Source organism: Malaclemys terrapin, chromosome 5 (assembly GCF_027887155.1).
Source record: "Malaclemys terrapin pileata isolate rMalTer1 chromosome 5, rMalTer1.hap1, whole genome shotgun sequence".
Lineage (NCBI taxonomy): Eukaryota > Metazoa > Chordata > Testudines > Emydidae > Malaclemys > Malaclemys terrapin.
Window position 1 is genome coordinate 83,424,790 of NC_071509.1, and position 114,666 is coordinate 83,539,455.

General features: G+C 40.3%; 2 protein-coding genes and 1 non-coding gene across 10 annotated transcripts; 2 read left to right on the forward strand and 1 right to left on the reverse strand.

Annotated features, from left to right (window-relative positions):
* Positions 1-19,151: 19,151 nt before the first annotated feature.
* ARFIP1 (ADP ribosylation factor interacting protein 1) lies at positions 19,152-83,631 on the reverse strand. 4 transcript variants are annotated; one of them, XM_054028862.1, is made up of 10 exons: positions 83,470-83,631; positions 70,802-70,881; positions 62,633-62,734; positions 44,620-44,728; positions 41,212-41,307; positions 38,924-39,036; positions 27,584-27,805; positions 25,651-25,808; positions 24,000-24,174; positions 19,152-20,744 (listed from the first exon to the last, which is right to left on the reverse strand). In XM_054028862.1, exons 2-10 carry the CDS (start codon positions 70,877-70,879, stop codon positions 20,580-20,582), a joined length of 1,218 nt encoding a protein of 405 aa, XP_053884837.1. In that variant the 5' UTR covers positions 70,880-70,881; positions 83,470-83,631; the 3' UTR covers positions 19,152-20,579. The 4 variants fall into 4 exon arrangements, with proteins under 4 accessions (XP_053884837.1, XP_053884838.1, XP_053884835.1 ...); XM_054028863.1 differs by lacking the exon at positions 70,802-70,881; XM_054028860.1 differs by lacking the exons at positions 70,802-70,881; positions 83,470-83,631 and adding an exon at positions 83,121-83,234.
* Positions 83,632-84,191: 560 nt separating this feature from the next.
* On the forward strand, positions 84,192-110,799 carry TIGD4 (tigger transposable element derived 4). 5 transcript variants are annotated; one of them, XM_054028855.1, is made up of 4 exons: positions 84,192-84,283; positions 84,586-89,116; positions 92,864-92,903; positions 99,041-99,347. In XM_054028855.1, exon 2 carries the CDS (start codon positions 85,232-85,234, stop codon positions 86,771-86,773), a length of 1,542 nt encoding a protein of 513 aa, XP_053884830.1. In that variant the 5' UTR covers positions 84,192-84,283; positions 84,586-85,231; the 3' UTR covers positions 86,774-89,116; positions 92,864-92,903; positions 99,041-99,347. The 5 variants fall into 5 exon arrangements, with proteins under 5 accessions (XP_053884830.1, XP_053884832.1, XP_053884833.1 ...); XM_054028857.1 differs by lacking the exon at positions 99,041-99,347 and adding an exon at positions 93,992-95,139; XM_054028858.1 differs by lacking the exons at positions 92,864-92,903; positions 99,041-99,347 and adding an exon at positions 110,780-110,799.
* A 2,226-nt stretch (positions 110,800-113,025) lies between these two features.
* LOC128838759 (U6 spliceosomal RNA) lies at positions 113,026-113,133 on the forward strand. The gene has a single exon (XR_008445263.1). It is a non-coding gene; the product is annotated as a U6 spliceosomal RNA (small nuclear RNA).
* Positions 113,134-114,666: the final 1,533 nt, after the last annotated feature.

The following is a 114,666-nucleotide window of genomic DNA, read 5'->3' on the forward strand; positions in this document are numbered from 1 at the left end:
AGCATACTCCTCAGCAGTTCGGGCTCCATTTCCCGCAGACCAAAACGGAACACAGATTGCACTGCACAGAAACCGTTGAAAGATGGTGCCAAATGTGGACGGAAACACAGGGATTGCTGGGATGCGAAGCGATGCATCACGGGGTATTGGGACAGGACCCAGAATGCCCCGCATCCCTCACCCCCTTCCCACAACCCACGGCACCAGAATAGGAAGAGGTGCTCTATGGGATAGCTGCCCATATGGCACCACTCCCAATGCCGCTGCAAATGTGGCCACAACAGTGTGCTGGCAGCTGGCAGTGTGGACAGACTGCAGCGCTTTCCCTACTCAGCTGTACGAAGGCAGGTTTAACTCACAGCACTGTACATCTGCAAGTGTAGCCATACCCAAAGAGATTATTATCTAAATACATAAGTCAAAGGATGGGGAGGAAAATGATACAAGAAATAGTTACTTATTGCTGAAAATTGGCTCTGCACCAATATTCATACCTAGTTTTGCCTATCTACTTCCAAATGTCACTGGCCTCTGTGGGGTGGGGGAGCCTTGGTATTGAGTTCAATGAGTATACTGGTGTTTGTGAAGCTACTCATGTGCATAAGTGTTTGCAGGATTGGGACCTAAGACAAACCACAGTGGGCACATTTTCTGCTGGCATAAATACATGCAGTTCCACTGCTTTCAGTGGAGTTCTACCCATTTACCCCATCAGAGAATTTGGGCCAGTATTTTCTGAATACCCTTTTTCCCTTTCCTGATAAGAACATGTTCAGTATTTTTAAAAATTTCGAAGTACTGATCAGTTCTTGAGATTTTTTTTCAGACATAGTAATTTTTTGGGGGGAATGGGGGGGGGGGAAGCAGGAATTTGCATTCTTGCTGTAGAAAGTTTAGTTTAAATAAAATAATGATATCCTTAGATAAAGAAAGGAGTCCTCTGCTGATTTAATAATAAAAAAAAATCACAGTATTTTTTTATTGTTAAGACTATACTAGTTGCCCTCTTGGCTTCTTGAAAATTCAAATAACAAAATAGTATAAATCCATCAGATGACAATCTTAATTATATAATATTATATATAATTATATAAATCAGATAAACTATTTTGTTTTTCATTTTCAAGTAGCCAAGAGAGCAAGTAGTAATTTTAAAATCGGAGATACTAGGAAATATGTATGGTCCGTCCATACAGAAACAAACTGTTCAATTATAATTATAGTAAAAATATATGTTACATCATTTCTAGCTCTTGTTGGTGATTTCCCAATGTTTTATTTTCCAAAGATTGTAAAAGATGTTCTTTTGACTAATAATCAGATATAATTAATTTACAATCTTAGCAGTTGTGTTTCTAAAACCCCAGCTGCATTTTAACATTAAAAATTGAAGATGAGAGATTTTGAACTAGGGGTGGGATCTATGAAGGGGTTTAGGGGTTTCAACACTGAGCCTTGTGGTGCCTAACTTCTAGGTACCTAGAAAATCACAGGAACAATACTAGAATCCAATAAGCCAAGTTAGGCTTTTTGACTCCCTATACAATGAATGGAGAGAGTGACAGGCACATAAGAATGTAATCCATGAAAGCCAGCACAGTAGGTAGGGAACCATCTAAACTAGCCAATGGGAGATGCCGGCAACAACGGTGTGGGCAAAGTCCTGCCCCTCTCTTGAAGATAGGCACCTATCTCTGCTTAGCCATCCATGAATGGAAACCAGCTGCCTGGAGTCAGAAGATTTAGGCATATAATTCATTTCTTGCAGGAATGACTAACGTGCCTGCCTTGCTTCACATGTAATGGTAAGAGGAGGAGAAGATGGTAGCACTAGTAGCCGCCAGCTTATAACATAACCTAGTGATTAGTGTGCTCAGCTGGGATTCAGGAGACCTATGCTCAATTCACTCCTCTCTACCAGAGGGATAGAAAGGATTTAAAGAGGGGTCTCCCATTTCATATCAATCTATCCACTCAGCTATGGGATATTCTGATATTGTAATAGTTGGGGCCTACAAATTTACCCTAATTGTGAGCTCAACTGTAAAAAGTATGTGTAAGTTCATAAGATGTCACAATACCCTATAATGTTGACAGGAAAAGTTGTAAAAGGGAGACTGATTGAATTCGTACAGCAAAAAGTTCTGATATAATTCAAGGACAGTTATGATCATGTTTGGTAATCAAAACAAGCATGGAACTAGAAATCAGTGAACCAGAACTGGTGTGTGTCAGGAACTAGGCCTATTTGGTGGACAAAATAATGGGAGGATGGACTAACCCATCACTCCTTTTTGGGGTCCTTAAAGAAAGAGACCGTGGGGAGAAAAATTGGCTACAGGAGAAATCTTCACTGCCATGGCTGCCACCCCCACCATCTCCTGGAACCCTGGGCCTTCATCATCCTGAGAGATGATCTGACCAGACTGGGCTAGAAAGAGGTACCCAGCTAACATTGCCACCTTTACTAGCTCCAGCTGAATCCCAAACACCATCGGGAATATTGGACTTCAGCGAGAACAATAGCTCCAGCCCATTTCAATTAATTTCTTCTCTTTCCCCCCAAAAAGGCGGTTATTGCCATCTTTGATATCATCTAAAGGACTGTCAAAGAAGGGGAGTATGGGAAGTTCCTTCTAAGAACTCTCTCCAGCAAAGGGAAATAAGGAATGTTGTTACAATGAAAGCCTTACTTAATATTGTACATTCCAAATGCTCTAATTATTTTCCCTTCTTTACTTTATCTTTAATAAAAGGCTAAAAAAATGTTTAATGGTGTGTTTGCAATGATACCAAGCAGGCTGAGGTCTCTGTATACCAAACCTTGAACCTTGTGTAAAACTGTGTTTAATGTTGGACAATGATTGGGTTATGTTAATACCTTTAGCCTAGATATTCCATCTAAATTAATACCACAGGGCTTCCTCAGTCTCTCCTGTTGAAGTTGTTCCACTGTGGGTAAATAATGAAAGATGGACTGGACGCAGGGTCTCCCACCTCCCTGGTGGGTGCTCTAACCACTGGACTACAGAGTCATTCTCACACTCATGAGTCCATTGACTTATCCACTGTCGATAAAGACTCTTAAATAGTCAGGGAGAGAGAGCAAGAGTGAGAGAGAGACACACAGCTCTGCTGCCTGGGAGGTGTAAAAACCCCTGGTCAAATCCTTGCTCCCCCTCTGGCCATAGGGAGGACTGGTTCATTGAAAAAACAGTACTCATCTTCCACCTTAGGGCAGGTTTTCATTATGACATTGGTGAGGGGGAGGTATTGTTTATGTTTTTACCACTTACCCCATTGCTAGCACTCATGAAGCTGCATTGTTGCTGGAAAATGGATTCACAATAGAAAGATGATAAGGGGATTGGTAAAATGCAAAACACACATCTCTACATGACAGGTTAAAATCTGCCCTGTACAGTGAGAACTGAAAGCTGTTTCTAGATATCGGCTACAGAATTAACCACAAATACTACATTAGCACTATCATAGGGTTTTTCACCCTTAATGTAGTGGAGGGAGTGTTTTTAATATGGCTTACCATATAGTGGCTTTATTTGTTTGTAGTCTAATTCCAGGTACTAACAGATAAGTGTCCATCTCACACTTGGTGCTAATTCTAGCTGACGCCCTCTTGGATGATTCAGCGAAGAGGCCTAGTAATGAATGGGTCTGGAGACGGAACTTTCTTACCCCCTAGTCATGTTTCCTCAAGGCTGAAGTTGAGGCTTATTAGCATGGTTATGTAAAAATTCCAGTCATTGCCTACATCATACCTGTTCTGTGGCTAGGTTGAGGTCTTCTGTTTACGGGGCTCACTAACCGGCACAACCATTTGATTCACTTTGTTAAAAAAACAACAACTACAAACCAGAAAAAGCTTTAGGAACATGGTCAAGTTTAGCTTTAGTTCTAAATGAATTTAGTGGAAACAGCTCAGTCCTACTGAACAGCAATTCATATCACACAATGCAGCACATAATTTGGCACTACCAACAGTAGCGGGAGAGGACAGGCTCAAGTCTGAGTCATCATGGGCATTCCTAGAGAACATGAGGTCAGGGTTGAGGTCACCAGAAAGGAAGTGCAGAGCTGCTTACACTGTAGCTGCTTGTGTCTGGACTAAAAAGACTTGTTTCTGCTCCCTGTGTCTGTAAAGATGCTTTAGGAGGAGAAGAATTACATATTTTCTCAACAGTCCATCAATGCTCTGAAATTGTCAGTTACAGCTGTCCTCAGTTCACCAAGCAGTACTTGTGTGGGAAAATAACCTAACTTAAACTACTAGAAACTGCGTACTGAAAAGCTTCTGACAAAAACCCACAGGGTGAGAGAAAGGTCAGAGTTTAAGCTTCACATCCAAGCTGGTGCTCTGCCTCTAACTTGCCCTGTTGGTTGGGCTTTTTAGTATTATTAATACAATGACATAATGGAAGTCTCTTATGGGGGCATGGATTTTCAACCTTTTTGAGTGAATATTTTTGCTTATGACTGGCAGCAATGTCACAGTGTTGCCATTCATTCCTTTCCATAGCTTTTTCCTCCAATATAAGCCCAGCCTGGTCACGTCCTACTATCTAGTCAGTGGTCAGCCTCTAGGTTGGACTTTGGTTGCATTTGCTTTATTTTCTCTGATATCCTACCATCTTCTACAGTGTCCTCACCATCATAATCTTTTCAGTTGCAGCCAGTCCCTTATCCTGATTTCACATCCCACTGATGTGATTTCATTTGTCTCTAAAATCATTCCACTCCACACTTGCCATCTTGCAATGAACTCTCATCTCTACTGCCTCCAGCCTTCTGATGTCTGTTTCATTTAATGCTGCTGCCTCCAGACCATACAGTAATACTGTTAGTACACTGGTTTGATACATTTTCATCTTGGTACCCAATGTAATGTTATCAGTTCATAATTTCATCAATTTCTGTGCAACACTTCTAGCTAAAACACACCTTTTCTAACCTCATTCCTGGTGGAACCATCAGCACTAATTCAAATCTGTCTGCCAGTTGTACAGTTAAGAACGTAATCAAAAGTGACTAAAAATTCCATGCCCCCTTGTCTTACAACAAATTTTGAGTTGAACCAGTTGCTGAATTGTCCAACAGTTCTTATGGCATTGCAGGAGTCATTGTAGATGGATAACTGCAATTATAAAATCTTATCTGGAAATCCATATGATTCTGCTACTCTTCATAATGCTTCCCTTCAAACTGAATCAAATGCCTCCTGAAGTTGATAAAAACAGAAAACATCTTTAATCCCTATTCTTGCTTTTCTTCCATCAGAGTTGGAATATCTGATCTATGCAACTTCAGCCTTGTTTGAAGCTGCAAGAAACATGTAATTAGTAACTTATTAAAAAGCGGATTTGACATGATAAAGCAAAATGATACTTTGGCACTCAAAGGCCTGTTAAATCAACACTTCTAGCATTTGCAGTTCACCCATCAATAATGAATAAATACTTGATCTAAAGCGTTTTTGTTCATACAGTTTCAGCTATACTAAAACTAACAGATAGATGCTTCTATAGTTAGGTAATTAAAAATCAAAGTGAAACACTAGAAAGGTAATTTATTTGGTATCTGTCCTAACTCATATTTATAACTACATGGCATGTTTTATGCTTACTACTCCCACCAAGAGGAAGAATTAACTCACATTATGTACAAAGTGGTCTCAATGTTTTGTTTCAAGAAATAAACAAATAAAAGTATTTACAATTCCAAAACCAAATTGCATTTGATTTATTTATAGTTTTTGTAAGTGTGACAAGTGAGTTTGGGCATGGAGAGTTTCAGCCTGGGTTTTGGGAATCTGCATTACAAACCCCATTAAAAATAGAGGATTTGTAATTAAGGCTGCTACCGGCTTTGTTCAAGTGATGTAAATAGCTTTGTTCTCATTAGTGAAATTTAAATAAGCCACACTATTCTATTTGATCATTAAATTAGAGTGATCAGGTGAATTCATCAGAAGCCTTTGTACTCTTAAAAAGAGCTACATTTACAATAATGGAGGATGAAAGTATTCAGATTTTTTTCTAGAGTGAGATAACAGTAATGTGTTAAAGTAAACAGCAGCTTTGGAAACTGGCCTGAATATGCTATAAACTTCAAACAGTGTTTTTGTTGACAGCATACACTATCCCTTCATTGTCTACACTAGTGAGGTCGACTTAATACATTTTTCATGATAGGTAGGGCTGGTAGCCTACTAAAGTTGCCCAACACTTAACATTAGAACACCCCGATTTCAGTTGTTCATAACTTTGTGAAAGCTGAACCATTTGGGCTGAAATTTTCCATTCTGGGTGTCTGCCTCTGGCCGAATTATTATTTTTGTTTTAATTTCAGTCATTTCAGAGAATAAAGCTAAGGAAAACATACATTGTTTTGCTTATTTAAAAAAAAATCCAACAACCTTTTCTTTGAAAAGCTCAGGTTTTTCTATGCTTTGGAACAGGGGCTTGAATTTTGACAGAAGGGGTGGCCTTTGTGTCAGGAATGTGCCTTTTGTCATCAGTATGGAAAATCTGCCCAAATTTGGCCAAGTTATAAACTTTTGAGATTTCACAGTTTGCACATGCTCTGTAGAGACTTCTTAGTTTTGATTGAGCAGCTACATTCCCTGCAGCTTCTGTCTTGCCGTGGGCATGCTCCAGCATGGGGCTCAGCAGAATTTTCCCTGCAACTGCAGCTCTGGGCTATGGTGGGCCATTGCGGGCTCTGGGTCTGGGCACCTGAACTGATAGCAGGGAACCCATCTCGCCTGTGCTTTCAGGATGTGTCTACGCTGCAGGTGGGAGCAAGCCTCCCAGCACAAGTAAACAGACTCACACTAGCAGGGCTCACAGTTTGCATGCTAAAAATACTAGTGTGGATGTTGCAGCTCAGGTGGGAGCTTGGGCTCTCAAGCCTAGGGCACCATCTTGCACTCCAAGCCACAATGTCCACAGCGCTGTTTTGTCATGGGCTAGGTCACACTCCAGTAATACGAATCTGTCTCCCCAGGCTGAGAGGCTTGCTCCCCGGTGCAGCGTGGACATACACTCAGCAAACTCCAGCTGGGCCCAGGCAACATGGAGGAAGAAACTGTCTGATTCAGATACAGAGGGGACAAGAAGCAGGGGTGCAGGGAGAGGGAGAGGGGAATCAGACCCCATAGATGTAGGAAGATCGAGATCAGATGAGGAGTCTGGGGGTAGGGAGACTTCGATTAGGTGGACAAGGAGATGGAGGGAGGGAGGGACACTGAAATGAACAAGGAGCCCAGAGGAGACTGGGACTCCAGTAGGGATAAAGGACATGGGCCAGTGGGGAGACGGATTAGATGAGAACCCTGTGGGCAGAGCCAGGGGAACTGGGAATGACTATGTAAGAGCACTGGGCTGGGGAGTCTGAAGGGTGATAGTAGGAGCCTGGGTTGAGAAGCCTGAGGAATGGAGATGAGAGCACTGGGTAGGCAAAGAGAGTGGAACTGGGAGGAAGACTTGGTGGGAAAGAGACAAGACTGTAACAGGTTAGAGGGCTTCGGGGAGGAATGGGCAGAAGATTTGTGTCCACTAGAACACACTCCCCTCAAGAGCCTGGAATAGAACCCAATATTCCTGAGGCTAGGTCTACACTACCCGCCTGAATCGGCGGGTAGAAATCGATCTCTCGGGGATCGAATTATCGCGTCTCGTCGGGATGCGACAATCGATCCCCGAATCGACGTTCTTACTCCACCAGTGGAGGTGGGAGTAAGCGCCATCGACGGGGAGCCGCAGAGGTCAATTTTGCCGCCATCCTCACAGCGGGGTAAGTCGGCTCAGATAGGTCAAATTCAGCTACGCTATTCGCGTAGCTGAATTTGCATATGTTAAATCGACTCTCCCCTCCCCCCATAGTGAAGACCTGCCCCGAGTCTCACCATTCCTGTGTTGTAAGCAAATACATGTGAAATCCACTGGCAAAGTGCATGTCTCATCCCTCTCTAATGTTGGTCTGCACATAGGATGACAACCTGTTACTGCTATCAATTACTCAGATGGCAGAGGTCTGTGTGATGGATTGAAGGTTTCAACCCTCCTGGGTTTTCATATGATGCCACATGATGGAATTTGTTTTTTTCCAGTTTGCTTTATTTAAGACCTAAGAATACATACAAAATTACATTACAAACATTATTAAGGTTGCACAGTCAAGCACTTTAAAGTTAAAACATGTCAGAATTAAAGGAGCTGATTCAACCTTAATTTTGCTCCCTTGTGCATTATGATACAGTTTTTAATGATATGATCACACACTTTTTTTTTCACAAGACCCCTGCCTCACTCAGTGCACAGGATGGACATGATCTGGACATGAATCAGGGTTGTGTTGTGAAGGAGACTGTTGTCTGTAGGATCCCTGCCTCATTTGTTGCAGAAGTTGGAAAGTGTATGGTGGATGAGGCGGGATTGCAGGAAGAGTAAGGATGGTCTCACGGTTAAGACAGTTGAATGCTGTCCTGGAGAACTTGATTTTCTCCCTGCCTCTGCCACAGAGTTCCTTTGTGATGCTAGACTATTTAACATTTTTTTATCAATGACCTGGACGAAAAAGTAAAATCATCACTGATAAAGTTCGCAGATGACGCAAATTGGGAGAGTGGTAATTAATGAAGAGGACAGGTCACTGATCTGGATTGCTTGGTAAACTGAGTGCAAGCAAAAAATGTGTGTGTCAATACGGCTAAATACAAATGTATATACATCTAGGAACAAAGAATGTCGTCCATATGTACACGACAGGGGACTCTATCCTGGGAAGTAGTGACTGAAAAATGCAGATTTGAGGGTCATGGTGATCACAAGCTCCCAGTGCGACACTGATCAAAACAGCTAAAGCAATTCTGGGATGCATAAATAGGGGACTCTCAAGGAGTAGAGAGGTTGTTTTACCTCTCTATTCTGCACTAGTGCGACCACTGCTGGAATACTGTGTCCAGTTCAGGTGTCAGCAATTCAAGAAGGATGTTTATAAACTGAAGAGGGTTCAGAGAAAAGTCACGAGAATGATTAAAGGATTAGAAAACATACCTGATAGTGATAGACTTCAAGAGCTCAATTTATTTAGCTTAACAAAGAGAAGGTTAAGGGGTCACTTGATTACAGTCTATCAGTACCTATGTGGGGAACAAATATTTAATAATGGGCTCTTCTATCTAGCAGAAAAAGGTATAATATGATCCAACGGCTGAAAGTTGAAGATAGACAAACTCAGACTGGAAATAAGGCATAATTTTTTAACAATGAGAAATTAACTTTTGGAACAATTTAGCAAGAATTTGGTGGATTCTCCATCACTGGCAATTTTAAAATCAAGATCAGATTTGTTTTATTTTTTTAAAAGAGATGCTGTAGGAATTATTTTGGGGAAGTTCTATGATCTGTGTATACAGGAGGTCATACTACATGATCACAATGGTCCCTTCTGGACTTTTAATTTATGATATCATTTAAACCAATGTTTTCAGAGGTGATCACTAATTGTGTTCCTCATTTTCTGGGTGCTTGATTTAAGATCCTGGGGTCTGATTTGGAGACATCCTGAGCATTCAGGTACAACTGTAGACAATGGGAGCCATGCTTTAAGCATATGAAGTGCTCTATAACGCGAAATACACTGAAAAATTAGGTCCCAAGTATCTCAGATTTGGCACCCAAAGCTAGTGGAAACTCTTAACCTTTGTGCTTCTGTTCCCCATCTGTAAAATGGAGATAATACCCACATACACATCACAGGAATATTGCGAAAATGCATTTATTAGTGTTTGGGATGCACTCAGGTGCTACACTGATGAGCACCACTGGAAAACCTTATGAGGAAATTAGCAGTCCTGTCTTCAGAGCAGGGCTTAACTATTGTGCAGTCAATAAAGCATAAGGACACACACTGAACAAGGAGGAAAAGAAATACTAAATAGGTGCTTAAGTGAGCATTGTCCATCTTGGGTACCAAATGAAGAAGGAATCTCAGGGGAAAAAATAGCATGTGAACACATTGTTAAAGGCTGTATCATAATATATATGCACAAATGGACCAAATTAAGATTGTCCAGGCAACCTAAATTTTGGTATTTCCTAACTTTTGAGTGCTTGACTTTGCACTCTAACAAAGGTCTTTTAACAATGTTGTATGTGTAACTATTTATATTACAGTAGCACGCACACCTTGCTAAACACTGTTCAAGATATAGGGCATAATCAAAATTTCACTGAGCTTCAATAAGCTTCGGATTGGGGGCATAGTGAGACACTATCCCTGTCCAGAAGACCTTACAATGGATGCATCTACACAAGAGAATTGTGCTGTTACTGACCCTAACCATTCTCTTTCCAGTACAATTCTGCTCCACATACAAATATAGCACTTTAGTCAAGCACTGCAGTTGTCCAGCCATGGGGATACCTATTCCACAGTTCTCAACACAACTCCTTCAAGTGGTGTATTGTGGAAAGGGGTTTAGGGATCCTAAGGGAATTGTGGGAAAAGAAGTCAACTTCCATTACGCTCTCAGAAACGTAACCATATTTGCAACCTTCTCAAATGGAGGTTAAAGCCTGGTCTATGTGGAGAAGTTATAGCTGCACAGCTACGTCACTCGGGGGTGTGAAGAAACCACACCCCTGACCAACATAGCTATTCCAGAAAATCTCCTAGTATAGACACAGATACGTCAATGGAAAAGGGCTTCCATCGACATAGCTAACTTTGGTTGGGAAGGTGGAGTTCTTACACTGACAGAAAAACCCTTTCTGTTGGACTAGGCTGCATCTACACTACAGGGCTATGTCACCACAGATATGCTGGTATAGTCTCGGTAGCATAGACATACCCTCAGTAGAATTATCAATGATTGCTCTTTACTTTGAGAACTGGTTTTCTCTTACAAGTTTTGAAAATTCATTGCCAAGTATTTAATAAGGCCTAGGGGCAGCAGTATAGCATGGGCCTGGGGAGTTAATGAAAATCCTACTGCAACTCAGGAAGGCTCCCTCTCCTCCACATCTGTAGTAACTGTGTCCAGCTGTTATTTGAAAGAGACATTTAATGCTGCTTTGGGGTCAGTAACATGGCCCCACACACTGGTAGGATCAAGTTGTTCAAGACATGGCACCACCAGCATTTGCCATCTACATTAATACAATACGTGCAAATAGACATAGAAATTAGTCTTGCTAAGAACAATTGCAATCTGAATTATGGTGCAAACAGCTGTACACCATTGATAGCAATTTTATGCATGACCCCATGCATGTATCACTGGTTTAAATTTCAAAATTCTCCAGTAATTCTACAAAATTATCCAGGCTACTGTGAAAAGACAAGTGACAGACGAACAGGGAGAGGTATAAGACAGAATCAATGTTCTTTTGGGTTGTTTATTCCTGTTTAAATATTAACTATATTAAACTACTCCACGACCAGCCTTTATAATTTGGTTCATTTCATGTTGGCCTCACAAAAGAAGAGCGCTTCAAGGGCTAAAGAGAAGAAGGTAATTGTTATAAGATCTGCACAACAAAAGTGTTCAGTGTGGAAAGGTTTCAGAGTATCAGCCGTGTTAGTCTGTATCCGCAAAAAGAACAGGAGTACTTGTGGCACCTTAGAGACTAACAAATTTATTAGAGCATAAGCTTACGTGGACTTCGTATAAGTGGGCTGTAGTCCACGAAAGCTTATGCTCTAATAAATTTGTTAGTCTCTAAGATGCCACAAGTACTCCTGTTCTTTTTTTAGTGTGGAAAGGGTGGCATGGTAAAAGGTGTGAATGGTTGTGGGAGAAGCAGACAGCTTGATGGGAGAGAGGTGGAAGATGAGGATAGCATCATGGACAGATCAAAGGTTGTTGCAATAAGAGACAAGAGAAGATAAAGTGGGGTGCAAAGTGGTAAAGGGCTTTGAAGGTCAGAAAAAGAAGCTTGAACTCACTACAGCAGCAAATGAAGGACATTAAAGAGGGGAAGGACCTACTCAGAGCAATGGACTACGGAAATCATTTTGATAACCAAATTTGGTAAGGATTAGAGGGGGGTAAGGCAGATGTTCAAATGATAAAAATTGGATTGTTTGTTGTAACTTGTACTGGCAAAGTGACTCTGCACGTTCTGTCTTGTTCAGCATGTCCATCCTCAGGCCTCCCTCCAAACGTAGCAGTGGCAGTGTACTGCGGGGATCTACAGTGGGGTTCTCAGCACAAGCCCCCCAAGCAGAGATTTGTAGAAACAGCAATTCACAGTTGGAAAGAGACTGAAGAAAAGTGGGAATTGTACCAATTAGTATATTATGTCTTAGTGCATACACCACATCGGGTAAAAGATTATCTTTTGAAAGAAAATATATAAAAGATTGCATGCATGGGGCCTCTAAGAGATTCTATGCATAAAATTACAGGAACTCCAGGGATTCAAATCAAGTCAATCAGCAGAAGTACAGGAGACATTACACATTATGAGTACTGAAGGGACTGCAGCTTTGTGGGATTTTGCTGGGAGTACCCAGGGCCGGCTCTAGGATTTTTGCGCAAGCAAAAGAAAACAAAAAAAATCCCCCAAACCTCCGAGAGCGCAACTACCGAAGGTGGCTGGAATACCGCCCCTGAAATTGTGTCGCCCCAAGCACGTGCTTGGTTTGCTGGTGCCTAGAGCCGGTCCTGGGAGTACCCAGTGCAAGAGCGTAGCTGCACCACCACAGTTTCCATCTACACAAGCATTGAGTGCTACAATGACCTGATGCAGGAAGAAAGAGTGGCGAGGTGCAGAGTGCTTTCCCTCCTGCTTGGCACAAGGAAATGCAAACAGTGCACTAATGTTTGTGCATGGGCAAACTTAACTCTGCATTTCCTGGTTTTCAGAAGCTTGAGTTTTGCTCAACTCAGTGGTCTGCCAGGGGATAACAGATCACAAAGCAACCTTAACTCTGTATAAACATTGTTTTTCCAATTGAATCTTTGTTCATTGAACAGGAAAACATGTGTTGATAGGCATTAGAAGTCATTGAGGCCATTGTACATATCATTGTCCTGCAATTTACTTACCCAGTAGGGTGACCAGACAGCAAGTGTGAAAAATCAGGACGGGGTGCGGTGTAAAAGGAGCTTATATAAGAAAAAGACCCAAAAATCAGGACTGTCCCTATAAAATCGGGACATCTGGTCACCCTATTACCCAGGCACTCATCAGCTGGGCCCCACCAGCCATGCTTTGGCATACCTCTCCAGCCATGCCTCTGATGGGTTGCCTGCTGCTCCCTCCCCACACACACACAACTGGCCCTTTCCCCCTCTGCTGTACCCAGGCCCCCCATGCCACAAGCAAGGAATGCATGGCTCTGAAGTCTTCACTCCCTAGAATAGAAATGTTTCTGTTGTGAAGATTTGGGGGTTTGGGCTGTACCACTTTAGAACTGTGAATGATTGTTGTGAAATTGTATCATGAAATTACTGTAATGTAAAGCCTATAGAGTTGTGTCATGTCTTTGCCAGGCCAGAGACAATGGTGAATGATCAGCACTCAGTGATCATCCGTTCAAAGTAAAACACCTTGGGACAATAGGTTTGCTCTGCCTAGGTCGGAGGAGACACTTCCTCCTTGTCTGAAGAGAAGGGGGAATAATGTAAAATGCCAAAGACCCCAGCAGGAGTCTTACAGGGAGGACCTGTGGAAGAGAGAGACATTTTGCACCAGATGAGGGAGGCTGCTGCAGGTGCTGGGTAGGCAAAGGGGTGGAAGACCCTGCCTGCCAGCTCACAGATCACCCTGCAGGGTGAGCTAATGAGGGGCATTGCATTTAGGATGTTTTATTGTCTTGTAGGATCTCCTGTGCGTCACATGATTAAATATAAGAGCATAAAGATGTTAGAGTGAGGAAAATGTGTGCATGTGTGTTGACTGCTTCAGAACTGCCCCTGAGGGAATTAAACTATAAAGCAGAAGCTTCACATCTATTGGGTGGAGTACTGGGAGAGGGGTGTGTTTACATACTGAGGAGTCTGAACGGTCAGTGCTGTGCCCAGAGAAGGGCAAGACAGCTGGACTCTGGGTTCCAACAGTCAGAGGAGGATCATGCCAGACAAAATCTGTGTTGTGTGTGTGCCTACGGAGCCTGAGACAGGGGCAGTGGCAGGACTCTTCAGGCTCCAGGAGCTTGAAACACACTGGTGATCCAGACCACAGAAGCTTGGATTCTCCTCACATCAGTCTTAGTGGGTGACCTGGAAAGGGTACGCATGAGGATCTGGGATAGTCATTACTCCTGTAACCAGACTGACAGACAGTGCCTGGAGTGAAGGCTGACTGCATCTACACTTCCAACTTTCTGCATGCTGAAAGGGGATGGTTATTGCTCCTATCCCCCATCATCCACACTCAATGCCTAAGGTTGTGTGTTCAGGGGCATACTGAAACCCAGCTGGCATGCTTGCCTGGGGGAATGGGGTAAGAACATGCATTGACCTGTGACCAGCTGCTTTAGCCACCCACTTTCTACTATGGATTATAACAATGGCCTGGTGACCTGCCCTCAAGTCTACATAGTCTCCACACCATAACTCCCCCAAATGCCTGTTCCTCTCTCTCTTCCGGCCTTTCAGTCTCCTCACTTTCCTCCCAATTTTTCCTATGGACAGAAACTACCTACTATTTCTATACCCGTGCTCAAAGTTTAACCCTTCTTTTTGTGTGTGGATGGCTCCACTTCCACAACTTGCTCAAATCAGTCTTGACTGGCCCTTTGAATTTTGTCCCTCCCAGCACATTACCAGGCAGCTGGAGACGCACCAGAATGCTAGTGAACAGCTGGGGTGTGTATACATACCAAGGAGCAGGACTTTAGCAAGAGCGCATGACATATATGCACATTTATAAGAATCTCAGAGAGGCTGGCAGAGCAGGGCATCCATTCGACAGCAGAGCAGTGCAGTGTAGGGAATGGCTCAAACATTTGAAGGCCGCATATTGCAAGGGCAAGGCCACAAACAATAGGTCTGGTGACATGCCTGGCACCCCTCTCCCCCTGCACGAGGAACTCGACAGGGAGCTTGTCACAGCCCCTAGTATAGAGCCTTCCATCTTACATGACATCCTCCTGCAAGCAGAGGGTCTCACTGGGGGGCTGGAGAAAGGAGAAGTGAATAGAACCACAGGGAACTCACTGTCCCAAGAGCATACCATGGAACAATCCAGCGGGATGGATTAACATTTAACATTTCGGGCCCATTTTCTGAGGATTGATTTGGGGGTGGACCTAGTGACCAGCTTGGAGAAAGAGCAGGACCAGGGCATCGAGCCACAGCCCTGTAAGAGTTCCCATTGCTTTCATCATTATTATTATTGCCACACGATTAAATCTTTGGGTTTTTATAGGATGGGATTTCAGTTTATGACTAAACTTTGTTATGAGGAGGATGTTACAGCTTCATACATGTTTATCCTGAGTTGATGATGCTACACAAGTGATCCCCTAGGACTCATTCCCTCCCTCTCCCCCAGCTCATCCTCACCCCCATCCACTGCACACTTTCAAAGAGGGATGCCACGTAAAGAGGGAAAAAATTAAACACTATTGTTTCTCCCGCCTAGAGTTAGGTACACAGAGATTCCCATAGAACTCGCTCCCTCCATTCCTGTCCCCCATCACTTCATGCAAGCTTTTAGGGATCTTCCCTGCAGAATGTACAGTACTGACTAGGTCTGTCACTGATGCTCATCACTTTGGCCCTAAATTCTAAAGGAACATGGGATAGATGCTATCTGGGCAGCAGCTTTTCTGGGTCATGAAGGTCTTGTTTATTTCTTCTATAGTAAGTGGGGCTGATAGTAGTGAAGTGGTGAGACTCTGTTGGACATTCAGGAAGAGCTCATTCTGAACCTCCTCTCCAGTCAATTGTAGAGTTCAAATTACAGGTGTGAGGTGACAGCTTGGGCCGTCAATTACAATTGATGGAGTTTTAAAACGTCAGTGACTCCAACAGAAGAGTGAGGAGGCTTTACAACTGAATAAGACCACCCCATGGAGATGAATACAAACTGAAACAATAGCTCTGAGATGTGTGAATTACTCCATTCATCGCAGTAGGTGTTCCCATCCCCCTTTAGAGTGCTTTAGAGCCTGAGATATGCATGAAGTATGCCCCTTCTCAGCTCCCCACCCAAAGAGGCAAGACTTCTCTAGATCCTGGCTCATGGAGAGTGAGAGTGTGTGGAGGGGGGGGGGGGTGTCTCAGACCCTCCCAGAAGGACTTGCCCCCCCACACACACTTACATGGGGGGAGGAGGGAGAAGTCCAACTGCTGCAGATGGTCATGGACCTCCCAGGAGAGCCAAGAGTCCCCAGATCTGGGCACACCCCCAGCAGGGGAGAATATGGGACTGACAGGTGCCCCTGCCCCTATTTCCCCGTTACCCTGCCACTCACCGAAACATTCCCCATCCCAGAATCCCACCTCTACTCCCCCAACCCTGACACCTCCCTCACCTAAGTCCCCAACCTCTCGCCCCTCCTCAAAAAACCCTTCCCCTCCCTACAGCCCCACACTCCTCTCCTCCTCCTAATATCCCTCCCAGGAAGTATTCACGCGCCTAGTTATCCCTCCCTCCTGAAAGACTTTGATTATCTTCCCCCTAAAATAAAATTGCTATCCATGACTCACAAATTGAAGCCCCTCAGAATAAGTCTACTCTGCAGTTAAACACCCATGGTGGGCCCATACCAGCTGACTTGGGCTCGCAGGGCTCTGGCTAAAGGGCTGTTTAACTACGGTGTAGACATTCCAGCTGCAACCTGAGCTCTGGGACTCTCCCCCCTTGCAGAGTCCTAGAGCCTAGGCTCTAGCTTGAGCCCAAACATTTACACTTCAACTAAACAACCCGTCAGCTGGCACCAGCCAGCCACAGGTATTTAGGCTATGTTTACACTAGAGACCTTACAGTGGCACAGCTGTACCAATGTCTCGTGGAGCTGCTCTATGCCGATGGGAGAGCTCTCCCGTCGACATAATTAAACCACCCCCAATGAGCAGCGGTAGCTATGTCGGCAGGAGCTCTCCCGCTGGTCACCGGGAGATCAATGCCAATTCCGGGAGACTCCAGGCCAATCCTGGTGGTTTGGCAACCCTAATAGCACTGGGCACATTACCACTTATACCGGTGAAACTTATGTCACTCAGGGGTGTGTGTTTTTCACACAAGTTTTGCAGACTTAAATGGTAGTGCAGACATGGCCTTAATTGCCATGTAGATGTACCTTCAATCCAAAAACTCCTTTTGTCCTAGGGGAGGACCTGTGATTAACTTATCCTTAGTTATGTTAATAGAAAAGTGAGTTCACAACCATCAATCTCACCTAGGTCTGTCATTAGCACCTCTCCAGTTTAAGTACAAGGCAGTAGTTTCTTTGAGGGGGCTGTAACTTGGGAACCCTACAGTCAAATTACTACTAACATAGATCATTAACACTACCCCTTGCCTCCCCCATCCCCGGGCACCGTGAGGCACACCAAATTTCAACCAACCTTATAAGGACTGGGAATGGCTGAGCCATTACAAATATTGAATCTATCTCCCCTTGGAAGTATTCTTACACTTCTTATCAAACTGTCTGTACTGGGCTATCTTGATTATCACTTCAAACGTTTTTTTCTCTTACTTAATTGGCTTATCAGAGTTGGTAAGACAACTCCTACCTGTTTATGCTCTCTGTATGTGTGTGTGTGTATATATATATATATATAGCTCTCCTCAATATTTATTCCACTCTATATGCATCCGAAGAAGTGGGCTGTAGTCCACGAAAGCTTATGCTCTAATAAATTTGTTAGTCTCTAAGGTGCCACAAGTACTCCTGTTCTTTTTGAGGATACAGACTAACACGGCTGCTACTCTGAAACAACTAATACAAGTGCTCCTGGTGAGGTCACGCACAAGCCATTTAATAACTGTGGTGACTATGCTGACATAAATTAGGTCGACAATTTTGTAGTGTAGACATGGACACAGAGGTGTACAGCATCTATACAGGTACTTAGTAGCTCCTGTAACTCTAGTATCTGAACACCTGGATAAATAAGAGTATGGACTGCCAAATGCAAGTATTAAGAAAACAATCAGCAAGATACACCTGTAGGAAACTCTCTTACCAGAAGTACTAGAATTGGTTGGGCTGGAAACATTACATTGCAATACAAAACATCAGCTTCCTGACCCATTCCATGAGTAGTATATAGAATGAGAAAAGGGAGTGGAGGAACAAAGTAAAATTAATACTGACGTAATATTTGGAATGTCTTATCCAGCAATTCAACATCCAAGCAGGTCTAACAGCAACACTAGCAGTTAATGGTCTTGCCTTGGGGGGCAAGATAAAAAACAGGAATTTAAACTGAGTTCGCACTCACCATTTTTGCCCCGTTATTTCCTCCCAGGCCAGGGTTAGCCTGACGCAGCACAAGTTTCAGCCTTAAAGATCCAATTCAGGCAGGGAAGATATACTGGGATGTGTATTTTAGAAGAATTATTTTTCCTTTACTGCTCTGACAGCTGGCATTGAAGTACCAGCATAGGAGTCTACCACCTTCACGTCTCTGCTGTCTCTCTGCCCTCAATGAGTCTCCTGTGCCGTCATATGGCTATTTGCAAAAGACACTTCACCTGCACAGTCACACACACACTTGCAAAAATCCAAAGCTTGGCTGCCGGTGGGTGCAGAGCACCCACTAAATTTTCCCCGTGGGTGCTCAACCCCGGAGCACCCATGGAGTTGGCACCTATGCTAAAGCGCTGGGATGGCGTTCTGGAGTATTCTGGCACGACTGAAGCCCTGCAAAACAGTGATTATGAACAGCAGTGATGTGCATTCATCCTTAATAGTATCAGCTCACCTATTTAAGTGGCTTCAACATAAAATCACTGACATTTATTCACAAGTAGATTTGTTTGCACTGGATTTTAACTTGCGTATAATGTCAACTCACCCTGTGGTAGGTTATAAAACTGTTACCATGCTCCCAGTGCTCATTTACTAAAACTGAAGTGTTGTGTTCACCTGGTGGTTCTCAGAGTTTTTGCTGCAGAGAATTACAGCAGAATTCTATTTGTAGTTATCGACAAAGAAAAAGATATTGCAGCAAACACCTTTAATATGAATAAAAAATTCACAATGGAGGTACATTCTGGGGAAATGTAAAAGGAATGATTACAAGAGAAATTCTGACAGAATACAAAAATAAAGAAGGCTCTGCCAGACTATGAAACTAATGAGGAATGACGTAAATATGTTTGATTTATAGTTACATTATTGTGTTAAGCACTGAAAACAAACTTTTAAGAAACATCAGCTGAAAGACACTTGAACATATAGTACATAAATCATACCATCCACATTAGTTGTAAGTAATAGTCCTTAAGTACTTCATTTTACTTAACAGAGCACAAAGCAATGGAACATGTGCAAATGAGGACTCTCACATATACTGAATTTAAAATGCCTATGATAAAATTAACATATATAGTTACATTTAAATAAGGATTACACTACTGATGGAGAAATGAAACATACAAATATCAGCCACATTATCCCTGCTGCTGAAGTATGCTCCACAGTTAATCATACTGGCCCTATTTTTCTCTCAAATAAACATCACATCAATCCATCAATGTTAACCAAAGTTTTATTTTAGTCTAAAGTGTAGAAAGAAATATAGCATTATGTAGTATTATTTCCCTTGTTGGGAACAGAGACAGAAAAGGCTCTCTTGTGGATTATGTACACTGGTTGAAAGAAGTATCTCATGAAAAGGCACATACCTGTGATTTAAGGCTAGTATGGTATTTGTTTCATGCAGAAAGTAACATTTAAAAATGGAATTAGTATGGTAAGTGGTTGGCTTCACCCAGCTAGCCACTTGGTGCAAAGCTAAAATGTGTGCTTAGAAGCCTCAGACTGACAGTGATTCTCGCTTCTTTAGAGTTTTTGTTTTTAAATATACAATCGACAGATAAAGACCTACCTTTAAAAAAGGTATTTGCTGCAATTCCATGAGTCAATCAGCCATCTATTACAGCTGTTGCCTCTGTGCAGGTACTGCATGAAGGCCTTTATATTATTACTCTGAAAAATATTATTTTTACTCTCCTTTTTAAAACACAATTACATGAAAATGATTCATTAAAGATGTTTAATATATTCATATATAAAATATCAGATGTTGGTACAAATCATGTAAACCTCCCTTTGGAAATATTTTGACTAGCCACCACAATGACCAGAAACCACAAATATCTTATCAGTGCAAATCTATATTTTTTGTTTAACTACAGAAATAGCCATCAACCCTCACATACAAAAGGAGTACTCAAAATCTGAAATGACAGAAATTATGCTTGGGCACCTGAAAGACACCACCCTCCCACCATATTCAATTACAGTATTATAAAAGGGAAAAAATTAAAGCTGTTTGTGCAAGAATCACTGCAACAATCCTTCTATCCCAACCCCTTAATTTTTATCAGATGTACAGATTCTAGGTTAAACAATGCTCCTCTTTTCTAATTTGAGCACTGTTCTTCAAGCCATGATGGAGCATCTACTCCAGGAGTTTTCAATTTGATGTGGAACTGTTTAAGTGTCTGTTCAAGCTGCTTCTGATTCCCAGAGAAGTATGCGGCAATGGCATTGTGGAACAGAACAAGCTGATTGTGCAATACTTTAACCTGTGGACAAGGACAGAGGGAGTTAAAGATGAAGAGGCATTTGATTGACACTTGAGGCTTTAGACATAACAGGAGATTTATTGGATGTACCAATTTAAAAAAGTCAGGCTCTAAACTAATGGAGAAGAGTTATTCAATACACATTTAAGATTTTATGCAAAAATCCAACCTTTTGTGATACAATCTGAGTGTCATTAGGGTCTATTAATTCAAAAAAATTCAATTCCCCACTTCATGATTTTTCCGGTCACAATGAAAACTAAGTATCAGAGGGGTAGCCGTGTTAGTCTGAATCTGTAAAAAGCAACAGAGGGTCCTGTGGCACCTTTGAGACTAACAGAAGTATTGGGAGCATAAGCTTTCGTGGGTAAGAACCTCAGGTATTATAATAAATTCAACCCACTCTGCAACACTTTTTGCAATAAATGATTTTATATATATATATATATTCTCACTTGCCAACCCCTTTAAGCTTTATTAGTTCCTGAGAGTCGCCAATTTTTCTCAAAATAAATAGTGAAGACATGGGTGCAGTGCTTGTGACAATGGGACTATAACCTGTTACAGCTAGGCCTAGCAAAAGCAAGCTTCCTCACATATCCTACCAATGCAACTAAATTCTGACATGCAACAATGGTGCTACTCTAATGTGGGGCTCCTCTAAAAACAGAAATGGCAATAGCACTGAACTGATTGCTGAATCTGTGATACGATAGGGAATAGCCAAAGACAAAATTCAGCTTCACTTGTAATTTAAGAACACCTGTTCTTCCTCGATGACTGAGTTGACACTAAGGGAGAGATTTTCAAAGGCACACAGCAGTTAGGCACTTAACTGCCAAGTGTGCCTTTGATAATCTCCCCAGAGGTCACTTAAAACCCATACATATTACATCTACCACCACCTGTGTATGGATAGGGGTGTTTAACATATAGAATGTGAACAGGAATATGTTCACAAAAGATTTCTAAGGAATAGGGTTACAGCCTAACCTGCCAGATTAGTATAGATGGGCCCTTAATCTGTCATGCAGCGTAGTGAGCAGCCCTTTCTGAATGGACACTGCTGGTCTCAGATAGTATCACAAAAGCATCTATTACAACTATTTCTTCTCCTAATAAATGTTCACCCCATAATATATGCATTTTGCCCAGGACCTGACATCTTCGGTCTGCTTTTGAAACACTAGGCAGTCCATCTACTCACTAGGTAGGATGTGACTAGTCACTGTGCCAGAAAGCAATCCACTAAGCAGCACAATGATAATCAAACAAACTAAGTACTTGAATAGATAGGCTAACAATTCATTAAATATGTCAAATCTGTACAATTTATAAATGCTGGTGGGCCAAATCCATTCATTGTTGGTGTGCTGTTTATTTGCAGATGGCAGAGCTCTATCAGTATGGATGTTCTTGAAGGAATCTGAACCTCTGGACCTAATGCTGATGCCGGTGTAGTAAAGTATCTTATTGCTCAGAAGAGCTGAATCAGTGGATGCAGAGCTGGAAACCAGAGGGAAGTGGTGTTTTTTGTAAATATGTGCTGAGACTTTCTCCTTTTTCGTCTCCCCACTAGTTTATTGTTCTCTACCACCTTGTCCCATTGTGTTAAGGACTTAATCTAACTGTATTGTCTGATTTAGGTTTGGGCTACACTACAGAGGTAAGTTGACATAAGGCAGCTCCCGCAGATCTAAGTTGCCCACTACATTGACCTAATAACTCCACCTCCGCGAGAGGCATAGTATTTAGGTTGACGTAGTTAGGGTGACAGTGTCTGCATAGACACTGTGTTACTTGCATTGCCTGTTGGCCCGAAGGCAGGAGGCGCTCCAGCTGCCTGTGCCCCACACAGTTTAAGTCAGTGGAAGTGCTCCTGGTGAGGACATGCACCACCAACACAGCGGGCAGTGTGGACAGGAGCCACCATAGTAATTACTGTGGTGGCTGTACGATGACTTAACTTAGGTCGACTTAATTTTGTAGTATAGACAAGGCCTCATATTGACTTCAGTGGAGCTAAGCTGTTTTACACCAGCTGAACATCTGGCCCAAAACACTTTCTCTTGAAAAGTCAGAGTCCTGCAAGGGTTTTAGGGTTGTTTTTTTTTTTGGTGTGTTTAAGAAAACAGCCTGTGCCAGCGTAACAGGTAATGTTACCAATGTCAAGGTTTTGCAATATGAGCTGGTGTGCTACTGAAAATATTCATCCATTGTTAGAGATAGAGGTTGCTAACTCTCCCTTCCCTGTGGGCATTTGCAGTAACTTCAGTCATAGGAAAGGACTCTAGCCATTCCAGGCACATATTAATAAGACTGTTCTATTTTTATACCTATCTAAGAGGAAATAAGTTTGACAAAATGGATTTTTCCTATCTTCATTTTATCCTAACCCTGACATCGTTATTAACTTCCAAACCCATGCAGAGATCAGTAGTGTCAGTTAGAAACAAGTAGTAAGATGTTTGCATGAGAAGCCTTTATTTTTCCTAGTTCACAGAAATAGGGGTGGGGTGACTCTTGCATGCCTGAAAAAGAAAAACTCTTGCAGGACCAGAGAGTATGTGAGGGAAAGGGGCAGGAAGAAGCAATCCTGTTTAGAGTCTATGAGAAAGGGAAACTGCTCCAAGAACCAGACCCTTGCCTAGATCCAGGCTGAGAGATAGAACAGTTTTGCTTCTGAGTTGAAGGTGGCATGTAGAACAATCGTTACAGTTCCTCAGTCTAATCCTCATCTAACATTAATTAAATACACACATCTTGGCACCAAAATTATTTAATCTTTCTCCTAATTAAGAATTGTTTTGAAATGGTCTCTTTACTGCCCTTCCTCACTGCCTTTTACACATATCCCTCCTGCAGGCATTACCAAACACTGTAATAATGCTCTGCATTTTGAGCCCACAATCTAATCATAGATCAATTAGTAAATCAATGTATTGATCACTATTACACAAGTGTGAAAAAGTGCAGTAGAAATACTTTCATATATTCAAGTAAATCTTTATTATATGCTTTTACCTCAGTAATTTAGAGTGAGGGACTTGAGGTCTCTAACTCCATGAAGGCATGTTCCAATAGTACAATAAGAATCCAGAAACCAATCTAGTTTACTTCTCTTTCTTGTTTTACATTTTGAAGCAGACTGTATTTCAAGAAAATGTGCTGCTATATCAGATACTAATCTCAGGAGACAGAATCTAGCAAAAAGCAACTCCACTACACAGTGTAGGAGGTGATGTTGTAGCTTACCTTGTTTTCCTCCAAAAATTTCAATTTGATAGATACATCATTGCGCATTTTGTCATATTTCTCTTTATGCACTTGGAATAGCTGCTGTGACTGTTCAATCTTTGGCAGAGTGTTTGCATCACGGGGACCAAGATTAAGTTCTTCTAGATCTGTGCGATAGGCATCATATTCAATCCTAGGAGGGAAAAAAAGTTAAAATGAGCCACAATTTCACAAAACTTGCACACCAAAACCAGGAGATTAGAAAGAAAGCTGGACCAAATATACAAGTGCATGTAATGCTCATGAAAGGTACTAGAATGACAACACTTTGTTTATGTATCAAAGCATGTGTAACATAAATCATACTGATGAGGGAACATGCCAACAACTCAACCACGTTATAAGAGTATGTCTTCACTGCAGAGTTAATTTGGGTGATCAGCACCTGCACATTCCACCACGGTGTGAGCAGCCACACCATAAAGCCATAGCCCAGTGTCCTCATTGATGCCACACTGATCTATTAGTGTTGATGGAGTTTCAGGGGCATATCCTATGGTTCTTTGTACTATAGTAAGCTGAACTGCTGTATGAAAAAGGAATCAGAAAAACGTCTGTCCTGCACCCACGCTCCGGCCGTGCCGCAGATTTTTTTTTTTTTTTTTGATTGGGGTGGCCAAAAAGCCAGAGCCGGCCCTGTACCTGATATGTTTGATAGAGCTCTTACGTGAAATTAATTTAGCTTGTACATGACCCCATATTAACTAGGCACTGAATTACTGGTCTCATCTAGTTCATAGCAGATAGGTATCCATACCCATCAATTCAGCTGGCACCTAGTCAGCAGACTCCAAAGATTGGTCAGTGACTGAATGGACCACTATTCAAGGTTAATATACACTATCAGGAAGCAGATTGAGAAATCTGGCTTTGTTGCCACCAAGCTTATCCAATTTTACTATGGATAAGTGTCTCCGAGTTGGGTAATCAGTTATCTAAAGAATGCACTAAAGGAAACTGGAAGAACATTTTATTTCTCATGCAGAAACATTACTTCATACATGACTATACGTAACCGCCCAGAATTTCCACTATTATTCTACCAGGGCGGGGAAGGGGGAAAACAAACAAACAAACTATCTTTACCCAATAGGAAACCAAAACGTATGTTGCTCACGGATGTGAGCCCCACCCCCCCACGTGACATAAGTTTTGCCGGCATAAGTGCTCGTGTGCACAGCACTACGTTGGCGGGAGACGCTCTCGCTGACATAGCTACCGCCACTCATTTAGGTGGTTATTATGTCAATGGGAGAGCTCTTTCCTGTCGGCATAGCATGGCTACATGAGCAAATCTTACAACGGCACCGCTGTGTTGGCACCGCTGTGTCGGCACCGCTGTGTCGCTGTAGGCTTCTAATATAGACCTGGCCTAAATAGAATCATTTCTGAAAGATCTGAGTTTAACAGAAAATTTTCTGCAAGTTTAAATTTCAAACATCATTTTGAAGTATTATATAAGTGTAAAGACGGAACGTACTCAGGATTTAAAATATGAAAGTTGTGTTATATTTACAAACTTTTCAACACTGTTTACCAGTTCAAACATAGGGACTAAACCTGAAGACTGTATGTTAAATGAAAATAACTGATGACACAAAATATCTACCTGGCACTTTCATACTGTTTCACAGTCATTAACGTATCTTCAATTGTTTTATTCACCAGTGTGTTCACACTGGCAATAAAAAAGTTAATAGCACCAAGAAGGGTCTCTCCATTTTTAGCTAGAAGTTTCTGAGTATCTGCATTGTATCCAAATTCCTCCTATAACAAAGAACAACAAAAAAATACTGTGGTTTATAATTAAATCATGTCATTTACCCAGATACTCATTAACACTGGGAAAAAAACCACACATACTTATTAGGAAAACTCAGATATGATAGACCATATTGTATGCAATTTCATCACTGCTGTTTGAATGTGTGTATATTTAAATAGACATAAGTGATTACAATAGTCTAGGCAACAAATTAAGCTCAGAGTCATAACCACAACTATCCCTTTGTTTTAGACCTTTACAAGCAACTGTTCAAGTTTCTCCCATGAAACCCCATTGATTTCAGTAGAATCTGTCCCAACAGGATTGATAGCACCTATTCTTGATACCAATTCTACTGTGAAGACAGTTATGGATCTTGGCTAAATAAAAAAAAAAAAAATTACCCTTATTACCACCTCAAAGAATACTGCCAAAAATCTTCAGATTATCATTTTGTAACTATTTAGGATTAGTCTAAATTCAGTGTCTCCCTTAAAGACAATTGTAACACCACGAATTATACCAGCAAAATAGGCATAGTTAACTAAATTCACAGGGGGTAAACAGTATTGATTAATGAACAAGGGTGGTTATTATATCCTGGAACACCATGATCTGATATTTATTTTAATATGTTATAAGTGACTGAGACAGCAGAATGTACTATCATAATGGATGGTGAAAAAAAGGAATAATACAGATTAGCTACAAATGTTAAGGGGCATGATTAAGATGGAAGTTATTGCCAAAGAGAATTGCAATCAAGTTTAGGTATGACAAAAGGCAAGGACCAATTTATCAATAGCAAAAGATTTCAATGTCAGATTGCAATGATTATTCTTTTAATGCAAGGCTCCCACACATAAGACTCATTGATGTATTTGTGTTTTCTATATGGCATCTTCATATTCTGCATAACCTGAGCTTTCATTTACCAAAGTAAATTTCTAGCTATCATGGTTGTGAAGATGTTTAAGAGTAGGTTAGATAAATGTCTATCAGGGATGGTCTAGACAGTATTTGGTCCTGCCATGAGGGCAGGGGACTGGACTCGATGACCTCTCGAGGTCCCTTCCAGTCCTATTGTCTATGAATCTATGTGAACCTAGTGTAACCAACTGACGGTGTAAACGCTAATGACAAATTAGGGCTCTTAAAATGTTAACATTAACTGTTTCATATCTCATAATTTTAGCGAATGGGAGTGAAGCCTAGAGGAAAGAAGATGCAGAGAAAACAATACAAAAAGAAACAGCTAAAAGGGAGAGAAACGGCCAAAGATGGGGAAGAAAAGGAACCTAAAACATCGTAGTGAAGCTAAAAGGGGTCATATTTTTCATAAAACAACTGAACTAAACATTTTAATCTGCTAAAGAAAAAATGATTAATCCACATTGTTACCTCACCTCTTTTGCATGAGCCCCACTCTATTCCCAAACATAGACACCACAGGCTTGTTGTATTTTACAGGAAATGATGATCTAGAACAATTCTAATGACATTTCATTAGTGACAAATGAGGAGCAAAATTGTTTACTATACAGAGTAAACTTGTATGTTAGTAGTCTTTTAGTTCAAATTCCAACTAAAGCCAGACATTAAAAACTACTGCATGACCTTACTGTAATTTCAATGATTTCCTTCAGAGTCTCAAATGCTATTACATAGTCTTCAATATTTAGGAAGATAGCTGCTATCTACTGTACAACATGCATAAGCCAGTGAAGTTCATCCTCAAATTTATATTTTATTTTCTAATGCTATTAAAAAGTCTTACATGGAGTTCCAATGATTTCAAACTCAGGTCTGCAAATGCATCTCCAAGTTGCCTTTGGGTATTCACCATCTGGTAGAGTTGCGTGGACAAAGTCTGTGCCAATCTTAATATATTTTCATACTTTTTTTTGTTATCTCTTAGTATGTCTATTTGGGCTTCCAGTTCCAGGTCTACTGTTCTTGAGCCTCGGCCCAGCTTTTCAGAGATGATCTGACGAGTACACTGCAAATTCATAACAAATAGTTTAAAATTATTATAAAAAGCAAAAAAAAATTCTATATTCATGACAGTACAGCACACACCATTTCTTGGCTTCAAGGAGTACATAATTATAAGCAATTCTTTCACAATCACTCCTCCCAATTTAAGTTTGCACAACAAACCTGAAGAAAAATGTCAAACTCTTTAGAAGTTTTTCAGGACTCAGCAAGAACATTTGTTGGACAAGTCTCAACTCCTACTAATAAAAATATTTAAGTTAACAAATCAAGAGCAGAACTAATTACAATTCTCAAATGAGAGATTTCAGATCTTCACTTTTTAGATTTGATGAATCTCATTAAGTAAAAGCAATTATTATTTAGTTCAGTACATTCAAGTCAGTTTATTAAACACAGTATAAACCAGAACGTTACTGATTCTAAATAACTATTCTAATATTCATTCCATCTTCATCTTCCCAACCATCCAATCCCACAGGCATTTTCCACTTAATTCCAAAGTTAGGCCTAATGGATATAGAGCATCTGCAAGTGAAAGTTTCTATATTTCAACATTTAGAATCTTACTATTTCAGGAAACACAATTGCTTCTTCCCATATTGTGGAGGCATGTTTAAGAAACTGGAAACTTTTGGTGAGGAATTTATAGGAAGATAGTCTTAAGACTGAATTTGTGCTTGTCTGATTATAAAGAAGTGTGTTGAATATCTTAAACCTTAGGATTTAAAAACTAAAGTTTACTTTTACTGCCACAGAAGTAAAACTCCTAAATTGACTTGCAATTCATTGGTGTAGTGAGCAGCAAATTCAGCACTGAGAACATTAAGATACTTAGGTGTAAAACAATGGTTTACTGCTGTGGTGAGCTATTTTTATCAAGCTTTAAAGAGGAAGGGAATCTGTGGCCCCAAAGAGAAGCGGACAGAGGTCGAGATAGAATGGAGTTGCGCAAGTGGAAGAATGATCTTCCATGAAGAGAGTCCTGATGGAACTGAGATGTTCAAGGTCACAACTACAGCGTTGGGAAGGTCGGACCTGATTACAACAGTTTAGTCTTACAGTGTAGATGAAACCAAACCCTGTTTCCAAAACATGTCACAGTATTGGACTTTGCAGGGCTATAGCAGGATTTGGAAAAATGGTTTGATCTAGCCTACACTTCAAGATCAGTGTTTTAACGGTGTCTCCCAATCTCACAGACTCTCTCTCAAATACAGATACACTCAGGAGTTCCCTTTCTTGTATATTTTGGAATACCTTTGTTGTGCCAATAAAACATTTTTAAATTGAATTGACAATGTAGATGACACCCAAGATAGTGGGAGAACTGGCAAGTACAAGACAAGACCAGAGGGGTAAAGGTGGAGTCAGTCCACAGAATGTTATTTAAAAAAAATGACCAGCCGGGCACATAACTTTCAGTTGGAATCAGAGCTATCAAGGTAAGAGAATGAAGGCAATACTGTACCATTTCTGAGCGAGCACAAGAGAGAAAATGCACATTGAGGAGTATGGAGTTACCACAAAAGGTCCATAAAAGGAATTGCAGTAGATTAGACAGAATGTGATTAGAGTATGACTAAGTGTTGCATTAGAAGCATAGTATGGGTAAGGATAAGTTCTGGTTATTTTCCAGAGATGGTGATATGCAAACTTACAAAGAAGGGACATGTAAGAGGAAATCTGAGCAACGGGTAACAAAAATGTTTGTGAGCAAGAGGTAAGGAAACATGTCAGACATGACAAAATGTTTTTTATTTTAAAATCAAAGAGGACTCTGAAGCATTCAGCTTCAGAAACATAGCGTAGGGAAAAAACAAACCTAAAAATCAACATTCACAAATGGGCGAGAAAAGGAATAAAAAGAGTGAGGATTCTATAGAAGTGGTGTTCAAAGCTTACAATAGCAATCAGCTAAACTGAGTCGCCCCCAAAGGATAAACTATACAAAGAGGAAGTTAAATAGAGAACCTAAAGAGAGGGGAAATGGTTATCTTCTCATTTGATTTTTTTCTTTTCAGTGGGTTAGTCCAGACATGTGGCTATTCTATCCTCCCACCAGCAGATAGAGAAAAGAAATCAAAATATTTAGTGAGGTCAGGTGCCCTGTATAAAGTAGGTGGCTTTGGCTGGGCAATCTATGATGTGAAACATGGAAAAAAAAATATAGTGAGAAGAAACAAACTGAGAATAAATATTTTAATGAAGTTCCTCTACCTGTGGGTAAGACAGGCATGCGTGCAAAATGCAAACAGTGCAATAAAGAAATGCAAAGCCTGGTTGCCCAAATGAAACATCATCATGAGAAGTGTTCCTTCTCAGGAGAAAGCTGTTGAAGATGATGAAAGGAACATGTCTGAACATGCAGGATCTTCAGGTTGGTAAACTTTTTTATTTCATACTATTTTTCTCAAGGACTGCCTGTCTTCCTTCTGGACTATTCTTGAATTCTCATGTTTGAGCAAAAAATATAGTTGTCACTCTATGGTACTATCACTTTAGATGCAGTTGTGATAAAAAAACCAAATAAATAGTTGAAATAGGCTGATCTTCCTTTTACAATTTTACCTTTAAAGTAGTACTGAGTGTCAGGGAATGCAATGAGTAATACTAAATGAGCAGTATGGTAATAATAATTAAATAACTGCATTGACTTATTTTGTTTAGGAGAATCCATCCTCAACATACAGGATTCTGAAGACTATCCACCTTCAAGATCACCATTATTTTCTGTGGTTTCAGAGTTATCTACCAATGATAATGTTTCAGTCACATCATGTATGTCACATAGCCACAGTATATCACCTGTAGCAAAAAAAACAGCCATAGATAAGTTTGTGATAAGAACCAGCAGATTTCAAAAAAAGAGGTAATTGATGAAAAAATTGCCTGGTTTGTTTATGCAACAAACTCTCCTTTCCATATGATTGAGAACCCATACTTCATTAACATGGTTCAGTCATTAAGACAAGGATACAGTCTACCCAACTGAGCAGATGTCGCAGGCAAATTGCTGGTTAAAGTGTAGGAAAGAGAAATTGAGCAGTGTGCAAAAGGTCTAGCGGATAAAATTGTTAACCTGAGTCTTGATGGTTGGAACAATGTCCACAATGATCCTGTTGTACGTGCTTGTGACACAACAGAAGAAGGGACGGTCTTCCATACAGAAACAATTGATACATCAGGAAATGCACACACAGCAGAATACTGTAAAAGCTATAACAAACTGTGAAAAACAGTTCAAATGTCTAGTACACAGCTTGGTCACAGACAATGCTGCAAATGTATCCAAGATGAGAAGAAATTAAGAGAGAGAGAGTCCCAAGCTAACAAAAAACGGTTACTCACCTTTGTAACTGTTGTTCTTCAAGTTGTGTTGCTCATATCCATTCCAATTATGTGTGCGCGCACCACGTGCACGGTCGTCGGAGAATTTTTACCCTAGCAACATCCGGTGGGTCGGCTGTGGAGCCCCCTGGAGTGGCGCTGGATATATACTCCAGCCGACCCAGCACCCCCTCAGTTCCTTCTTGCCGGCTACTCCAACAGAGGGGAAGGAGAGCAGGTTTGGAATGGATATGAGCAACACATCTTGAAGAATAACCGCTACAAAGGTGAGTAACCGTTTTTTCTTCTTCGAGTGCTTGCTCATATCGATTCCAATTAGGTGACTCCCAAGCCTTACCTAGGCGGTGGGGTCGGAGTGAGACATCGCTGAGTGCAGAACCGCTGAGCCAAACGCTGCATAGTCTCTAGACTGCTGAACTAACACATAGTGAGCGGTGAAGGTATATACGGATGACCAAACCGCTGCTCTACAGATCTTGAGGGTGGGATAGAGGCCGGGGTCTGCCATATTGTCTTGGCGTTGGCCTGAATGGTGCGGATGGGGCATCAGCTGAAAGTATGTCCACCAACGGGTCCTCCAACTCCACTATCTCCTCCGCTTGGAGGTCCATATTATGAGCCACCCTGCGTAAAAGTCTTGGTGAGCACGTAGGTCTATCGGAGGGGGACCCGAAGTTGTTGTCCCCGCCACTGCCTCATCTGGAGAAGATGAGGAATATGCCACAGGATCCATTAGCCCCTGTAGCAGGTCCAGTTGCGAGGGGTCCTGATGTCCAGGATCTGCTGTACCAGGGTCTGGGGCCTGCATTGGGGTAGGTGCAGGTGCCTCCATACCCTCCGGGGGGTCGAGGGGGGGGGGGGGAAGAGGAGACACTGATGGTGGCCTCCGGTACTCGAGCCTCTGAAGAGACTGAGCGGGAGGCCACGGGTGGAACCCCTTGGGCTTGGTGGTACGCCCACGGGGTCCAGAAGGACCACTGTGCAGGCTCCTGGCTAGGGTCTTGGGTTTCATCCTGCCGGTGACCCAAATTATCCTCTGCTTGGCCTGGTGTGGGACAGGCTGAGCGGGAGGCACTGTCCAACTGTGAAGAGCGTGAGGTGGAGCACGAGGGCCAGGGCGGTGTGGAGCATGCCTGCGTCGACTCTGCTGGGAACGGTGCTGAGCGGTGCCGGGCTACAGGAGAACGGTGTCGGCGTGGTGCCAGGGAGCAGTACTGGGATCGAGAACGGTGCCGATGGTCATGCCGGTACCAAGATCCAGACCTGGATCGCGATGAAGACCGCCTGCGGGAGCGATGCCGGGAGCGGCTTCTCGAATGGGATCGGTGCTCTGACCGGTGCCGGGAGCGACGTCGGGAGCCCGAACAGTACCGAGGTCTGGAGCGGTGCTGCGAGGCAGAACGGTACCGGGAGTAAGATCTGGGCTGTGAGTACGACCGGTGCCGTAATAGAGAACTGCGCCGGGACCTGCTCAGAGATCAGGAACGGTGCCGAGCGTCCACGCTCGGAGATGGTGGATGTATTAGGGCTGGCTTGCCCCTAGACTGTACCGCACGGGTGAGATGTGGTGCCATAGCCTGAGACGGTGCCGGTTCTGTAAGGGCAATGAGGTCCCTCACCATTGCAAACATCTCCGGCGTCCATGGAAGTCGGGGCTCAACCATGGTGCAGGTCGGGGAGCCAGTCAACACCCGACTCAACGGCCCTTCCATCGGTGCCAGAGTCAACTGTGCTGATAACGGCGCCTGTAACCTCGGTCACTCCAGTGCCGGATGCAAATCTGAGGTTGGCAAAGAGGGTGCCAGTGCCTGTTGTTGGGAGGCAGCCCCCTCTGGCTTGTGAGGTCTCTTCTGTCCTGGGGACAGGAAACAGCGCTGAGGTGCTTGCACTGGACGCGGTGCCAGCGAGGACCAGTGCCGTGGGTCTCTATTCGAGTCTCCCCACGGTGCAGTATTTGAAGTCGCCGTCGGAGCACTGTGCACTGAGGCACTCAGTGCTGGAACTTGGCATGCCGAAGGAGGATCCGGGCTGAGGGCTGCCTCCATAAAGGAGCTGCTTAAGTCTAAAGTCCCGCTCCTTTTCAGTTCGAGGCCTCAAAACCTTACAGATCTTACACTTTTCGGCCTGGTGAGACTCCCTGAGGCACTTTAAACAAGAGTTGTGGGGGTCTCCTTTTGGCATAGGCTTCGAATAGACTGAGCACAGCTTAAACCCCGGAGCCTTGAGCATGAGCCTGGGCGGCACGCAGGGAGAAAGGGGGAGGGACCCCTTCCAGCCCGCTAACTTCACTTACAAAACTGATTCTACAACTATCAAAACTACACTAACTATATAACTATTAAGAACTAGAACAATTAACCAAACCGGGAAGTAAAAGCTAGGGAGAGCGGAGGACAGCTATGCTGCACTCCACAGTTCCAACGACCGTCTCGGGCGGTAAGAAGGAACCGAGGGGGCACTGGGTCGGCTGGGGTATATATCCAGCGCCATGAAGGCGCCACTCCCAGGGGCTCCACAGCCGACCCACCGGGTGTTGCTAGGGTAAAAATTCTCCGCCGATCGTGCACGCGGTGCGTGCACACCTAATTGGAATCGATATAAGCAAGCACTCGAAGAAGAACATACAGTTGCAGTGCTCATTTGATGCACCTCCTAGCCAAAGACTTCAGTGTTCCAGAAATAAAGGCTAATGTTGTTGAAATTGCAAAATACTTCCGTAACAACCACTTTGCAGCAGCTGCTCTGAAAAAAGTGGGAGGAACCAAGCTAACTCTCCCACAAAATGTGCATTGGAACTCTGTAGTGGACTGTTTTGAGCACTGTATCAAGAACTGGCCTAATCTGAATAAAATCGTGAAAAAATAGATGGCACTGTCACAGCCAAAGTTCTCAATATTGGGCTTAAGAGAAATGTTGAACAAATGCCGAGTACCCTGAAGCCAATTTCTGTAGCCTTGAACAAAATGCAGGGAAATAGCTGTTCTATTGCTGATGCTGTTGAAATCTGGAAGGAACTGAGATAGATCTTAAAAAGAGAAATATGCAATGACAGAGTTAAATTACAAGCCTTAAAAAAAAAAAAAAAAAAAAAAACCCAAACGAGTGGGACAAGCATTATCTCCAGCTCATTTTCTTGCAGATACTCTCAATACTCGGTACCAGGGTCAAACCTTAACTGCTGAAGAAGAGGAGTTGGCTATGACATGGACATCCAGCAATCATCCCTCCATAATGCCAACTATAATAAAGTTCAAAGCTAAGGGTGAACCATTCAAGAAATATATGTATGCTGATGATGTTTTAAAGAAAGTCACACCAGTGAACTTAAGCACTTGGATTCAGAGACTGTTGAAGTGATAATCTCACTTAACAGCAGTAGCTTCTTCTGCTGGTGTAGAAAGAATATTTTCTTCCTTTGGGCTAATTCATTCCAAATTGAGAAATCGTTTGGGACCTGAAAAAGCAGGAAAGCTTGTTTTTCTTTTCCAGATTATGAACAATCAAGAAAATGAAGGTAAAGACGACTGAGTTAGCTGCAGAAACCAATATTTTAAGTTTCTCATGTTGACCTAGATGACAGTCAATTTTAAATGAAATATTTAAAAAAAAAGTAAACTATTTTAATTAAAAACAATTTTAACAAAAACAAACCTGATTTTAAAAAACTTGAATGTTTAATACATTCAAATGCTTGTTTTGTTATAATATTATATGTTTACTGTTGAAGAAAAAAATCCAGAATACATAACATTGTTGTTTTAGTTAACTAAAACAATTTAAATGTCTGTCTGGTGATGTTCTCCTCCTAATACAGCATGGCAAGAAAATCCTTCAAATATTAATGATTAACCTGTCGAATTGGAGATACTTCACCTCCCAATGACTTCCTAAATATCTGCTTCAATGACCTTTGATGAATGAAATAACCATCAATCATTCATTTTCTGATATAGCTGTAAAACTAATCTGAAAAGTTTTCAAAATACATCACTTAAAAATGTATAGCGTGTACCTTCTAAAAATGAAATCTACCTCTATCTTGAATTGTGCATCATAGAATATCAGGGTTGGAAGGGACCTCAGGAGATCATTTAGTCCAACACCCTGCTCAAAGCAGGACAAATCCCCAGACAGATTTTTATATTATATTATATATAAAAAAAAAAAAAAAAAAAAAAAAAACACCCACACATCCCAGTTTCCTAAATGGCCCCCTCAAGGATTGAGCTCACAACCCTGGGTTTAGCAGGCCAATCTTCAAATCACTGAGCTATCCCTCCCTCGAGCTATCCCTTGTTACAATTTACTTTAGTTTCTATTACTAATACAGGGTCTTCCAGCTAATGGACAAGAGAATCTAGCCCTGGATAAATCCACTTTGGGTGGGTGTCGGCTCTGCTAAACTCAATCTTCTACTGGCATAATTTCGAGCCGCTCCTCCCCTGTCCCACAACCAAGTGGAGTGACCAGGTGGAGAATCTCCCAATATCATAATGAATGAAAGGATTTGCAATGTTCAGGGTATGACCCCTACAGTAGTCGAGAAAAATGGCACACACCATCAAGAATGCCTGGGAACGGAAAGGAAGCTAAAGGCAAAGTGGTAGTAAGAATAATCAACATGGATACTGAAGTCCCAAGTGATGTGAAGCTAGAAGTAGGCTGATTTAAGAATTTATATTCAGATTACGCAATTAATCATTTCACAGCAAGAATTATTTCTAAATGGTGACTAGGTAGAGTAGCCTGGAGAAAGAAGAAGTCAGAGCCTGAAATCTATTAGCTCTCTCTTAGAGGATATAAATTCCATCAAGGTGTGCAACAGTAAAGGTTTGCTAATTCATTTGACATTAAAGGGGGTTATTAGATGATGTAACTCCTGTTTTACAAATGCGTTCAGAGCTGTATCGTAGGAATTACATACCTAGGCAGGCAGCCATAGAAAATTCTGTGCAGTGTTAGTGGAAAGCATGTCTGCCTTGGGTATAAATAGCCCCCTGGCCCCATCAATAACTGTTACCAATTTCTCCATCACCAGAAGCCCTGAAAGTATTTGGGCATCCAACTAGGGGCAGCAGATTTTGGTGTGGCTATATAGATTCCATACATTCACAGTTCAGCAGTTACACAAGGTAAGTGACCTTTTCTCCTTCACATATGTGCCCCCACAGAACCACAGTGCAGGAAATTAGCCAGCAATGACCTCCCTGAGGTGGACCCAGGAAACGCACTAGTCACACACAGCAAAGCACTGTCCTCCCAAATTAATAATCTGTTCCTGGTGCAGAACAGAGGTACAGGGGTTCATAAATGTAATCACCAACCACTGTATAGATGCCAGACAGATTTCAAATGAGGGCATGTTATGCAAGTATGCCCTGAATTATCCCATCCTTTTGGTGGAAAAAGCCCAAAAATGTTCTAGCATAGGGACTTCAGAGACATCATACATGATCTGGATTCACAAACTCACTCATCCGGCAGCTTTAGGCAATAAATGTTTAACCTTTGGATTTTAAGGCAAAAACACATCCTACTCCATGTTCCAAAAAGTTTAGTGCGGGCACTCTGAGCAGTAATGAATGTGGGTTTTTGTTTCGCTTTGTTTTCTACATTGTTGTAAGTCAAACATGCAGCCTGACCTCTCTGAGATGACTACGTGGCTTTGGAAAGAACTTGGCAGAGATATAATGTTTCAAATGAATAACTGAGACTTTGCCAAGGTTTTGCATACGCCTCAGCCACCTTTTCTTTGTAGAAGACTGCAGTAAGTGAATGAGCAGTCTGCCTGCAACTTTGAGCCAAGATGATGGCCAGCAGGAAGGAGTCTTTTAGTAAGAGGTGGAACAAAAAGCCAGATCAAGGGCCCTTCAACAAAAGTTTGTGGAGCACCAATTCAAATCCCAAGGGTTGGCAGGCTACCTGACTGGAGGGTACAGAGAACTTCCAAGAACTTCTTCACAAGGGGAGGCAAAATATTAGTTCCCTCTCAAACGAAACATGGTAGGCAGAAATAGCAACTGGACAGACCTTTGCAATTTAGATTACATGAAATTAGAAGTCCCTGAACCAATGGAACTGAGCAAGAAAAAAAAAAGATGCAGGCCTCTGTCCTGAACAAATCTTTTGAACTGGTTATAATTAGCAGCATCACATTTGCTACTGAAAAATTTCCTCATTTATTCTCACCCCTATCAAAGAGGAAGTCAGTACACAGATCTAAGAGTACCAGCGATTAGAACGGATAGGGAATTTTGATTAAATTGTTTCTCCCAGCAAAAAATGCCAATCAGCTGAAACCAAAATTTTTTGTGGAAACTTGCCAGTTTTGTCAAAACTTTTATCAGAAAGGTTTCTGAAGTCCAGGGTGGAATTTCTGGTTGGAACAAGAGGGCGCACACCACCCCAAAACAGCCAATAGCCTGGTATTAAGGGCACTCACCAGGGACGTCAGACATTCAGGTTCAAGTCCTTGTTAAGACTGATTAAGAGCATGGATTTGAACCTGCATCACCCACATCCCGAGAGGCTGGAGAGCCCAGTGGTTAGAATTAGGTTTTGGGTTTTCTTGTGAAAGACGTTAAAGGATTTTAGTTTCATCCCAGTCAAAAATGGGGAAATTTTTGTAATCTCAAGGAGTTCAGCTCAACTAGAGATCCCGGTAGTGATGGGGGTGTCTCTCTCTCTCTCTCTCTGAGTTCTTAGATTTGTGGGGATTCTCCATTCCAAAGCATTCCCTTCTCCACAGGCTGAAGAAGTGGTGAAGAGTCTGACACCGATACACATATAATCCCATTCCTTCCCTCCAGCTCTCCGTCAGCCAAGTTTCAGGAAGAGTAGGGAACTGCTGCTCTGAACTGGGCAAAATTTAGAGCTCTTGGCAGTGGTATGTTTACTGCCACAAGTGCACTAATATATCCTTATGTCAAGGGCCTGAAAAATGGGACAATGGGGGAGCCATTTGTAATTGTCACTAGCAAAATAAATGAGCTTTATCATCACCATTTTATTACTTATTCACTTGTTTCTGCACTATTTCATCAAATTCAGGTTATTGGGTGCACTTGAACACAAGAAATGCCATGGAAATATAAAAAAAATACCAGAGCAAAAAAATTTCAAAGAAGTCACCTTGGTACCAGATGTAATCTCAAATTCAAAAACTGAAAAAAATCCAGCAGGGATGAGAGGTCAGAAAACTAATGACAATGAATTAAGAGAAATTTTTGATAATTGGTGATAAAAACAACCGTATTTCACATTTTTATTGCAGCTAATGCTACCCAATGAAAAATCATATAAAACGTAGCAGTTCCACTAGCAAAAAGACGTAGGATTTATGCATTAGTTTTGAAGTTCACTAAACTTGTTTTAGCTCAAGTAAGTATGTTTGTGGGGAAAATATAATTGACTCCCAATTTTGTCATGTAAATAAGGTTTAAAAGCTATCATTGCATCATAAAAAAATTAAGAGATCTATACATAATCTTGCACATATGTAGGTTCTGACAGAAGATTCTGGAGTTCTAACCTAGATTAAAAAATCTGAGGGAAAAAGAACAAATCAGTAAGAGACCTAGTTTACCAAGTCATGTCTACATCAATTCAGAATATATGTTTCTCCATAACAATGACAGATTTTTAGCTATCTATAACATGCTGCATCCTTCAACACATTGTAAACATATCCTATTGGAGCATACAAATTTTAATTTACATTAGCAATAGACTGGAAACAGCAACAGAAATATACATGTGTAAACTTGCAAACCTTGTAAGTGTTTAGGCTCCATTTTCTCACAAGCTCCAATTTTTCCATCGCTGGATTCTTTACTTCATCTGCTAGAACAACTGGCCCACTTTTCTGCTGCATTCTTACACCACCTGAACAAGTAAGACACAGAAAATCTTTAGGACCCATGTTTTTTAAAAAAGTCAAGCATATATCTGCATATCCAAAGAGTCATAAAACAGCACTTGTGCATGGAAAAGCAAACTATGCATCTAACTAGATTTTATGTGAACGGTGCTTGGTAAATGGACATGAAAGACTGTTTTCAAAAAGCAGTTTTGTGCTAATCGGGCCTAAAAGTGCATACAATAAAGGGAAGTATATCTATATTGATTTTAAAATCAAACCAGAATATTTGTGTAAGTGAATAATTTAGGTAAACACACACTAGATTGAGTAAGAAAGTATGATAAAGTTAAATGGGTATTTCTGTACAGAATTTTTACTACCCTCAACAAGTAATTCAGATATTTGTTTAGTTATTTAAAAACAGCATTTAGGCAACGTCTAACAGTCCAACATTCTGCTGGAATTAGCCAACCTAAAAAACTTTTACACACTACAAGCCATTGTTAGTAAGTTACAGAAGTATATAAAGTACAATCAAACTGCTGCCACCAAGTACAGCCAACTTAAGATGTACAGAATTGTCAAAGCAATATTTGTTAACATAAGAGTAAGACATTCACATTTTTCCAGATCATGCTGCTGTTATCCTCAACATGTTTAATTAAAATTAACAGGAGAATCATAACTCTCCTGTGCATGTAAAAAGGTTAGTGTACTTCATAGTTTTATTAGGTCCTCATTCACGGAGATAGTGGAACTCATTAGTCCTCATTCAAAATCAGCAATAAAGAAACCACAGCAAGCAGTGAAACAGAATAAAGGGTCACCATCAGTACACTATAATCAGTCCCAACTTTTTGCAGGTACCAGTCAGTACAGAATGTTATTCAAATTGCACATTTTGATTTTGAATTGAAAAGCTGACTCCCAATATCAAAATTGTAAAAAATGTTGCTGCCATTTTGTTGGCAGCACCCTCCATTGCCATATATGCACTGACCACCCAACTTATGCCAAGTGCTCTTTAGCTTTGTACAAATGAAAAAAAAATTAACGAAGAGCATGGTAGTTTGCTAATACATGGACGAATTCTCAGAGTTACATGCATTCCACGTGGCTCCTGATGCTATGTTAGTGTACTTAGTAGCATATACAGACCCTTGCTGACTTCACTTCTAAAGAACAGCAAAATAAAATGCCTGGCATCAATTGCAAGACAGAGTCAGTATGGAAATGTTTTTCTTCACATTCCTAAAGAACTATTAGACACATGGCAGAGTTAAAAACCTAACCTATTTAAAAAAGGATACTTGACAGTGGCCCCCGTCCCTCTTTAGGTAGGAAAAAAGCAAGTTATAAGGAAGAAAGTTTAGTCATTAGGCTTTACAATAGCATTCCAGGCTGAAAAACTGAATTATTAGCAGAAGACACATCGGCATATGAAGGTGTAATTATTCAGAAAGCCCATTTAAACTGGAGAGAGAAAAAGAGAGAGACTATCCCTGCACCTGCCACATCTCGTATAATACAGAACACTATGTATTAACCTTGCCAGGTTATTTGTAAACAAGGGTTTGTAAAAACAGGATGCTTCTGCATATGTCTCCAGACATTCTTTTATAGCACTGAGCACCAACATGTGATTTACACCTTGAAAACATAATTTTTATACTAAGTAATTAATCCTCACAGCACCCCTCTGAGGTAGCTAAGTATTCTCCCCTTTTAAAAGAGGAGGAAACAGACACAAAGAGGTTAAGTAACTTGACCAAAGCCACAGAGGCAGTCGGGACAAAGCCCAATTTGGGTGTTATGAACTCCAAAATCCAATCTCATACTTGGACTATTAGAACATGTCTCTGATTTGGCTGGCAAAGAGAAAAAAGCTGACTGCTTTAGCACTAACAATTACACCTAGAGTACTTTTTAAATGTCATTTGTTTTTATTTATTGTTGATAAAAAGTAAAGAGCTGTACAGATTATACTTAATGCTTTGGAGCAGGAAAAGTTGTTCAGAAGGGAAAGCATAGGTTACTTTGCAAACTGTTGAAGCCCAGAAATGACAGAATCACCAAATAGCAGGAATTACACACCCACCTAGTAAAAAAAGTCAAATTATTACAGGCAGTAGGAGTTAGTGTAACAAAGATGTTAGTGTAACACTAACACTAGTGTATCCAGTCAGTGTTGTGAATACCTGTGGGAATAATTAAATCACTCCCTTGTCCAGCCAGTCTGCTAGCTGCTGCATTGCTAGGAGATATAACGGATGATATGGGTGATGCTGGGGAACCTGAAAAGGGGACACATTTAATCATGAAAACCCATCATCTTCTTTCCTCAGAAAATATGTACTTTTATGTACAGAGATAGCTTTTAGTATTGGCGATATACCTGTAACATCAACACAAAACTAGAATAGTGTATGGAATAGTTCTTGGAATTTCTGGTAGTGATATATCAGAAAGAAGAAGCTGTTAATATGAAATCAAAGTTATTCCTGACTTAATTGTGTGTTTTCTTTAAAAGAAATTGGCAGTATGACTGGAAGTAATGAATACAAAATGCCAGATATAGGAGGCAAGAAAGAAAACAAATAAAATGACTTTCATACTGATCAATATGGCTGCTTTTCAGCTGAAATCTGATTTTTCTTATCTAAGTAAAAGTCACTCTACCGTTATTATGCAATACTCCTAACCTTGAGGGTTGATACTTGGACTCTGGATTCAATTCCAATTTCAGATAAGCAGGTGCAGGAACAGATTTTAATGAAGTGTAGTAGCTATATGTCTATAATATGCAGCAAGAATGCTTAAGTATCTGAGATCAGGATTGAGCCATTAGGTTGTTAAAATATTGGCCTGTGTGGTTCTCTGTCTAGCAGAAAAAGGCCTACTATAAACATTAATTATATTAAAAATATTGAGTTACGGGCATTGTTGTGTTAACAGTAAGACTGCTGTGCTCCCAAAGCTATTATACATATTTTAACAAGTGATACAGCTCATAGCTTTATACTCTTCCACATCAAGGAAAGCATATAGCGGGGTAGAGGTGTATAACGCTACCCGATATAACACGAATTTGGATAGAACACGGTAAAGCAGCGGCTCGGGGGGGTGGGGCTGCGCACTCTGGATCAAAGCAAGTTTGATATAACGTGGTTTCACCTATAACGCAGTAAGATTTTTTGGCTCCCGAGGACAGTGTTATATCGAAGTAGAGGTGTAATAAAATAGTCAATTTAATTGTATAGACGCAACCATGAAAAATTCACCCCATTTGCCCAGGACAAAATACTTTTTTTTGATGGGTGACTAAATCAGTAATAACCCCCTCCACCCGCCCTCACCCAAATCGATCATCATGGTATTGCAAGTCAATTTTGTGCCTGAGCATGTTAATTTTCATAACATTTTTTGAAGACTGCATAAAAACCTAATGGGTCAATGTGCCCCCAGAAATTATGTACCCTTTAATGGCTTCCAGAAAGGTTATACTTTATTAATTCAGTAACATCCCAAAAGAGCTCTTTAAATAACCAAAGCAAGACTCAGCATATGTTTCTTATACATGTCCTTGTAGCATGGAAAATTTGTCTCCCCTCATTATTCCAACTGTAAGAGCAAAGCATAAAATTTTTAGCAACATCATTAATCTGCACACACAAACAAAGTTAAGGCTGAAAGACATTTATTTAACTTTCCCTATCTTGTCACAGTATGAGGATACGTTTTACAAGAGCGGCAATACCTTAGGTACTAATGTCTCCAATTCTGCAACTGGATTCATGCAGGCACAGAGGTCTGCCCACAAGGATCTTATTACAGGAGCAGTGTCTAATTATGGAATGTAAGCAAGCTAAAAACAACTTTTCATTCTTTAAGTCTTCTTGGCTTCTGGCACAAGAGTATCCAACTTTGCTTAAGCATCATTGTTCACAATATCCTTCCTTCCCCCATCCCATCCCTATTAATTTTGCTCCCCTCCCCCCCATGTATTTGTTTTTTATCCATTCTACTGAATAGAAATCAAAGCTCTTAAAATTTGGCGTTAATCATATTTTATCTTTTTGTCTATTGGGTTATTCAAAGCCTAATTTCCATCATCTCTCATTCATTTGGGAAAAACAATTAGAAATAATCTAAAGTAATTGGTTTTGGAGAAAGACTGGAGTATTATGTTTAAATTCAGGTCAGTTAATGATAATCTATGTTTCACACAGAGAAAGCACAAAGTTCCCTGTTTCTATAACATCTGAAAATTAATAATTTTGTTGCTTACATTGTTAAGCATTTATGACATTTCAGAATTATTAGCATAGCTTGAACAACGTCCTGTACACTTTATTTTGATATTAGTTCTGTTGTACCTGCTCTGTTAAAACTAGTGTATTACTGCCTTAGAGATAGAATGAAAAGAAAAGGGAATGGCAAGCAGTGTTTATTATTTACGCAGATTTTTCTTAGCTGTACTGAATATTTCATCAAACACTCATGAGCCAGAGACATTTTAATTATGTAACAAGTTGTACTTTTTTGCTTCATTTTTGCATTTTTAAGGTTTTACTTATAAAAGCAAGGATATATGCAAGTTATACCTACAACTACAAAGACTCAGTCTCACCGCTGCTCACTCAATATTCAGTCAGATTTTTTAAATTCATAATCTTGCTCTAGATAAAGTAAAACTATATATAATGGTTTATTAAGATTTCATTTGTCCTCTTTCCTGTATTCTTTATTTTCAGACAGTAGATTAAAGAGAAAGTGCTATTATTAGATCGTTTAATAATTTTGCTTTTCTCAAGGTTAGCTTTTTAATAAATCCATTCAAATTAAAGAAACCTGCAGCTCTATGCTGAGCAAGTAAAATGGTGGATCCATCTTCAATATAACCAAATTTTTGTAGCATTTTTAGGACTGATTCTTATGGTTGGTGGCTAAGAACCTTTACAACATATAGATCACAATAAAGAGGAAACAATTTAGTCTCATTGGAACAATCCACTACAGAGCTGGGAAAAAGAATTTCACTGTAATCCTATCTGCTTTAGAAAAGTGAAGTGGAGTGATAACTGACAGTGGGACTGATCTGAGCTATGTTTAAAACGGGAACAATACCTCTAACAGTGATTTAGTTATATAGCTCTAATTATGTATAGAGTTTTTACTATAACAACCTAAATTTTCCCTTCTTAATATAGCAGTTTTTAAATTACCAGTATCCATCAAATAGCATACATACTTTTGTAACACCAAGAATCTTTTCATTAAGAAATCCAACATGATTATAGGAAAGGAACTATTAAAATTAACTGCTGGCTAGTTAAAAGTTACTTAATCTAATATAAGTATTCATTAAAACCCCTTGACAAGTGGATATCAATTTCTCATTTTAGCAACCCAGCAACTGAGGAAGACACACATTTCACACCACCTAAGGTATGCATTGCACATCAGAATAACTGCTATTTATGCTGAAGTGTAAAACAGCTACAGAGTTTGAAAAGAGTCTTAAGAGGCTATGCCTTTAAAAATATGCCTAAATCAGGTAAATTGCTGAAATGTAAAAATCATGTAGGTATACAAGTAGTTTTTACCTTGAAATGGCCCTGCTTCAATGACTCCCTCTTTGGTGCTGTCAAAGCCATGAGATGTTATTTGGGTTTCCGAGAGACCAAGTCCAACTGGTAACGAACGTTTCAAATCCTTGGAAATGTTTGAATAAAAGGGAAAATCCATATAAAAACCTAGATAAGGAAACTTTTAGGCACCATAATATCCTTTCAATTGCATCTTAAACAATTCTGTCTCTAGCCTGGAACTGGTCTTATGGTGTCATGGCATTCTATTGTGATGCATTAGTAGCAAACATTTACAACATAAGACACTGTCTTACAATGTGTGTTAGGTTTCAGAGTAACAGCCGTGTTAGTCTGTATCCGCAAAAAGAAGAACAGGAGTACTTGTGGCACCTTAGAGACTAACAAATTTACAGTTTGTATGCTCATTTTAAAAGAGAGTTTTGATTTGTTAAGTATATGAAAAAAATGAAAAATGAAAACAAAATGAAAAACGAAACAATACTTTTCCTTTCCTTACCAATGTCCTTACAGAAGAAAAACAAGAAGGTAAATTCTAGTTTTTCCAAGTGGTTGAGTGCAAGATTAACTCCTAGAAACTAAAGAGTTAATAGTAATTGCTAATAGAAGGTTTTCCTGTTGTCCCGGTCTTCATTTAGACTGAAAGTTTTTCTGGATTCTGCATCATTTCACTTGTTCTGTAAAGTGCCAAATACATCATGATGCCATTTAGCACATTTTACTCATTCAAAACACTGTGAAAACACTAATAAATCCTTAAAGCTGGTCTGAGGTGGGAGAGTTTGTACTGTCCATGTTTACAAATGGAGAAATTGAGGCAAAAGATTAAGGTACTTCCCAAAGGTTATGCAGCAAGTAAGTCAGGGTTAGAAGACAGAATGCCTTCCAACCTCACAAATTTCCCTGTTCCACACTATGTAAAAATAAAAGTATTAAAAACAGCAAGCAGAAGACACAGACCAATAACTCAGTCACATCACAGTAGATTACATAATCAGAAAACCTTAGCTGCTGACATGGAATTCTGAATCTTTCTAATCTTAGCAAGGTGAAAAAATAAATAAATAATAAAGGAACAGATGAGCAATGCATGAAGTATGCAGAGAAAACAACATTTATTTTCAAGATGCTACTGCAAGGCATATGCAGTAACTTCTTCTAACGTTATATTGTGTATATACATACATACATACATACACACACACACACGCACCACCACACTACTAAGAATTAATATCTTTAAAACCCAAGTGATTTTTTAAATATATTACAGAAGTCACTTAATCTGCAAGCCCCATGGGAGTTGCTGCATAGGTGTGATATTACCTAAAGGCCAAAACTGGCAGTTAGAATGTAGCACTGAATAATCCCAATACCACAGTAATAATTCCCTGCAATATAAATTAACTATCAGGAAAAGAGAAAAAGGAAACCTACAAAACACACAAACTCCAAAGTAATAAAAAGGTATCCTTAGCAGAAGAGACACTATACTTTGGTTAAACTAACCATGATTCCTGATTATTATTTATTTATAAAGGGCCAAACAAAAAGTGAATCATTTAAGTGCAATAATAAAGAAGGAAAAGAAATAATCAGCACCGTGATCACTGGCTGCTTCTTGGGGCATGTCTACACACACAGTGCTGCAGCGGCGCAGATGCACTGCTGCAGCACATCTGGTGAAGACGATTTACGCTGATGGGAGAGCTCTCCGATCAGCATAATAAAATCACCTCTGCAAGCGGGAGAAGCTATGTCGGCAGGAGAATTTGGGCCACACCGGCGCTTATGGTCAGTGTAACTTATGTCGCTCGGGGTGATTTATTCAGAGCTGAGCGACATAAGTTCTGTAGACATAGCCTCAGGGCTGGTCTTCGCTACTGGCCGGATCGATGGGCAGCGATCGATCCAGCAGGGATCAATTTATCGTGTCTAGTATAGATGCAATAAATCGACCATCGATCGCTCTAGCGTCGACTCTGGTACTCCACCTCAACGAGAAGTGGAAGGGGAATCGACAGGAGAGCGTCTCCCATCAACACACTGCAGTGAAGACACTTCAAGGCATCTCAGTAAGTAGATCTAATTAAGTCAACTTCAACTATGTTATTCACATAGCTGAAGTTGCTTAACTTAGATCGATTCCCCCGCCCCCCCAGTAGTATAGACCAGCCCTCAGTCTCAACCTACCTATGGGCATTAGACTCCTATAAAGCTTTGTATTTTAAGCTGAATTTCTAAGAAGTGGGCTGTAGTCCACGAAAGCTTATGCTCTAATAAATTTGTTAGTCTCTAAGGTGCCAAAAGTACTCCTGTTCTTTTTGTGAATTTCTAAAGACTCTAAACTCCAGCCCCCCCATACCCTCTGGCCGATTCTTCACCTGAAGATGTGGAAGCCAAGCCTCTTTCCTGTGAAAGGGTTACTTTTAAGGCCCTTCAAAATCTATTCCGCCCCCCACCCCCAATTCTCTAATCTCCATAGCATATGTGTACTCTCACCACTGCTCTACTGATGAAAGCCTTCATTGCTTGTTTTCTAAGTTTTGACAAAAGTACTTACATGTCTCCTCCCTTCCCTTTAGAACTCTTCTGCTACAATGCCTATAAAAGCCTCAACAATGGTATGGCAGCTGGCATGCTGTGATCATTGCCCATCATAGCAAACAGTATTGTCTCAGGTTTCAGAGTAGCAGCCATGTTAGTCTGTATCCGCAAAAAGAAGAACAGGAGTACTTGTGGCACCTTAGAGACTAACAAATTTATTAGAGCATAAGCTTTCGTGGACTACAGCCCACTTCTTCGTTATGCATCCAAAGAAGTGGGCTGTAGTCCACGAAAGCTTATGCTCTAATAAATTTGTTAGTCTCTAAGGTGCCACAAGTACTCCTGTTCTTCTTTTTTTGAGTATTGTCTCATTGTTTCTTGGTGCTCCCATCTGTTTATCCACCTACTGCATCACTGCTTATATTACAACCAAAAGTATAAGCTCTCTGGGGCAGGGACCATCTTTTTGTTAAGTTTGTACCAGGTTGAATATAATGGGACACTCATCCACGAGTAGCAGCACATAGGGGCCCTACAGTACAAGATAATAAATAAACAGAGGACTTACAATAATTTATTCTAGTAGTAAACTGTATTACCAAGACTTAATATATTGTGAAACTGAGGTGGAATGGATAAAAACCTATGATTTTTAAATCAGATTTTTATTTAAATTGAGTTATTTAAATCAAAATTTTTTTAAAACAAGCCCAAAATTTCAGTGTTTATTGATGCAGAATATTTAAAGCATTTTTATGTATTGTAGTAAATTACGGGCTTACTGTAGGCTGTCAATTTCAAATTTAATGTTAATACAGAGACAGAGGAAAAGAGCAGACTTTTCTAGTCAACTCATACTTTATAAATATGTCAAAATATCATGTTCTTCATTAAGTAAGCATCTATTATTTTCAGTCTAAAAATGGAGCAAATGCCGGTAAACTAAGCTAGCTAGATTAAAGCTAGCTTAGGTTCCAGAGCAATGAAACTGCTTCAGCATGCACTACAAGCCCACCCAGAATTCTGGGTAATTACTCACAGGTTATCCTGCACTGCCCTGGCTTCACTGCTCTGGGGCCCAGGCTACCTAGGGTATGTCTACCTGAGCTGCAATCACAGCCTGTGAATGCAGTATAGACATATCCTTAGCGTAAATGCTATACAGTATCTGGTTGCAAATCAACATGTTTTAATGGCAATACCAACCAATGACAATCAATTTTATTTTTTTTAAATAGTGGAAAATAACTAAAAAGTACAAATACTAAACAAGAATAGAATCAATTATTTAAATCAGTGTTCTTGCTTGCCGATTTATATTGGTGATTTAAAAATCAGTCATCTCTGACCTGAGGGGTTTTGTTTGTTTGTTGAAATAAACAAAAGAGGTGTTTGTTCTGGACATACGAGTTCTTGCATGAAAACTTGGGTTAGGTTTTTTGGCATATAATCTCAGACACCTAATTATGATTTATTACAAAACACTCCTAAATAAGAAGGCTGCCAACAGCCCATAATGGTCTTGATGAAGGGATTTATCACCGACAGTTGTTATAGAAAAAAAATTGAGATAATTTGGAGAAAAACTGTGGGGAAAACGTGAGAGGCATGGTATGTACATTCCTATTTACAACAGTAGATAAATGATATGCGTGGCATGGGAGACTTATTTTTGAAGGGTGCAGGGATAAAAAGTAAGTGGCTTTGACTTGCATTCCCTCAGAAGCTTGTTATTTGGTACAAGGTGGGCAGTGTGGTGAATAACCTCATTTTAAAGGAAAGTGACTATACTTTGTCTCATTTGACTTTTTTGTTAGTCCTGGGACAAAGTCCATGCAGTTGACCTTCACTTTGTCAGTGTAGAACCTATGCAGTCCCCAACTTCCATTGATGCATACATTTAAAGACTGAAGAGTGGTTTTAGCCAGAAAGGTGACCCAAAAATGGTATTTTGTAATCTGTTGCATCTGACTCCGGAGCTGCACTGGTACAGCTGCTTTGCTTTAGCGCTTAGTGAAGACGCTACCTATGCAAATAGGATTTTCAAAGTTCTAGGGATCTAAAAATGCTGAAGGTGCCTAGTGGGATTGTTAGGAGTACCTAACCTTAGGTACTCTTGAGAATACCAGTAGGCACCTACTTGCATCTTTAGGTGCTTAAGTATATTGCAAATCCAGCCCCATGTCCTTCCAAGTTATCAGAATTACTAGATCTCATCCTCTCCCAACTGATTTTTAATTTATAGATTGGAAGAGAAAAACAAGCTTTCCTGCTTTTTTCAACTTCCAATTTGCGTTTCAACTTTGCTTGAACTAGTCCAAATGAAGAAAATATTCTCTGCACTGAAACCAAAAATAACTGGGGCAAAAGTTCTCTCTACAACAAACAAACTACTGATGGTCGGCCAAAAGTAAATACCTGCATTTGCTCCATTTTAGAATGAAAATAATAGATGCTTACTTAATGAAGAACATTATTATTTGGAAATATTTATAAGGCTTGAGTTGACTAGAAAAGTCAGATGTTCTCCATCGGTTTCTGTTGTGTACAGTGATCAATAGCACAAGTGTGGAGTCCCAGGAGAAGTCTTGTCAGACTGTATATTCCAACATATAAAGTATCGATGCCAACGGTACTGACGAAGCAATGTAGGTCACCAAGGAACATGATCCACCAGCCTTTGAAGGCTCATAGTTGTGATGTAGTTTCAAAAAAGCCAAGTTAGCATGACGACTTTTGGCCTTCTTCTTGGTCAGTATCAGAGACTGCAGTCAGTCCCGAGTCCCATCTGGAGATCTTTGTTCTTCCCTGCCTCCGGGAATGAAAGACTAACCCAAGGAGGGCTGACTAGAAGGCTCAGAATGCTCAATAGCAGCATGAGGTCCCTCATGGCTAGTAGATCTCTCATGTCTCAGAGTGGCGGCTCTGTAGCCAGGACCACTTGTTGAAACCTGGTTTGAAGCAGGAAGAGACTGTTTCCGAGAGGATAGCTCTAAGTCACACATACTCCACGTAGATCTTTCAATTGAAAATATTTTGTTAATGGGCATCATGAGCCCTCTGTGTGCGCTTAGGAAAAGAGGGACAAGTGGCACACTTGCTAGCAGTTAGACTCCCCTAAACAAAACAAACATTTTATAGGAACATCATTAGCAGGCATAGCAGTCTCATAAGCAGGACAGATTTAAAATCTGGAGACCTGTTCTCTGTCATTGGGCCTACTTCTCTGTACTGAGGTGAGAAATTACTTCATTTTTATTTTTTAAACCAATAGACAAATAAAACTTATCAAAAACTACAGTAACTATAATTCTGAACTCTCTAAAAACTATGAAGAAAGGAGAATGACACTGACAGTGGGCAGTCAGAAGGAAGGGAGTGGTGTTTGCAGCTGTTCTACCCTTTACCTTTGTTGTAGGAAGTGAGAGAGTACATGGGTAAATGCACAGCCCCAATTGACACTGCTGGCTAAAAGATTCTGGGCTCGTGCATGGGGAGCACAAACCTACAGCGGAATCTATGTGGACAAATGCTCAAACAAAAACCAGAGTTCTTGGTATAAACCAAAAACTGACTAATATAATATACCTGATACAACACTACATACATTTGTAAGATTTGTTATCGAACATGACTGACAAAGACTTCGTAAAGTTGCAATGTTCTACATATTTTAGTCTCAGTAAAATTAATCATTTTACTTTAAAACTAAAAACCAGTCCTGAAAAAATCAAGTTTGAATTTGAGACAATATCAAGCTATGGTTTGGATTTTTTGTTTTTGGCTGATGGTTTAAGTAGCAAAGAGATTCCATAATCAGAACCTGATGACAATTTGTGGATTAGTAACTTCCATAATTTATTTTCAGTATGCACTGCTTTCAGTAGTAAAAACTTATTTTTCTCATTAAAGTAAACAGATAATTAAGACACTTCCATATCTTTTCAGACTTCAGTCCCATGTTAGAGCCAAAAAAGATCAAGAATGCATTTGTATCATGTGATTGCACCAGCATAGGTTTACTACCTAACTCCATGTTTTTCAGGCCCCAACATTTTACTTAAGTTTTTCTTTCAAGTTTTCTGGATCTAGAGTTGAAGGCAATTAAGACAAAGCTTAAATTACAGAAAGAAACTACTGTTTTAAAGTATGTTTAATTTAGTTCCCCACAAAGATTCCATTAACTGCTACCCTAGCCTATATTTATATTAAAATACCTAAAAGAAGCTAGTTATGTATGCACTTGAAGTAAGGATAAGTTATAAACAGAAAGATTCAGGAAATCTAGAAATTGAACCATACGTGTGAATACACACTGTAAGTTATTAAAAATCCCTTGACATAGAAAAGGAGAGTGTCAAGCTTTACTTTTGAATTTCCTGGTTTATGTCATCTGATAAAGGGGAAAAAGCCTACCACATTGTCAAGTTTCCTAACAGCTGGACATAACATTATCTGAACATACTGGGTTTTTTTTCCATTTCATGTTTTAACAGAATTAGAAATAATTACAAACCATTAGTACACAGTTCCTATAAAAAGGTATTTTACATGATGGTCTGTAAAGCTTTTTTGTGTTTTTCCATCAATGCGAGAGACCAGTTTTTGGTCCAATACATAATTCTGCTGCTGCAAGTATACTGTCACAGGCCCGACTGATATTTTATAGCCAATTTAATTATAAATCGCAACATATAATATTATGATTAAATATTGTAATCAGCAGTGGGAGAGCTAGTGCATCATACTGCTGAAGTAATTCAGTACATTTAGTAACAGCCACAGGCTAGGCTCAAACTATGGAGTTAGCCTGCTGATGACATTCAGTTACATTTAAAAAAAAAAAAAAAAAAATCTATCCAAAGATTAGACAGCCTTCTTAAAATAACTGGTCTGGTCCACTAGTAAGTTTATAGAGGTCAGTGTGTTCTATGCACAAGTCTGCAATCTGCATACATTTTAAAATATTCACTCTTTTCAGAGGAGAAATAATTAGTTTAAGTTAGTTTACAGTACCACTATGGTCTCAAATTAAACATTTTCAATTAAATCTGTTTTAGTGATGAGAGTATAAGACATCTAAAACTAACATACACAACTTAAAAACCACTACCTTAAAGGGGCTTTATCTTGGAGTGAAAAAAACAAACAATGTTAAACTATCAAGTTAGTTCCTTGGAAATACAAGCTAATATATAACATCACTCTGACTCCATTACAGAAAGCACTGGAAAACAAGTGTGCTGTCAGGAATTAGGCTCTTATTTGAGCAAAAAAACCAAAACCAAAAAACAACAAAAAAATCACTTTCTTGACAGAAAGTGACTAGCCAGTTCCAGTGCTTTTTTGTTTTGTTTTTTTAAATGTGTGCTCCAGCGTGAAACAGTCAAACAGAGGAAATATACATTTGCCCTAGGTGACTTATTTATGGGAAATTCATAATTACTCTACTCTGAAAAATAACTGCTTTATTAAGTGTGTGTCTGATACACAGTGACATTGTGCTATAAGCTTTTATTATGGGTAGAGTTCCACTACTGATAGTAGTATTATTGCCCCTTGGCCAGAGCAGTTAGCTAACCTGTTCTTTCCTTATTCTGGCTTGTGTTCTATTAAGTAGTTTCCAAGGGAGGTTGTGGAATCCCCATCATTGAAGTCTAGGTATACTTGTTCTGCCTCTGCGCAAGGGGCTGGCCTAGATGACCTGAAGGTCCCTTCCAGCTGTGCATTTCTATGATTATCCATGTGACCAGTGGGGAACATATCAAAACCTATAGAGCATATGGAGCTTATGATAGTTTGTATAACACTTCTGTCTGTCTAAGTGTATTTTAAGTGAAAATAACTTTCACATCACCACATTATGAGGGTGGGAAAAGTAGATTTTATACTTAGGATGGCATATTTTCAAGACGATTTCACAAGATTGGAACAATACGACTTACTACAATCATTTTTGTTATGGATCTTGACTGGGCTGTTTCTTTTCCATTTAAAGTTTTATCCTCTCTTAGTCACAAAAGGTAGTGCTGGAAGGGACCTCAAGAAGTCATTAATCCATTCTCCTGAGCTGAAGCAGGACCACCTAAACCTAGACCTTACCTGACAGGCATTTTTCTAAACAGTTCTTAACAGGACACTAACACCCAACTTGCTAATTTCCCTAATATTAGGCAGAGACCCCGACAGCATAGTGAGGCAGTGTGGCCTCCCTCCGAGCCAGAGGGGGAGGGACAACCACCACCCAACTACACACAGCTCATGAAATACCACAGGACAGCCGCACTGTGTTCGTAACACTCATCACCAGACTGGTCAACAGTTCAGGATCCATGCTGTCAGGCAAAGATGGTGGGCACACAGTTTACAAGGACTGTTGAAAAACAGCACGAAACAAAGTTCGAAGCCCATGGAATGATGGGATGGAAAGAGCCACACCATGGAATGGCAAGCATGCCCCCATGATGCACTGTGATCCATTCCCAGAGCTCCCGGCAGCAGAGGGTGACGTGTTGCACAGTGGGATAGCTACCCATAATGCAATGCTCTCTGTCGACGTAAGAGCAAGGACTGTGGACGCGCTCTGCCAACACAAGGAGTATTGTGTGGACATACACAACCGATGTAATTAAAGCGGCTTATCGTTGATGTAACTTAAGTACTTCTTTGGGAGGAAAGTGGAATAAAAAAAAAAAAACTAACCCACTTATGCAACCCATTCATAAGAATTTAGGGAATTTAACTGGGAAAGACTATATATTGTTGTCTCCTTAAGGATGAATCAATCCTAATGAATAAAGCAACAATTAATGCAGATTCGTATTACCTTCTTTTCCATTTTTTCAAAAGCACTGAAGTGACTTAAGAGCCTAAATCCGATTGTCAGAAGTCATTTAGGAATTTAAGTTCCACCGACTTTCAATGAGTCAGATCATTGGCTTTGTCTGTTCATCATGTCCCATCTATTCCTCACTATTAAGATACTTGCCATGGTCACTTTTGCCTTGACTAACATGGCCTCCCAGTTCTCAATCCCCAGTATACTCATTGTAAAGTCATCTTCCTCCCACTACAACCATATTACCCATAATTTACACTTCGCTTTGAATCCATCTATTGCTTTCCTGCATTATTACCATTCTAAGCTCACCTCTTAAGCTAAAATGCCCCACTATCTTGCCCGCACCTACATTTGTGTTTTGGTTTTCCTCTACACCAGGGGTGGCCAACCTCAGCTTGAGAAGGAGCCAGAATTTACCAAAGTGCATTGCCAAAGAGCCAGAGTAACACATCAGCTCCCCCCGTCAGCTCCCCTGCCTGCCCCCAGTGTCTCCTCCCACCCGCCAGCAGCACCGCCAATCAGCGCCTAACCCTCCATCCCTGCGTCTCCCACCCGCCACAGTCAGCTGTTTTGTGGTGTGCAGAAGGAGGAGGAGGAGCAAGGGCACAGCAGACTCAGGGGAAGGGGCGGGAGCCTTGGGGGAAGGAATGGAGTGGGGCTGGGGCCTAGGGCAGAGCCAGGGGTTGAGCAGTGAGCACCCTGTACCACATTGGAAAGTTAGCGCCTGTAGCTCCAGCCCTGGAGTTGGCGCCTAGGCAAGGAGCTGCATATTAACCTCTGAAGAGCCGCATGTGGCTCCGGAGCCACAGGTTGGCCACCCCTGCGCTACACTAAATTTAATTCACTTTGCTTACTACTTACTCCTTGTATCTTTTTCCTTCTCCTGGCCTCATGCCTTAAATCATGTTACTCTTCACTTAAAGACTTCTTTTCCTCCTCCACATCTCACCTTACAATCCACCTTTCTGAACAATTTCTCCTCCAGCCTTATCAATAACGTCCAGATCCTTCCTCTTTTAAACAGCATGAAATAAACCACCTGGCAGCAGAAAATAAAAACCCACAAGTTTCTAAGGTTTGTTTTTATGATCGGAAGCAAAAAATGGCTTCTCCAATTGAGACATTTTAGTAAAATTGAATATAATTGCCCAAACTGGAATTTGGCCAGGCCAGAGATAACATACCTAAACTTAATAAAGGTGAACTGGGATCTTACATGACTACAGGTGATCACGGCTTTGATTTCTAACTCATCTAAAACAGAGCACCACAAGAAGCACACCACAGTGTTCTCTACCACCAGGCTGGAACACTAGCTCAATATTGACTCAGAAGGCATAAGCACTTCCTCAAGCACCTGAGTTTCCTTTGTTAGTCTCCCATGTAAGTGCTCTGACCTTGCATGGCTTATGTGATCTGACAAGATCACAGCCCAAGGTGTTATGAGTGCAGGTGCAGTGAATAACAGATCTTAAAGATACTCTTTATTATGATAATAGCACATATTGAAGATTCACAATGAAGCTCAAGTTTCCCACACTGCCAGATATCCTTTGCTATTGGCAGCATATAAAGATGCTTAAAAGAGTGCTTGTACTCTGGAAGAGGGCAAAAAGACAAGAGGAAAGAGCCTGTCCTGCGAGACAGAGGGAACAACAACAACAACAAAAAGGAATTTTAGAATGCAATGCACACATCAGGTTTTGTATTTTCATAAAGCATTTCAAACATAGAATCATAGAATCTCAGGGTTGGAAGGGACCTCATCTAGTCCAACCCCCTGCTCAAAGCAGGACTAATCCCCTGACAGATTTTTTCCCCAGATCCGTAAATGGTCCCCTCAAGGATTGAACAACCCTGGGTTTAGCAGACCAATGCTCAAACCACTGATGCATCTGAAGAAGGGTTTTTTTACCCACAAAAGCTTATGCCCCAATAAATCTGTTAGTCTTTAAGGTGCCATCGGACTCCTTGTTGTTTTTGTGGATACAGACTAACGTGGATACAGACTAACTATCCCCTGATACTTGACTAACATATGAAAGTAAGTTTGTAAGATAACAGTATTTGGGCTCTTGGGTAGCCTAACTACAACAATTTTAGAACTTTACCTAATTTTAATTCATTCTTTAGAAACTCTCTTTCGGCCAAACACATGGCATGTTTTCAGATTACAAACAATAATGCACTTTTCCCCATCTCAGGGTCTGGTTTGTTAAACAATGTTAAGTATTCTCACCTACATTAAAAAAAAATGAAAGCAAGTATTTGAATGACAAAAATGTAACTTTTCTCACACTATTCATGTTGTAAAGAGTGTTAACTACAAGACCAACAAGTTAAAAAATTGCAATCTGATGAGTTTCCTCCAGCAAACAATAATAAAGGGGCTGTGCCAATTAGTCATCCCATTAACACTGCCATTACTAATGGACTTTAAAGATGCATTGACACTAACAAAACCAGTATGCTTAAGCATGTTTTAAACTCAGATGGTATGGTTGAAACAAAACTACGTCATAACATGAAAACAAACTTTTGGCCCAATACAGCTCAAAGCTACAGCCCAGTTCAGTCACTTTAAAGTTTACATCTATCATAGTGGCTGGACAAACCAAGTTAGAATTTTAGTCATAACTGTACTTAAGTAGTTCTTGATAGTGCACATGAGGACAAGTGAGAATACTGCAGCTCTTTTATGAGCGATTTTAATTAAGCGAACAGTGATTTCATCTGTCTTTTTAATTATTAATTTGGATTTTGTTAGAGAACCGTTTACTGGAGGTGATGCAAACAGTAAATATTGCTGTATTAACATGTTACCAAATATTCTTTTTTAAAAAAAATCAAGTACATTTGGTAACTCGTGTTTTACTTAACAGTGTATTCCTGCATGATGCTGTATGCAAGTACTATAAGTGCACTTTAGTGCAAAAATTAAACAACAATGCCACCATTTTACAAGTACTCAGAAACAAAGAGAGAAAGAAAATGAGAGAGATGTGTATTGCAAAATCAGATATTGCCTTTGCTTGTGCATGCATAGAAATGGGTGTATGCAGAACAGAACCTCAAACTGGTCTCTAATGTTACTTTGTTGCTAAAGGGTATATTCCCAGAGCAAGAGTGTGTGTAAATTACATTAGCACTGAACAAGACTTGCACAGCTAGATCTCTGTGCATACAGATGAGAACAAATACACCTAAAGCTGCTGAAATATCTGCAAAGTTATTACATTCACAAAATGTAAATGAAAATATGGGTCGAGTCAAGCGTGGGGGTAGGATTGCCAACTTTCTAATCATAGAAAACCAAACACCCACCCTTGTCCCACCCCCCCTCCCTCTATCGCTCATTCACTCATTTTCACTGGGGTAAGGAGGGGGTGAGGGCTCCAGCTGGGGGTGCGGGTTCTGGGGTGGGACCAGGGATGAGGGGCTTGGGGTACAGGAGGGGGCTCTGGTCTGAGGCAGGTGGTTGGGGTGTGGGACGGAGTATGGGCTCTGGGCTAGGGGTGTGGGCCCCAGGGTAGGACCAGAAATGAGGGGTTCAGTGTGTGGGAGGGGCTCTGGGCTGGGGTGTGGGAGGGGGTGAGGGGTGCAGGAGGGGGTGCAGGCTCTGGGGTGGGGCCAGAGATGAGGGGTTTGGGGTCCAGGAAGGGGCTTAGGGCTGGGGTAGGGGCACAGGCTCCAGACGGCGTTTACCTCAGGCGGCTCCCAGAAGTGGCTGGCATGTCCCTCCAGCTCCTAGGCGAAGGGGCAGCCATGGGGCTCTGCGTGGTGCCTAGGAGCCGGAGGGATATGCTGGCTGCTTCCGGGAGCTGTACAGAGCCTGGCAGGGAGCCTGCCAGCCCCGCTGCGCCAGCAGTACCACCAATCAGACTTAACAGCCCAGTCAGTGGTGCTGACTGGAGCCACCAGGGTCCCTTTTCAAACGGGTGATCTGGTCGAAAACTGGACATCTGGCAACCCTACGTGGGGGCCCTAGATCCCTGAGTGGGGCACTACCACAAGTTTAAAAAAGCAAAAAATATACTAAAATGTTTCTCAACTGAATCCAACTTATTTAAAACAAAAAAGACTCTCTTGAAATTTAGTCCATTTACTCATTGTAATCACTTCCACCACCCTCTTTTATTTATGAAGTACTACTATAATTGTACAACTGAAGTATATTCCTTCCCCCAATCTTAGGTGAACTCCTATAACCATTGCTGTGCTGGCTCTGCCTACAAACTAATAAATTAATACTCGCAGCAAAGCTGAAGAAATTTCAGAGCAGTAACTAACAAACACATTATATATATGCATCCGAAGAAGTGGGCTGTAGTCCACGAAAGCTTATGCTCTAATAAATTTGTTAGTCTCTAAGGTGCCACAAGTACTCCTGTTCTTCTTTTTACATTATATATAGTTTTACATTAAACACAGAAATAATGACCAAAATTACAGGAGAAAAGGAAAAAGCAAAAGAGGAGCATTAAAAGTAACGAAGATGAAGCAAGATGAATAATACTTTAAAAAAAAAAAAAAAAAAAAAAGGGCGCATAATTGATTTTGGAGACTGACAATAGTAAACAGATCCAGAAAGCTACCCCAAAGGAAACAACCTATGAGCCTTTAATCTTTTTGCAATAATTCTGATTATCACACATTCTAAGTTAAGAGGGCGTCTCACATGTGAGTGTAAAATTGTGCTACACAATCAGAGTTTCTAGATCACCATTTTCTTAAACCTACCGGTTTACAGTAAATATTTAATAACGTTTCCTTACTGCAGATGGAAGACATTCAGATCTCTTCTTCAGGCTTCAGAAAACTGATGTTATATGCACGCTATGCTCTGAGGATTGCTTTTCTACTTGCTAAGTTACTAAGAAAGTAAGTAACTTCTGAAAGTCAGTGAACAAACAAAGAAACAAACAAACAAAACAAAACACTAGCTGTTGCAACTTTTCATATGTAACGATGAACTAAAGCTACTATACGGTTATACACAATTCCAATTCTATTATTTAGCCACTATGACAAAAAAATCCACTTATTTTGCCTGCACAGTGAATTTAGAAGAGAACAGATTCTCTGAACACCGTACATTAGCATGTATTAAATTTTAAATATTTTAAAATGATTAATAAAACTTCCTTGAAGGTTCTCAAATACCATTCTTACTCTAAATCTGATTTTATGTTAAAATCAAATTTCCTCTTAATCTTTGCACAGTCATGCATAAGTTACAAGAATTGGAACAGTTGCACAGGTTTAAAACATGACAAGTTTTCAGACTACCATTTTTAGCTTGCACACAGTAAATTCAACAATTTTGGTGAAAAAATATAAAAACTTTTTTTGTGCATCTGTCTGTATTATATATTAGTCAGCACCCAGAATACTGCTGATATTTTCTTTGGGCAACAGTCGCTAAATACTTTTGAATGTAGGTGTAAAATACCATGCTTAGAAAGTAGGTCACTCCATTTGGCACCTGGATAGCTAAAAGCTCACAGAGTTTTTTTATTTTTAAGATAAGCATAAGTTATTTGCTTTATGCACCACATAGCAAAATAAAAATCAGAATTCTTACTCAGCATTGCTTTAACCGGAAAAGCAACTATGTAAAAATGTCACCACGTTACTATGCTCTCTGTGAGCATTCAAAGCCACATCTGCTTAAGTACTTACTTTACCAACTAAAGCAAGTTTCTGCTACTTTTTACCTATTAGCCCTGCAGAGTCAAAGATATAGCAGAGTAAGTTAGAATTCTATTCAAGCTTGGGCATCAAAATAAATTGTTAGCCTTGCTCCAACTGTGGGATCTTTAGCATAAATACTCTATGACCATAAAAGAATTGAAGTTGACTTTGCAGATCTGGTAGTTAGTGATTTTCGGATATTTACTCTTTAAGTTAAAAACAAACCACCATCACCACAACCCTCAAACATCACTTTCTAGTCTAACAACATTTATTTGGTCTATTTTAACATTAGTTACCATACAGTGTAGGTTTGCTGCCACAATACTAACTAACCAAGGACTGAGGAAACTCCTTATAAAATCCTTAACAGATTACAAGCCCAATGCTTCTCTCAATTGCACAAGGCCCAAGTTCATTGCCACTGCAGAACTCTACGTTCTGTTTTAGTTGCCCTAATCATTCACAATTACCTTTACGATACCTTCATCTGTAATTTTTCTTTTTATTTATTACACATATCCTGACTCTGGGGGCCCTCTTGAAGTTCTCATTTGACAACACAGATTTAAGTCACTGAAGTATCTTTTCTCCCATAACGTGTTTTAACAGCATAGTCATGGAAACTCAAAAGGACACCCATCCAGAGTGACTAAAAAATATACTTATGACCGGGGATAAGAGCAGTAGTAGCTTTACATCTTTATTATTGGACACCATATTGTGTTCCATCCCCATGAAGTTCCATTCCTCGTCAGCCAGTCACTACACCTACCCGATGACCACAAATGCTATCCCTGAAAACAATTCTTCCAGCTAACAAAAAAATCAGTTTCTTCCTCACTCAAGGATCCAGTAGGGATCTACTAATTTTTCAGTCCTGTCAGTAATTTTTCCTCTTTAAACCCACAAAAAATATCCCCAGTTCAATGTTGTATGGGTCTAATTCTAATTCATGTTCTACTAGAAGATCTCCCTTAACTCTAGGCTATGAGGGTAAACAAAAATTTAGAACAGGAACCAGCCTTTGTTTTTACAGTCTGAAAATGAAAAATGTCCAAATCTCTATGGCTTATACCACAGCAGCCCCTGCTGGTCAGTCAAGGAACAAATGATTAGCTATCAATTAAATGTCTGGGGGGAAAAGCATGTGTGTTGAAAGAAATGGCACGTGCATACACACAAATTCTTTACCACGTAATGTAAATGTTCCCACTTTTGTATTCCATCTTAAAGAATAGAAACTATTGATACCATATAGCGATAGGTATATTTCATATAGATATGTGGCACGAAAAATTCAGTTACCCAAATGAACAGAACTATTACACTCCTCTGCCTTTTGCAACACTACTTGGTGCAGTTGCATACAGAAGCCAAGGTGCAGTTACATGTAATTTTAAAATGTGCCACCTCTTATTTTAAGCCTTTTGAAGTGGCCTGCTTTGTAGCAAGTAAAACTTAAGAACCAGCTAATTGTGTAAACTAACTGCCTGTACAGTATTTGCATAGCCACACAAGTACCCATTTTAAAAAATTTAATTAATAAAAACTTGGGGGCAAAAACCTAATGTAGGTGCACTTTTTTTTTTTTTTTTAAGAGAAATTTTATTACGAATGTAAGATTTACATGCCGGACTATGAGCTATATGGTACATTACTAGTGGCAAAGTTTTGTAAATGTACAATAGTGAAAGCGTAAAGTAATTTCAGTACAAACTTACTACAGTTTGTGATGTCTGCTTGATTTTATCTATTTTAAATTTGAATTTTTAAATAGAGCTTTTTAAACAAGTTTTTCCATTAATGCTGTCAGAAGACTGCCAAGCTCATTGACATCCCCTTACCTCCTCCAATAGACATTTCATCCACAGAGAAATAAAATTCAAGGTACTGCTTGTTGCAAACTAATTTTTTTCCATATAAAATTAAGTTTACAACTAGGATAGAACTGTACCAAAAACCCAAATATAAAAGGCAACCTGAGGCACCAGAAAACATCTGTCTAATGGGAGACATTCTACTTTCAACTCATAACCCCAGTAGTAACTGTAGTTGGAATTTGGGTGAATTTACACACAGAAATAATACAAATCTGTAAATACTTACATTTTCTTAAGTCTCTGCAAGAAATACTTAAAAGTACCAAACATATTTATAGATGTATCTTAACTTAATGCTTAAGGGTGAACAAGACAACCTAGTAGTCCAGAAGGCTATCCAAACTAACTTTAGTAAGCTCAAATTTTTATCATATTTCTGTCTGTTTAATAAACTACTAAAATGCTTTTCCATCTCATTTCTTTGAACAAATACAAGCCTGCAGGCATCTTTATGTAGCACAGTGACACTCAGACTGAACCTTGCAAGCTGCAAGTGGCTCTTTAATGTGTCTCCTGCAGCTCTTTGCAGCACATGATATTAAAACACTGTGTGATTTAATTATTCACCAGTCTAAGTTATTAAAAGCATCCTGATAGGTTACTATGTTATTAACCCCTTGTAGTTGATAAAATACTTGGCCAGTCATTTTGCTGAGAGAATAACAGATATATAAAAACTAAGTATTTCCCCGTCATACGGTTTAAATATGACTACATATTACTATAGTAAATGAAACAATGAATTCACACTATTGTGGCTCTTTTGGGAAATGCTGATCGCTAATTTGGCTCCTGAACCACTGAGGACTGAGTACCACTGATGGGGAGAAGGTTAGACTACAAACTACTACAACTACAAGAATAGGCATATGTTCACTTCTGACATGATAAAATATTAACCAATCTAGCCTTCTGTGAGCTCTAGGGAATCAACCCAGGCCAGATTCTGTTTATTACATATTACCTTGTATTCTCAGCATTTCATTAATTGGATTTCTGATAGTGATTTAGTGGTAATTAACGATGCTGAAGAAATTCTTTTTACCCTGTTAAAATTGCATTCACGTGAATCTTCAAGCTCTCCATTACTGGTCACAGGAATTTCTGCTGCTGAATTTTTGGGAGACTCTTGAGCCATTGCAAACTCCTACAGTGTAAAAAGAAACAGGTTAGTATTTGCCAATACACCAGAGTGACTAGCATATTATAAAAGTGCTCGACAGAATATTTAACAATTGATTTTACATACCAGCTGCTGTTACAAAATGGGACTCTAATTCTAACATTTCAATGATACACTAAAACTGAATTCAGTCAGTATTTTAAAATCACACAAAAGCGAAGTCACTGAGTGATACACAACTTGCAAAAAAGTATCTAACACAGTTCCATGATTTAAGAAGACCAACAGAAAAGTTAGGCCCTGACCCACATCACAGCGTTGGGTAATTAAAGAATGTCATTCAGTTTACAAAATCATAGACTACCAGGTTTGGAAGGGACCTCAGGAGGTCATCTAGTCCAACCCCCTGCTCAAAGCAGGATCAATCCCCAGACAGATTTTTGCCTCAGATCCCTAAATGGCCCCCTCAAGGATTGAACTCACAACCCTGGGTTTATTAGCAGTCCAATGCTCAAACCACTGAGCTATCCCTCCCCCCCATCTATATGTCCAGATAGAATCAGAGAGGTAGAATTATATTCAGAAGGCCCTAAAGAAATGAACTATGTGTACTTGTAAATGTGTGCACCCAGAGACAGATGGTACATACAGCATCTGTCATATCTCACATATTCCAGAGTACTTAACAATGAAATGAGCCAAGCTTGAAAAACCGCACTCATCATGGCAAGCAGCATGGAAGATGGAAGTGGCTTTAATCATCAATTGCTGCAGAATTTAAGCTCTTGTTTTTAAAAAAGTTATGATTCTAGCCCTTCTGTCCCAATGTGGAACAAATGTTACCAATGCAGCGCTGTCTTCTGGACCAAACAACTATAGTGTTTCTGTTGCTGTTCATGGCTCTGCCAGAAGCAGCAGAGTCAAATAAACAATCAATAGTTCTGCTACTCAGAAAGAATAATTTCAGCTTCACACTGCTGCTGCTTGGTAAAGCAGTAAGCAACAGCAGACAGTTTCTGGAACAATTTATGTGAAAGTAAGACCCAAAGGAAAGAGGCTGAGGAAAGAGCAGATTATTGAGTTCATCGTCTTTTCCCACTCCCAGCACAGCAGTTAGTTAAACAGTCCTGAAGAGACTGGACAAAAAGCATCTTATCTGTTCCAATAGCTAGGGGAAGGAAGACTACAATTTTAGACAACAAATTAAGCCTACAAATAGGGCTAAAGGCCAGCATCTCTCCTGCCCTCACACAGAAAATTTAGTGTAGTACAAAGATTTATTGACACTTGCGTAGGATGGCTGGCATAATTCATACTGATAAAGCTTGTTATACATATTTTCCCCTCTTCCACCATTGTTTCAATTGTGTGGCTGACAGAATAAATCTGGTTCAACAAGGAATGCTTCATTTACAACTTGAGACTCTCCCTAGACTCTGATAACCATTGATCCATTTTTTAACCAAGCACTGAATGTGCATGTATCTGAAGCATTGACTTTAATTCACATGTTTCTCCATCACCAGATGATTTTCAATAGCAAATTAACGTTACATGAATTAACTTGCATGCTTTAAAAAAAAAAAAAAAAAAAAAAAAAAAAAGAAAAGAAAAACACTGACTATAGTAACGATTTTTCACTCCACTCAGTCTTTTGAAGAAAAGATCATAATTTCATCCAATTGCAAAATAACAGTGTAAAGTGAAAGAGCAAAATGAGGGACCTGGGAATAAATCTTTAGCTTCCCATGTGGATCAGGGAGTCCACTGTATGAGCCACAAAGCAAGAACGTTAGCCATTAAGGATAGAAACATTAACTGTCTTTAAATTGGGTTAAAAATGTGAAAAGCCTTGCTCAGTATGAAGTGCTATGCTCTTGCAGTACAATATACATAATATATATAAAATTTGGTCTAGCAGCACCAATTTGCTTTAATAACCCTATATTTTGAAAGACTTTTCACAGCTAACATTGCTATCAATCTGTAAGTGTAAGAACAGGGAAAGAGTGTGAAGACAAACGAAAAAGTCCCTTAAACCCTGATGAAGTGTTGCTTTCGGGTACATGTATGGAGGCGGTGGTGAAGGAGAAAGAGAAAAGTATATTTCTGATTCTTAGTACTCTTTCTTACAAACCACGATCTTCCTTTCTTTTAGGAAAGGAATACAACACACTGCAAGCAGGTGTACAGGTCCAAGAAAATCTGAAGTTCTATATTTATAGTTTTATTCTCCATTTAGTCCACAAAGAATCAACTAATTTCCATATTTAACTAAACCTATACTTTTGAAAGACTTTTCACAACTTACATTGCTATCACGCTGTAAGTGTAAAACAAAAAGGCTATGATACCAGGCTTTTGAAAGAACTCTTATAAGCATTTAAAAACGAATTAGGAAGAGTGGATTACAGATAATTTAAATCAACTATGCATTCAGAAACACCTACTAAAAGCACTATGCTACTGTCCAAAGCAAATTAGTGACTTTTGTGTTTGTTAAACAAGTGTTGTCTTAAAGAAAAAGAAAAATATTTAGAAACTCATCCATGGAGACAGGAAATAAAGTTTCTGTTTTTTAATATTTCAGACTTATTTTGTTTATTTCAGGAGAGCTCTTTGGGTTGGGGGAAGGAAGAAGACAATTTCCATCATCACCGCAAAAAATTAGTTAAGGTATTTGGATTCTTCCTCCAAATTAGTTGAAGAAATCAGTTTCAAAGCCGTTGAGATCCAGAGTATTTAGAAATCCTTGAGTTGGGACAGTCTAAGGCCAACATGAGAAATATATGGGTATTGAATAGCAGCTGATCTATTTATCTGAGCACTGGAACTGGCTGTGTTCATAAAACAAAGGTTTAAGCAAACAAAATTAAGTGAATCTCTTTCAGAAATCTATAAACATGGTTGTGATCATCAAATTTACATCAGGAAAATAAAGCTTCTTCTGTCAAGATTATGGAACAGACTCAGCTGATTAAATGACGTAGCTCCTTCGGGGAAGGGGCTGCCTTTATTTTGGGCCTTGCAGTATCTAGCACATTGACAGTGAATAATAAGCAGCCTCAAAGATACAACATAACAGGTTATTTTTAATTGATCCTTTAAAGGTTCTATAAAGTAAACTGTGAAATTATATATCTTTAACCAAGTGAATTATGAAGTATAGCCAAAAAAAAAAAATCCACTAGACTTAAAAATATTTGGATTTTAGGTTCAGACAACCAACTAGGTAAAACAGTCCAATACCAACGCAAAAAAATCACATCCTCCTCCTCCACTTCAGCTGTCCATGTCCATAAAGAGTCACATGGTGCTTGTTTCCACCTGCTAGCATCACATCAAAAGCTAAGACATGCACCAAATGCTTTCCCAGCATTTTTCCAGATAAACTATTACTGTGGTTGTTATAAGGATGTTATTCAATTGTCAATGGGAGGGAAGATGATCCATGCAACGATGAATGGGGTGGGATGGGGGAGGATCTGTGCCACAAAAACACTGTTGCTATTAAGATGTGATGCATATGATGAACAAATTTAAGAATTCCTGTCTCACATAAAATCTTTGTGGCCAATCAAAAAGTACATCAGTCTAGTTCTATTGAGATTATTAGACAAATATCCATCCATAATCTGCACACCTTAAGTTACTGTACAAAATCATTTGCCCTTTAACGGTAATGAGATGGAAATGAGATTTACAATATAGTTCACTATCTGAAGGTGCCCTTATGTAGCACATACACACATATAAGCAAGGTGCCTCCTTCCTCAGGAAGTGCACATATAGGAAGCACTAATGCATTTTATCCTGCCTTGCGATCATAGTAGTAGGGAAGTAATTTTTGTCCTCATTCTGCTGGGATTTTTGTTTGGTTTTGTTGTTTTTTAATTGGATTTATAGAACTCTAATGACCCCATTCACAAATACAACTGCCAGAGTTACTCGGGGGGCCATACACAAAGCAGTGTAGGTCTCAGAGCACAAACCCAGTTTGTGGGAATAGTTCCATTTTTAAGCTGGAAAGAATGGCTTCCTGCTTTGTTATACCTGATGTGCGTGTGCTGTTGTGAATATTTGGAGTTATGAATCCTTTAACCCTTTTTTCGGCACCATGTCCCTACTTACCCTGGTTATATGCATAATAGTAATTTGTTAATTTATTTTTTCCTACTCTGAAAAAGTGTTACTTTCTCTTTTGTAATAAATACACACAAGATATCAGAGTTAAAATTGCACATTCCCTGATTTGGAGGGTATAACCATGATGTTCAGGTATCACAGCAATGGGCATCTACATACAATCCCTAAATAGGGGTAGTAGAACAAGTCCTTTTCTATGGAAATTATATTGTACTAGAGACCTTAAGTCCTGGGATTTAAGTAGATTTATTTCAGCTCATTGAAAATTTATCAAAGCTCTGAAAATATTTACTGTCACTGATGCAATATCCTGCACCCTTCCAACTCTGCTTCAGAAATCTGAAGCAGAAGGGTCCAGGAATGCTATGGAGATACTAAGATACCATGTATGACATACACCTTAGAAATACTTAAAATAGACTCAGCATTTACAGCCTTTAGGGGGAGTTTGAGAGAAAAATAAGAACAACATGCAATTCAAACTGCATCCTCTTATTAACGCTCAATGCAGCCAGCCCTTCCTTGCAAGTGTCACTTGAATTCCCTCTCTGGAAACAGCGGCAGCTCCAGGCACCAGCGCTCCAACCATGTGCCTGGGCGGCAAGCCGCGGGGGCAGCAAGCCAGTTGCTGTGAGGGCGGCAGTCAGGCAGCCTTCGGTGGTGTGCCTGTGGGAGGTCCGCCGGTGCTGCGGATTCGGTGGCGGGTACACCAAAGCCGAGGGACCGGCGCACCTCCCGCAGGCATGCCGCCGAATCCGCGGGACTGGGGACCTCCTGCAGGCATGCCGCCGAAGGCAGCTTGCCCGCCATGCTTGGGGCGGCAAAAAAGCTAGAGCCGGCCCTGCTTGGAAATCTTCACATTTTCCTGAAACAGATCAAGCACTGTCCAAACAAACCTTCCAGTTTTACAATACAGTATGTCCAGTGTGTACAGATTAGTCAGTTTTTCCATGCTATATCCCTCTTACAAAAAAAAAAAAGGGGGGGGGCAAAACGCAAAAAAAACAAAACAAAACAAAACACACCCAACAATGTTTATTGGGCGACTATGTAGCTAAAAATACATTAAAGTGCACCACAAGCCCTATGGCTCTGCAGTACATATTTAGGGAATGTTTTAAATGCATTAGAAGTACTTGGTGGATAGACAGATAATCTGTCCCACTCCTATGAAAGAACATTAGGTACAGAGATGCTAATCACCTGCCACAATTAAGCCTTATTTTAAGAAACCTATAAACAGCTCAACTGTTTTTAAAAATTGCTCCAATACTGAACTCTCATACACTAAGTCTCCATACAGACCAAGTTATAATAGAATTATGACCTGCTTCAACTTGAAATGGAATACAATCGGTTATACTGGTATGATGGCTCCAATTGTTTCTATATGTGGTACTGCAGTTTCTGGACAAGTCAAAATACTTTAATTTGTTATCCTATCAACTATAAACAAGAGACTATATTCTTCATACAGATAGTTAGGTTGAGGTTAGAAGAGGTGGGGGTGTCCCATATTGTCATGCAAGAAAAACATTAGTTTGACAGTGACCACATTTTGGATTACCAACAATTTGAGTATTAAATATTTTGCTCAAATGCCTTCCATCAAAGACTTCAAGTCACTTTACTCATATTCATTAATTAAGCCTCTTAATTACTATTATATAGATGGTAGAACTGAAGTACAGTGATGTTACCTGACTTGTCCCAAACAATATATGAAGTCTGTGGCAAAACCAGAAAGCAAAAAACAGTATGAAGTGGATGTATTTTGTGGAGATTTTCAGGTGGGGAAAACCAAAATGCATCACAAAAAATATAATGAGCAAAATCCCAAACTAGTCTGAGTGGAGAGTAATTTTTTGTGCAGCAGTGGGAGGGGGTGGCACAGTCAGAGTATTTGAGCAACTGAAAAGGTTCTGAAGAGTTCTGTGAAATCACAAACTTCTGCATGAAATAAATGCAAGAGGGATCTAGATTAAATAATGTCCCATTTTAAATTTTAAAATGGCTACTTTAACCGAAGACAAATACTAACGTAATCAAAGTAATTTAATCAATCTTTAATTACCATATTCTCTCTTTTGGCTATTTATTAATTTGAATATATTACAAATTGAGGGTGAAATTCATAAACAATGCCTACCTAATGAGTTGTTTTCATGTAGCTAATGCAAATCAAAATGTAACCAGATTTATGGTTTGATTTTCAGCCACACAACAAAGGACAAGGACTTTTAAAAAGAGTCAACTTTACAAAACTATAGGTATAGGATACCCAGAGAACAAACAACAACTGATTTCCACAATATTTACAACACAGATCTCCTTGTTTAAGTACAACAAAAACAGTTTTCAAATCAAATTATTGGCACTTCAGCATATTCTATTTCATGAGCCACTACACTGTCAAACAAAAATATAACAAGCTGGACACGAGCCTTCACCTGGACAGAAAAGCTTTCTGCCAACTCAGTCGAGCATTTTACATATTCATGTTCTCACAAAATGGCCTGAACCAGAAAGATGCTGAGCCCTCATTACTTCTATTAGGTCAGTTGGAGCGGGTCAGTCTTCGATGAGCAGGCCCAAGAGAGTGTAGGGGGCATTGTCCCTATCTTGGGGGAACAAGATTGTACAGAATTCCTGTTTAAGTTTACAGTGTGTGCCTCATTTTCAGAGGTTATTAGTCCAAAGATAATACACATACTTACTTGTTCTTTGAACTAACAGGGAAACTCTAAAATAGACACATTTAGAAGCACATTCATTTTGTGACAGTTTTGCCTATCAACTGATGCACTCCTTTTTCTAAATTGTATTCAGCCCATTCTGTGATGGGGAAAAGGTGTTCAACAAAATCAACTGATACACTATGGAAGCACCTTTGTACACAGTTGGGCACCCACTCAAATTCCCAAATCCTCTATGAATAAGTGTTTGACAAGTACTTCCACTTTGTGGTCAAAGCCATGTCTTCATCAAGTGAGACTATTGCACAAGTTCCCTGGCTTTTCACCACCAACTTTGCAAGATAAAATGATCTCCCAGGAATTGAATTAAGAGTGCATTTTAGGTAATTGAAAGAAAACATATAAAAATTAAGTGCATTTTTAAAGTTTCTTGAGTTAACTCAAACTATTCCACTGAGGTAATTCTATGGACAATATTTATTATCTTCCCATGTCAACTACATGTGAAAGGGATTGCAGTATATCCCACCAGTGGCAATGGGATGTGCACTATGCGTTTGCCCAAATTCTTCAGATTGGTAAGTATTACAAGACATGCATAAGATGACTATACAGAACTAATGTTATTTATCCCTTCAAGTAGGTCTTTTCTTTCAGTGTCAAAAGAAATTTTTCCCTAAGTTGTTTGTTTACTTCTTATTCAAACTCAATAATATTTTAATCCTTTGACTAACAATGTCCAACATAGCCCTTTTCATCCTGAAGGATGCCAAAATTTACTACCTTAATCATCAACTACAAGTGGTCAGAGTCTCTGTTTTAGTTTCACTCTATGCAATGTCTCCTCCTACTCTATCATGCTGAGGAACTAATCAAGGCAGACAAGGGAGGATCATCTTTTAATTACCAGTGCCTCTTCCTGCAGTACCTGTGTGTTCCTTCTAGTCCCCCATCCCACCTAAACCCATTTAGCTCATATAATCAAATAGTAGCACAGCACAGCAGGAAAGTTGCTGGATGAAGTGATCCTCAATTATGGACTAAACTTAGTTTCACCGCTTCAGATGCAATAGGACAATCTGAAACTGGACCCAAAATTAAAAAGGCCAGAACATAAATCTAGCAGCACCACATGCATGTGTTCACACCCAAGAATTTTATTATGCATTGTATTATGCATTTTTGGCAGTCTGAAACTGTTACTGGGATTGGTTGATTTTACAATGTTACACAAATATCACCCAATCACCTCAGAGTCAGAATGCACCTCTTCTGCGGCTGGATGAGATTCATCAACTGCTGTGGGATCGTTGCTGTGTCCTGACATACCTGAAAATGAAATACGTTGAGCATGCATTAATTCTTATGCAAGTGATATGTTGTACCTCACAGACATTACTGATGAAAAATAGTGAACTTTCAGAAAATATTAATGCCATGCTCCTTCTGCATTAAAATGTAATTCTTCTAAATTCACTATAGCTGCTGCTGTATAGTAGAAGAATATTTTATAAAAGTCAAAGGGACAGTATCCCTAGCCAATTTTTAGCAGATTAATTAATTTTCTCTCTTAGCAGCTAGATATGTTCATAAGCACACTACAGGTATCCAAGACAGTCAGAATGATTTTGGTGTCCACCATCTGGGAAAACCACATAAAACATTAAGAGTACGTCTACACTACAATGTAAGCCCAAGATTAATAGAAATTGAGTGAGCAAACACTTTGTTAACCTAGGGCCTGAACACCTACACTCATTTGCAACCCCAGGTTGGGAACTGTTGAATCCTATGCCCCAACCTGAGGCTCCACAATCTACACTGCATTATGTGGGCCCCAGTCCAGCCACCCATATCCCAGATTCCCTGGCACCCTCCTAAAATGTGGCCACTCTAGCCCTTTGTTCATGGTGTAATGTGACAAAACCAGATTGTTCACTAAACTTGACTGTCCTGGACAAAGTCAGCCATGGGGTTGTGGAACACTTTTGGCAGACTGCCAGAGCACAAGTCCAGTGGGGTTGCGTCTACACTGCAAAGAAATAAGGCTGGAAGGAACCCAGGGTCCCAGCTTGACTCAAACCTTCCACTCCCATGGGGTCCTGAGACTCTGGGTCTGACCCCTAGATTAACATTGTGTGTAGACAGAAAGGGGGGATTAGGCTTGAGCCCAAGTTCAAACCCCTGGTTTTACATTACTGTATAGACGTACCTTAAGATCTTTTGAGGTAATAAGTGTTTAAGGCCATGTCTACACTACAAACTTACGTCGACTCAAGGTATGGTGACATACAGCTGCTGTAGTTAGTACATCATTTGTGCATGTGCATACTCGACTCCTTGTGTCAGCAATGCATGTACTCACTAGGAGTGCTTATGTCGATGCAGAATGTGGTGCACCATCAACAGGCATCCCGCTGTGCAACTCCCTACCATCAGTACACTGACTTTTGGGAAGTTTTGGCAATGCCTGATGGGACAAAATGAGTGGCAGCAGTGACTGGGAGCATGCAATCAACTTCTCAGTTTGCAATTATTTCAATCCCATAATGGTATCAATATCCCATCACTTTTATGACTTTTTTTCAAAATCCCACAAACCCGCATGGCCCTCCTGGCTGTCCACCATCTCTGACAGAAGCATGCAGCCTGCTCAGCTCTGCATTTTTGTCATGAACTTTGTAAGCAAAGGGCATACAATCCTGCAGCATTTCCAGAGCTGCAAAAAGAACCAAATGAGTGCGGAGCATGAGGATTCCTTGGGGACAGGGCCGGCTCCAGGGTTTTGGCCGCCCCAAGCAGCCAAAAAAAAAAAAAAGCCGTGATCGCGATCTGCGGCGGCAATTCGGCGGGAGGTTCTTTGCTCCCAGCGGGAGTGAGGGACTGTCCGCTGAATTGCCGCCGAATACCTGGATGTGTCGCCCCTCTCCGGAGCGGCCGCCCTAAGCACATGCTTGCCAGGCTGGTGCCTGGAGCCGGCCCTGCTTGGGGGACAGACTGCTGTGGGACGTAGTGAGAACCAATTCAAGGTTGTTGGTGGTATTCACCGAGCAGCTGCAGATGGTGAAGCACTGCTTCTGGGCCTGAGAATTTAGCACTGACTGGTAGGATCCCACCGTAATGCACATTTGGGACAATGAGCATTGGCTGCAGAACCTTTGGATGCACACGGCCACATTCCTAGATCTGTCCACTGAGCTTGGCCCAGGCTTCCAGAACAGGGACACAAAAACAAGAGCTGCACTGACAGCTGAGAAGCAAGTGGGATTGCACTGTGGAAACTTGGAATACCCAATTGCTACCGGTCAGTCAGGAATCAATTTGGAGCAGGTAAATCCACCGTGGGGGATGCAAGTGTGCAGGGCCATTAATCACATTCTGCTATGCAGCACTGAGACCCTCGGCAATGTGCAGGACATAGTGGTCAGCTTAACAGCAATGGGGTTCCCAAACTGCAGTGGAGAGACAGATGACACGCATATCCCTATTTTGGCACAAGACCACCTTGCCACTGAGTACATCAACAGAAAGAGCTACTTTTCTGTGGTTATGAAAGCACTGGTGGATCACCGGGAATGCTTCACCAACATCAACATGGGCTCATCAGGGAAGGTGCATGACACCCATATCTTTAACACAGAACTGTTCAGAAAGCTACAAGCAGGGACTTCCTTTTCAGACCAGCAGATTACCATTGGGAATGCTGAAATGGCAATAGTGAGTCTGAGAAACCCAACCTACCCCTTACTCATGAAGCCGTACACCGGCCACCTCGACAGCACCAAGGAATGATTGACCCACCGGCTCATTAGGTGCAGAATGACAGCTGAATGTGCTTTTGCTCATTTGAAGAGTCAATGGTGGTGTCCACTCACAAGACTGGACCTCAGGGAGAAAAATATGCCAATGGTTTAAGTTCCCTGCCGTGTCCTTCATAATATGAAACAAATGGGCAAAGTGTCTGCCACTGTATGATTGAGATGATAAAGGAGCACTCAAGGACGATAAGGCCATTGTGGAGAAACTAAATGAATTCTTTGGATCGGTCTTCACAGTTGAGGATATGAGGGAGATTCCCAAACCTGAGCCATTCTTTTTAGGTGACAAATCTGAGGAACTGTCCCAGATTGAGGTGTCAGAAGAGGTTTTGGAACAAACTGATAAACTAAACAGTAAGAAGTCACCAGGACCAGATGGTATTCACCCATGAGTTCTGAAGGAACTCAAATGTGAAATTGCCGGACTACTAACTGTCATCTGTAACCTATCATTTAAAATCAACTTCTGTACCAAATGACTGGAGAATAGCTAATATGACGGTAATTTTTTAAAAGGGCTCTGGAGGAGACTCTGGCAATTACAGGCCGGTAAGCCTGACTTCAGTACCAGGCAAACTGGTTGAAACTATAGTAAAGAACAAAATTGTCAGACACAGATGAACATAATTTGTTGGGGAATAGTCAACATGGTTTTTGTAAAGGGAAATCATGCCTTCCCAATCTACTAGAATTCTTTGAGGGGGTCAACAAGGATGTGGACAAGGGGGATCCACTGGATATAGTGTATTTAGATTTTCAGAAAGCCTTTGATAAGGTCCCTCACCAAAGGCTCTTAAGCAAATTAAGCAGTCATGGGATAAGAGGGAAGGTCCTCTCATGGATTGCTAACTGGTTAAAAGACAGGAAACAAAGGGTAGGAATAAATGGTCAGTTTTCAGAATGGAGAGAGGTAAATAGTGGTGTCCCTCATGGGTCTGTACTGCTGGGACCGGTCCTGTTCAACATCTTCATAAATGATCTGGAAAAAGGGGTAAACAGGGAGGTGGCAAAATTCGCAAATGATACAAAACTACTCAAGATAGTTAAGTCCCAGGCAGACTGCGAAGAGCAACAAAATGATTTCTCAAAACCGGGTGACTGAGCAACAAAATGGAAGATGTAATTCAGTGTTGATAAATGCAAACTAATGCACATTGGGAAACAAAATCCCAACTACACATATAAAATGATTGAGTCTAAATTAGCTGTTACCACTTAAGAAAGAGATCTTGGAGTCCTTGTGGATGGTTCTCTGAAAACATCCACTCAATGTGCAGCGGCAGTCAAAAAAGCGAACAGAATGCTGGGAATCATTAAGAAAGGGATCAATAAGAAGACAGAAAATATCATATTGCCTCTATATAAATCCATGGTACGCCCACATCTTGAATATTGTGAGCAGATGTGGTCACCTTATCTCAAAAAAGATATATTGGAATTGGAAATGTTTCAGAAAAGGGCAACAAAAATTATTAGGGGTATGGAACTGATTCCGTAGGAGGAGAGATTAATAAGACTGGGACTTTTCAGTTTGGAAAAGAGACGACTAAGGGGGGATATGATAGAGGCCTATAAATTCATGACTGCTGTGGAGAAAGTAAATAAGGAAGTGCTATTTACTCCTTCTCATAACACAAGAACTAGAGGTCACCAAATGAAATTAATAGGCAGCAAGCAAAAGGAAGCATTTCTTCACACAACGCACCGTCAACCTGTGGAACTCTTTGCCAGAGAATGTTGTGAAGGCCAAAACTATAACAGGATTCAAAAAAATAACTAGATACATTCATGGAGGATAGTTCCATCAGTGGTTATTAGCCAGGATGGGCAGGGATGGTGTCCCTAGCCCCTGTTTACCAGAAGCTGGGAATGAGCAAGAGGGAATGGATCACTTAATGATTACCTATTCTGTTCATTCCCTCTGGGGCACCTGGCATTGGCCACTGTCTGAAGACAGGATACTGGGCTAGATGGACCTTTGGTCTGACCCAGTATGCCTGTTCTTATTTTTAACAGTGAGCCAGAGTAATGTGTACTGTTGTAGTGTGGTCTATCTGACCCTGCTTTTTTGTGGCCTGTGTGTGGTGATTGCTGTACATATAGGAATATAACATTGTTAATTAGCCTATTAATTTTGTTTGTGACTGATACTGCTCGATGTCACACAACTCATAGGAACTGGTAATTGGTTGCTTTCAGAACTATTGAGCACCAAGCAGCATATGTTGTAAAATAATAAAGAGGTCTTATGTTATAGAATAAAATTGTATTATTTGCAACAAAATCAATGCAAAAGTTCTGAAATTTTAAATCTAATACATTATAAACTTAATAAAACTACTTAAATTAATAGAACTGAATTTGTGAAGGGGAAAGAATATTCATGCCCATTTCAGCTACACAGACACCAACCGTAGGTTTCACAGGTCTGTGTATGTGAAGCTGTGATTGTCTTTAATATACCCCAGGGTGTGGTTGTAGAGGTAGTACACCAATCCCTGATGCCACATGGAAAGTTGAGGGGGGCATGTAAAGCGGCCCCAATATTGAATTCTCAATGGGCTGTACACGGAGGAGAGACCGGGATTGTTAAATGTGCAGGTCCACCAGAGTCTCCATTATTTGTGTTCGCTGCCTAAGAAGCCCCATTATGTCCTGATGCATCTCTCACTCCTTTACCTGCTGGGACTCCTGGCCCTCTCTCCTCTCCACTCTTTCCTTCTTCAGGCTGTCCACTATGCTGATCCTCCAGACTCTGTGCTCACAGTTTCTCTTCTAATTTGCCACTAAACCTTACTTCTTTCTCCATTATTTTGGGGAAGTTCCATGGCCTGTGTTATACAGGAGGTCAGACTAGATAAATCACAGAGATCCATTCTGGGCTTGCAATCAGTCAACTGTCCCAAGCCTCAACCTTTTGAGCTAGCATGGGAGAGGGGCTTGTAGCAGCTACTACTGAGAATCAGACTACTGTCAAATAGCAGGAGCTCTGGATGCAAGATGCATCAGACCATCATCTGGGTTACGTACTGACAAACCCTTTCAGCCTTAGCCTCAAATCCCACATCTATTAGTCATGTAAAGCGTAGAACAATGTGACGGCAGAGGAGCACAATCTCCCCATGACTTTTACTGGTTCTGTGATCATTCATAAAGCAGAAGGTGCCAACTGCATTTTGGCCTTTATCTTTTTAAAGTATGGTTCTACTTCGAAATTGGACTAAAAATGCCAGTTGTACCAAGTTCAACTTCCAGAGAAAACATGCACAGTTTACAAACAAAAAGGTGGGCTTTTTTAAATATCAACCCTTATTATTTATACTATGATAGCACCTAGAGATCCCAACCAAGATCAGGGATCCATTATTCTAGTCTGTAGAATAAATATAAAATTGAAGAACTGGAGTTATATTTCCTCAACCAAACTTCAGCTAGGTGTTGTAAAAAAAATGCCCTGACTAGCAGGTAGGAGGAAGGCCTAGAAAATAATGAGTTTAAGACCAGAAGGAATGGAGTAGGGATGATGTCTGGTTCAAATAACTAATGAGATAAGGCAATGGTTCTCAAACAGTGTGTTGGGACCCCAAAGTGGGTGACAAACCCATTTTAATGGGATCGCTAGGGTTGGCTTAGACTTGCTGGGGCCTGTGGCCAAAGCTGGAGCCCCACCACCCAGGACCCAAGCCCCACCTCTCAGGGCCAAAGCCAAAGCCCAAGCCCAAGGTGGTGAGGCTCGGGCTTTGGCTTTGTTCCCCTCTCCCCCCACAACCAGGACAGTGAGGATCCGGCAGGCTCAGGGTTGGTTCCCCCCTCCTGGGGTCGTGTAGTCATTTTTGTTTTCAGAAGGGAGTCGTGGTGCAATGAAGTTTGAGAACCTCTGACATAAAGGGATGTTCATGAAAGAAGGCCTCCAATCAATAGGAGTCACTGCAGATGGGTTTAAATAAGACAAAAAGAATGTCTTAAGAGGAGGGTGAACTGTCTCAAATTGGTTGTTTAGCTAAAGTGGTAATTGACTAGGACATAATTTGCTTGTTGGAGGGCATAAAAAGAATTATGAATTTGTGGTTTCATTGTGAGACCCTACCTGATCATGCTGGAGCAGATCAGGATGACATGGTTTTCCCTAGATCTGGCCTGGCGGGAAGTATCTTGATCACATGCTTAAGAATACATTGTTACTATATTGGGTGCAGTAACTGCTTATTTTATAGGCTGTTAGGCATGTTTAGAGCAATTATATAAAATATCATTTGACCATTGGACTTAAAAGGAATTTATAGTTAAATTAGTGTTTTGTGGTCTCCCATATTAATAATTCCAACACAGGTACCACACATAGAATAAGACAGCCCCTGTCCTGAAACAGTTATGGTCTAAATAGACAGGACATAAAGGGTTGATGGAAGGGATACAACATACAAGTAGGAGGAACAATGTGATGGTCTGCAATTGGCATGGTAGTTCCAAAATTTATATTTTGTTAGGTTTTTTTAATATTTGGGGTGAAGTTTTTGGCAGCATGTCATGTTCTGGGAGTGCAATTCAGACCAGTGAAAGGGTGCGTCACTTCTTGTATTATAACCCTGAGTGACCCAAAATGCTTCTGCTACTAGTGTTTCCCTACCTGGGACACACACACAGCCACCATGCACTTTGCATTCTGTACACTGTACAGCTCTTATTCAACTGCTTCGAGTCCAACAGCCTGCCAGTAGTTTTTAACCAGACTTATGATCCTAACACTACACCAGTCCTGATCTTCCCCCCCAGACCCATGTGTTCTGATATGTCCAGCCCTCTCCTGCAACATTCAGAGGAACAGTAAGATCCATTTGCTCCTTGAAGAGACAAAACGCAACAGCCTGCAACATTAACTGGAGTTAACATTCACTTTGGTACAGACACAGCACTGTTGGTTTATATGAATAATAAAACAAAAGAAGATAAGATTTTAAGTGAGTTTAAGTATAACAGATGAAGTTAGAAATATAGAAGCAAATAAAAGTGCTAATACTCATGTAAAAGTCTAAAACCTAATCTAGCAGGATTTGATTCAGGCTTTGTTCAAGACAGTCTCTCTCTTCCAGAGGCAGAAAGTTGTGGGTTCCTTTGTTTTCTTAGGTGAATACATTTGAGATTTTCTGCCCCTTTCTCTTATAGTCCAGTGAACCGTTGAAATGGATTCTTCTGAAGGTCACCCCTCACAATAAAGTTTATTCAAGAAGTGAGGAAGATGAGATGGAGCCTGGTGGTTAAGGAGGTTCCATGCCTTATTCCCCTCCTCCCCTCCACACAGCTGGAGTTTGCTAAAATGCAAATTGTTCAGTTTCCTGCACTCTCCTCCCCCGTCCCCATCAACTGTGTTGAGTGTTCTGTTTATTACTTCCATGTAAATTAAGATAAACACACTATCCTTTGTGTAGGTTAGACTTGTTTAACAACCTTTGCCTAGGCAGGGCTGCCTGGTTTTCAACAAGTATCATCATAAGGGGGAATTCACAACTAGACATAGAATGTTTCTACATACATTTTACCATATTACTGACCAGTGAGTTATGAGTGTTCAGATGATACCTCAACAGGTATCTTTTGTACAAAGACTATAACAGTGTGCAAGGGTCTGAATCACAGAGGACATTAGCTGAAAAGAAACAAAGTTAAGTAGAGGAGAAACTGAAGGGAGGAGGAAAGAAGAGGTGTAAGAGGGGGCTGGTGGACTGAAGGTGAAGAGAAGAAATTGTGAGGAAACTGGAGCAAATATCCAATCAGCAGAGAGGAAAAACATCCACAGTAAAAGCTGCAAAAACCACCCAGATACTCATAACAGTGTCCAAAGTCCTAGCTGCAGCTGTTTTTCTCTACTCCTGCCAGTTCAGTTTCATGTTGGCTTCTCTCTAAGTCTCTTCCCACACTCCCAAGGATGTGAGGAGGGCAGAATGAGGCGGTGTCTACCCTGGAAAGCAGACTAAACGTGCAAACTAAAACTGGGTTCAGAGGTCAAGGTAGATTCTTCACCAGTCACCTGTAATGAAGGTTATAAAAGTCAATTATGTCCTGCGATCACCTCTGTAGTCCCTTAGTCACTGAGGACATACTCTGAAGACATGTGTATACACTCTATTTATACTGATGTAAATCACTGGAACAGTAGACTTTTCTGCATTATACATAAATAGAAAATGAACTCAGATTTCTCTTAACTCTTTGTCTGTAAGGCCTAACAAGAGTTAAACCCTTGCTTTTGATGCTAAAGCAAGCAAACAGCTCTCTGAATACTTTTACATGATCACTTTTCATAACAGAACTGCACTTGGAAACTGTAACCTGAAAAAATTTCCAGATAGTTGAAACCTACAAATGAGACTACACTGTTTGAGCAACCTGTGAGGTAGACAGCTGATCTCTGAAAAAATAAATCAAGACTGCCTATAATCTTTGGTATAATGAAAGGTGACATGCCCTGTGTAGAGTAAGCCTCCTAGCATTCCACATTTACTTACTTTCACACCAGATACAGAAAATCCCAGTTAAATAAAGCAGCACTAGTTATCTTCATATTACATTTCAACTTTCCAATTTGTGTTGAATGTTTTATTTACATAAAGTCTAATCATGAGTAGTCAGGTGGTCCATGTGATGTGTAAAGTAAGATAACAAGCAAGATACAGACTCATTTAGAAAGGTAAATAGAATTATGCAAGATCACCTACAGAATGAGCAGCATTCATGACAAAAACAAGAAAAATAATACACAGAACTGTCTTTGCAAGCAAACCGACGATTATTTTTACTCTTATTGATCCAAAAGCCATATGAACTACTTCAGTAAGTAATGCAAATAGGTACTTGCAAACATGAAGGACTTACCAGTAAGTGATCACTACAAAAGTGTCCCCACAAAACTCTGCCAATACTCCACTTTTGGCCTGCAACATTTCTGCCATGTGTGAACATCTTTGATGGGGCTAAATTTCCACTAGGGACTAGGAGACTAATAAACCCATTTTGAACATGACTAGAACACAAGACTACAAATCCAGAGACATTAACTCTGCCATGCTGTGTGACCTTGGTCAATCTATGCCTGAATTTTACCGTATGTAAAAAGGGTGTTTTGGGTGACACTTACCTCATTTATAGCCATACTCTAACCATATATGTTTAATTTAAATAGAAAATAATCAGAGATCTCCCATTCAAACAAGGGGTTTGCTCTTAATGTAGTCACATTTTTTTGGTAAGTGATTGAAACACATTGCAGGGAGGAAGACTGGATTCCAAACCACATCTTTGTTCTCTTTAAGGATGCTGACCACCGACTTACCAAAGACTTCACTAATGCATGAATTACCAAATTGGAAATACAATACTACCTCTGTGGCTGAATGGTGCTTGTTACACAGCATATTTCTAGTTGAGATTATCATCTCAATCTGCTGTGCAAAGAACATGTAACATTGTCTCTAACATAAAATTTGTAAGTACTAATACAAAGTGACTGATTATCACATCTCTACTTCATCAGATTGTTTGATCTTTCTCTCTAATAAAAAAAATTGAGCATCGCTGAGGAAAACATTTGTCAAGTGACTTTTTAAGTTTCAGATATTTAAATTTGCATCTCAGAGTCCATTTTTCAAGTGCTGTTTGTTCAAGCTAAACAAGGCTCCTATAGTCTACCTTCCCAATAAACATTGGCTTGCCAAGACTCTCAGAGCACAATAAGGCCCCCATTTACACTGCAAATACAGTAGTATCAAAAGGAGCAGCAACAACACAGCTGTCCACTGACATGATTAAAGCACGTTTCAGTTTGACAATATAGATGGAACCTAAACACTTAAGGTTCCATCTGAATTCCTAAAATGAGGCATCCTTTAATACTTTCCAGGACAATCATGTTCTAAACAGACACTGGTGTATTTCCAAGGTAAACTGTGTCTAAGCACTCTGAAAAAAAGCTTCAGAAGTGTTAGCTTTTGAGAAGGACTATGGCTTTTTTCTTATTTTGAAAGACTGTCAGAGGAAATATAAATTTTGGCTGTCCCGTGGATTTTTAACAAGTACACATTCCTACTTCATCTAAGCCACAACTATCAGCCACCTGCTCTGGTTCATTCCACCATAGACAGCCAACCTAATTTAATTGGAGAACACACCCTAACAACCAGCAGAGTGATATAAAAAAGATCATGCTGCCACTTGGTTAAATGAATTGGCAATACTGTGATCGATGCACAATTACTCCTGAACTAGAGCACAAACAATTTGCAATTCCCCAAGGACCATTCACTTCTTTCTACCTAATGCATGTCAAACAGAGGCCAATTAAAAATAACGTATTGCTGTCCAACTTCATCCTCTCCCAGTCACTGCCCATCTCTCCTTCACATATAAGGGTTGAGACTGTCAGCCCACAATAAAATGAACAATAAGCCATTGAGCCACAAACCACAAAATAATCTATTTCTCTAGCCCACTCCAGTGCAAAACCACTACTTGGAAAGATCATTGGTTCTGAAAGCACTTCTACTAAGTGTTTAGGCCACAAGATATGAATAAAATCTTGGATGATATTCCTATTTGAAATCATGGGTGATCCTGCCGATGGACACAGACCATTTAATGCTATACAGTATTCTCCCCACCCCCATTTTGTCACTTTGTAAAGCTCCTCCATAGTGCTAGAAAACAAAACAAATATTTGTTCTGCATCTTCCCTGAGGTTCTTTCTCCCAGTGACGTCAGACTGTGTGTTGTATATTACGCTGTGACTAGTTTCCAATTTTACATTCAAGAAGCATCTCACTTTCTGTATGGTTACAACCAGAATCTCAATCACAAGAGTGTTCCCTATGTCTTCCAATACATGTAAGAAAGCTGCAGGATTTCTGAGCAAATGGAAGGTGACAGATGTTGGCAATTCCAACCCCTTATAGGAGCTAGGAAAGTGGGGAGGAAAATAAAGGACTGAAGTGCAATGGCCTAACACCACCGAAATGCAATATCAGGACTCTTCACCCAGATATGTGACTCCATCTGATGACAACATGGCTCTCTAGAGAGTATAAGTGTTGTACCCACAGAAATTGAAACTTTTATTTTAAACTGAAAACTACCAACAAGAACTGGTCATAATTTCCTCAATAAGCCATTTAAAAAAAAACCAAACACACAAGGAGAGGACAAGTCTAATTTAAACGGACTTTTGAAGGAGTTAACATGCCTTCAGTTCACACTGTCTGCTGCAAATTACGGCTTGTATCATTTCCTCTTGATGCTTTCTACACTTCATTTCTTACTACCATGTAATCAATGTGGTAAGTGGCTTTTTTCTTCTTCTTGTGGTTAAACAGCGTGTTGAAACAAAGGATCAAAACAAATGACTTTTTTTTAAAAAATCGTGTTTTTTTTTCCCCCACTTACGTTTATTTCATTTTTAACGAAACCACCAGTTAACACCCATTTACTTAATCATTTCAAACAAGCCTCTAGATGCCAATTATTATTGAAAGTTGCAAAGCGGTAAAAGTTAGCTAAAAATAAAAACTAAAAGTGAATACCAACAGCAGCTAACAACCGGAGTCCCTCTGCAGACCTTCTGCAGCCCACCCAGGCGCTCGCGGGCTGACGGTCCCTGGGGGATAAACCGGGAGACGCCGATAGCAGCCCGGGGAAAGGAAAGTGTGTCAGGATCAAGCTTTCGTTGATGACAGGCGTGCAGCGGTGACGGGGAGCGGGTCCTACCTTCAGGGAAGCGCCGCCGCCGGGAGTCCGGCTCCCCCGAGCCCCGCACAGGCACCGCCCGCGCTGGCACCTGAGGCGAAGGCCGCGGGACCGGGAAAGGAGCTGGCGGGTCCCGTTTCGCACAAGGAAGCAGCTTCCCGGCCTCCACGCCGAGACGTGACACGTACACGGCAAAGGGGGGGCGGGCGCTGCGGTCCGCTCCCAGCCCACGAGCTGCGCCCTGTGTGGACAACAGCCGCCGCCAGCACCGGAGCGCTGAGCCTGGAACCGCCACCATCCCCCCGGGGAGGTTTCCAGCATCAGGGCCCAGCACAGAGCGCTGCCCAGCCCCTCCGCCACCGCCTCTCACCTGCCAGCGGCGTCGCAGCCGCTTCGTTCCCGCCCCGGTCACGTCCTGCTCTGCGGTGGCCGGACGAGGGACAGCTGCTGTTAGGCCCGGCGGGGAAACGGGAGGCTCTTGCGGGCAGAAAAAGCTCCGGTGCCAACGTCTGCACCTTTATTTCTTCCTTCTCTGGCCCCAGTGGCAGCCGGACGTGCTTGGCCGGAAATGGGGCAGCGGTGGCCTCTCTATGGCCATGACGTGGAAGAGTCTCTCTAGCCAACAATGTCCATTTCTATGGTATCGCTACCTCCATGCAGCAACCATAGCAACGACATCCGGGTCCGCCGCCGCTTCTCTAACACCCTCCCCCCTTCACCCGCTTCCGCAGCGTCGTGTGGGCTCTGCGGGGGACTCGAGCCGAGTCCCGGTGCGGGAGATCGGCCGCACCGGGACTCGGCCGCACACCGTGAATCCCCCTCACCTCACCCCGCTGGGGGCAGCCGGGCAGGGGGCGCGGCGCAGCCTCCCCCGCCCCAAGAGAAGAGCGGGCGGGGCTCCGGGTGGGCTGGGACCGGACAAGGGCGCTGGGTGTGGCCTGGGGAGTCTCTCGCTGACGCTCGGGCGGCGGGCGGGCAGGTTCCTCCCGGTACCTGTCGCTGCAGCGCTGGGGCCAGCCAGGCTGAGCGGCGCCCCGACCCGCACGGTCTGTCTCGCAGGGCCCGGCCGCCGCTCCGCTGGAGGTGCTGCGTGGCGCAGAGATGTTAGACTCCCCGCCCTCTGGTTACCTAGTGGGCTGGGGACACCGTGCTGGGGACGGGCCCTTGCTCCGCTCTCCAGCCAGGTAACAGCTGCTCTCGCATCTCTGCCTCTTCCCCCTTCCGTGTGTGGGCTCAGCGAGAGGCGCGAAGTGAAGCTCCGTGTCCGTCAGCGGACGAGAGCGGTTACGGGGCGAACGTTTGTCCCGTTCGCATTGTGGGCCCAGCTGCTGCAGGGCTCTCCAAGTCACCAGGTTATTCTCTTGAAAGACTCAAGTTGGCAACATGATAACATCCCTTTGACCCCCAAATGAAATTCAGGGGACGTGGGGTTAGGTAAAAGAAATAAATTCTGCTAATGTGCTTCCTTCCTCTCTTCTTGTTTTAGTGGCCTGAGGTGAAGGAAACAATTGGCCTGGAGGGAACCTGCTGCCAGCAGCAAAGGCTTTCCTAGGCTGTGGTCCTGCACAAAAGGAACAGCAGACAGCTCAGCATCCATTAAAAAAATATTGTTTATCCATACAGGAAAGGGCACTGGAGGCCACTTTCTTAATTAAAAAAAAATGACTATGTTCTCTTCTTTGAATTAGTTCCTAGGTGTGGTCAAGGATTATAACGCACCAGAAATAAATCAGTGGGACTGAAAGGTTTTTATATCTATGTCAATGAAGTCATCCTTCCCCCACTCTTACTTTTTCAGTCTTTTTGGGGTGGGAGGCGTGAGGGCAATTTCCCAGAATGAACCTGAAAGGAACTTGTAATCATTGTTAATTTGTATAAATACTAACTTAGTTTTTAGACTACTCTTTCTAGATAAAGACATTCAAAGAAGTAAGAGAGGCTAAATTGCTATTAATGTACTGATAGTATCCAGGAAGATACCAGTGACTTTATCACATCAGCATTCACAATGTGATGACTGTGACATCAGTATATATACTTGAAAACTAATCCAATTAAAGAAGCTGATATCAGACAGGACTAGAAAGAGTGTTTGTTTGTGTGTGCTTGTTTGTAAAAGAGTGCAGGATATCATGGCAGAGACTTCAGTGGATCCCTCATCTTTACCTGTAATAAGGAAAAAGAAAAGTTTATCCATTGAGGAAAAAATTGACATAATAAGTGCTGTGGAAAGTGGCAAGAAAAAAGCAGATATTGCAGCAAAATATGGCATAAAGAAAAATTCATTGTCTTCAATTATGAAGAATAAAGATAAGGTTCTAGAAGCCTTTGAGTCCTTACGATTTGATCCTAAAAGAAAAAGACTAAGAACAGCTTTTTATACAGATCTGGAAGAGGCATTAATGAAGTGGTACAGAATTGCTCAGTGCTTGAATGTACCAGTAAATGGCCCAATGTTGCGTTTCAAAGCTAATGATTTTGCTCAGAAACTTGGACATTGTGATTTTAAGTGCAGTAACGGCTGGCTTGATCGTTTTAAATCAAGATATGGTTTAGTATTCAGATCTCAGTCTATGGAACCTGTGGCTACTACAGCAGATACTTTAACTGTTTGGTACCAAAATGTTCTTCCTTATTATTTAAATGATTATCAGCCAAAAAATGTGTTTAATGTAAAGGAGACTGGATTGTTTTATCGGATGTTACCTAATAATACTTTTGCATTTAAAGGGGAAACTTGTTCTGTTGGCAAGCTAAGCAGAGAGAGAATAACTGTAGTGGTTGGTACAAATATGGATGGCTCTGAGAAACTTCCTTTGCTTGTTATTGGCAAAAATAAAAATCCGCACTGCTTTAAAGATATAAAGTCACTGCCTGTGGATTATGAGGCAAACAATATGGCATGGATGACCTCAGAAGTGTTTGAACAATGGATGCGTAAACTTGATGAGAGATTTCAAGCACAGCAGCGGCGAGTAGTATTTTTTGTTGACTCTTTCCCGGCTCACCCAGAGGTAAAGAATCTAAAGTCTATTGAACTGGTATTCTTTCCTCCATGCTCATCATCCAAATTTATAGCTATGAAACAGGGAGTTATAAGAAGTCTGAAAATCAAATACAGGCATCGTCTTATCAAGAGATTTGTAGACTGTGTAGAAGGTAGTAAAGAATTTACATTGACTCTACTTGATGCAGTTGATATGTTGCACCTATGCTGGAGGAATGTAACTCCAGAGACTGTTGTTAAAAGTTACAAAGAAGCAGGATTCAAATCACAAGCGGGGGAAAATGGTGACACAGACAGGGAGATTGAAAGTGGTTTAGATTTGATTGCACATGCATTGGCAGCTGGGGTAGAGTTTCCAGAAGGTTTATCTTTGGAGGAATATGCAGCTTTGGATGATGACTTGGTAACATGTGAAATGCCCACAAATAATGAAATGATACGGACCAAAGAAAGCACTTCATTTAAAACTGAGTTCTTTGTTTATGATGAAGAGGAAGATGAAGGTGATGGATCTCCAGGAATTGAACAGCCTTTGCCATCAAAAAATGAGGCTCTGACTGCTTTAGATACTCTTCGAAGGTTTCTCAGAGGTCAAGACATGAATGAGTCTCTTCATAATTCCCTAGCAGATCTAGATAATTTTATTCAGCATGTAGCATCTAAATGAGGGTTTATCCAAGTATGAAAGCATTTAAATGGAAAAACTAGTTATTTAGCCAGTTAAAAATCAAATAAAAACCTGCAGCATGGTTCTGTGGTTTGCTTTGCAAACATATATCTAGGTATGATGAATAAAATTTTAAAATAATAGAGCTCTGAACTGAGGACTTCCAAGGATAAGGGGATGATAAACTAAAATTGGGTGGGGAGAGGAGTAACCAACCTTTGTGTATTCTTGGGCCTTTTAACTTGATAACTTGTGGAAGGTACAAGAAAAGTAAAAATGATATTCCAGTTGATAAATGTAGGCGAATATTGAACTGGCAGTTTGTTCCCTTTTTTTATTGATTTTCCGCCGTCCCTCCCCCCATGAATAGTCCCACTGAAGTTAGTGGAAGTTTGTATAGTATTTCAATAACGATTTATAAGATTAAGCCTTAGGACTTTTACTCTGATTTAACACCCCCCCCCCCCCCAAAAAAAAAAAAGTTTGAGCTCTTAGCGAACTAAAGTTTTTTTTTAATGTAGAACTTTCTTCCTGTTAAAGAATCCTAGCGATGATATGTAGATATCAGAATTTGTTTTTTAAATGGGAAACAGTGGAAAATTGGTGCTTGTTTTATTTTTAGAAGATATGTTTGACCTGGATCTATATGAATAGCACAACCATGCACCAAAGTTTAAACAAAAACAAACTTGACTCTATTTGATGGGTTGTACATCAGAGTTCAAAATGGAGACCCCCTTAACTCCATTTCAGCCTTTAGATATCTGAAATTTGGGTTTGATGTAGACCCGTCTATACTACTACTATATTTTTCTGTGGTAAATAGAACAATTTAGGATTAGATTATGCAGTATCTGCATTATAAATCTCACAAAACTCTTGTATTTACTGTACTCAGTAACAGTATTGATATAAACCAAGTAAAGTACTTAAACTTGTATTTGTGAAATACATAATATAGAAGCTTTATCTATACTAGGATTTTATGCACCAGTGAAAGCTCATAATGTACATGTGGTTTGAATTGGTGCAATTTATAACATGGTAAATTACACTGCACTCCTAAACTGAGCCTAGAGTAGAGGCATGTCAGAGTGCAGCTACATAAGAGGCTAAAATCCCACAGTAGATGAGGTCTAGCATTTGTAAAACTTAAAAACAAAATGTTCATTTTTAAGCATATTGTAGATATTTCTTTACCAAAATATTAGTTTTTTAAAAGTCAATAACTTTTTTAAGTTTTTCTGGTTTTTGAGAAAATACTATATTTTATAGGAGCACTTTAGAAAACCTTTAAGTGTTATAGAATCTATTGTTGGAGCTAGTATCTAAACCTTACTCCATGTTTTTTAAAATTCTTGGTTATTTTAATGTTCTGTTTGGAAATTAATAGTTCGAGTGAGACTATATTTATTTTACATTTACAGGATACTGTATCCAATTGTAATTACAATGTTTTCTGGTAGCAGAGATGTATCAAAGTGTTATCTTACGAATCATGATGTTCCTTTTCATGTGACAAATTTCCTATGGCTAAATTGCATGAATCTTTCAGGAGAATTGTTGTCTACAACAATATTAATTATCTACTTTTTGGTTTCTTGTTTCAAAACGACTAACAGTTCTATCAAAAAAAAAAATTGGTCTCCTTTTCTGAATGACAAATACAGTCAACATCTGACCCAGAGATTTATAGATTATGTAGAAAACGCATCCCACTCCATCGTCCTCTTAGAATGCTGTTGGAAGAATATAGATTTTTGTGGTTTGTAAATTGGAAGGATAGGTTGTGTCAGTCACTAAATGCTTTCCCAATGTTTAGAAAACATTACTTCTTATGCAAGCTAAGGCTATTTTAAAGTTACAGAAAATGAAAGGTTAAATACCATAAAACCTGTGACTAATTTTCCTTTAATATTATTATGATTTGAAGCTTGTCAAATACTTTGTTGACATATGTTTACCTTAGTGTGGCTCCAATTAAAGCAAAATCCCAGTGGCCCTGATCCTGCAAGCCAATCTACCTAGCAGACCCTACAGCCGTGACAGTGGGTGTCAGTGGGTCTGCAGATGGGTGCAGGGACCACATGTTTAAATTGCCTGGCTAAGGAACCTGACCTTGCTTCCTTCTAAGTCAATGGCAAAACTTGAATTAACTAAATGGAGTAGGCTTGCACCCTAAATAGTGAAGATGAATTATCTTTATTGCCTGATGTAATAAATGAGCGATGTAAAGGGGGCATGAACACAACAGATTTTTTTTTTTTTTAACCCAAGGTCTTGTGAAATAGTTGGAATCTTTGGAAACAGATTTAGAAGATCAGAAGAAACTGAAATAAGCAGGTCTGTGACCAACTAAACAAGCAAAGATAATGGACAGCAATAGGCACTATAATAATGTTTTACTGAAATAATTTTATGCAGAATAGTATCCTAGTAGATCTTATAATTATAATTAAGATTTTTTTTTTTTTTTTTTTTTTTTTTTCTATTTTGTGCAGGGGCAATGTGTGACCATGGGAAATACCAGAAATTCAGGGGCTTGAAAAGTCTGAGTTTATTCATGTAACAAAACTAGGCAGGAGCAAGAAATAAGTTATTACTTTGACTTTAGACATTGAAAGTGAATTGTAGATCTTTCATTTAAAAAAAAAAACCTCTCAAGATTCCGTATTTTTGATATTATACACTTGAGAACTCAGTATTTTCAAACCTCTTTTTTTTTCATGTTGAGGCCAGCTATAGAACTCTTGCATTGAACTATTTTTGCAGTTAACCACATTAAACTTGAGTAAAATTTTCAAAAGCACCTGACTGACTTAAAAGTTTGTCTTGTTTTCAAAAGTGACTTAGAAAGCCACTTTTGAAAATGGGACTTAGGCTCGTAAGTCAATTACCGTATTTTCCGGCGTATAAGACGACTGGGCGTATAAGACGACCCCCAACTTTTCCAGTTAAAATATAGAGTTTGGGATATACTCGCCGTATAAGACTACCCCTCTTCCAACGCACACCAAAAAAAATTAAAAAAACATCAGATTTGATTTCAATATGGTAATTTTAATTCAAATGCTTATGACATGCAGGTACTTAGCAGGAAAACTGTCACTTATAAACATAAGGCTGTTTGTCATCAAACATGTAAACATAAAACAGTGCAAGTGGATTAAACTTTTCCTAATTCACTCTAAAGCTGAAAGGAAGGATAAGACAATAAACCCATGGGAGCTGCCATGCTGTTTGTTTTCTAAGCGGTCAACCAAACTGGAACTGATGATGATAGGAGGAAGATAACAAACAAGAGAGAGAGAGCAAGTGCCGGGCAAGTCCCTGGCGAGTTAGCAACGCCCATCATAACTGCAAGCTACGGTATTTTTACAGGTTTTGCTGGCGTGACAGTTTCCCTTTAAAAGCCTTCAAAATCCTCCTGTTCGTCATCTGATATCATAAGTACATCAATGACATCTTGTGATACATTTGTAAGGCAGTCATCGTATGGATAGAATTCCGTATCAGATGGTGTGGTCTCAGCTTCGGCTTCCTCTTCATCTTGCCACAAGTAGTCGTCCCCCATACCATCTAATGAATTTGATATGCCACACTTCTTGAAAGACTTGATTACTGTTTCCGCATCAATATCATTCCAGGCTTTTATGACAAACTTGCACAAAACATCCAACTGTGGAGCACGGATGTTTCCTCCTTTTGTGAATGACTTTTCGCCGCTAACCATCCATTCATTCCACTGTTCTTGAATGCGATCTTTAAATGGCTTGTTTAGGCACACATCCAGTGGCTGTACCAACGATGTCAATCCTGCAGGAATAACTGCCGCATCTGTGTTTAGTCTTGCAAGTATTTGCTTGGTGCTGGGAGTTAAATGAGCCCTGAACATATCCCACACCAGTAGACTACATTTTTGAATAAGTCCACCTGGTCGCCTGCTCCATACATTATCAAGCCATAGCTTTACCCCTTCTTCATCCATCCAGCCTTTTTCATTCACATGTACAAAACAACCAACAGGGAACTTGAATTTCGGCATTGTTTTTCTTTTAAAAATAATCATTGGTCTCAGTTTGGCGCCATCAGCTGTGCATCCTAGTACCACTGTAAAACTGGACTTCTCATGTCCTGTTGTTTTAATTAAAATTGTTTTTTCACCTTTTTGATGGACAGTTTTATTTCCAACCATATCAAAATTCATTGGAGTTTCATCCATATTTCCAATACTACTTAACGCATAGCCATGTTTAGTGCGCTGTTGTATTACGTATCGATGGAAACTATTTACTTTGCTATCAAGATCTGCAGGTAATTTTGGGGCAATTTTCATCTTTTGCCTCAGTACCATATTATGCCTTCCCATGAATCTAGTACACCAGGATACAGTGGCCTTAAATCTGTTGCTGTGATCTGGGTTAGATTTGGCCCACTGAAGTGCAAACAAATGTATTTTATTTCGTGTCACTACATAACCGTTTTGGCGATGCTCATTCACCATGTCTGCTACATGTTTTTCGAGTTCTGGCCAATGTGGAGTGCCTCTTCTTAATGCACACTTACCCCTTGGCATACTCTTTAATGCTTTTTCATTTGCTTTCCAGTCCCGAACCATCTTTTCTGTTACTCCATATTGTCTTTCAGCAGCGCAGTTATTATGTTCCATGGCAAAGTTTACAACTTTAAGTTTGAAACTGGCTTCATATTTCTTTCTTCTTGCTGGTGGAGCCATGATGGGGTTTTGACTGTTGGACATTTGTATACTGTACTGTATGTACTGGTGCTATACTGTATGAACAGGTACAGATACTGGTGCTGTACTGTATGTGGTACCCAGTATACAACAACCAGCCAATCACGGCAAGCGATTGGCTGGTTGTTGTATACAAAGCCTGCTTGGATTGGTCAGCTCTCCCTGCCTGCCCAGCCCTCCCTGTCTCCAAGACTATCAGAGCGGTAGCGCAAACACGCCTCTTTCACCCGTCTGGCCCGCCCTTGTATCCTATTACCTCCTTCTCTGCCTCTCAGATCTCGCACATGCGCGCCTGCGCCGCTTCACTGCAGTCCTCAGGAGTGAGATCTGAGAGGCAGAGAAGGAGGTACGGTAATAGGATACAAGGGCGGGCCAGACAGGTGAAAGAGGCGTGTTTTTCTGGGCACAGCGCCGCTCTAGCTCTTTTTTCCATACCCCGGGCGTCCCGGACGCCTGCAGCTTGCTCCGCCCTTCACTTACACCTTCCCGGTGAGGCGCCCCCTCACCTCGTCATCGGGCGGGGATGCGGCCGCGGCCGTTTTTGAGCTCCCACCACCATATGCGGCGACCGCAGATTTTCCAGTCTGGCTCGGAAGTTTCAGCACCCGCCCTATAAGACGACATCCGGCGTATAAGACGACCCCCGACTTTTGAGAAGATTTTCCTGGGTTAAAAAGTAGTCTTATACGCCAGAAAATACAGTAGGTATTTTAAGTCCAATTTCCTAAGTCACTTTTGAAAACAAGACTCAAAACTTTTAAGTCAGGTGTTTTTGAAAATTTTACTCTTGCTCTCAGAACACTAGCCAGCACAAAAGTGAGAATGCACTGTCTAGCAGCAGACTAGTAGCAGAACTTTCAAATAATTTGAGATTCTGTGTTGAAACTTAAAACAGGTTCAGCTGTTGTTGTTTCAAGTGGTTGTAATATGATCAACTGTTTCAGAGGGAAAATATTCTTCAAGTCTTGAGTGGTAATGGTGGGAAAGGAATTTGAATATGTAAATATATTTTTAACTTTAATCCACATACACACTCATTTATGGATATTTTTTTAATTGCTTAATGTAAATCTGCCAAGCACACAAAGATTATTCATTTTAAAAAGGGGAGAGGATGAAAGGAATTGTGGCTTCAAACTGAAAAATGTTTGAAATTATGAACATTTATATAAAAGGCAGTTTGCTTGACGTCATTCTATTTGTTAGGCTATTATTTTATATATTTGTACATTTATTCCTCCATAGTCATCCTCTTGCTTTAGCCTTCAGTGAGTTAATAATTTTGTACAGTGAGATTGCACTTTTTATTTTTATTTTTTTTTTATTCAAATCAGGTCTGTCAGAGTCCGTATCATATTCTCACTGGTAGATCAGGTAAGAAGGAAAAAGGAGCCATCTTAAGAACATAATTTCAATAACTTGCAAACAGGGCCAGAAAAATAAAAAATGTAAAGGTATGTTTGATATACTTGAAAGCCTTCTCCAGCATAAAGGTCACTGTTTAAAGTGTGTGTTTCAAGTTAAATTTACTTTGTAAGACAACATCTGCCTTAGAAAATTTTAGGAAAAATAACCCACTGGGGGATTTTATTCTTGTGGCATAATTCTGCAAGGTTCTGAGAGGTTCTAAGCATGCACAACTCCCTTTGAAGTTGCTGGGACTTGAGGATGCTCCTCACCTGACAGGAGGCTGTCAATATCTAGACTCTTAATGCTTACGGAAAATTACTTGGAAAAATTTCCTATGCATCCAGGGATCAACAAAAGAGAGGGCAGCAGCTTGTTTGAGAAATGTAACCATATGTTCCCATGTACCAGAGAGATGTAATATTCTGACAGCTAGGTAAGCTGGAAGTAATAGATCAGTAGTACTGATTTTTATTACATATTAGTATTTATATAAGTCTTGAGAACCACATTTTTAAAGGTGCAAAATTTTGTTCAATATGTTTTTAGTTGAAAAATACTATAAATTGTTAGTCCTTTTGTAACAATAGAAAACATCAGTTATATGCAAGTATAGATTTAAGAGATGTGGATACAGTTTCCCTGTTTCTGGGGCACTGAAAAAGGAGATGGTTCAAGTAACCTATATTTTACACCAAAACCTCACTAAATTTGTAGCTGTGATTAGTAATGGTCTCAACTGTAAATTAGCTGAAATTGTAACAACCACTAAAATATATAACTGAATACACATTTATGAGATTCCTTGTGGTTTTGTTACACTGAAATGTGATATATAGCCCACTCCAATAATAATACACTGATTGGGGAAGCACAAACCCGACAGTACTAAGGACACTTGAAAATGACATGGAAGACCATGGTGATTTATCACACAAAGTGAGAAACTTTTTTTTGCCAATTTTCCTAGAACTTTTTTGTATAAGTTTTGTCAGAGCCTCACCATTCTCTCTCACACAGAACCTTTACAATTAAAACTTCTTGTCCTATGTTAGAGCCAACACTCCTGCCTGAGAACTCCATGGAGATTCATCCAGAGTCTGCAAATGCCTCTTCCCAGGTTGCTGGCGTGCTCACTATTGAATCGAGCGAGGCACTCTTTCTCTTCCCCACCACCCACCTAGGGTCCTATTCTACCTGTGAAGAGAAAAAAACACCTTTGGTGCAACCACTGATCCACCATATTAATTAAACCTAAACCATGTTTAAAATTCAGCAGAACCAGTAGTAGTACAGTGGGGATTACTATATATTGGGAAATTTTATAGATAGGCTTTAAGGAATGAGTGAAGGAAGTAGGGCTGGTGTAAGGAAGTTTTGCACCCTAGGCGAAACTTCCACCTTGCGACCCCCCCCCCCCAACCCTGCGGCAGCTCCCCTTCCTGCCCTGAGGGGCCCCCCAAGGAGCCGTGCGGCAGCTCCCCACCCCAGCTGACCTCTGCTCCGCCTCCTCCCCAAGCACGCTGCCCCCGCTCTAATTCTCCTCCCCTCCAAGGCTTGCGGCGCCAATCAGCTGTTTGGCGCCGCAAGCCTGGGAGGTGGGAGAAGTGGAGCAGCGACCGCGCAGCAGCCCAGCCCAGGAACGCAATTAAAAAAAAATTGGGGGCACCGCTTTTTGGCACCCCCAAATCTTGGTGTCCTAGGCAACCGCCTAGTTTGCCTTAATGGTAGCACCGGCCCTGGAAGGAAGACATTCCCTATGCTGGGATTGAATATGCTGTATCTGCAATACTCCCTACTCAGGCTTCAAAACCCCCCAAAATTAGAAATTGCACCCAAGACTCTTGCACATTGTCAGCGTTGGGGAACATAGTAACATAATCAGTGTTTGCTCATTTGTGTTAAATCTATTGATATTCTGCTAATTGATTTACCTAATGTAGATAAAGCCTTGGGCACCAGGCTTCCCCATCCCCACAAATGGTCCCTTTGACTCTGCTGTTCTAATTCACAACCAGAAAATACCTATTTTGCTCCTAATTATATATGAATTTAGCCCAGAAGGGTTGTGGCATTGTTGATTTGGTTTTTTCTAGGGCTGTCAATGGCAGTTGACTTGCGTGATTAACTCAAAAAAATTAATCATGATAAATTGTACTGTTAAACAATAGAATAGCAATTGAAATTTATTGAATATTTTTGGATGTTTTCTATATTTTCAAATATATTGATTTCAATTACAACACAGAATACAAAGTGTACAGTGCTCACTTTATATTTATTTTTGATTACAAGTATTTGCACTGTAAAAAAAATGAAATATTTTTCAGTTCACTTAATACAAGTACTATAGTGCAATCTCTTTATCATGAAAGTTGAACTTACAAATGTAGAATTGTGTACCAAAAATAATTGCATTCAAAAATAAAACAATATAAAACTTTAGAGCCTACAAGTCCACTCAATTCTACTTCAGCCAATTGCTGAGACAAACAAGTTTAATTAAAATTTGCAGGAGATAATGTTGCCCGCTTGTTGTTTACAGGCGTTCGCATGGCACTTTTATAGCCGGCGTTGCAAGGTATTTACGTGCTGGATATGCTAAACATTCGTATGCCCCTTCATGCTTTGGCCACCATTCCAGAGGACATGCTGAGGATGCTCGTTAAAAAAAAATCTGTTAATTACATTTGTGACTGAACTTCTTGGGGGAGAATTGTATGTCTCCTGTTCATTTGGCACATGCTCGTTTTAAGAACATTTTCACAGCAGATTTGACAAAACCCAAAGAAGGTACCAATGTGAGATTTCTAAAAATCGCTACAGCACTCAACCCAAGGTTTAAGAATCTGAAGTGCAGTCCAAAATCTGAGAGGGATAAGGTGTGGCGCATGCTTTTAGGAGACTTAAAAAGAGCAACACTCAGATACGTAAACTACAGAATCTGAACCCACCAAAAAAGAAAATTAACCTGCTGGTAGCATCTGATTCAGATGATGAAAATGAACATGCGTCTGTTCACACTGCTTTGGATCGTTATCAAGCAGAACCCATCATCGCATGGACGCATGTCCTCTGGAATGGTGGTTGAAGCATGAAGGGACATGTAAATCTTTAGCGCATCTGGCACGTAAATATCTTGCGGTGCTGGCTACAACAGAGCCATGCGAACGCCTGTTCTCACTTTCAGGTGACATTGTAAACAAGAAGTGGGCAGCATTATCTCCTGCAAATTTTAACCAAACTTGTTTGTCTGAGCAATTGGTTGAAATAGGACTGAGTGGACATGCAGGTTCTAAAATTTTACATTGTTTTATTTTTGAATGCAGTTTTTTGTACATAATTCCACATTTGTAAGTTCAACTTTCATGATAAAGAGATTGCACTATAGTACTTATATTAGGTGAATTGAAAAATATTATTTATTTTTTCAGTGCAAATACTTGTAATCAAAAATAAATATAAAGTGAGCACTGTACACTTTGTATTCCGTGTTGTAATTGAAATCAATATATTTGAAAATATAGAAAACATCCAAAATATTTAAATAAATGGTATTCTTTTATTATTTAACAGTGTGATTAACTGCGCTTAAATTTTTTAATCGAGTGACAGGCCTAGTTTTTTCTTAAACACATTAGAAATAGCTTTTGGCTACCCTCATTTTATTGGAGTTTGTCAAGTTCTTGGTAAGAGCTGAACAGTGATGTCACAGGAGGAAATAGACCTGACCTATAGTTTATTTAAATAAACTATCTGTGTACATGGTATCTATGTGCAGTTGTTTTTATACACCGTCAATACAGTGAGAAACGATGCACAGCTTCTGGTTATCTTTGAAATGGATTTATTTAGGGCTTTATAGAATCAGAGAAATGTAGGACTGGAAGGGACCTCAAGAGGTGATCTAGTCCATCCCACTGAGGCAGGATCAATTATACTAGACCGTCACCATCAGGTGTTTGTCTAACCTGTTCTTAAAAACTTCCAGTGACAATGATTCCACAACCTCCCTTGATAACTTGTTCTAGTGCTTTTTAAAAAAAAAAAAAAAAAAGAGGAAATCCAGTCATATTGATCCCAAGGGAAGGGAACACAAATTTTAGATAGCTATCACATTAGGTTTGTACTCTTGCCTTGCCATATAGGCATTACATTTACCTACCCAGTTAACAAATGTAATATCTGTGGATGAAACTGTTGAAAGAGCAGGATACTGTCTCTACTGTGTTCTTACAGGAGACCCATTTTAAAGGGTCATTGTCAAGTCAGTTTAGTTCCAAGATCTGTTTTGTGTGTAACAAAACAAAATATTTTTACATTGCCCCATAATAAAAACAGAAATGTTTCTATTAAAGAAATAATAAAATTGAAACTGATTAGAAACTTACTAAATAGTAAAATTGATTTGGGTATATCTGTTGTTGCATGTGAATGAAATGAACCAGGGTGGATAAAAATCAAAGATTTTTTTTTAATGGATTTTTTTTATTTAAATTGGATTTTATTTCATAAAATGTTTTTTGAGGAAAAAAACTAGAGAGTTTTAATTAAGATAAATTATAGCTCAAAGCTATCTCCTCATGGAATAGGGATTATAAATTCTAATTCTACAGTATGAGAATATATTCATGTAATATTTAAGAAAAGTTTTGTAAATGAGTTCCAATAGTTCATAGATTAGGGACCCAATTTTTGGGGCTCCAGGGGCTTCTGTATAGATTATTTAGGTTACTCTTTCTATCTACCCAATGGGACTCAATGCTCAGTCTAGAAGATACCATCAGAGATACTTAGTTTTGCAGTTCTCAAACTGTGGATTTGTCTCCAGAGATAACATGCTTGTTAATAACAAAAATGTTTTTTAAATAAATAAATAATAGAGGTGAGAAATAACAGACCTCAACCCTATTATCCCATGGCTAATTTGTGTACACAGAGTCGATCCTTTACCTCTCTCTAAAAGTGCAAAGTTTCAAAAAGTTCAATGAATAGAAGATTGTTGGGGGTGGAATAAATCTGGACAAGTAGAAGAAGTCTGGAGATAAATGTGAGAAGGGAGGGACAGGAAGTAGAAACAAAGTGAAACTGTTTCAGCAGCATATTCCAGAAGTCTTGAGGTCTTTCTGAGTGTAGCCTTCATTGATTTGAGTTCTACCATACCATTCTCTCACTAGAAGGGAAAACCTATCATGGCAGCAAGCTATAAAAGAGACCCAGTTTGGGAATATTTTAATGAAGTTCCTTTACCTGTGGGTAAGACAGGCATGCATGCAAAATACAAACAGTGCAACAAAGAAATGCAAGGCCTGGTTGCCCAAATGAAACAACATCATGAAACGTGTTCCTTCTCAGGAGGCAACTGCGTTGAAGATAATGGAAGGAACATGTCTGAACATGCAGGATTTTCAGGGTGGTAAACTTTTCTATTTCATACTTCTTTCTTAAGGGCTGCCTATCTTCCTTCTGAACTAGTCTTGAATTCATATGTTTGAGCAAAAAATATAGTTGTTACTCTATAGTACTATAATTTTAGATGCAATTGTGATTAAAAAAATAAATAGCTGAAATCGGCAGATCTTCCTTTTACAATTTCACCTTTAAAGTAGTATTGAGTGTCAGGGAATGCAATGAATAATACTAAATGAGCAGCATGGTAATAATAATTAAATAACTGCATTCACTTATTTTGTTTGAGAATCCATCCTCAACATACAGGATTCTGAAGACTATCCCCCTTCAAGATCACTGTCATTTTCTATAGTTTCAGAGTTATCTGCCAATGATAGTGTTTCAGTCACATCATGTATCAGAGGGGTAGCCGTGTTAGTCTGGATCTGTAAAAAGCCATAAAGAGTCCTGTGGCACCTTATAGACTAACAGATGTATTGGAGCATAAGCTTTCGTGGATGATGATGTTTTAAAGAAAGTCACACCAGTGAACTGGTGGAAGTCATATAAGCACTTGGATTCAGAGACTGTTGTGATAATCTCACTTTTAACAGCAGTAGCTTCTTCTGCGGGTTTAGAAAGAATATTTTCTTCCTTTGGACTAATTCATTCCAAATTGAGAAATAGCAGGAAAGTTTGTTTTTCTTTTCCAGATTATGAACAAACAGGAAAATGAAGGTGAGGACGACTGAGTTAGCTGCAGAAGCCAATATTTTAAGTTTCCCATGTTGACCTGGCTGATATAGTTGATTTAGGGTTTTGTTTTGTTTTTAATATTTCATTTAACTATTTTAGTTAAAAAACATTTTTAACAAACAAACTTGATTTTAAGAAACTTAAATGTTTAAATTCAAAAATTCATATGCTTGTTTTGTTAAAATATTATATGTTTGCTGTTGAAGAAAAAAATCCAGAATACATAACATTGTTGTTTTAGTTAAATAAAACAATTTAAATGTCTGTCTGGTGATGTTCTCCTCCTAATACAGCATGGTAAGAAAATCCTCCAAATATTAATGATTAAGCGGTTGAATTGGAGATACTTCACCTCCCAATGACTTCATAAATATCTGCTTCAATTACCTTTTGTAAATGAAATAACTTAAACAATCATTCGTTTTCTGATATAGTGGTAAAATTAATCTGAAAAGTTTTCAAAGTAAATCAGTTTAAAAATGTATAGTGTGTATCTTCTAAAAATGAAACCTACATCTATCTGAGCTGTGAAGAATATGTATTAAGGTTATAACAACCAACAAGAATGCACTTTTATGTAGAAATCCATGATTAAATCGAGTCTTCCTGACTAGTGATTTAAATCACATCTACCCTGAAATAAACAAAGTAAAGAAAAAATATAGGTGGTGCCTGTGGAAACGAAATTAGATTTTTCAAACTCCATTTCTAGTGAGCTTGATGCTGTCAGTTGCACATATAAGAAAATGTGGGTTTTTGTTTTAAATACATGTTATCTCTGTTTTTCACCATTAGTGTCATTGACCTTATAAAGGTCTAATTTTCTCAAGTAGTAACATCTTTTAAAATCACATTCTCTCAGGAACCTTAGCTGTCCTACAAAAAAGCAATATCCTGTCCAAACTGTTATGTGAGCAGTATGGTTTTCCAGCCACACCTTAAGTAGCTGAAGATTAGCTTAGATGTCCCAAAATAATATTGCTTAAATATTTCTTGGTTCTTTTTTAGATCATGGTATTTCTCACTTGATCCTCCCATCTACAATCCTGAATTCAAAACAGCTCAACTTTTTTTTCTTTGCCTACAGCCAATTCCATATTAAGTACTGCACTGTACTACATAGGCAAACAGGGTTACAACTATAAATAAATTAGATATTAAGGGTCAGATTTTTAAAGGTATTTAGACACCTAAAAATCTGGTTCTATAATTCTTCTACTGTTACTTAAACTGAGCAGTACCTTACCCATGTGTAATCCCTTTGAAAGCAAGGGGAATGTCTCCAAAGTAAGGCCCCAATCCTGCAAAGACTTAATTGTATTTAAATTTAAGCATTCAAGTAGTTCCACAGGGTTAACTGAGGCAGAAGTCTTTTGGAAAAAGTAGTGTGTGATCATGTAATTAAAGACTGTATCATAATACACATAGGAGTTGAATTAAAATGGCACAGATAACTTTGAATGTGGCATTTCCAAATTTTCAAATGCTTGATTTCATAACTTAAAGCCCTGACTTAGGAAAGCATTCCTTTTCAGTAAAGCACCTAAAGGTGTGCTTTAAGCACATACTTCAGGCATTAAGACATGATCTTAATACTATTATTTAGCACTTCCACAATGATTTTCAGAGAGACAAACAAGCATTTAACCTTTGGATCCTCAGTATAACTCTGCTAAGGGGTGAATATTATTTTTCACATATTACAGATAAGGAATCTGACCCAACTACTCTTTAAGATGGACTCATTCTATTTCAATCTTTGTCATTAGCCTTCAAGGTAGTAGTATCATAAAAATTATCAGAAATGGCTGAAATTTGATTTCCAAATTGCATTATAAAAATCTTAGGTTGCTTGTAAATTAATGAATGAATGTGCTTTGTGAAGTTATAAAATTCAAATGTAAAAGTGTCTGCCACCTAAAAACTGGAAAGACTCTGACGCTTCGGGCTTTATCTGAACCTACAGGCTTTCCTGAAAAACACCACCTGAAGTTGTGCTTGGAATTGTTTGCACCACATAAATCTTAGCCCAGTGTTCTCATGTAAAGATGGACTTAAGCTTGTGTGGATTTCAGTACTAGTAGTCCTGGAAGGTCGCAGATGAGTGGGATGCTTTTGTGTACTAAAAACACGCTGGTTCAGAACAAGGTATTGTTTGTAACTATTGTCCGTCACATAATAAAGAAGGATATGTTTCTAAAGTGAACAAATAATGACAAGGCTCTACGCTCAAATGAAAACTCTTCATTGTTTTAGAAATCTGTCTTTAGCCAATGTTGGCCTTTTACATATTGGAGACCACTTAAAAAAAAGGTAATTCAATAGTGGGAGATTGTTAGCCCAACTAAATAAGCCTCCAGAAGAGAATATATTTCAGAACAACATTCATGCTATAAGACAACATGGAAACAGTTTATCTCTGTCTGTTTTAAGATTTTGTAGCGTCTCAAAATGTGATGCTGACAGGCATGATGCCAGCTCTCGATGCCTCTCTTAGGCATTAGGTAAGAGCGAACAAATCCATAGCTCGAGACCAGACCAGTTCACCTGTATGCTAGTTTTGCTCATAATAGGTATTAGTCTTCTAATAATATTTAGTGTTTGGACTCTATGGGATGCTTGTAAGGTGCTGCATGCATTAATATCACTTATAGCCTGGAATAGTGACATGACAAGAAAATATGTAAGTTTTGCTTTATAACTTTGAAAATGTTTGCTCTGAACTTGTGAACCTAGGCACAGGGATCATCCCGCCGTCCATCCAGAAGGACTATGAAAATCAGATGGGCCATCAAGGAACATCACAATATAAAACATTGGTTAAGGGCAGCGGCAGCAGCAGTGCAGAAGTAAGGATGGCATGATATGGTATTGCCACCCTTCCTTCTGCGCTGCTGCTGGTCAGCAGCTGCCACTTTCTGGCCACCCAACTCTGAAGGCAGCACAGAAGTAAAGGTGGCAATATCATGACCCCCTTGCAATCCCCCCCACGACCCATCTTTTGGGTCAGGACCCCCAGTTTGAGTAACAGTAACACTGGTCTCCACTGTGAAATCTGTATAGTATAGGGGTGAAAGTACACAAAAGACCTGATTTCACAGCAGAGGTCAGATTTCACAGTGCGTGACGCGTTTTTCATGGCCATGAATTTGGTAGGGCCCTAGTTATACTGAATCAATGGTGTGCAAGAGTACAGAATCCTCTTAAGGAGTCAGGCAATGCAATGCAATTTTATTGAAAATGAAGAGGGATCCATTCCTCCACGTTAGCCAAAGGCTTTTCGTGTATAATTGCAAACATGTCTGCCACAGTTCTGAAGCTTGTCACAGATTCAGCTGTTAGTATTCAGTGAGGCTAACAATAATATTGCAATGAATTGGTTTGTGGAATTTTTTATTCTGCTAACCTCTTTCTAAGAGAATGAGTCAGACAACCTTACTTTCTAGTAGCCACTGTTTGGGCTCTGAATCCTTCATTCTCCAGAGCATTAGAAAAAGTTCAGGGCAAACCCCTGAGAATGACTGGGGTAATGTGTGTATATCATTGGCCTCTACTGGATGGAACTAGCATGGATTAACTGTGTGTCATAAGCACCAAAACTGTTAACAATAAAAGTAGCCTCTCGTTTCATTCAAATCATATGGACCCCAGTGCATTTTAGCAGGAAGATCTGAGTTATAAACCACTTGTTATGGTAAAGTACCAAGTGGCCATGATGTGCAGCATAATGATAGTTATGATCTCCTAGGAGGCCATAGATTCATTAGTATGGTACTAATGACATTCCAAATCCCAACAGAAAATTCATCTTCAAGGATGCAGCATACACCAAGCTAAAATTCAAGGACAAGTAACACTAAGATATGCAGAGATGGTACTTGTAGCCTAGTGTTGCTGTTACATTGCTAGAGGCTTCTACTCTGGGGATTGAAAATCAGGATGGGCAAATTGGTTAGAAAAAAATAAGAGCCTTGAATCTTATTACATACCCTGATCTGAACCCATATCATTTAGATTAAATTAAATAAGGATCCACCTTCTTCCTATTCCTAATATTGATTCCATTCCTTTCTTCCTCTCTTGGTATGTCTAAACTGCAGTTCAAACCCCAGGGCTGGCCCATGCCAGCTGACTGGCTCACCTGGACTGGGCTCAGAGGCTGTTTAATTGTGGTGTAGACATTTGGGCTCAGGCTGTAACTTAGCTCTAGAACCGTGTGAGGTGGGAGGGTCCCAGAGCTCAGGTTGCAGCCCAAGCCTGAACACCTACATCACAATTAAACATCCCCTAACCAGAGCCCCTTAGACAAAGTCAGCTGGCTTGGGCCAGCTGCAGGTTATTAATTGCTGTGTAGACATACCTGCTGTGGCCTCTGGTAAGTTTCTAGCCTTATCTCACTTCCTGAGACACTCCAATATTCCCCAGCTCCTTCCTCCTCCCTGAGTCCCTCCCACAAACAAATGTTTCTTCTAATTGCAACCCCATACTACTTTTGAAGATGTCCAAGGTTTTTACCCCATTTCAGAATAAAGTTAAGGTCCTACTTTCTCTATATGTAACAAGGTTCACCAATCAAGTATCAGAGGGGTAGCCGTGTTAGTCTGAATCTGTAAAAAGCAACAGAGGGTCCTGTGGCACCTTTAAGACTAACAGAAGTATTGGGAGCATAAGCTTTCCTGGGTAACTGCTGAGCTCCAGTTCATTTGCAAATTTGACACCATCAGATCAGGATTAAACAAAGACTGTGAATGACTATCCAACTACAGAAGCAGTTTCTCCTCCCTTGGTGTTCACACCTCAACTGCTAGCAGAGCACCTCACTTCTTCAGATACAAGTAATGGAAATGTCCAGAGGCCGGTATAAATCAGTATGGAGATAACGAGGTTAGTTCAATCATGGAGGGTGAGGTGCTCTGCTAGCAGTTGAGGTGTGAACACCAAGGGAGGAGAAACTGTTTCTGTAGTTGGATAGCCATTCACAGTCTTTGTTTAATCCTGATCTGATGGTGTCAAATTTGCAAATGAACTGGAGCTCAGCAGTTTCTCTTTGGAGTCTGGTGCTGAAGTTTTTTTGCTGTAAGATGGCTACCTTTACATCTGCTATTGTGTGGCCAGGGAGGTTGAAGTGTTCTCCTACAGGTTTTTGTATATTGCCATTCCTGATATCTGACTTGTGTCCATTTATCCTCTTGCATAGTGACTGTCCAGTTTGGCCAATGTACATAGCAGAGGGGCATTGCTGGCACATGATGGCATATATAACATTGGTGGACATGCAGGTGAATGAGCCGGTGATGTTGTAGCTGATCTGGTTAGGTCCTGTGATGGTGTTGCTGGTGTAGATATGTGGGCAGAGTTGGCATCGAGGTTTGTTGCATGGGTTGGTTCCGGAGTTAGAGTTGTTATGGTGCGGTGTGTGATTGCTGGTGAAAATATGCTTAAGGTTGGTGGGTTGTCTGAGGGCGAGGGCTGGCCTGCCTCCCAAGGTTTGTGAAAGCGAGGGATCATTGTCCAGGATGGGTTGTAGATCACTGATGATGTGTTGGAGAGGTTTAAGCTGAGGACTGTAGGTGATGGCCAGTGGAGTTCTGTTGGTTTCTTTTTTGGGCCTGTCTTGTAGCAGGAGGTTTCTGGGTACACGTCTGGCTCTGTTGATTTGTTTCTTTATTTCCTTGTGTGGGTATCATAGTTTTGAGAATGCTTGGTGAAGATCTTGTAGGTGTTTGGTCTCTGTCTGAGGGGTTGGAGCAGATGCGGTTGTACCTCAACACTTGGCTGTAGACGATGGATCGTGTGGTGTGTCCGGGATGGAAGCTGGAGGCATGAAGGTAGGCATAGCGGTCGGTGGGTTTTCGGTATAGGGTGATGTTAACGTGGCCATCGCTTATTTGTACTGTGGTGTCTAGGAAGTGGACCTCCCGTGTAGATTGGTCCAGGTCGAGGTTGATGGTGGGGTGGAAGCTGTTGAAATCATGGTGGAATTCTTCCAGGGTCTCCTTCCCATGGGTCCAGATGATGAAGATGTCATCAATGTAGCGTAGGTAGAGAAGGGGCGTGAGTGGACGACAGCTGAGGAAGCGTTGTTCCAGGTCAACCATAAAAATGTTGGCATATTGTGGGGCCATGCGGGTGCTCTAGCAGTGCCACTGATCTGGAGGTATATATTGTCACCAAATTTGAAATAATTGTGCGTGAGGATAAAGTCACAGAGCTCAGCAACAAGTTGTGCTGTGTCATCATCAAGGATACTGTTCCTGATAGCTTGTATTCCATCTGTGTGGGGGATGTTTGTGTAGAGAGCCTCTACATCCATGGTGGCTAGGATGGTGTTTTCTGGAAGATCACCAATACATTGTAGTTTTCTCAGGAAATCTGTGGTGTCACGGAGATAGCTGGGAGTGCTGGTGGTGTAGGGTCTGAGTAGGGAGTCCACATATCCAGACAGTCCTTCAGTGAGAGTGCCAATGCCTGCGATGATGGGGCGTCCAGGATTTCCAGGTTTGTGGATCTTGGGTAGTAGATAGAATAACCCCAGTCGGGGCTTTAAGGGTATGTTGATTTGTTCCTGTGTTAGTGTAGGGAGTGTTCTGAGTAGATGGTGCAGTTTCTTAGTGTATTCCTCAGTGGGATCTGAGGAAAGTGACCTGTAGAATTTGGTATTGGAGAGTGGTCTGGCTGCCTCCTTCTGGTAGTCAGACCTGTTCATGATGACAACAGCACCTCCTTTATCAGCTTCTTTGATGATAATATCAGGGTGGTTTCTGAGGCTGTGGATGGCATTGCGTTCTGCACGACTTAGGTTATGAGGCAAGCGATGTTGTTTTTCCACAATTTCTGCCTGTGCACATCGGCGGAAGCATTCTATGTATAGGTCCAGACTGTCATTTCGACCCTCAGGAGGAGTCCATGTGGAGTTCTTCTTCCTGTGTTGTTGGTGGGAGGGTATCTGTGCATCAGTGCGCTGTTCAATGTTATCCTGAAAGTATTCTTTGAGTCAGAGGTGGCGAAAGTAGGCTTCCAGATCACTGCAGAACTGTATCATGTTTGTGGGGGTGCTGGGGCAAAAAGAGAGTCCCCGAGATAGGACAAACTCTTCTGCTGGGTTGAGTGTGTAACTGGATAAATTGACGATATTGCTGGGTGAGTTAGGGGTACCCCTGTTGTGGCCCCATGTGGCAGGTAGGATTTTAGACAGCTTACGGTCCTTTTTTCTTTATAGAGAGGTGAAGTGTGTAATGTAGATCTCCTGTCTTATTTTAGTAAAGTCCATTTGTGTGGAGGGTTGGTTATTTATGAAATGTCTCCAGGTTGGAGAGCTCTTTCTTGATGTTTTTCTGTTTGCTGTATAGGATGCTGATCAGGTGGTTCCTCAGTTTCTTTGATAGTGTATGGCATAATCTCTCACTGTGGTCTGTGCAGTATGTAGATAGCAATGGATTTTTCACCTTCAGTCCATTTGGTATGATGTCCATCTGTTTGCATTTGGAAAGGAAGATGATATCTGTCTGTATTTGTACAAGTTTCTTCATGAGGTTGATAGATTTCCATTCCGTATGGCTAAATGCAGTGCCTTGCATGATGTCAAGTATCAGAGGGGTAGCCGTGTTAGTCTGAATCTGTAAAAAGCAACAGAGGGTCCTGTGGCACCTTTTAGACTAACAGAAGTATTGGGAGCATAAGCTTTTGTGGGTAAGAACCTCACTTCTTCAGATGCAAGTAATGGAAATTTCCAGAGGCAGGTATAAATCAGTATGGAGATAGAGGTTAGTTCAATCAGGGAGGGTGAGGTGCTCTGCTAGCAGTTGAGGTGTGAACACTAAGGGAGGAGAAACTGCTTCTGTAGTTGGATAGCCATTCACAGTCTTTGTTTAATCCTGAAGGTTCATCGAATATTTGTAGGGCTCTACCAAATTCACGGCCATGAAAAATGCTTAGTAAAGGGTAAAAGCACACACAAGATGAGATTTCACAGGGGGAAGCCAGATTTCACAGTCCATGATGCATTTTTCAGGCCATGAATTTGGTAGGGTCTTACCTATACTATACAGATTTCACAGGGGAGACCAGCATTTCTCAAATTGCGGGTCCTGACCCAAAAGGGAGTTGCGGGGTGGGGGAGGGTCACAGTATTGCCACCCTTACTTGTGCGCTGCTGCCATCAGAGCTGGGCAGCTGGAGATTGGCAGCTGTTGGCCAGGCACTCAGCTCTGAAGGCAGTGCCCCACCAGCAGCAGCGCACAAGTAAGGGTGGCAATACCATACCATGCCATCCTTACTTCTGTGCTGCTGCTGGCAGCAGCTCTATCGTCAGAGCTGGGCTCCCAGCCAGCAACTGCCACTCTCCAGCTGCCCAGCTCTGAAGGCAGTGCTGGCACCAACTCCTTTTTGGGTCAGGACCCCTACGATTACAATACTGTGAAATTTCTGATTTAAATAGCTGAAATCATGAAATCTACAATTTTTAAAATCCTATGATCATGAAATTGACCAAAATGGACCATGAATTTGGTAGGGCCCTATATATTTGTACTGCTGGCAGACCTTTAAAGTATACCAGAAACATCTTTGACAACTGTTTTTAACCTATTTGTTGCCAGTAGAGTTATGTCACTTTTTTCCTGTCTGTTATAGTTAAGTTGTTTCTTTTTAACAACCATGCTAGGTAGACTGTAGTTTCTTAAAATAGTTGGAACAGTTTGTAATAATGATAAATGTGGGCACTAGCCATATCGTTAGAATTGTATTAGTTTATACTAGTGTGTGAAAATGGTTTCAAACATAAGCACAGTGTGGTCAGGGTCTCTCTCTAATAACATGTCTTCCAGCTGCTTGATTCAGAGTTCTGTCATGGATGTGGACTTCAACATACACTGTTGCTTGGTGTTAACTGATTGTGTGCCACTTAAGTCTATGTGACCTTTGCCATTCACTTTAAGTGTCCGGTTGCCTCAGATGTTGGAGATGGTAATAGAATTGTGAAGGGTGAGGTAGGTATTTGCCTTAGGACTTGTGATTAGTAAAGTGTAGTGAGTGTGCCACATAATAGTTTTCTCTTTCTGTGTTATCAGAAAGTCCTCAACAACCTTTATCCTGCTTGTCAGACAAAATCTACTCCATAAGGAATGGGACATCAAACTAGGGAAGGGCAGGTTGAAGAAAAGAGTAAATAAAATGGAAGGTAGAGTGCTGTTAATTAAAAAGAGGAAGGAGGATATAAACTGCCCCACCCAGTCTTTATAATTTTAACTTTCTAAGCTTCGCTCTCTTTAAATTTAGATTGCATCTTGAGTTCTGTTGCAACTAATATTTTTTACTTAGTTGTGAACAGTTTTGGGAGATAAGCATGTTTTGTGTGTTTATCCTCAATGGGTTAATATTAACTGCAAAAGTAACACAAGTTGCATTGTACTGTATTTTAATGTTTCTCAGAATGAAACTAGACAGCCTAATTTAACCATTTTAAATGGGCTTTATGTATCATCTGTCTGATTCTTCTCTCTGCCTGACAACAGGATATATATTTATTTCTCCATTAGTTAACTATACAATTTGTGGTTCTTTATTTTTAGGTTCAGATGGGTTTTCGTGCTTCAGAAGTCTTTTTTTTTTTTTTTTTTTTTTTTTTTGTAACTATTTTTCATTTTGTTGAGCAGGCACAAAAGTGAAAACATCTAGACTTTTTCAACTGAAATTTTGTGTTTTCATTCTGTTACTGTTAGAAGCTAGGAATGGGCGACGGAATGGATCACTTGATGATGGGGCACTTGGCATTGGCCACTGTCGGAAGACAGAATTCTGGGTTAGATGGACCTTTGGTCTGACCCAGTAAGGCTGTTCTTATGTTCTAGCATCCAAGATATTTCAGCCATGGTTATGCAATCACTTTTGTCTGATGTACAACAAAAAGCAAAGGCTCAGGAATGTATAGGGCCAGTTGTGCAAATTCTTCTTAATGGTGCCATGCTTTGTTGTCTACTTTGAGTTTGGTTATTTAATATCAATATTTTAATTTCACTCAAAGGCTCGGATCAGGGCCCCATTGTGCTTCATGCTGTGCTATTTTTTATTGATGACTTTAGTTTGAGAGACAATATAAATCTATAAAAAGCAACAGAGGGTCCTGTGGCACCTTTGAGACTAACAGAAGTATTAGGAGCATAAGCTTTCGTGGGTAAGAACCTCACTTCTTCAGATGCAAGACAATACAATATAAATCTAGTTCCTGGAGAATTTTTCAGTTTCACACTATCAGAATAGATTCAATTTATCCTGCAAAGAGCTAATCATGTACATCTTATTCTGGCAAAATTTTCATTGAAGTCAAAGCGCTAAAGCTTTTCTACAAGAAATTAGATTATAGTCTTGATTCTGCAACACTTATTTATCTTCAATAGCATTTACTTACATTAGTATTCCATGAACTTCAAAGGGTCTGATTGCATAAATAAATAATATTGATTATAAGGGTATGTCCTAAATGCAGAGTTAAGTTCAGTTATCTACATTCAAGTTACTCTTCTCAAGTTAGCTAGCTGGAGTGAGAGCAGCCATGCTGAGAAATAACATTCAAGCTACTTTGTCCATACCGGCACTGCAGTTATTCATATGTGGCACTAAGATTTCTGGGGGCACATCCCATGGTTCTTTGCACTGCAGTATGTGAGTTATTCTATGAATTCTTTCCCAGTGAATTGTGAGATAACTTGTCTGTCCTTTGGGCACATGCAGGGAACTATAGGAAGACACTGGAGGTTTAGCAGCACTCAAATGGAGCTAGCCTGAGTCCACACTACAGAGTGGTCATGTTACCCACAGATCAATTGTGTTAACTTAAGCTTTAACCTATACCTCCTTATGGGCTAGCCAACTTGAATTAAAAGTGCCACTACACTTGAGTGTAGCACCTAACATGAGTCCCATCCACACACAAAAACCCTTAACTCAAGTTATGACTTCAGTTAACTTTGAAGTGAAGACAGGCCCTAAGAGTTGCAGAATCAGACCCCATATTAATAAAAGGTTTTGTTCAGTCTAAGCTACAGTGGTTGTGATGGATACAAAGTTTGGCATTAAAAATGGTAAAGACAGATGATGGTTCTGCTGTATAACCTGGTATTCAGTATATCCTTTCTCAAGTTTTCAGTTTATTAAGGAGTAATTCTTATGTTCCAGTTTGCTCTTTACATTGTATTGCAATTGTATGTAAGTTGCATTTGCTATAACTTGATTTCTGTCTATTGCACCTTGACTTGAAGAATAGAATTTCCCCCACTATCTTCCTCCACCCCCAAGCTTCAGAAGCAGTTGTGTTCAAATGCAGCCTCCCATGGAGGGATCATACACACTGTATTCTCTCTCTATTGGAGACCTTGGTCAAGATTTAAAAAACTGGAGCCCCGGTTCAGCAAAGTGCTGACACATGTTAGTTTATATTTCTGGAAATGTCACTCTGACAATATCCTGTAGTCTCGGTGATAAAATAAAATGTCTGAATAAAAAGTTGTATTATTCAGTATTCTAACTAGGTGATCATAGTAGTGGTCCCCTATGGCCTTAAAATCTATGAAACCAGGTGGCAGACATTGCCTGATCATGCACAGACAGATTTAGCTGAACCACATACACACAAGATAAACAAGGAACTTTTATTTTTCTCATTGTAAACCTGTGATAAGATCTTTTTCTCTTCCAAACAGGTACTACTGGTGCCATTGACTATACCAAGATTTCGGAGGCTACATATAGTCTGCTGCTGTTGTAATTATGATCTGTGACTGCTCCTACTTCAGCTCTCAAACTCTTTGTACAGGTTAGTTGTGAGATTGCCAGTACCTGTTTTATTTTCTTCATTATAATGCAAGCTGACAAGAACAAAGCTGAAGAGGAAGATTGAAGAGTTTGGATTAAGTGTGTTTTGGTACAGTAGATGGGGCATACTGGAAGTGTTTTGGAGGGGGTTAAATCACAGCTCTCATGAGGATGAACTGATTATCCACTATGACCCCCAAGTCTTTTTCGGAATCAATGCCTCCCAGGATAGAGTCCCCCATCTGGTAAGAATGGCCTGAATTCTTTGTTCCTATATGTGTATGTGCACATTTAGCCATATTAAAACTCATATTGTTTGCTTGCCCCAAGATTCCCAAGCAATCCAGATCATTCTGTATCAGTAACCTGTCCTCTTCATTATTTGCCTCTCCCTCTAATCTTTGTGTCATCCACAAACTGTATCTGTTATGATTTGATGGTCTCTTCCCAGTCACTGATAAAAATGTTAAATATTGTTGGGCCAAGAACTAATCTCTGTGGAACCCCACTAGAAACACACCCACTCTGTGATGATCTCCCTCCCCCATAAAATTACATCAGTCAGCCAGTTTTTAATCCATTTAATGTGTGCCATGTTGATTTTTATATTGTTCTAGTTTCTGAAATCAAACTGTTGTGTAGCACCAGGTCAAATTTCCTGAACTTTAATTTGCCATACAAATCCATTAATTGGATACATAACAATTGGTGGTGGTTTTGGGAAGTGGGTCACTAACTGAATATTTGTCTAAAATGGTTTAAAATAGATAACTGGAATTCTAGTGAGAGGCTATAGTGCAGGGGTCAGCAACCTTTCAGAAGTGGTGTGCCGAGTCTTCATTTATTCACTCTAATTTAAGGTTTCGCGTGCCAGTAATACATTTTAACGTTTTTAGAAGGTCTCTTTCTATAAGTCTATAATAAACTATTGTTGCATGTAAAGTAAATAAGGTTTTTAAAATGTTTAAGAAGCTTCATTTAAAATTAAATTAAAATGCAGAGCCCCCCCAGACCTGTGGCCAGGACCCGGGCAGTGTGAGTGCCACTGAAAATCAGCTTGCGTGCCGCCTTCGGCACGCGTGCCATAGGTTGCCTACCCCTGCTATAGTGTGTGTATATATAAGGAGGATTGGGAATGGGAAAAAGAAGGGAAATTGCACTGTATATCAGAAATATATTCATAAATAATGAACTAAGGACAATTATAAGGATCAGAAATAGCAAATGTGCATGTGTTAGTTAGAGATGAGTAACTGGTTTGGGGCTACAATGGGGCAAAAGGGCCAAGCAGACAGAGGAAGAGATAACAAGTGGAAATGTTCTGCTACCCATACAGGTCTAGGGATGTAGAAAACAATGAGCTGGGAAGGGGGTGAAGAATGAGAATGCGTGGGGGGGGGGGGGAGAATAGCTAAATGTCATCAAGGAAATAATATAATTGAAGAAAGAGGACAATGATATAAGAAGTTATGACAAGAAACAATTGCTGAAAACTAAAAAGTTTAGATTGGACAAAAATAAAAGCATTCTTCGAGTAATTAGTCCTTAGAATAGACTGCAAGTGCTCGAAGCCCTTTCCCTGGAGCTATGTAAAGCTGATAAGACAAGACATTATTGAAAACATAGGGAATTGTCCTGCAAAATTCAATTTGTCAGACCAAATGAGCTAAGGCTTTTCAGGCTTTAGACGGTATTATCTGTAAATCTAACAGCAGAATACCTGCCCTAACAAATGGTCCTCCCTGCATTTGGAAAAATTGGGTGTGTAATTCATTTCCAGTGGAGGCTGTGGTTTAGACAGGACTCAGGGTTGTTTAACACCATGTCATCTAACCCTGTGCTGAGAATAGCCTCCGTTGTTTCTACCACCAGTGGAGAGATGTACCAGTTGGTCTCAATTTTAGCAATGTGGATACAGCTATAGAATCTCGGAGCAATTGGGAAATGTAGGCTCATCTCTTATATAGGGTGAAATCCTGGCTTTAACAATTGTGGCTGTGCTGGGGGAGGGGAGTGGTGCCAGCTGCATATCTGGCCTGAAATTGGTTAGCACAAGATACAATGGGTTGGGGGTGAAGCATTTCCAGGTATAACTAGGAGAAGGAGCATTGTCATACTGCTAGCAGCCACTGATGTCCTCAGCATCGGCAGCACACATACTAACATTGGAACGATACAGAGAAGATTAGCATGGCCTCGGCGCAAGGATGACACGGAGGAAAAAAAGCAGCACATTAGCTAGTTGTAGGCCTGGCCATGCCTCTTGGAACAATGATACACTATGTAAATAGGAACAGACTTATGCCATGCTGCTTTCTTCCATACCTAGCACATCTGTGCAGCGCGGAGCAGGATATGACCCAACCAAAATTATTATGGTCATCTCTAGTAATTATTATATAACTATAAATTAAATACTGTTATTAATTTGCACTTCTATATCTCCTTTCATTGGAAAATGCCAAAGCCCTATGCAAACATTAACAAATAACACCTCGCAAGATCTGTCTATGGTAGGTCAGCATTAGCATGGCTGGTTATTTGGAAACAACGAAAGCTATTCTCAGCACAGGGTTAGATGACATGGTGTTAAACAACCCTGAGTCCTGAGGAAGTCATAGGTTAGAGGCTTAAACAGGATCCTCAAAATATTTTAATTAATTTTAAATTACTTTTGTAACTGAAAGCCCCTCCTTCATTCCTCAAGTTGCACAGTTTCCTTTTAATTTTGCTTTTCATTTTTCACTGTTGTGTAAAGTGCACAAATCTACACAACCAATAATAAACAACTGGCTCAATTGTTAGTTAACAGATTTATATAAGCATTGTAAATCCATTAACGATCTGGTCACTAAATGAAGCACTGACCTATTTCTCAGACTTAATAGCTGATAAACCATGACTGGTGATCTATAAAAGCAGGAATGTGTTAAGAAAAATTAATAGCTGCAACAGCAGAGCAAAAGAGTAGTCTCCTTCCAGGCTTCCCCCAATCAGAATGCATGGCTCACTGTTATGTGCTTACTAATTATTTGTCAGCCACCAAACTTTGACTCAGATTAACTTTGCAGTACAGTGATGTTGCTACGCTGACGGCTGGGTGCGCACCTTTCTCCCTCCTGCTCACCTGGTTTACTGCTGAAGAATGCTATGCAAGTAATTTAATGTGATTTACATTCAAGTTGGTCCAGAATACAAATCCTGGATCCAGACAATCCTAGACTCAGGGAAGGATGGTTTTTAAATCTAGGATTATCTCTTATCCCTACAATAAGGAAAAACAAAATTGTGGATCCAAACACTATCTAATCTGGGGAGATTTGTGATCAAAATACAAACTTTGTGGCTTGAGCTCAGATTAGGCCCATCACTGGAATTATAAAAGAGAGGATGCATCTTTTTCCCAAATAAACATATCCCTCCACTCATTATAACCAGTTTTAGAGACATGCAATAAGTGAAATAGTGTTGTCACCCTTTGTGTATTGTCTATAGTGAGGCAAGTGACAAAAAACCACAAAGGAACTGTAACTAGCAGAAATGATGCGGTGGACACATCATTCTAAAGGGGCAGATGGTGTGAGCTCTAGCAGCCAAAGTTACATTTGCTTGGGGAATAGAGAAGGGACAGTGGAGCCTCACATAGGAAGGGGAGGTGGATAGCAGATCCCTCATGATTGTGAGAGGAAGGTAGTGAGAGCCTCCTATTGTTGGGGAAGTAGAGGGAGCTGAAGAAACTGCTACTCAGTTACTACCTTCCTTGCTTCAGAAGCGT

Coding starts and splice junctions, on each gene's coding strand:
- TIGD4 (XM_054028858.1), top strand. CDS start 85,232: ATGGCAGAGACTTCAGTGGATCCCTCATCTTTACCTGTAATAAGGAAA.
- ARFIP1 (XM_054028862.1), bottom strand. CDS start 70,879: ATGTCAGGACACAGCAACGATCCCACAGCAGTTGATGAATCTCATCCA. Junction 27,806..38,923: donor GGAGCCTAAACACTTACAAG/GTTTGCAAGTTT, acceptor ATGAATTTGCAG/TGTACTCGTCAGATCATCTC. Junction 20,745..23,999: donor AATTTTTGGAGGAAAACAAG/GTAAGCTACAAC, acceptor CCTTGTCCACAG/GTTAAAGTATTGCACAATCA.